Below are 105902 nucleotides of genomic sequence, written 5' to 3'. Positions count from 1 at the left end.
GATGTCTCAGTCATTTCTAGAGTTTTGGAAGTTGCTTACTTCTTGTTCACCTAGGTAATATTGTGTCCTTCTGGAGTCTTTGATGGAGTTGAAGAATAACTAGATAGTTATAGTTTTCCTTAAAAGATAAAGTAGATATAAATATTGTAACTGTAATTCTTGATTGATAACTGTTTTGTTATATGTAATTTTACTATGTTAAAGTGAAAGTCTTCCTTTTTTGTTTAAACAGAGAAAAGGGGAATTATGTAGGTGGGTCTTCTATCTATCTGTTGCTTTCATTGGTTAATTAATAAAGAAAACTGCTTGGCCTGATATGTCAGAACATAGGTAGGAGGGGAAGACAGAACAGAATGCTGGGAGGAAGAAGGCAGTGAGACAGTCACCATGAAGCCAGCCACCAGGTCAGACATGCTGAATCTTTCCCGGTAAGCCACCACCTCATAGTAATACACAGATTACTAAATATGGGTTAAAGCAAGATGCGAGATTTAGCCAGTAAGAGGCTAGAGCTAATGGGCCAAGCAGTGTTTAAATGAATACAATTTGTATGTTGTTATTTCGGGTGTAAAGCTAGCCATGTGGGAACCGAGCGGGATGAAAAGCAGGCCTGCTCACCTCATCACTACAATTACCTGCTTACATGTTCCTGGCTGTGCCTTCTCAGCCAGAGGAACACCTCACTTCTGCACTGGACCCTGCTAATGAACCTCCATCTTTCCAACCTCAGCAGACAGCTCCTTCTATCTCTCCAGTTCTCTCTCTCCTGCAACCAGCTGCTCTGTCAGCCCTCTGGATCCCTCCTTCTCTCCAGTGCCATGCTGTGGCAGTTACCCAACTCTAGCACCCACTTTTGCCCCTCCTTTCACATGCTCATGTGTTGCTAAAGGATCCCAGTGAGAGGTAGCCAGTGTGGATGTGCTGGTCAAGGCACACATTCCTTTCTTGATGTCAGAACTCTCTCACATAGAACAAAAACTGGGTTCTTACACATCTAATTCTACCTCTTTCATAAAGCAATTCCAATACATCACCCATTCTTATAGTCTCACCTTTCATGATATTTTATGATCCTATCTAATAACCTACTTCCTGTGGAGCGTAGGAGAGTTTGGGAGCAGGCCAGACTACATGTAGATGAGGTTCACCAGGCTAATGCAGCAACCCCTCAGGGGCAGAGGTGGTCCCCATGCAGGATCCACACTGGGATTGTAACACACCAAGTGGTATTTTAGCTAGAGACCAGTTTATGACTTGTCTTCTGGTAGGTCTCTGTAAGGCTTCCCTCAAGCCAGTAAACTATGATAAACTCTTAGAGGTTCTTCAGGTTACAAAGGAAAATCCATCTTCAATTTTAGAACACCCCACTAAAGCTCTGTTACAATATGCTAACCTAGACTCAGAGACCCCAGAGGGCAGACCGTTCCTTATGACACACTTTTTTTTTTCCTCAGAGCTTCTCTGACATTAGGGCTAAATTAAGCATCTGGAGAAGGGCCCTTTGACCCCACAGGTCTTAGAGTTGGCTTTTAAGGTATACCATACAAGAAATGACAAACTCATAATCCTAAGTGTCAAATGCTACCCATGGCCACCTGACTGGCCAAGGTGACTGGTCGTACTGTCCATGTTGTCTGTGCCACTCCCCTGCACCCTGAGGCTCAAAGAGGCCAGTGTTTCAAATATGGTAAAACTGGGCATTGGGCCTGAGCGTGTCCTAACCCTCATGGACATGAGATCATGTCTGAGGTGCCATAGGTCAGGGCATTGGGTCAATTGTCCTTGTGCACATTGTGGCATGGAGACATCAAACCCAGACAATTCCCAAACTGATCTTCTAGGTCTGGTCATGGATGATTGAGGCTGCCCAGGCTCCTTTGACCCAACCACAACAGTCATCTGTAATAGGAGCCATGGGTAAATATCATGGTATCAGGATGGCCCATATCCTTTCTCTTGGACACCAGAGCCACATACTTGGTACTGAGGGAGTTTGGGGGACCTACCTTTCCTTCTAGTTTCCTATTGTTGGGGTAGGGGGACAGTCTTATCTACCTCAGCAGACCCCACCACTTAATTGTATTTTTAGGGGTATTTATCTCACTCATTCATTTTTAGTCATACCAACCTGCCTGGTACCTCTTATGGGAAGAGTTTTTTAGCTAAAGTGGGAGCTTCCATTTCATTTGCTCTTTCCATTCGCCTCACCCCAGACTCGCCAATAGCTCATCTCCTCCTCCTCCTTGTCTCCCAACCTCCCAGTTCCAACGTGTCATTTCCTTTGCCAGCCTCTCAGGTGGACCCCAAGTCTGGGACACCTAAATCCCCTCTGTTGCTAAACATCATTCTCCCATTGTCATCCAATTACAGGATTCTACCAGGTACATTACCCAAGCTCAGTACCCCCTCTCTCTCTCCAGAGCCTTAGGGGACTTAAGCCTATCATCTCTGACTTTCTAAGAAAAAAAGCTACTTTGCCCCACCTCTTCTCCCTTTAACACCCCTATACTTGCTGTTAAAAAAAGCCTAATGAAAGCTATCGCCCAGTTCAAGCCCTCCGGCTCATTAATTTTGCAGTGGTCCCCCTTCATTCTGTAGTATCTTAAACCCTTATACACTTCTTTCCACTGTCCCTCCAGGAACCTCCCACTTCCCAGTTCTAGATCAAGGATGCTTCTTTTCTCTATTCCTCTCAGCTCTCAATCTCAAGATATCTTTTCTTTCACCTGGACTGACCCTGACACTCACCTCTCCACACAGCTCACCTGGACCATCCTTCCCCAGGGATTCTGGGACAGCCCACAACTATTTGGTCAGACTTTTGCTTCTGATCTACTCTTATTGTCTCTCCCCAAGTTTAAACTCATACGGTATGTAGATGATATTTTACTTTGCAGTCCATCCTTAGAGATAAGCCAAAATAATACCTCTGCTCTTTTAAATTTCTTGTCCAAAAGGGATATAATGTCTCACCACCGTACTCACCTCTCCTGCACCAGGAACTCCATATGCTCTCCTTTCCGATTCTCCCTTTTTTCCTCTTTCTCCTATCTGCTTTACCAATTTCTCTGTATCTCCAATGTCATACTTAAATTTCCAGTTCACCATTCAGTTGTTGTTACAGGGACCATAATTAGGCACAAGGTGAGAGGTGCAAAGACTGTCAGATACCCAGGTGGTAAGAAACAGTAACAATTAGGGGCACTCACATCCCCAGTCTCCAAAGGGAGGCTCACAAAACCGATTTTAATATAACAGGTTTATCACTGACTACAGCAGTGCCTCCTGGACATTAAGGTAAAACCATGATGCTAAAAGAAACAAGTTCCTTAAGGTTTGCTTCAGGTAAAACACTAAAAGGTCTAATAATTTCCTCTCCCTCCTCTCTCACTATACAACTATACATAATCTTTTAATCCAACACTATACCATTGTAATCATAAGCTTTTAATGTATCTAACTTTATCTCTTTTTACAAATTTAAACATTCTTATAAACTCCAGAGAGCCAAATTGAACCCACCTGAACAGACCAGACTTGCCCAGGAAAGTATCATTAGTATCATTTAATTCTTCCCTGGTCTCAGGACCCCTGGGAAACTCCCTCCTCTATCTCAGGAACCCTGGGAAAGCCCCCATCCATCTTCCATCTTGGGACTCTCCTCCCTCAATCACTAGGACCTAAAATTTTTCTAAATATAATCTTTCCCAGTACTGACTCTGTTGTATGTGTGTTTTGTGCAGTGGCATGCCTTTGATATGGCCCACCAAAGCATCCACTTTGCCAAATTCCTGTTCACTGTGTATGTGTGTTTGTGTATGTATACATGTAACTTAAATACACCTATGTTTAGTGATAAATGTTATAATTGTCTGTTCATTGTATCTCATTCAAGACTACAAAGCAGAAAGTCTCATGTTTTAAACTGGTATGTACTTTTAAGTCTCTTACAAAAATACTTTATGTTTAATCCAGTCCTGCTTTACCTGTTAAGTTGATAGCCAGTACAGTCAATCTCAGTCTCAGCTTTCTAGGCAGATTCTATACTGTAGTTATAACTCATCTATACCTGGTAAACAACTCTCAACTGCTCAGAGATCTGGGGTATATGGCATTTAAATGCTTAATTATTAAAGAACTTTTCATAACAAAAAATGAAGGTAGGCTCCTAGCAGCAGCACTCTATATCCTCCAAAGAAGACAGAAGACAAATGGGCACAAAACAACATCCAACTGCAATTTGCTTCAACTGCCAAGCACTGACCACTGGGAAAAACTGCCTTTCATCTAAACTGAAGATCTCCAGAAGTGGACAAATTGCTGGAATCAACAGCCTAGATGCTCAGGTCAAGGTAGGCTTGTCTTCCTACAGATTTCTTAGCCCACAGGATCTTCTGGAGCCTGGCAGACCTGTGCTAAACAGCAAAAGGCAAATATGACCCTCAGCAACCATAGAGGACCCTGAGGAGTAGCTCTAGGTCCCAGCCAAGTAAGTTCTCTGTCATTTTTAAATCAATAACTCAAGTAAAATTTTTATTCTTCTCAGAAATCTCTGATGCAGTTTGACACCTGAGAGGTTTTGTTAGTTTAAAAGGATAACATCACCAAACAAATTTCAGCAAAATAAAAGCATGTGCCTGAAAGTTACAAAGGTGTGAGGAGAAGTGCACATTATCAAATTTCTCTCTCTCACTGCCTTTCATAATCTTAAAAATACTTTCATTATACAAAATATCTGTCACAGTCATTCTGACATAAATATGCTACTGTTTATAAAATGCATATGTTTAAAACTTATGTTTTCATAAAACCAAAAATTCTTGTGAGTTTCAGGGAGCTGAATTGAAGGATCCACCTTAAACAGGTCAGATACACCCCTCTCAATTCTCTGGTCCTAATTTTTTTTCCTGAACTTAACTGTGTTTTCTGTTCTGCCAATACCTTAAACAGGTGTAAGAGACAGCAGACATTTCTATACCACAAACACTGGGTAGGAACAAAGAGTCCAGCTACCTCAAAGTAACCAGTACCCAGCTTTCTCAGGATCCCCCCTCAGAAGATGCCCACAAATAAGCAGGAAGCAGTCTTGAGAATCTGCTTCTCCAATTCCTTTAACCTGTTGTGCCTGACCTCCTGCCTTTTTATTATAAAAAAAAAGAGATGGGAATGTAATGGTCTGTCCTTGGTGTAGGAGGTTCTTCTGTCTATGTGTTGCTTTCATTGGTTAAATAAGAAACTGCCTTGCCCTCTTGATAGGGCAGCACTTAGGTAGGCAGAGTAGACAGAACAGAATGCTGTGAAGAAGGGCAGGGTGGCAGATGCCATGGTTCTCCTCCCCCAGATGGATGCTGGCTAGACTCATGCTGGTAAGCCACAGTCAAGTGGTAATACACATTAATGGAGATGGGTTAAACTAATATTTGAGAGTTAGCCAGTAAGAGGCTAGAGATAATGGGCCAGTCAGTGTTTAAATGAATACAGTTTCTGTGTGATTATTTTAGGTGTAAGCTAGCTGGGAGCTGGGACAAAACAAAGGGACCCCCTCCTACAACATGCCCTGTCCCTTTAAGAGACAAGCCCTGCCTACTCCATCCCTTGTCTACTGACAAGGCAGGCAGATCTTCCTTCTGCTTGCAGCCTGAGCCCATTCCTTTCTGTCTCTCTCCCAAAGAGGCAGTTTCTGTCGCTCTCCCTTCTCCCCACTTCTCCTTTTCCCCCTTCTCTCTCTGTCTCTCTCTCTCTGCCTCTCTCTCTGCTCTTCTCCCTCCTCCTCTTCCCTTTCCCTTTACTCTTCATAACACACTAAATAAATATCCACCCTCACTCTGCATGGCATGCCTATACGTCTAGGTCTCTCACATGCCATGTGGCTTCCTGCCTGAGACCTGGCTGCCTTCGTGGCCTGCTGTGGTCTTGTGACCCACTGCCTGCTGCTGCCACTTGGGGACCTGCAGCATTTCTGCCACTGTACTCCTTGGGGACCTGCATCATTTTGTTTTTATCATTATACCTCCCCCCAACTAGTTGGACCCTCCTGCTCCTTCAAGAAGTTCAAAGCAGATCAGAGCATGTTTAGATAGCTATTGCATACCAATCAGCCACCAACCCTAAATTAGGGGAGGAAGACCCTTCAAAGACTTTACTTGAAAGAAAAAAGACTCATATATGATGTGGTATGTGGGAGATCTACATCTGTGTTTCCAGGCCATGGACACACGTTTTTGGCTCCAGAATAATCTGTTTTTGTAGGACCCAGCCCTGACAAGCTCAAAGAGGCCTGAGTCTCAGTAGTTTACCCTAAGAAATTACCTAGCTCCAAGAAAGACTACAAACTAAGAACACCCAGGCATCACACAGGGACAGACCATCCAAAGGAAATTCCTAAGGTTCCAACAGTTGTAGATAGATCACCTTCCAGCACACACCCATTGCTTTTCTACAGGACACCCCTAGACAAATGTCAGCCAATCGGGGGTCCTGAACCTTAGAAATTCCTCACCCCCACCTTTGCTACTATAAAAACCCAACCCTAACTGAGCTTGGAGCTCTCTGATCACTGCAATATGATGGACACATGGAGAGTCCAAGTTTGCAAACTTGTGTGAGAATAAAGGCTCTTTGCTTTTACATACAGGACTCGGTCTCCTAGTTGGTTTTGGGGGCCTTTGTGATCTGGGCATAATAGTTTTATTACTTTGATGAGAGAGCTGATTTTCTGTTGATAGTGGCCAGACCTGGTTCATGGGGGCACAGGCAGTGATCCCCAAGTTTTGCAACATTTTGTAAAAAATACTTCAGCAATTAAAAGTCCTTGAGCTATAACTAATCTGAAAGGAGAGAGGTTACTCTTGAGATCTTCAGTTCTCTAGCTCCTGAGTGTAATGGTCTGCCCTGTCCCTTTAAGAGACAAGCCCTGCCCACCCCTTCCCTGGTCTGCTGAGGCAAGCAGATCTTCCTTCTTCTTCCAGCCTGATCTCTTCCCTTTCCATTTCTCTCCTGAAGAGGTAGCTTCTCCTCTCCTCTTCCCCTCCTCTCTCTCTCTGTTTCTCTCTGTTTCTCTCTCTGTTTCTCTCTCTGTTTCTCTCTCTGTTTCTCTCTGTTTCTTTCTCTCTCTGCCTCTCTCTGTTCTTCCCCTTCTCCCTCTCTCCCTTTCCCCTCCATAACCCACTAAATAAATACCCACTTTCTCTGCATGGTGTGCCTGTTTCTGTCTCTCATGCACCACGTGGGGACCTGCTGCCCCTCATGGCCTGCTGCCTGCTGCCACCACTGCTGCCACTCATGGAATGGTGCTGTTTTATTTTTACATTACACCAAGTCTTAGGAAACTATAAGGTTCCGAGTTCAACAACACACACCGATGGTGTTTATTTCTTGTGGCCAAAGAGACAGTGAGGAAAGGGTTTGGGACTTCCCAGGGAGTCAAGTTGTCTATAATAAGGCTTTGGGGAAATGGCATGGAGTGTTTCATGAGAAGCACTTTTGCTAATGTGTAACTAGGTGATGGGGAGATATGGAGGATGGATGCACTCCCTTAACATCTGGCCTCCCTCATGCCTGAGTCTGGCAACCTGAGCTCTGTAAACCTCCTGGGTGCCTGTCATTCTCAGGACTCTTGGCACCCGAGGAGTCTGTCTACAGACTCACAGGCTCTGAGAAGAGTGGCCGTGTCTCTCTGTAGCAGCAGGGATTCTGAATCAACTATGAGGATGGGCATGGGCACAGGAGGCTCCAGATGGGCTTAACTTGAACAACATCTGGTCTGGAACCTAGCTTTTCTTCTCTGGAGTCCTGGTACTGGACACTGGCTGCCTGGTACAGATTCACAGACAGACTCTCCCTACTGTACAGGTTAGTGTGGCCTGATTAGCCCCTAGTTTAAATCTAACAGGAAAGGTGTGATAATGTTAGTAAGCACGAGAGAAAGAGAACTGCCAGATCTCCAGAAACAAGTGTTGCACCCGAGATTCCCAGTCACTCAGTCATGATGCCAATCCTTGTTCTAGCCACTGTCCCCACAAAACTGGCCAACGGATTCCAGAGAAACTCTGAATATCACAATGAGTGCACTGAAGGAACTTTTCCCATTGTATGGATTTCAGGATAAAACATGTGACGTTTCCCTACCTCTTTTCATCCACAGGAGATCTGAAGGAGGGGAAAAGCTCTTCAAACCATCTGAAAGGTGATTTGGTTCACATAGAAACTGAGGTTAGAACATTCAAGTCAAGAGATGTATTTCTTGTAACATCCGCTAGAGGGCACAGAAACCCCAACACAGCCAAATGCAACCATTCCTACTGCAGTAGGAAGGTCAGAAAACCTGGGAGTGAAATAAAAGAAATTGGTGCCTACTTATAGGTGGGTAAACTGAGGCAGACACAAGCATACACTGACATGTGAACAGATTCAAGTTCATAGAACAAAGCCTGAGCCAGAGAGGCACTGTGAGGTTAATCTTGAGGTTCCACTTGATGGGATCCATGTCTTTAAGGGAGTTTCCAGGCCAGGCTAATAGAGGTGGAAAGACCCCCATGACTGTGACTGACACAGCTCCATGGGCTGAGACCCGGGTTGGATGGAAAAGAGAAAGTGGACTGAGCACTAGCGCCCGTCTCTCTCTGCTTCCTGACCGTCGGTGCAACGCAAGCAGCAGCCGCACACTCCTGCCTCGGTGACGATGGTACCCTGGCACCGTAACCCAGAACAAACTCCTCCTTAAGCTGCTTTTGTCACAGCAATGAAAAAAATGACGAACACAGTTATGAACGCAATGTTGAGAACCTGGGAGAAAGGGGACGAGGCAGTAGAACCAGCCAGAGGCTTCGGAACCGACGGCTGGAGCTGCGGAGGGAAGCAGACCAGTGCTAAACCTGAACTTGGAGGAATCAGGTCGTGCAGAAGCACAGTCTGGACTTGTCTGTGCGGTGCCAGAGGCCAAGCAGACGTATTCGGTGCAGGGCCCAGTTTACACAGAGCTGGGGTTGGAACTTGGACTCCACACCTACTCAACAGTCTCCAGCAGCCGAGCCACATCCTCAACACAGCAGAAGCCAACGTTCTCTTCCGAGCAGACTCAGATGAATAGGCCGCTGGCCCCACGGGCTGAGAAATGAGGGGTTGCCCTGAGAATTATGGGTAGCCGAAGGGCTCCTGAGCACCAGTGGTCTCTGCTGGGTTCCTGGCAGTCAGCTGCTGTCCTGTCCAAAGGGGTGAGTACTGGAGTCAGTGTGTGTGTGTGTGTTCTCGTGTGTGTGTGTGTGTGAAAGAGAGTCCGGTTTTGACAATTTAAAATTATATACTGTTGATTGCTAATCTTGATCATTAATTTGGGATCTAGAATCACCTTGGAAATAAATCTCTGCGATATCTGTTATGCCTGGTTCTTTATACAGGGATTATCTGGGTTGGATGATGGAGTTGGAGAGACCCATCTTACATGTGGACATCACTGTCCATGGTCTGGGGTCCCAGGCTGAGGAAAAAGGGGAAGTGAGCTGAGCACTTCCTGGCTGTGGATGCCATGTGACCAGCTGTCTCGAGCTCCTGCCACGGTGCCTTCCTCACCTGATGGCTTGACTTTCCTGCCATGATGGACTTTATTCCTTGGAACCATGGGCCAGAATAAAACATTTCCTTAAGTCACTTTTGTCGGGTATTTTGTTGCAGCAACAAGACAAGTAATTACATACATACATACATACACACATACATACACACATACATACACACATACATACACACATACATACATATAAATACACACATATATACACAACACACATACACATACACGCACACATACATACATGCACACACAATGCACACACATACATACACAATGCATATATACATACACACACATGCACACATATACACATGTATATATGCATACACACATGTATGCACACATACACACATACGTACACACATATACATACATAATACACACATACACACATACATGCATACATACATACATACATACATACATACACGAACAGAGAAGGGAACAGAAGGAATACTTCCAAACACACTCAGATAATTATGAGTGTGATGGAACCCAGACACCATCAACCTTCCTGGCCTGTGCCTGTGAATGGAGCCCTGTCGACAAACACAATTAAAAGAACTGGTTACCAGAATTCCTGGCATTTTGCATTGACTTCCTGCCCCAGGTGCTTCTGGGAGTTCCCAGATGGGTGCTGTCCAGTTCCCACGTGAGTGCAAATTCTAGTTGTTTCACTATGTCCACCCCAGAGCCAGTCCTAGCCAAGCTCTGCCCCCAGCACAGCTACTCCAGGGACCAGGGTTCCTGCCCATGTGATGTTCTTGGGAGTGGCCACTAAGGGTAAGGTCCTTGAGAGGTTCCCAGTAGAGGTAGGAAGTCAGATCCCTCCCAGGTCCACGAACTGGACAAATCTGGGCCCATGTGAATGTGTGTGTAGAGGCCAGAGGTCAACCCCAGACACAATTCCTCAGGATGTTTTCCACACTGATTTTTAAAGCAGGGTCTCTCTTGCAGGACTGTGGTTGTGTACTCCTTTAATCCCAGCACAAGGTCAGCCTGGTGTACAAAGGGAGTTCCAGGACAGCCAGAGCTGTAACACAGAGAAACCCTGTCTTGAAACAAAACAAAACAAAACAAAAAATAAACAAAAAAGTCCAGGGTCTCTTACTAGCCCAGAATTCGCCAAGCAGGCTAGACAGGCTGATCATTGAGTCCCAGGGATATTCTCCCTTCCCCAACCTCTTGTTCACCAACATTGGGATTAGAAGCGTGTACCTATGTACGCAGCATTTTACATGGGTTCTTGGGATAAAATTTAGGTCTTCATGCTTTAGGGCAAGTACTTTACTGAGTGACCCCTCTCCTGGCCCCTGGCCCTTAGTCCCATGTCGCGGTGACTCTCAATATGCCCAAGAGGGTTTGTTCCAGCATAATCTTGCACCAAGAATCTCTCAGAGTTGCCATCATAGCAATGACACATTTTTATTTCCAGAAAGAAAAATTATAGTATAAAAACAAGGCATCCACATTTCAATTCCTGTCTCTAGAAACTTTAATTCTAAAAATGGCTTGAATGTAAATGAACTCAGAGGACCTCAGTGGCTTTGGAGGGCAAAGAGGGGTAATAGACACAACGGTGATGTTCAGTCTAGAATTAAGTATGTGTTGAGAGCTTTGCTCCGGAGATTCTTCATTTCCTCCAGCACCTTTTCTCCCACCTTCTCTGGAGGCTGGGCTAGGTCTTTGATATCCCTGGATATCGGAAACACAACAAAGATACACTAAGCCACTTATTAAAACATGCAAGCCAAGCAGGCCAGATGACTCCTTAGTAAGGCAATGGCCCTAAGGCTGATGACCTGAGATTCATCCCCGAGACCTACAGGGTAGAGGGAGAGAGACAAGTGTCCTCTGGCCTCCACTGTGTGCTTACCATGGCAATACTGCCCATACATATATTCATATATACATATATATATATTCACATGAGAACATACAAATTCAATCAATAAATGTTATTTAAAAGAATTTAGAAGTGGGTAAAGGCACTTGCTGCCCTGCCTGTTTCTCCTCTCTCAGCTTTCTGGCCACTGAGCCTCAGGCTTCTGCCTCCACAAGGTTTCTGTCTTGTCTCAGGCACAGAGAAAGGAATCCAGCCAACCAACCATGGACCTCCGAAGCTGTGAGCTGAGGAATGCTATGCCTTTGAAGGTGCTCTTGCTGGGTGTTTTGCTACAGTGCTGGGTGACTCTGAGTACTGTGAGAGCGGCAGATGCTTTCACTGAGGGCTTTGTGGGTCTGGGGTCTCTGCTTAATGTTGCCATGCGGCATGCAAGGACTTTACTAGTAACTAAAGCACCGCTACAGCAAAATACCTGACAAAAGCAACTGCGGCAGGCAGGGTTGGTTTCGGCGCACAGTTTAAGGGCACAGTCCACTGTGGTGGTATAGTGGTAGGTGCAGTGCAATCTTTCTGTCTCCGCCTTCCCTGTGCTGAGATCACAGCCATACACTATCATATCTTTTTTTTTTTTTGAGACAGGGTCTTTTTACGTAGCCCTGGCTGTTCTGATATTCACTGTGTAGATCAGGGTGGCCTTGAACTCACAGAGATCCTCTACCTCACAAGTGCTGGGATTAAAGTTGTGTTCCACCATTAAAGTTGTGTTTTAAAGAACAAAATAAAATAAACCATAGGTTTTAGGGTATCAAATTCAGGTTCTCATGCTTGCTGAGAACACACTTCCAGACTGATCCTCCCCATGTCTGGATTCAAGTTTTAAAACATTTTATTGTTATTTTAAAGAATATTGTGTATATGTACGCGTGTGGGTTTGTGCACATGAATGCGGTGCCCAAAGGGCTGGAAGAGGGAACTGGCTCTCCAGGAGCTGGAGTTACAGGCAAGTTTGAACTGACTGAGTGCTGGGGATTGAGCTCAGGTCCTCTGGATGAGCAGTATGCATTCTTAATCACTTAATCATCTCTCCAGCCCCGTGGATTCAATTTTTAAAGGCTTACTTGCTAAAGCATTTGAAGGAGATGATTGTGTATAAATGCTGACACATTTAAATATTTGAAACATTGGAGATACGCCCCTTTCAATGCTTGCGGTACTGAGATTCTTATTCCAGGTAAAAACACCCACTTACTTCTCCTTCTTGGCTTCCTTGTGGTTGAGCACGGGGAATTCCACTTGGATCATTTCTGGAGTCAGCATGACTTCTATGCTCTGCTCACAGAGGTCTCTGGAAAGGGATATGACACTGAGTGGGAACAGTTCTTCTTTCTCAGCATAAACACAGGATGGAAGGCAGAGCGTTTGGGAGCCTGGCCGTGCGGGCGCTTTCCAGTGTTAGTTGCAGCCACTTTCACTGAGTTCACGTGCAGAGAAGCCGAGGACAGACAGACATGCTGCCTCCGCCAGCCAACGATGCTGGGGGAGAGATTTATAACCAAGGAATAAAAAGCTGTTCTTTAAAAGGGGGTCACAAGCCGGGCGGCGGTGGTGCACGCCTTTAATCCCAGCACTCGGGAGGCGGAGGCAGGTGGATCTCTGAGTTCAAGACCAGCCTGGTCTACAAGAGCTAGTTCCAGGACAGGCTCTAGAAACTACAGGGAAACTCTGCCTCGAAAAAACAAAAAAAGGGGGGGTCACAGATTTGAGGCCCCTTTCAAGTGCACCTGGAACATTTATCAGAGGGCCCATGTTGCCACTGTAACGAAGTCCAAATGATTTCAAAAGATTGGATCTATCCAATGATGTTCTCGGGACACAATGGGATTAAAATAGAACCAAAGCCACGGATAACTAGGAAGTTCACAGCTGCTGTGACTCAAACAGTATATTCCTTCTGAAAATTTTATTTTTAAAAATCAACATATAATGCATTAAGTTCCATTATGACATTTTAGAGCAAAGGGTGCTTTTGTGACTCTTTTTCCCTGTCTCCTCCACTTCCTGCCACCCCTGTCACCCTGATAGCCTCCCCACTCTTTCATGTTCCATATGTCTTTCCACCTGTTCCCTCCTTCTTCATCCCCTATTATCACCCTCTCTGTCTCCTCTCTAGATTTTAGGCTTTGCCCACACTCGCAACTGTTTACACGTATATATGTGTACACTCTAGGTTAGGACCTGCACGCGACAGGAAACATTTTCACCTTTCTGAGTTTGGGTCACCTTGTGAACAGGCTATTTCTAAATAGCCTTTAGTGAAAGAAATTTGAAGGATTTATTTTATTTATTACTTAGTCTCTCTCTCCTCTCTCTCTCTCTCTCTCTCTCTCTCTCTCTCTCTCTCTCTCTCTCTGTGTGTGTGTGTGTATGTGATGTGTGTGTCATTGGATGTATGTTAAGGTCACAATCTTGCCTTCTATGTTGTCAGAGGCAGGGTCTTGTACTGTGAAGCGGCGGGGCTGCGTCCCGCCACCCGGCCGCAGGCTAGCTTTACACCCGAAATAATTACACGGAAACTGTATTCATTTAAATTCTGCCTGGCCCATTATTTTCAGCCTCTTACTCACATCTTGATTAACCCATATCTAATAATCTGTGTAGCATCACAAAGTGGTGCTTTACCATTTAGTTTCTAGCATACGTCCATCTTGGGCTGGAGCTTCATCGCATCTGGTTGCAGAGGCAGGGCAGTTGTCTGAGCCATCTATCTCACTTCCTTCTTCCTGTTCTGTCTACTCCACCCACCTAATTTTCTGTTCTCTTAAAGGGCCAAGGCAGTTTTCTTTATTAATTAACCAATGAAAGTAACATAGACAGATAACTCTCCTCCATCATTTCCCCTTTTTCTGTTTAAACAAAAAAGAAAGGCTTCGACTTTAACATAGCAAAATTACATATAACAAAACAGTTATCAAGCAAGTATTACAGTTACAATATTTAAATCTATTTTATCTTTTATCATAACTAAGGAAAGCTATAACTATCTATTTATTCTTCAATTCCATCAAAGACTCCAGAAGGATATAATACTACCTAAGTAAACAAGAAATATGCAACTGTCAACCTCTAGAAATGACAGAGACAACTCGCTGCCTGGACAGTCACCCAAAGTTCCTCTGTACCGTTGGGGCATCCATCTTCGGCCTTCAGGCCCATAGTGTCCAGCAGACATTTCCATGAAGCAGGAAATTCCAAAGACAGTTCAGTCACTTTCTGCTGTGTCCTGCAGAACATTTTGCAGACTCTTTCACGAATCAGGAACCCCGAAAGACCATCTCACCTTTAGGCAAGTTCAGCAGTCCTCTTTCTGTGGGTTCCTTGTGTCCAGTTTATGTAGCAGTCCAGGCAAGAGCAGTTTCTTGCCCAAATGGCTAACAAACTCCATAAGTAGCCTCTTCGATGCCCATCTTCCTCTTGAAGTAGATTGGTGCTGCCAGGAGCAGACGTGTCTCATTGTCATGAAAACCCTAAGTTATTAAAACATTAAATGCCATATTCTGCTGAAGGTGCGTGGTTGATCGGCAGTTATGATTCACCAGACAAGCTTTAATATATATAATTCAGTTTTAATAAAGGAAAGGAAAGGGAACTTACAAATCCAAGGTTCCAGCGAGGAGGGCAGGAAAACAAAGAGAAAGCGGGCCGCAGGCCCGCAAGATTTTATAAGTCAATATTAGCCTAAGGGGGACACGCCCAAGAGGGACACGCCTAAGAGGGACACGCCTTTAGACCAAGGGGGACACGCCTTTAAACCAAGGGGGACACGCCTTACAAAACAAGGTTTTGGGCTAGGCTTCCCCTTCATCTCCCCCTTTTGTCTAAATAAGACAGAACCAAACCAAATACAACTATATTCAATAGGAACAAATAATAAATATAAAATTACAAACAATATTAAGAAGAAACATATAACAAAAGTTTTACTAAGTATTCTATTTCAAGGAGTCTAAATAATGTAGAGGGTAACTACAATTATCTAATCTTCAACCCCATCAAAGATCTGAGAAGGGAAGTAATATTACTTAAGCAACCAGGAAGTACAAACAAGAAACTTCCAAAATGTGCAACAAATGACAGAGACAACTAACTACCTGGGCAGTCACCCAAAGTTTCGTTTTGCAATGTTGAGGCAACCAACTTTGGCTAAGGCCTAACACAACTGACATAACATTTTTCAAAGGCAAGGAACTTTTTGTAGAACTGTCCAACCCTGTCTTGGCAAGATAAGACAATCCTGTTTTTATCCATTTACGGATACTCTGAAACTCTGTCAGTGGTCGAGGTATGGGCTTTTTCTTTGCCTAAAGGCCACTTCTGCCAAGAAGAAGACAAGCTCCCAGTGGAGTGTCTTTGGTGCTCAACATTCTCTCGGGAGTAGAGTGGTGTTGCCAGGAGTGATTGTGTCTCATAAGTACCAAACTCTAGGTTAGATTAAAGGCCATGTTCTACAGCTCTTCAAAGAGGTCGAAGATTATACTATCTATACTAAATATAATTTCTATGTATCTAAAAAACCTGAAAAACAACTGTGCAATAAATGAGGACAATATCCCCAAACGTAAACAATGTCATTATACAAATAATATCAGAGGTAGAAATGTACATTGCAATATGATAAATATCTCAATATAACAATTGTTTTAAACAGAGGTAGAAGCATACTCTCATACAATAGAGGTAGAAGCATACTCGCATACAATGTTCAATATACAAGAATCAACACCAATGCAATTTTCTAATAACAATAATTCACAAATACCAATCATCCCATCAAACCAGGTAATCCCCCCCCCCTTTTTTTTTTTAAACACCCCTGAGTCCATATAATACCTCCCCCATCCCCTCAACCCTATACCATCTACCAAATGATGTCCCTAAACCAGAGGGCAAACTCTGTTGGGAGAGGGGGCATCGTCCTCTAAGATTGCTTCTAGCTGACATGGGGGCGACGTTCTTCTCAGGGGGTTCCATGAAAGCAAATGATGGTAAAATTCCCAGAATAACATTTTGTCGAGGAAATTGTAACTAGCCTCTGAGTGTTTTGAGGAGGTCCGGCCAGAGTGTTGTCAAAATTGTACACCATTTGAAACTGTCTTGTGTAGTTGGTACCAAAAAAAAAACCAAAAAAAGGTCTAATTTTAGCGCTATTAAAAAACATGACGTCATAGTAACCAGGTGAAATTGATGTTGTGGGGCCCCATCTTCATCCTGGAAACTTCAAAGATTACTGAAGGAAAATTTGTTGTTTGTTACAGGAAAGGTAAACATTATCTACAAAGACATATACAGACATATATATTCGATGGAAGGTATAATAAAGACAGACAGATATGAGGAAAGGCAAAGAAAGTTTATCAAGTATCATCATCATCATCATCATCATCATCATTATTATTATTATTATTATTATTATTATTATTATTACTATTATTATTCTGTCCCATTTCATGGCTCCTGACCTGAGACAGAAACTCTGAGATATCTCTTATAAACAGGCTTGGAATTGAAGAAGGACTGAGCCATAGTCCAACTCCAAAACCAGCTCTATATACATATAAATAAAGGCACAGTATATATGTAAAAAAATGTTTTATACTTACTAAACATATTCGGGTTCTGTGTTGATCCATATTAGGTTGTAACTAGTGTCCATGCATCAGTATTTAAATATCCAGGGTCCCTTAAGTTCTTTGAAGATGAGTGGTTTCCTGTGGAGATAAGAAAAGAACCCTGCCCCCAACCTATATGCTTTTCTTACCATCAGTATGATCATCATCCTTGTGAATGAATTATTTTTCTTCTCCAAGGGGCTTCTTCTCTTCAAACCGAACCTTTATTAATTTTGATGGTATCCACAATTTTTCCTCTCCTGTGGAGACAAGAGCAAAACCCCTTCCCCAACGCAGCACATCTCCTGGCTTCCACTGCGAGGTCAGCACATCCTTGAAATAAACTGGTTGATTTAATTCAGCAGACTTTTCCATTATCCAATGTCTTTCTGCAGCCGTTGTCCCCTTCTCATTAGCGTTGAGAAAATTCAAGGTTAATAAAGCACTATGTAACCTATTTCTAGGGGTATTTTCCACCCCTTTCTGTTTGTTTAACATGTCCTTTATAGTTCTATTTGATCTTTCTATGACTGCTTGACCTGTAGGATTGTATGGTATACCTGTAACATGCTTAATATTGTAATAAGCAAAAAACTGTTTCATTTTCCTAGAAACATAAGCTGGACCATTATCCGTCTTTATTTGTGTAGGTATACCCATGATGGCCATAACTTCTAATAAATGAGTGATTACTGAATCAGCTTTTTCTGAGCTTAAAGCAGTTGCCCATTGAAAACCTGAATAAGTGTCAATGGTGTGGTGTACATATTTTAATTTGCCAAATTCTGCAAAGTGAAACACATCCATCTGCCAGATTTCATTCCTTTGAGTGCCCTTTGGATTAGCCCCTGCAGGCAGTGGTGTTTGGTTATAAAAAGAGCAAGTAGGGCATTTCTTTACAATTTCCTTAGCTTGTTGCCATGTAATAGAAAACTCTTTCTTCAAGCCTTTGCTATTGACATGATGTTTTTTATGAAATTCAGAGGCCTGCAGCACACTACCAATCAACAATTGATCAATTTCTGCATTACCTTTTGCTAGAGGACCTGGCAGACCCGTATGGGATCTGATGTGTGTTATATACATAGGGCAAAGCCTGTTCCTGATCATGTCTTGTACCTGGATAAACAATGAGGTTAGTTCTGTATCATCAGGTATAAATTCAGCAGTTTCAATATGTAAGATTACTCTTTCTGCATATTGTGAATCAGTAACTATATTAAGCGGTTCTTTAAAATCCCTTACCACCATAAGAATGGCATATAATTCTGCCTTCTGGACAGAATCATAAGGGCTTTGTTCCACCTTACTCAAATCTTCTGATTTGTAACCTGCTTTCCCTGATTTATTAGCATCAGTATAAAATGTACGTGCTCCAGTTATCGGAGCATCACGGATGATTCGAGGGAGAATCCAAGAAGTTCTCTTTATAAAGTTAAGCCTCTTGCTTTTCGGATAGTTGTTATTGATTTCTCCCAAAAAATTAGCGCAAGCTCTTTGCCATGGTTCGTTATCTTCCCACAATTTTTTTAGTTCATCAGCAGTGAAAGGAACTATAATTTCTGCTGGGTCTATGCCTGCTAGTTGACGAAGTCTCAATTTGCCTTTTATAATTAATTCAGAGACTTTTTCCACATAAGTTTTTATTTTCTTACTTGGTTTATGGGGTAAAAAGATCCATTCTAAGATAATATCATCTCTCTGCATTAAAATTCCTGTAGGAGAAATTTTGGAAGGCAATATGACTAGAATACAACTGAGCTCTGGATTCACCCTGTCCACATGTGTCTCTTGTAATTTCTCTTCAATCATTCTCAGCTCCTTTTCTGCTTCAGCTGTTAATTCTCTGGGACTGTTTAAGTCTTTTTCACCATCCAAGGTTTTATTTAAATGAATTATCATATCAGGTGTTATGCCAACAGCTGGTCGTAAGCTGGAAATGTCTCCTAACAACCTTTGAAAGTCATTGAGAGTCCGTAACCGATCTCTCCTAATTTGTGCTTTTTGTGTCTTAATTTTTTGTAAACCTATTTTATAACCTAGATAATTAACAGAATCTCCTCTCTGAATTTTTTCAGGAGCAATCTGCAATCCCCATTTAGGTAAAAGTATTTTTACTTCTTCAAACAGTCTTTCTAAAGTAGCCATGTTTGAATCAGATAACAGAATATCATCCATGTAATGATAAATTATCGACTTGGGAAATTGCTTGCGTATTATTTGCAATGGTTGATTTACAAAATATTGGCACAGGGTGGGAGAGTTCAACATGCCCTGTGGGAGGACGGTCCACTGGTATCTCCTTGTAGGTTGAGAGTTATTATAAGTAGGCACTGTGAAGGCAAACTTTTCTCTGTCCTTTTCTTGTAAAGGTATAGTGAAGAAACAATCCTTTAAATCAATTACTATGAGAGGCCATCCTTTTGGTAATAAAGATGGCAGAGGAATTCCAGATTGCAGAGAGCCCATAGGTTGAATAACCTTATTGATAGCCCTGAGATCTGTCACCATTCTCCACTTACCAGATTTTTTCTTAACAACAAATACAGGAGAATTCCAAGGGCTGGTAGATTCTTCTATATGTCGAGCATCTAATTGCTCTTGTACCAGCTGTTCTAAAGCCTGCAACTTTTCCTCAGCTAATGGCCATTGCTTTGTCCATATTGGTTTCTCAGTCAACCATTTTAGAGGCAGTGCTGTTCGTATCTCTGAAGGGCCATCAATTGCTTTGCATTCTTGTACAGCCCGAACAGCCGGTTTCCGCCTTCTGTAATATCTTTTAATATTTCCCTCGGTGATATAGGCTCTAGAAGCAGCAGGAATGTTAATTTGGGTATTCCATTGCTGCAACAGGTCACGGCCCCATAAGTTCACTGCAATATTGGCTACATATGGCCTTAATTTTCCTATTTGTCCTTCTGGCCCTATGCATTCAACCCATCTCGTGCTCTGCTTTACTTGAGATAGGGTTCCAATTCCCAGGAACTGAACATTTACATCCTGAAGAGGCCAATACGGATGCCAAGATTCTGGAGTAATGATACTTACATCCGCACCTGTGTCCAGTAGGCCAGTAATAAAAACGCCATTTACACATACTCTTAACTTTGGTCTTTGTTCATTTATAAAAGTCTGCCAAAATACACGTAACTCATCTTTCAGGCCATTTTTGCTTTTAACAGCAGGCATGGGGCTTTCTAATTTTCTTGACGAGGCATGTTCTCGGCAGTAACTGGAAATGACTGGACCACATTCGCCATGGGGGCCTGCGAGAGGCCCCCCATTGAGTTTCCCAGTGGCAACAGGTTGCCTTGTCTATCTCTTGTTGACCTGCACTCATTTGTCCAGTGTCTGCCTTTTCCACATCTCCTACATATACCTGAAGGCTGAGTCCTCCTACGTCTGTTATTTCTAGAAGAGGCATTATTATTATTATTATTATTATTGTTATTATTGTTATTATTATTATTATTATTATTATTATTTCTGAAAATCCGTTGTCTGCAATTCCTTTTAATATGTCCCATCTTGCCACAGTTAAAACATTTGGTAACTTGATGTCTCCTTTTTGCATTAGAAATTGCTTCTTCGACCCATGCTTCAGTGCCATAGTCAAATGATTCAACATTCATTGTATGTAAGACCCATTCGTCCAAGGGCGCTGATCTCATCTTTAAAGGCCCCAGGATCCTTTTACACTCCACATTGGCATTCTCATAAGCCAAAGATTCAATTATTATACGTCTTGCTTCTGGGTCAGATATCCCTATCTGTACAGCTTTAGTTAGCCTTTGTAAAAAATCACTAAAGGGTTCTCTCTGACCCTGTTTAACTCTGATATATGATTCCAGTCTCTGTCCTGGGTCTTGAACCCTGTCCCAAGCCTTTAAAGCTGCTGTAGTACATATGGATAAGGTGTGTTCATCATAATTCGCTTGTTCCAGAGGATCGGAGAAAAGTCCTTCACCTAGAATTTGATCTAGGGAGATCTCAATTCCCTTTGCTCTTTCCTGCTGTTCTAAAAGTTTAGCCTCTTGTCTGAACATGCATTTCCAATTTAATTGTGACCCACTCTCTAGAACAGCTGATACTAATTGTACCCAATCATGGGGCGTTGCCTTATTGCTTATAGACCAAGTTTTGAGCATCTCTCTAACAAAGGACGAATGTAGCCCAAAGTTCATAATGGCTTGTTTAATTTCTTTGAGATCATTCATACGGACGGGTTCCCATGTATATTCCTTGATGACTTTAGGGTTTTTGGAACCAGTCACCTTTTCTGACGTTACTATTGGAAAGGCAGGTAGAACTTTATGGAAATTATCCCGGAGAGTTTTACTCATTGACGGAGTTAAATTTCGCCTTTGTACCGTTTGCTCCTGTTCTATAATTTCCTCAATCTTTTCTAATCTGCTTACTATTGCCTTTTGTAAGGCCTGGATCTCCTGTCCAGAATTATGCTCCAAGGCCTTCATGGAGGATTCCAAAACATGAAGTTTGTCCAGTAGAGTTAGTGTCTCATCCTTGGATAGAATTTTCATGGCCTGAATTGTGCCTTCTTGTATTGACAATCTGTCAGCCAATCTGTCATATCCTTTAGACAAAGTCCGATTTTCACATTCAGCAGTTTTAATTCTCTCTGATAATGTTTCAGACAGGGACTGAAGTTTACGATCCAAATCAGCTGTTCTCTCCTCCGCAGCAATGAGTCTCTCCTTAATATCAGACTGTAGTTTTTCTAAATTTTGCTCATTTGACCGAGTCATATCAGACAAAGCCTTATTCCCTTCCTTGAGACCTTCAAACTCTTTCTTGGTGTCCGTCTGAATTGTTTTTGCAAATACCTCGACCGACTTAAAGTTGTTACTCAAAACAGTTGTGCCCTTTCTTAAGCATTCAACCTCTGACCTAAGAATCCTGGTTTCATTCTGTAAGGACTTTATCATTTTTCTATTTTCAAACCATGTAAGGGAGAAACCAAATACGAGAAAAATTGCAAGCCCTATAAACATCCAAGTTATGGGAATATCATATGTATCCTGTAATATTTCTACCATAGTACAATTAAATAGACTGCAGAAGCTTTCAACGGTGATATGGTCAGACATTTTTTTTTTTTTTTTTAATCAAAAGAAATTTTACCTGAAATGACCGTTCCCTGCCAGTAGGTCGCTAGGGCAATAACCGCTCGGCCAAACCGAGTCACACACACGTCCTTTGCTCCGTACAAGCGGGGCTGGGACAGGCTAGTCTGGGAAACTGCTCTGAAGCAATCAAGAGCCCAAGGCCGAATCCTTGCCACGCAGTGTGGGAACTGGAGCTGAAGGCTCCCAAATGCCCGAGTTGGACGCCAAATGAAGGTGCGTGGTTGATCGGCAGTTATGATTCACCAGACAAGCTTTAATATATATAATTCAGTTTTAATAAAGGAAAGGAAAGGGAACTTACAAATCCAAGGTTCCAGCGAGGAGGGCAGGAAAACAAAGAGAAAGCGGGCCGCAGGCCCGCAAGATTTTATAAGTCAATATTAGCCTAAGGGGGACACGCCCAAGAGGGACACGCCTAAGAGGGACACGCCTTTAGACCAAGGGGGACACGCCTTTAAACCAAGGGGGACACGCCTTACAAAACAAGGTTTTGGGCTAGGCTTCCCCTTCATTCTGCAGTCTTTGAAAGATATGAAGAATGTCTATCTAACTGAAATATATCTCTACATATCTAGAAAATCTAATAACATGACTACAAGCTTAACTATTATCAATGATTATCCATTAACAACCTATATTTCCTAATTATACATTACATTCTTTAAAATGAACTACAATCACAATACCTTAATCAAGATCAGAATACATATACATATAACAAAATTGACCTTAAAATCCATACCAATGCAAATTATTCATCTCTATATCATATCCCCCTTTAAATGTAAAAGAACATTTATAAACAATATTTGGGAAAATGGGCGCAGTTATTTCTCTCCAAACTGCTTCCTGCTGAATGGGGGCGCTGTTATTTAGGTCTTTCATGGTATAACCTGTGTGTGCCAGGTTCATCTCAGTTATCAGTTGAGCGAAGTAATTTTTTGAGGGTATTCGTAGCAACCTTTCAGGAGGGCGTGGTCTATCATACCATATTGGGATAGAAGCAATCCATATGGTCTCATTTTCTGTAAAAACAAAAGAATCTCTTTTCCAAAGTATCATATCCTTAGATCCAAATTCTGAAGTCAAAGTATTTTCAAAATATCTATGTTGGATTAGTTCAGCAGCATTTATAAACAAATCTCTTTTAGCAGCTGTTGCTCCTTCCTCAACATTCAAACAGTTCAAAGAGAGCACAATAGCATATAGTATCAAGATTCTCTGTGTATTTTCCATCTTTATGCAGCTTTACTTAACCTCTATTTTGTTTATTTTTACTTTTATTTTTTGAGACAGGTTCTCTGTATATCTTTGTCCTGGAATAACTCTGTAGACCAGGCTGTCCTCTGTCCTTGAACTCTCAGAAATCCATCTGTCTCTGCCTCCCCAGTGCTGGGATTAAAGGTGTGTGCTACAACACCTTGAACTCACAGAGATCTTTCCGTCTCTGCCTCCCAGGCATTCGGATTAAAGGTGTGTCCTGCCACACCTTGAAGTCACAGAGGTCAATCTACCTCTGCCTCCCAAGTGTTGGGATTAAAGGTTTATACCACCACAACAAACTACTTCCATTTTCTTTCTTTCTTTCTCTTTTTTTTTAACTGTAAGAACTTTAACTTTTAGCCTGCATGTATTTTTAATTCACCGCAAACCATTTAGAGGTTTTCTTTGTCTTTGAATCTCTCTTTACTGTATATCTCTCTTTTTCTGACCACACGAGTCTTTAATTTACCAAGCAATATAGGTAGGATTAAAGCCGTGGCTTTGACAGCTAGATCCAGCCCATTCCTTAGCTTTCCAGCCTCCTGGCAGAGGTACTGGCTATAGCCTTGTTTATCACCACAACTCTGTGGCGGTTCAAGGTCCCTGCCAGCAAGCAAGCTGCAACAGTGTCAAACAACAGTCAGGACCGCCTGCTTGAAAGAGTCAGAGTTTGTCCTGGCAGTACAGACCAGAACGCCAGCATTTTAAAACAGCACAACTTTTTTCCTGCTATGGCTGAAAACAAACAAGCATGCAGTCAGTTTTTATCAATGCCATTTAAGTGTTTCGTAGAAGGACCTCTTAAAAGAGCTGCAGGGTTTTGCAGCTAAAGCTGAGTCAGGAAGCCTCTCTTAGATGAGAACGCTTGCTCAGATCTGAGAAATTGCTGCTATCAAGAAAACATGCTTTACTCTATTCTTTCCCAAGCTTTCTCAGGTTTTCTGTAGATTCAGTTATCCACGTTGGCGCCATTCTGTAGTGTGGAGCGGCGGGGCTGTGTCCTGCCACCCGGCCGCAGGCTAGCTTTATACCCGAAATAATTACACGGAAACTGTATTCATTTAAATTCTGCCTGGCCCATTATTTTCAGCCTCTTACTCACATCTTGATTAACCCATATCTAATAATCTGTGTAGCATCACAAAGTGGTGCTTTACCATTTAGTTTCTAGCATACGTCCATCTTGGGCTGGAGCTTCATCGCATCTGGTTGCAGAGGCAGGGCAGTTGTCTGAGCCATCTATCTCACTTCCTTCTTCCTGTTCTGTCTACTCCACCCACCTAATTTTCTGTTCTCTTAAAGGGCCAAGGCAGTTTTCTTTATTAATTAACCAATGAAAGTAACATAGACAGATAACTCTCCTCCATCATTTCCCCTTTTTCTGTTTAAACAAAAAAAGAAAGGCTTCGACTTTAACATAGCAAAATTACATATAACAAAACAGTTATCAAGCAAGTATTACAGTTACAATATTTAAATCTATTTTATCTCTCTTGCTGTTTTCTGCTGTGCACCCCAGGCTAGTTGGCCAATGAGAGTCCAGTGATTTTCCTGTCTCCACCCTCCACATTGGAGATAAGGGAGTTGATACTAGAGGCAATGTTTGCAGAACCACCGGCGTAAATGCTCACTCCCAACTACATGGGGCTACAGCAGCTTCTGCAGTTTTCAAGGGTATTTAGAGTGAGAGCAGTGGCATGTCCCATGTCAGGGATGCTACAATTTCAGACGTGTACCTACTGTGCCCAGCATCTGGGGATCTGGACCCAGACCATCACGCTGTGCTGCAGTCGCTTACCTATGGAGCTATTGCCCCAGTCTGACCGAGTTTATGGAAGGGCACCAGGTGAAAAGAAAGCATCTTTCAACTGCTTTTGTTATAGTCTTGCTGAGGGTTTAATTCCCGTGCAGTGGAATCCAGAGGTGGGCTTTTTGAAGTGTTGGTTCATAAGGGGCTCTGACCTAATCAGTGGGTTAATCCCTTGATGATTCCTGATTGGACAGTACTCATGGGTGGTGCGAGCTGGCTAGATGAAGCTGATCACAGGTGGCATACCTATGAAAGATGTACAACCCCAGATACTTCTTTCCTGTTTCTCCTCTCTCAGCTTTCTGGCCTCTGAGCCTCAGGCTCCTGCCTCAATGAGGTTTCTGTCTTGTCTCAGGCACAGAGAAAGGAATCCAGCCAACCAACCATGGACCTCCAAAGCTGCGAGCTGAGGAACGCTATGTCTTTGAAGGTGCTCTAGCTGGGTGTTTTGCTACAGTGCTAGGGGACTATGAGTACTGTGAGAGTGGCAGATGCTTTCACTGAGGGCTTTGTGTGTCTGGGGTCTCAGTTCTAACTGCTCAGCGTTGCCATGCGGCATGCAAGGACTTTACTAGTAACTAAAGCACCGCTACAGCAAAATACCTGACAAAAGCAACTGCAGCAGGCAGGGTTTGTTTAGCGCACAGTTCAAGGACGCAGTCCTTAGAGGTGGGGTAGAGGCAGTGGGAGGAGCTTAAGGTAGCGGTCACATCCGGTCACATGGCATCCGCACTCAGGATGCGGGGAGAAGTGAACAGGCATGCCCAGCTTGCTCGTTCCTTTCATTCAGCCTGGGACTCCAGGCCATTGAAAGATGCCGTCCATAGTTAGGGTCCTACCTCAATCAATAGTCTGGAAAGTGCCTCACAGCTGTGCCCAGAGGTTTGACTCTTTTAAAATTCCAGGTTCTCTAAGTTTAAAGCCAAGGCTAACCGTCTTAGAAAGCCTTGGGAAATGTGTGAATGAGAGGTGTGGTTGGTTTCAGCTAAGCTTTATTTACACACAGGTGCAGGCCAGGTTTGTATGTGGGCTGTTGCTGGCTGACCCGTGACCTCTTATTGGCTGGTTCAATGGGGCCACTGACTGCTTGTGTTTCAGCTGGAGAGAGTGGGGAGCAAGAATGTGAAGGAGGCACATTTACCCCGTTAAGTAGCTTCGTGAGTGGCCCACACATTACCTGCTGACATTCCATTTGCAAAGGCCTCATCAAGTGCAGGACATGACTGCAAAGTAGGCTGAGAAATTTGCCTCTGGTTTCAAATACTCAGTGCTTGTAGGAGAAGAGGCAAATGACATGTTGGGAAACAGTCATTTCTACCACATCAAAGTGAAATGCCTCCAAGGGCAGTACAGGCAGCGACAGCGTCAAGCCTTGGACGTTCAACAAGAACAGCTTACCCAGCCACCACACATAAAGAGAGGGGCCTGGCAGTTGCCTGCTGGGAGAGTGGTAGAGTTGGGAAAGTACTTGCCAGGAAAACATGGGGACCCGAGTTCCATCCTGTGCACCCAGGTGAAAAGCTGGGTGTGCTGGAAGAAGCTTATCCCAGTGCTGGGGAGGCAGAGGCAGGAGGATGGCTGGACCTAGCTGGCCAGCTAGCCTAGTCTGCTTGGGAGTTCCAGGTTCAGTGAGAGACCCTGTCTAAAAAAACAAGGTAGATACAGATCCAGGAACCACACTTCAGGTTGACCTCGGGTCTCCACATGTCTCCACACATATACCTATGTACTCTTATATATTCCTGACATGTGAACATGCTACCCTTCCCACACAAAATATCCTTGAAAACTGCAAAAAGCTGCTGTAGTCCCATGTAGTTGGGAATGAGCATTTACTACACTGGTTCTGCAAACATTGGCACTTTTATTATTATCATCATCGTCATCACCACTACCACCACCACCACCACCATCATCATCATCATCATCATCACCTTCCTCCGCACCAAGTGGAGTATAACAATGAGACATCAGTGTGGGCCATGTTTGATGCCTCTTGCCGAGCACTGCCTGGTGTGCATTTAATGCTCGGAAAACGTTATCTTCTGATTGTTATCTTCCTCTCCAGCATCACATTGTCTCCTTTAGTTCCTCTACTCCCACGATGTGGGTACCAATTCAGAGACAAGGAAACTGCATCGCAACAGTGATGAGCAAAGGAGGGGTGTTTCTGCTCCAGTCTGCTGTCTCCATGAGTGGGCGGGGCCTGAAGCAGATAGGGACCATCCTACCGCGCCTGCAGCACTCTCAAGGAAGGGCTGCCTGGAGAGATAGCTCAGCAGGTAAAGGTGCATTTGATCCCTGGGACCCACGTGGTGGAAGGAGAGAACTGACTCCTGCAGGTTGTCCTCTGACTGACTTGTGACCACCCGGGGCAAGTGTGAGTATACACACACACACACACACACACACACACACACACACAAACAAATACTATTTCAAAAAATTAAAAAGAAAGGGCCTGTGCGGTGCTCCGGGCAAATCGTTTAATCTTCCTTGCAGATCTTGCTTCCAAGCATGTATGCCCAAGGACCTCAACTCTCAGAGCACGTGGGTGGGTGTCAGAGGAACTAGCCACCCGCCTCGGAAATTTAGGAGTTCACTCGTTGATTATTTTGCATGGAAATGTGCTGAAACTATCAATATCGTGTTGTTGATAAGAAAAAGAAATCAGGTTTGTCACAAGAAAGTATTTCTGAGTGTGTACTGGGTATGAGATCCTGCTCCTGCAAGGACAAACCATTCCCTCTGCTCAGCACACAGCTGGCATGGGTCCTGGTCTATGGCGCTGATGGCTGGTCATCAGTGCTGGGGTTATCAGGATTTCTTTGCTTCATCCTAACTTATGGTATAAATCAGAACAGGAAAGTTTTAAGAATGAACATGGGGGCTGGGGAGATGACTCAGTCGATAAAGAGCTCTCTGCGTAAGCACGAGGACCTGAGTTTGATCACCAGAAACCAGGGTGGAGGAGTGAACGATTATGACGCCGGCTCTGGGGAGACAGAGTCAGGCAGGCTCTTGTGCTTGCTGGCCAGCCAGCCTGGCACAGTTGGTCAGCGCCAGGCCAGTGAGAGATTCTGTTTCTAACAACAGCAAACATCAGAGGTTGGCCTCTGGCCTCCACATGTGTGTGCAGACACATGCATGCACATAAGCACACACACACACAGACGCACGCACGCACGCATGCACGCACAGATGACCACAGTGGAGAGGCATCTGCAGAGTGGACAGTGGCAGGTAGGACGGCTGAAGCACACATGCTCCAAGTATTTGGGCGTCACAGAAGATGCTCTGGGCCTGAGCTGGGGCCCTGCCTCGTTCGCATCTCTTGTTCTCACGTTTGCTGCTGGGTCTCTAGCTCGACTTAAGGACACATGGTAGATGCCAATTAATAAAAGGAAATGCAAGTGCCTTGGTTATAGCTGATATTTCTTGTATGCACGTGAGTGTGTGAGTATGTGTGCATGTGATATATGTATCCATGTGTGCATGTGTCTGTGTGTATGTAGGGAGTCCAGAGGTCACTGTACGAAGTTTTCCTCCATTGCTCTCTCTATTTTTTTTGAGACAGGCTCCTTCACTGAACCTGGAGTGCCCTGATTCAGCTCGACTGCCTGCCCTGTAAGCATCAAGGATCTACCTGCCTCCTTGACCTCAGCCTCAGCCTGGGGTTACAGGTGTGTGCTACCACAGCTGGCTTTATTTTTTTAAAGTTAAGAGTATTTGCTTGTGTGTCTGATGTGCACCACGTGTATGTGTGGTGCCCACGGAGGCCAGGGGAAGGTTGTGAGCTGCCATGTGGGTGCTGGGAATCAAACCTGCAAGAGCAACCAGTGCTCTTAACCTCTGAGTTACAGCTCCAGACCCATGTCTGGCTTCGGGTGTGCGCTGAGGATCTGAAGTTGGTCTTCACGCATATGTGGCAAGTACATGACTAGCTAGCACCTTCCCCGCTCCCCACATCTTTAGGCATTCAGGGTGAGCTATTCTGCACTCTGAGCCAAGTGTCATGCTCCCCAGTGGCACAGTTGGCATCAGCCTTACTTGATCCTTTAGGGGAGACTCTCAGGGCCATGTGTGCTTCCACAATCCCTCACGGCACCTCACATGGAACACAACACCTCATCAAAAGCCCCGAAGATAAAGCTGAAAGATACCTCTCCATGGTTTCCAGTCTGTCTTCCTCTGGCAAGCCATCCAGTGGGGCAGGCACATTGACAGGCAGCATCCCGGTGCCGTACCAGTCACTCCTGTGGGAGAGGACACGAGCAGTGAGCACTACAGATGCATCAGCTCCCACAGGCTTTGTGTGACACAGGCTCTCAGACTTCCCACTTAGCTGAGGAAGACCTTGACCTGGTGATCTTTTTGCCTTTACCTCTCCAGTTCTGGGATTACAGGTGTGTGGCGTGGCACTATGCCTGGTTTATGCTGTGTTGGGGATGGAGGCCAGGGCTTCGTGCATGTTAGGCAAGCACTCAACCAACTGAGCCATATTCCCAGCCCCTAGAATTTATATATATATATATTCATATTATGAGTGATATACATCATGGTATGTGTGTGTAGTGTCTGCATATGTATATGCATGTTTGCATGTGTGGGTGTGGATCTGCATGCATGTGGAGCCCAGAGGTTGATTTCTGTGCCTTCTTTTACCACCCTCTACCTTATACATTCACGCAGGATCTCACTGAACCCAGAGCTCACGGATCTGGCTAGCCTTGCTAGTCAGTTTACTCGGGGAATCCCTGCCTCAGTCTCCCGAGTGCTGGGATTATAGGCACACACTATCTTGCCGAGCATTTTCATGGGTGCTGCAGATCTGAATTCTTGTCCTGATATTTGCATGACAAATACTTTACCCTGTGAGCCATCTTCCCAACTTCTAGAAAAATAACATTATTTAAAAAGCCTTGAGTATGGGGGATATTAAAATAGTTGTGAAAAGGAGAATTTTTAAAAAAGGTTTCGAGTTTGGAATACATATGGGTAATCTGCATATTGAAAATAACATTAAATCAGTAATAAAGGGAAATTATGAAACTGAACGGAAATTGAAACAGTTAATTTCATAACCACAGTAGAGGGGGAGGAAGAAAAAGAAGGACCAGAGAGAGATTAGTGGTTAAGAGTTTTTCCAGAGGACCTGAGTTCAGTTCCCAGCACCCAAGTTGGGTGACTCACAACTGCCTGTAGCTCCAGCTCCAGGGGATCTGACGCCCTCTTCTGGATACTACAGACACATTCCTCACACAGATAAGCCCATATACATATAATCAAACAAAACAAATCTTTTTAAAAAAAAAAGAAGTGGGGAGAAGGGGGAGAGAAAGACAACAAAACAGCCCAGAAAAGCACGTGGTGTGTGACGCTGCCCACCAGTAATGCACTTGGCGTGTGATGCTGCCCACCAGAAAGGCACGTGGCCTGTGATGCTGCCCACACAGCCCAGACTGGGGCGGGCTGAGAGTAATAGGAAACTCCAAATGCCTCTGGCCTTATTCTTTGCTCAGCAGCATGCTTATGCACGAAGTAATTCTGAGACCGTTCAGGTGTGCTGTCAGCTTGAAGGTTCTCACAGCACAGAAGAAAAGAAACACAAGCATGCAGTGGCTTCTGCAGAGGCAGCAGCCCAGCAGGAGAGAGCTCCTGTAGCCCTGGGTAGCAGGAGGCCCTGTGGTGGTTTGCATGAGAAGGGTCCCCCACAGCCTTATGTGTTTGAATGTCGGTCCCCAGTTGGTGGCGCTGTTGAGGCAGTTATAAGACCTTTAGGAGGTCAAGTCTTGCGGGGGGGGGGGGGGGGGGGGGGGGGGGGGGACGGGAAGGACATCACCAGGTGGACTTGGAGCATTTACAGCTTGGTTCTACTTGCTGGTCTCTGTCTGAATCTTGTGTGTGGGGAAGAATGTGATCTCTGATAACTGACAACCATGGCAGCCTTATGTTCCTGCTGGGCTCTCTCCCTCTGGAACTGTAGCCGGAGTAAACCTGTTCTCTTCTAGGTTCCTTTTGGTTATAGCAACAGAAAAGTACCTCTCTCTCTCTCTCTCTCTCTCTCTCTCTCTCTCTCTCTCTCTCTCTCTCTCCTCTTTCTCCACCCCCCCCACGCCCGCCCACCCACCCACCCACCCACACAGTCAAATTGCTAAAAAGTTTCTTTAATAGTTGGAGCAATGACATGTAAGCATGAGGACCTGAATTCGGATCCCCAGCACCCACTGAAGAACCTGAACATGAACCTATAGACCCATGGAGAAAGAAGGACCCTGGGGGGGGGGGGCTCACTGGCCAGCCACTGTAGTCCAGTCAGGGAATTCCAAGTTCAGTGAGGTACCCTATCTTAAAATATATGTGGAGATAGATTGAGGAAGACAGGAGACGTCAACCTTTGATGTCTGTAGGCACATGCACACATGTGAACACAAACACACAAAATATGAAATGGCAGAGAGCAAGCATAACTATGGGTGTGGGTTGGAACTATAAAGCATCAGTGTGAAGTTGTTACTCCTAAGATCTATACACCAATGCAGGTGTGTTTCTATGTACCTATGTGTATGTTCATATAACAAGCATGTTTCATGTGTTCTGTAGCTTGTCTGTTGGATAGCTTCTGATGCCACCCCCTCTTCAGCAGCCATTTTCACACTTGCACACCCCTCCCCCACTTGAGACGCCCTGGCCTCCTCCTCCCAGATGTTAACCCTGCTGCCGACTTCCGACGAAGATCCCAAGTCCTTTCCTGTGGGGGTGGCTATTTTTATTTTTTGCGTGAATGTGTGTGCGCGCACAAGTACAGCATCCATGGAGACTAGAAGGCAGCATGGAACCCCTGGAGCTGGAATTACATGCAGTCGAGACATAAATGTCGGAAACCGAACTCGTGTCTTCTGGAAGAGCAGATCCAGCCCTTAACCTCCAAGCCAAATGGAAAATTCCACCCAAACAGTAGAAACTGTGTAATCAGAGGGATTCTTGTCCAGAAGAAGGATGGAGATGTGTGGAACTGGACCACTTTTCAGCATCCACACCGTTCTGAGATGATGAAATGGTAGCAAACAAGAGACTTTCATGGAATAAAAATGTAAAATCCAGGCCGGGTGGTGGTGGCAGCACAGGCCTTTAATCTGAGCACTCTGGAGGCAGAGGCAGGAGATCTCTGTGAGTTTGAGGCCAGCCTGGTCTACAGAGCTAGTTCCAGGACAGTCATGGCTACACAGAGAAACCCTTTCTTAAAAAAAAAGGAAAGAAATGGAAAGGAAAAAAAAGGAAAGAAAGACAAAGAAGAGCAAAGCCTCACTAGGATCAGGCAAAGGAAGGCGTGCCAGCTTGCTCCTCCATCCACATGTGGATACAAGCAAGCAAGATGGCTCCTGCCACTAAGCCTGATGCCATAAGCTTCCTGGGACCCGCATGTCGGGAAGAGAGAACAGACGTGGCCTGAATGCACCCGTACTCACACACACATGCACATAAAATAAAGAAGGCCCTGTCTGTGAACCAGAAAGTCATCCCTAACTAGACACAAAATCTGCCTGGTGCCTTGGCTTATGAGAATTATATATACTGTTTATAGCCAATGGAGACTATAGCCTTTTGTTGTAGCCCTCTGAGCAGATTAATACAGAAGCTGAAAAGAATTATCGTTATTATTTGTAACTGCTTTCAGAAACAACAGCCTGACCTTCAATCCAACAACTGGTATAAACCCGGATTAGGAAAATAAAGATTTTTTTCTTTTGAGACAGGGTCTCATGTAGCCCAGGCTGGCCTCGAACTCTCTGTGTAGCTGAGAATGGTGTAGAACTCCTGATTCTCCTGCTTCCACCTCCCAGTGCTGAGATTACAGAGGTGCGCCACCTGGTCCGGTTTCTACACTGCTGGGGACGGAGCCCAAGGCTTTGTGTAGTTATACCTGTACCCCACTGGTGCACCCCGCTCAGGCCCTGCTCCTGAGTTTTGAGCTGTTAGGCAGTGGCTGTTTACATTGGAACAAACTGGCCCGACAGAGCAGGGAGGCACAGAAACTGAAGGCAAAAAGCCATGGCGGGAGGTTTTCATTGATATAGCCTTTGTGTTTAATGCATGGCTATTCGGGGCCAAGACAACGCGCTCCTGACCCACTAAAAAAACAGCCCTGGGAGATGTTTCCAAGGACATTGCTTTGGAAAAATGAATTGGCTAATTTTTAACACTTGGAGTCCATGCGTATTGAAAGTGGGTGCACCGGAGTCTGAGCACAACCCAGGCCCAGCGGAGTCTATTTTTACGATCTCATGTGCCATTTTCCCCCCACCGTAGGAGCAAGGTGCGCGGCAAGAACTTCACTCCTGAGTTATGTCCCAGCTACTGAACGAGGTTTGTCAGCCCGTCCTGGGCGTGCACCATTCCACAGGCAGCAGGTCCTGAACTGTGTCCCAGGAGAAAGCTAGTTGAGAACAGGCAGGCCAAGATTCTGTTGCTGCAGAAGTGATTGATGCTCAGGTGTCTGCCATGACTTCCCTGTGATGACAAACTGCAAGCTGGGGCTGTGAGCCAAGCAAACCCTTTCTTCTCTAAGCTGCTTTTTGTTGGGGTATTCTATCACAGCAACAGGGATGAAACTAAAACAGTGGGCCAATTTGAAAATTCCCAGTCTTCCTGTAAAATGAGTTGAGGGGGGGGGGGGGGGGGGGGCGCTGATGCTGCCATCTAGTGGTGAGAGTTGATTGCACAGTTTTGTGAACTTGGTAGAAAGAAGTTACCAAAAGCAAGCACCAGACAGATTCTAAATACTGCCTCATACAACCATTTCAACAACCTAGTGATGCTGTCGTCAGGGTCCCTGAGGAAGATGCTGCATCAGGGCTCGGAGGGGGGGTGACGCAAAGTGCTTGCTGAGAAAGCTTATGGACCTGAATTTGATCCCCAAAACCTGAGTTCTAGCCCAGAACACACTAAGTATAGCTCGGTTTGGTGGTGAACACCTGTAATTCCAAGAGGAAGAAGGAGACACAGGAGGCTCCCTCGGCCTCATGGCTGGCTAGCCTGGCGATATCAGCTACTCCAGTGCTAATGAAAGAAAGACCTTACCTAAAAAAAAAAGTTGGAGTTTCTGATGAAGAACACTCAAGATTGTCTTCTGGCCTCCATAAGCATGTGCACACATGGACGTGTGTACCTGCACACAGGTACACACGCACACACACATATACATGCACTTACATGCACACACACACTTGCGCATGCTCTCATGCACCATGAATATTTCAAAAAGAAAGATTCTTCCAAAAGAAAAAAAATAGACCATGACAATTTCAGCAGAATTATATGATCAGTCAGTTCTCCTGTGCTGAAACCCCACTGATTAGTTAGACTGCATTACTTTTAAAAAGTGTGCGGTTTTGGTTTTGTTATGTTTTTGTTTTTTCCAAGACAGGATTTCTCTATGTATCCCTGGCTGTCGTGGAACTTGCTCCATAGACCAGGCTGGCCTCGAACTCACAGAGATCCACCTGCCTCTGCCTCCTGAGTGCTGGAATCAAGGGCGTGTGCCACCACTGCCCAGCTACCAAGTATATCTTGATTAAGATAAAGTCAAACTCTGAAAACCAGCTGTCCACCATCATAGCTCCGTGGCAGGCAAGCCCTCCCTTGTGTTCTGAAAGTACGATTTGAAAGTGTGATTAGTCACTGTTGGCCTTTGACACCCCAACCCCTGAAATCTGCAGTGCAACCCCCCACCCCGGGAGGCCAGCAGTCTCCAGCTTACTTCTGAGTGTTTTCAGTCCTCGAATAGTCAGAAAAGGAAGAGAACACCAGGGGCTGGAACCTCTTCCAGTTCATGATTCCAGGAATTATATCCTGTGATGAAAGTTGGCATGGGGGCAGGGCATGAAGAGAAAAGAAAAGGTTAGGTGGCTGGGAGAGTTGATGCCAATTGTTGACTTGACAGCATCTAGAGTCACCTAAGAGACAAACCTCTGCGACTGTCTCTGAAAAAAAAATTTTTTTTTTGATTTTTCAAGACAGGGTTTCTCGGTAACTTTGAAGCTTGTCCTGGAAACTAGCTCTTATAGACCAGACCAGCCTTGAACTCACAGAAATATGCCTGCCTCTGCCTCCCGAGTGCTGGGATTAAAGGCATGTGCCACCACTGCCTGACTAGTCTCTGAGGATTTTTAAACGCTGGATTAGCTGAAGTGGGAAGACCCACGCTGACTGTGGGCGGCACCATCCATGGGCTGGAGTCCCAGACTAAACAAAAAGGAGAAAGTGAGCTGAGCACAGCGCCCATCTCTCTGCTTCCTGACTGTGGGTGCCATGGGACCAGCTGCCTCATGCTCCTGCCACCATGCCTCCCTTCCTTAAGTTGCTTTTGCCACCTTTTGTTAGAGGACCAAGAAAACATAGTAACATAGTGGGAAAATGTCTTAGAGAGCCTTCATTTCATTCAGCTGACCGTTTCTAAGTTCCAGAAGGTTTGGTCCAAATGTATCATTTCATTAAGCTTGACTGACTTCCCCTAAAGCTAAGACAGTTGCTGCAGTTACAGGGGTTGTGATGGTGGTGGGGGGAGATGGGGTCTTCTAGTCCGTCTGGATGGTGGTGAAAGCGATGCTAATGCAACACTCGAGGAGGATGGGTAGCACTCTTGCAGGGAGGACAGTGCAGCGGAATGCAATATAATGGAACCATTAGGTCACCAGCAGTTCAGCTAAGTGGAGCCACTCTGTGGGTAATGGATACACACTGAGGATGTTTGTGTGTGTGCATGTGTGTATGCGTGATGCCCGAGGCCAATGTCCCTGTCTTCCTCAATCCAGAGACAGCATTGCTCATGGAACCTGGAGCTTGCAGTTTCCGCTAGACTGGCTACTAATAACCTCCAGGGGTCCACCTGTTTCCGTATCCCCGGTGTGGGGATTACATGTCTGTGCCACTGTGCCTGGATTTATGTGGGTGCTGAAGATTTGAACTCAGGTCCTTATGCTCGTGGGGCTTAGCCATCTCCATAGCTCCCTGACCTCCTGAGGTGTTCCAAGTTGGATGGGAATTTTCTGTGGCAGCCTGGAGGCTGTGGCGGTGGTGAATCATAGTGGGGATGGGAGGGAAGAGTGAGGCTGGTGGCATAAAGGGGACGTTTCTGAGCTGGGGGATCGAGGACTGTGAGTTCTGTGCCTGGAACAAAAGGGCAAGTGGTTGACATTTATAGACTTGGGGGGGTCCACAGTTAAGAGGAGACCAGAGCCCAGAGTCATAGTACCACACAACTATTTTCCTGCGGCTGAAATATTAACAAGCAATCATTTCCCTCTCTAAGTCAAAATGAGCGAGTTGTTGGCAAAAAGGGCAGCAGACAGCAGAAAGCGGATGGAGATCGACAATGGCAGAACTGAGAAGAGGCCTGTCTCCTCCATAGTTGAGTGTGAGGTCTGTGACCTCCATTCTTGGCAATGGCAGAACTGAGAAGAGGCCTGCCTCCTCCATAGTTGGAGTGCGAGGACTGTGGTCTCCAATCTTGGTCCATGGCTAAGGCTATAAGCTTTTTGTTGTTGTTTAAATTGCATCTATTTATTTTGAACATTTGTGTACATACATATGTATATGTGTGTGCATGTGTGTACATGTGTTTATTTGCATGTGTGTGCATGAATGTGCATGAATGTGTGGGTGGGCATGTGCTTGTGTGTGCATGTGTATGTTTGTGTTCTGTGCCTATATATCTGTGTGGGTGCTTTCGTGTGTGCACACAAGTTGTCAGAGGGAAACATGCACAAGTCAGTGCTCTCTTTGGTCTCTTTCCACCATGTGGGTCCCAGGGATTGAACTCAGATCCTCAGACTTGGTAGAAGGCACCTTTGCTTACTCAAAACCCAGTCTTCTTTCTCTCAGTTCCCACTGTGCCCACACTCCCTGTCCCCTGCCCCTCCCCACAGTCCAAGGCCAGCTCTGCCAAGGCAGCCTGGTGCCGACATTACCGTATGATGGAGAAACTGCTTTTGGGTGAGAGGAATGCTGGACCCTCTGTGGGACTCATGGGTGAACTTGTACTTGGGGTGAGAGCACAGATGGTAATCTATCAGCGTTTCCGCATAGGTCAGAGGATGCTTCACGGAAAACATTCCTGGGTTGGGATTCTGTGGACGAGAAGGAGACCAGATTAATGGTGTTTACCTGGCTCCATACCAGGCTTGGGACAGGCGTCAGAGCGCTCTCTGTGGCTCCCACTAGCACTAACAATGGGGATGTATGTCAGTTCTTCTAGCAAGCTGGGCACAGGAGCAGAGCCTCAGGCTGGCCCATCTTTCCAACATCCCCATCTTCATGTATGCATTTTCTGGCTTAAGGATTTCATTAGATGCTATTTAGATCTGTTGGCTTCATGAGGAAGAATGTCCCTGGAATCACAGTTTGGAACTGCTTCTAGCCACGATCAATGAGGAGTTATTAAATAAGCAAACTGGGTTTAAAGTGCAAATCCATTTCTGAGTCTGCCTCAGTTTCTTTTCTTCCTGTGATAAAATACTCCGGCAAAGCAGCTTAGGCAAGAGAGTGTTCTGGCTCCCAGTCTGCCATGGTGGTGAAGTTGGCATGGAGGGAGCTCAATCAGTTGCTGTCATATCATCCAGAATCAGAAGGCAGAAGATGGGGAATACTCTACTGACCTGAAATGCCGAAGAGAAAGCATCCCAGGGCTGGGGATGTAGCTGTTAGCCCAGTACTTGCTTGGTTCAATCCCCAGTACCACATAAAAAGGGATGTGGTGTAGTATACCAGCAATCCTAGTACCAGTAGAGGCAGGAGGGTTACAAATTCAAGGTCATTCTTGGCTGCATAGTGAGTTTGACACCGTCCTGGGCTAGGAGACACTGTTTTTAAAAGATGGGGCTGGATTTCTTTGCTTTATGTTTAAAAACCACTTATGAATGAGTACATGTGATAATTGTCTTTCTGTGTCTGGGTAACATACATAGATCTAATCTACATGGGAAGTAGAAAAAGACAAGATCTCCTGAGTAAACTGGGAGCATGGGGACCTTGTGGGAAGGTTGAAGGGGAGGGGAAAGGCAGAGAGGAGAGCAGAGAAAAATGTAGAGCTCAATAAAAATCAATAAAATAAAAAAAAGTTAAAAAGAAAAAAAAGAGCTAAGAGCTAAAAAAAAATGGGGCTGGAGAAAAGGCTCAGGGTGTTAAGAGTGCTTCTTGCTTTATCATGAAGTCTGGAGCATCCATGTTTGATGACTCACAAACACTGGAACTCCAGCTCCAAGGAATCTGATACTCTCTCCTATCCCCACTCCCTGGCACACATACAGATAAATAAAAAAGTGAACATAAATATTTAGTAAAGAAAAATTTAATTACAAAAACTAAAACAAAAAAAGAACATATTTTCAGGTCATGATTCTGTTTTCATGTAGGGCAATTGCTGAAATAAAGGGTCGCAGAGCATAAGCGTCTGCCAACTGGTACTTACGAAAATATACAGTGGGTCATATTCCACAGACATGGCTAAGCCCTCCGGAGCCTTCATACTCAAGATGGAAGGCTTGGCTGAGAGCGGTGTGGTGTCCTGCTTGGGCAGAGCGATGATGGTGGTGACTTCATCCTGTGTGAGGAGCAAGAGCGGCTTGCTTGTCTTATCTCCTTCTTAAAGAGTTACTTATTTTGCGTTATGTGCATGAATGCTTGCCTGCATGTATGCGCGCCGTGTGCATGCCTGTTGAATCCCATGGAACTGGAATCATAGATGGCTGTGTGCCACCACCTGGGTGGTGAAAATTGAACCTGAGTTCTCTTCAAGAGCAAAAACTGCTCTTAACTACTTAGTCATCCCTCCAATTCAATGACCTGTCATTCTTAATGGTAGGACATGAGTTGTGAGAGGAGTTCGTGAAGTTGCAGATGCATTACCTCAGCACCTTGTTTCAGAGGTCGAGCAAGTTTCTGAAGTCTGTAATTTGTTGAGGACTTGTTGACAGAAAATGGTCCATATCCCTTGACTTTGTATATCTGAGGAACCTGAAAATGAAAGAAGACAACAGATTAGTGACACTTAAAAGCCTGCTTTGTATAGCTATCCTGGAGGAAGCCTCACTGAGGTTCAGGTAGTGAATGAAACTCACAAGTCTCAAGAAGTCCCTGAAACTTACAAGATTCACAAAAATCTCCTCTCCAGGGTGAACAGTTACTGGGGATAGGAGACTCTCTGATTAACTGAGCTGCCTGCAAATTGTCCAGGGTGCTTAAGAAATGCAACTTTAGTGACTCCTCACCCATGACAATGTGGGGTTTCAGTGATGGAGCTGGCTTTGAGTCATCCATGTTCCTATATGAATCCCCTCACCCATGTACCTGTAAGCAATTCCAATAAACATTTTGGATCATTAAACTAGACTTGGGAAATAATTTCTTTAGTCTGACATCAGTGCCTTATCTAGGGTGAACAGACATTGGTAGTTCCCATAAGAACCCATTGCTGTTTTGGTAGGATTAATGTCTTTACGATAGCTGCCAAACAGGGCCAGTCCTGAGCCTTGTTCTGAGTCCTAGCACAAGTCAGTATTTAAATTATTTTCTCATGTCAAATAACTTCATTGGTGACATACATAAACATATTTTTACTTTCAAAAGCACCAGTGGTCTTATACTTCAAGAAAAGCTGACTAGCCAGGCATTAGCAGCTCATGCCATTAATCCCAGCTCTTGGAAGGCAGAGGCAGGTGGATTTCCGAGTTCAAGGTCAGCCTGTTCTACAAAGTGAGTTAAAGGACAGCCAGGGTGACACAGAGAAATCCTGTCTCAAGACCACAAAAGAAAGAAAAAAGGAAAAGAAAGGCTGACTAACTTGCATCCTATGGTTTCTAACAGCTGTTGAGCCACTGTTTCCTACATGCACAATACATACCGTCCCCACAAGAATGTCCATATTCACATTAGAAAAAAAGAACCTCAACACAACATCAAATAAGAGAGAAAATACAATGTGCCATTATATATAAGCTAGAATTGAGTAATACTAACAAAAAAGTGCAATTCAAATTTAAGCATATTTGCTCTCTTCGTAAGGAACCTGAGGGCCAGCAAGATGGCTCGGTGTGTTAAGGTACTTGTCATCAGGATTGATGATCAGATTCAATTCTAGGACTCTTTTTAAGACATAAGCAATCCCCAAAAGTTGTTTCCTGACTTTCACACAGGCACTGTGGCATGTGTGTCTTCCCAATGACAGATACATGATACACGGATAGGTAGATAGGTGATAGAAGACAGCCATAAGCAACCAGAATAATTTATGTTATGTGCAGGTCTCACCTTTAAATTGAAGTAGGGATAATTGTGCTTGATTTGAACATCTGAATTTTTAATTGGGACTGGTCCAAGGCTATCAATAGCCTACATGGGAAAATGAGAAGAAAAACATAGAAGGATAGGTAAACATCTGTGAGCATAAACAACTGTGTGTGTGTTTTCATCTTGTTTTGTAATATTACCTGAACAATTCTATGTTTCAAACTGCTCTTCCTGTGGCCACAATTGCTATATGAGCTGTGGGCGCAAAGGCAACTCCTCCCCCATGTCTCTCTGTGTGTGAATCTTATGGACTCTCATGGAGGCTGCAACAGGTCCTTCTGTGATGGCTAATCCTGGCTGTCAGCTTGACTGGGTCTGGAACTGACTAAGAGAGAAGCTGCTGGACACATCTGTGACGGCTTTTCTCGATCAGGTTATGTGGAGTGGGGAATCCTTCCCTAAATGTGGGTGGCTCCATCTAATGTCAGCCAAGCAGAAGGTGGTCTGAGGGAAAAGCTTTGAGTTTTGCCTCATTGCCTGGGCATCTCACCAGCAAGTTCATCTACTCTGCTGTTGTTGCTACTGCTGCTATATTCCTTTACTGAGATCAGAACTCAGATTCTTGGAGTTTCCACTGTGGATTGAGAGCCAATGGCTCTCCAGAAGTCCTCTACTCTTCTGGGACAGGTTAGGACTGCTGACACATAAACCTGTGGACCAGGCAGTACCAGGTTCTCAGCCCCTCTAGTATAAGATAGCCACTCTTAGACTACCCGGGTCATATATCTAATAAATATTCTCTCAGTGTATATTCATTCTATCAGATCCATCATTCCCTCAGGCTTGAAGGACTTAGCTCATGAACCCTTGGGAGTTAGCAACTGGTGAAGTTAGTCCTCCCCAGGAGTCACCTTGTCTGAGGGAGTGCCTCACAACCTTCTGGTCTACCTCCTAGGATAGTTTGAAGTCAACATTCAAAAGTTAGCTCTTTTCAGCCTGTGGGAGAGCTCCTCATGGGCTCAGCTGAGTCCTTTGTCAAGAAGCACTGTGGTCCCACTTCGCTGGTCAGGCCCCACCTCCTTGCTGGCCTTCTAAAGGTGCTGGTCCCTAGAGAGCTTCCCGCACAGACATTTGCTTCAGGCACCCAGGGATCCTGGGTGCATTCCAGCACCAGACAAATGTCAGATGCCATTCTTTACCTTGCCCAACTAGGCCCAGAATGCCCTTAATGTGGTGGATTGTTAATGTGCTATCATTTAAAGAGATGTCTCAATTTTAAACTTGCTGAATCTTTTTTTTAAAAAATGGGCATGTTAGGATTGATGAAGTCTAGTAGCCAAAGCCCTTAAGACATGACCTGTGGTAAGTGCCATGTAAGGGTTAACTGTTACCATTATTACTGTTACTTATTATTATTATGTGTGTATGTGTGTGCCTATATGTGTGCAGGTTCATGTACATGAAAGTACATGTGTATTTGTATACACATGCCTGTGAAGGACAGAAAAACAGCCTTGCCTGGATGCTTCCTCCCAACCAGTTTATGCTTCTCAAAAGGTTTATTTTTAATTTTACTGTGTGTCTGTGTGAGTGTGTGACATGTATGTGTGGGTGCTCTCTGAGTCCCCAGGAGGACACTGGATTCCTCAGAACTGGAGTTAAAGGCAGTTGTGAGCTACCGTGCATGGGTGCTGGGAACCAAACTTGGATCCTCTGGAAGGGCAGCTAGTGCTCTTTACTGTTGAGCCATCTCTCTATCCCTCTGCTTTGTTTTTTGACACAGGATCTTTCTCTTTACCTGGGACCCACCATTCAGCTGCATTGGCTGAGCAGTGAGCCCCAGGATCTGCCTCTCCATGCCTCAGTGCTGTGATTACACATGCTACCATGCTTGATTTTTTTAAAAATCTGAGTTCTGGAGATCAAACTCAGGACTTTGTGTTTAACTGAGGTATGTTACAAGACTAATTAACTACATTTTTTATAATGAACCACCATGCCCATAAAGGAAGAGGAGGAGGCATTATCAAACCCCGAGAGAGATGGGGTGGAGAGGTGGGATTCCATTTTGATGGGTTAGCTTGTCAGATTATGGGGCCATATGCTGCCCTTAGCAGACTGAGACCTAAGCTAAGCGCCGTTGTTTTCTTGGCCTTCCATTTGCCAGGCCAGGAGACTCATTTGAGCACAGGCCAGGCAGGCACTCTGCTCTTATCTTTCCATTGGCTCTCAGGCCCAGTTCCCAGGGCAGTGGGCCGATGCCTTGTGCCCATGCTGGGCTTCAGACTATGAAATTAGTTCAAGTCAGGAAGCTCCTCCAGGTACCCATGGATATAGTTGGCATGGGGCAGATGGTACCCATGTATACAGTAGGCATGGGGTAGATGGTACCCATGGATACAGTAGGCATGGGGCAGATGGTACCCATGGATACAGTCAGCATGGGCAGATGGTACCCATGGATACAGTAGGCATGGGGTAGATGGTACCCATGGATACAGTAGGCATGGGGCAGATGGTACCCACGGATACAGTAGGCATGTGGTAGATGGTACCCACGGATACAGTAGGCATGGGGTAGATGGTACCCATGGATACAGTAGGCATGGGGCAGATGGTACCCATGGATATAGTCAGCATGGGGCAGATGACAGAGGATATTCCCTCTTTTCCTACTGCCTATAATTCCTGAGGCACAGGTCTCCTTCATAGCTTCTCAGGGGAGGTGGAGGGGCTGAGTGCTGGCTTGTCTGGTGACCTCCCCACACCACGTAATGCTGCCTGCTCCCCCACAAAGGAAAGACACCCACCAGCTCGTTGTAGCTCTGGGAGTCCGACGGGAAGGCAAAGGACAGCACATCCTCAGGGTGTAGAGAGTAGCGCCAGGGGTACTCATCCTGACTCATTAGGGCCCTCAGGGATCGGTAGGGATTCTCACCTAGGGAAAGTCAGATGTCTTTAGGGGCTCTGTAAAAAGGGATTTCCATGTGAAACAAGCATCTTTAGCTGTGTACTTACCGAGTACCATTTGCAACAGAGCATTCGTGTTTATTTTCTTCAGTGGTATGGTGACTGACATGTCATGCTCCTGTAAACAGTCCTAGTTAAATTTATTGGGTCATCACACACACACACACACACACACACACACACCTCATAACATATGCAACACACACACAACATATGCCAACACATACACAGATAACATAGACACACAATATATCATATACACATACAACATACACAACACATGACACACACATACACATACAATACCCCCATACTGATGTATACTTTCAAACACACAGCACACCCACACATACACACACATACATGCAGACAGACACACACACACACCACATACAACACACACACAACACACGTACCATACACACATAGACATAGGCAAGCACACCATACACACAACATACATAGCACACATACACATGCATACGCATACAATACTCCCCACAGTGACACATGAACACACACAATACTTAAAACACATACACTTACAGCACACACAAAATACATAAAATACATACTACACACAGCACACACCACTCTCACACATACACACACACAGCATACATACATACATACATACACACATGTACATATAGACATACATACACACACATGAAGGCAGAAGAGGGATTAATTAGAAAGGAGGAGATCTACAGGAGTGGGGGAAAAAGGAGAAAAATATGGCTATGGGGAGAATATGATTAAAAGACATATACATGTATAAAATATCATACAGAACATTTTTATGGATAAATAATAAATGCTTTATAGACTCTAGAAAGAATATTCAGATTTATGTACACTCAAGCAAGTCTGCATACATATACATGCATAATACATATGTACATTGCCAGTTTCCTTGTATCCGTCCTCTTTCCCTCTCATTTGGAGACAGGGTCTCCTACAGCCCCACCTGGCCTTTTACTGTGTAGCTAAGGATGACCTTGAACTTTTGATCCTCCTGTCTCTAAAGACAGGCTGGGATTGCAGGTGTGTGTCACCAAGCTATGTTGATGGGGGCTGGGAATGAATTGAGCGGCTCCGTGATGCTAGGCCTAGGCTCTACTAACTGAGCAACATCCGCAGTCCCCGTTCCCTTTTTATTTGTTTGTTTGTTTCTGATGCTTTGAGACAGAGTTTCTCTGTGAGGCCCTGGCTGTCCTGGAACTCACTTTGTAGACCAGGCTGGCCTTGAACTCAGGCATCCACCTGTCTCTGCCTCCGGAGCGCTGGCATTAAAGATGTGCGCCACATCCAGCTCATGTTAGTTTTAGGTTTTTTGTTTTGTTTTGTTTTTTGTTTTTGCTTATTTAGTTACAGTTCTCTTAAAATTTAGTTTTATTTTTAAAAGATTTAATTGTTACTTTTAATTATGGGTTCATGTACATGAGTGCAGCCCCAAGAGATGCCAGAAGAGTGGGTCAGAATCCTCGGAGTTAGAGTTACAGGTGCCTGATGTGGAACAAACTCTGGTCCTTTGCAAGAGCAGCAAGCTGAAACACCTCGCCAGTCCCCAGAGACCAAATTCTTCCTTAAAACACCTCTGATGAATTTAACAAAGAAAAAGTTGAATTCTAGAGCACTTTTATAGATAACCATGTGCGATTTTCACATAAAGTTTCCTATTTTGTTGTAAAAAAAAATACATTCTTTGTTAGGAACTTCGATATTAGACATAAAATACTAGAGGAGGAATAAAAGGAATTGAAATGCTGCTGAGTGTTTTGTGAGGCAAACCAGGTAGTCCTGGTGGAGAAGGGAGTGTCTACTGCTTGGGGAGGTGGAGGAGCCATAGAGGCGGGCCTTGGGGAGCGTGGTGCCACCCATGGCCCTTCCTGTGAACCACAGGCTGGGAGAAAATTCTGACATGGTATTTGAGTTCTTGGAAGCAGCTTGTGGGTCAGAGAGTCTCAGAATAAGTCGATCTCTCTATCTTTTAACCTCTTGAGTGAGATGTGCATATCAATGTTCATATGGTCCACACCTATGTGCAACTGTGTAGCATGTGGGTGTCTGCATGTGGAAGCCATGAGACAACATCAACTGTTGTTCCTTGGGTGCAGTCTACTTTGCTTTTTGAGACAGCCTGCAACTTGCTAAGAAGGTTAGGCTGGCCAGCCAGCAAGCTCTAGGGCCCGTCTCCACCTTCTCAGTGCTGGGATTACAAGCATATGACATTATGGCTGGCATTTTCTATATGGGTTCTGAGAATAAAATGCAGGTTTTCACTGTTGCAAGACAAGTCCCTTTCTGACTGAATGACGTCCCCAATCCTAACAAGCAGAACTTCCTGAAACAACAGACAGTACAAGGCTTAAAGCTTTGCCGGTAAATGCTAGGTTGAACATACACTAGAGCCAACCAGTCGTTCGGCAACTATAATCACACGTATCCTTGTGTCTCTGCTGATGAGCAGCAATGGACAACAGGAGGTTGAGCTGAGGCCAGACTGCATAGGTGACGATACCACTCGGTCTGGTGTGAGCAGACCTTCGTGACTAACTAGGAAGGCACTTGGCCACAGACGGCGTGGAGCTCCGAGGTAGTTGTGGAAATATCTCCCAGAGACAGCTGCATCCCCACCCTCAAGGACAAGCAATTGCACATGGAAATTCACACATGGTGGAAGGGAGCTAGGAGATGTCAGTAAATTAGACTTCCCCAAGCGACAGCTCTGGCTGTCCAGGCAGGCCTGATGAAATGGCAGGGTTCATAGAAAAGGTGAGAGGGAACAGTGGCGTGAGGGAGGAGCCAGGAGCCAAGGGAAGCAGGCGCCTTTCAACAACAGCTGCCAGGGCAAGGAACTGGCCTACCAACACCACAGTTTTAGACCCCTGATATCCAGGAGCTGTGACGTTTGTGTGTTCATGTGTGTGCACACGTGTGTATGTTTGTGCACACTGTGTGGAGGTTGGAGGACGCCCACGGCTGTCAGTCCTCAGGTGATTTCCACCTTTTGTTTGTGGACCTGGAACGTCACTGAAAGTTCACTAGGTGGCCAGGGAGCTTAGGGACCTTGCTGTCTCCCAACTCACTGTCACTGGGATGATTGGACCTGCCATTTATGTAGTTTGCAGGGGTCAAACTCAGGTCCTGACATTGTCATCGCCCCATCCCTGAATCTGTGTAATTTTAAGCCACAAAGTTGGTGTCGGTTTATTTTAGAGGCAACTGAAAACTGAATAATAGAATTTATGATGAGATTTGGCCCTGACAGAGTCGAGTTCACTGAGACGAGACCTCTAAGAGGCCATGGTTCTCAGCGTTACTCAGCTCTCCTTACCTTGTATCAGTGTTCCCTTGACTTTGACAATCTTTCTCATCATGTCTTCTTTGTCCATTTCATTGACAGCCGTCAGCATAGGGAGCAACCGTAGTTCACGCATGACCTGGAATCGGAAAGAACAACTTCATGTTAGGAGCTGATACATGCTTCTCTTGGCTGTTGCGAGGCCAGACCAGCAGACACGCTCCACTATGACGCTCTGCGCTGCCGCAGGCTCCAGTGCTATGGCATGGAACCTCTGGAACTGAGCCAACACATACCTTCTTTTGTTATACATTGATTACTTCAGGCATTTGTAATAGCAGCATAAAACTGAATAACACACCACATCTTAATCACTGTGCTCCCTTGCTTGAGGATAGCTTTGTCCCCTAGGGAAGCCACACTCAAGAGGAAGAGACAAGAAGTCTGCAGACAGCATAAGATGCCAGAGAGGCTCAGCACATCCTGTGTGTCAAAGACCAGAAGGATTGCCCTTTGGAGGCCAGATAGACTAGTTGGTCCAAAGGACAGGGGTGAGCCAGAGGGAGGCAGGGAAGTGTTTCAGAGAGGAGGACTGGAAACACGGGTCCACAGCAGGGGATGGTATTCTTGGGAGGATGGGGGTAGTGTGAAGGGCAGAGGTGTGGCCATAGCCAGACACGGCTCCTCACACCTGTACTGTATAGAGCTCCAGAAGCTTCTATTCTTCTGTCCTACTGTCCTGTTTTTCATGGTGTGGTATATGTATGTGTCCATGCACGTGTATGTGTACATGTGTGTGCAATACATGTGTTTATGAAGGCCAGAGTACTGGGTAATGTCCCCAATTGTGTCTCCACCTTATTTTTGAGAAGGGTCTTTCATGGAACCCAGTTCTCCGATTTGGCTAGGCCGGCGGAGTCCCAGACCATCCTGTCCCAGCAGCCCTAATCTCAGGATTACAGGCACGGGCCACCACCATGCCTGGCTCTTTACACAGTGGCTAAGGAGCTGAACTCCAGTCCTCACGCTTACTTGCTAAGTGCTTTCCTGGCAGAACCATCCACCTGCCCCACCAGATGCTTCATTCATCCCGACAGCAGGAAGTCCTGGAGCCCGTGCATGCCCTTGGTGGAAGGTAGGCATGAAGGGAGTCACCACAGGTGACTCTGAGCGGCAACGTGAGCCCAGTGTCACCTCTGAAATTCCCCGTTCTCCACTGAAACAGTTAGCCCCACCCCCATTGCTTTAGGGTCATTGTATAACTCCAGCAATTAGTCTCCTATGTATGGGCAGATAAAGCAAACCTGGTCTACCCCAACAGTGGGGTATTACACCATGACAAGAAAGAGTGCCGTGCTCATTACGACACCACTGAAGACAGACGTGAAAGGAGCCAGCCACAAAAAGCCATACTGTGTGATTGCATTTACCTGAAATGTCCAGAAAAGCCAAGTCCATAGGGAGAGAATGTAGATGTAGTGGCTGCCAGGGAGCCTGGGGAAGAAGGGAACGGGTAGGGACTGCTCCTTTCTGGGTAATAAAAATATTCTGAAACAATGTAGTGGGCATGGAGGTAGCTCAGTCTGCAGAGGGCTTGCCTGGACTGCACAAGCCCCCCCCCCCCCGTTCTATCTATAGCATAAACTTGGTGTGGTGGTGAACACCTGTAATCCCAACAGTCAGGGAGCGGAGACAGGAGGATCAAGAGGTCCTTGGATACATAGTGAGTTCAAGGTTCCCCTGGGGCATAGACCCTGACCGAATAAACAAAGAAGTAAAGAAGTAACTATCACACAGCAATGCTGACCATCTGAACATGTGACCACACTAAAACCTGGCTGTCCTGGTTAGCTTTAACTCTATCCTGGTTGAGAAGAGAATCGTGGGGATTTCCCAGACCAGACCGTTTGCGGAAGACTGTGTTGGTGGTTAACTGATGAGAAAGACCCAGCCCGCGACCAAGTGAGAGCCCGAGCAGGTCAGCACACAGCGTTTCTCCGTGGCTTCTGCTTCCGTTCCTGCCCCGACTCCCTTCAGGATGGACTGTGACCAGGAAGTGTCAGCCAAATAAACCCCTTCCTCTTCCAAGTTGCTTTTGGCCAGAGAGCAGTATCACAGCAACAAAAAGGGAGGTGGGATGCGTCTCAATGGGACACTTTGAGAGGTGACGTTTATACCGTGAGAACTGCATCTCTAATGCCTTATTCTTAAAAGGCCATCATTTGATCCCCCTGCTGACAACTAGACAAATCAAAACCTAAAGATGGCAATCCAGAGCTTATAGTTACCTTGCGTGCTACTTGCTGGAACCGTCTTTGTGCCCGGAATCTGGTGAGCCACATGTTATTAACCAGTGGATCAAAATTAGGATGGAATTCCTGGACTTTCTATGAATATAAAAGCATAGATACATCTTACATTCAAACATAAACTCTTCGGTGTGAGCATTTAATAAACGTTTTAGAGTGTGGTCTCTGGCTGGGTGTGATAATACATGCCTGTAATGCCAGTATTCAGGAAGCTGAGACAGGAGCATTGTGGATTGGAGGTGAGTCTGGCCTACTTAGCAGAACAAGAAGAAACAGGGGGCAGCAAGCCGGCTCAGAGACTATAGGTGCTTGCCACCAAGCCTGATGACCTGAGCTCAATCTCCGGAACTGCCATGTTGGTGCTGGGAATTCAACCTTGATCTTCTGGAGGAGAACAGCCAGTGCTCTTACCACTGAGCCATCTGGCCAACCACCACTTCTTTTTTTTTTGAGACAAGAGTCTCTTGCTGAAAGTGGAGCTCACTAATTTTAACAGACTGGCTCTGTACCCCAGTGCTGGGATTACAGGCACACAAAACCAAAACCATATCTGGCTTTCTGTGTGGGTGCTGGGATTGAACTCAGCTCTTCAAGCTTGTGTGGCACACACTTTACCAACTGGTCATCTCCCTAGACCATAATCGTAAGTTTGAACATTTTAGGTGCAAATATGTCATAGTATCCTAGTTCACTTTAGCCTGTCATTGTCTAGAAACATCTGAAAAGAGGCTTGGTGGAGGAGTCACCTGGATCCGACTGCCCAGTGGGCAGGTTGGGGTGGTGTTGGGGGTCCAGGGATTTGTCTTGATTGTTAAGTGTTACAAGGGCCCAGCCCACCCTAGGCAGCATGATGCCTTAGTAGGTGGTAGTGAATTATTTAAGAAAGCTGAGTGTAAGCCTGCATGAGAGCCAACTAGCAAGTGTCCTCTGTAGGTTCTGGGAGCTCCTGCCTGAGTGCTCTCAACAATAGATTGTGATTCAGAGTTCTGAGCCAAATAAACCTTTGCTCCCCTAAGTTGGTTTTTTTTCTTGGTATAAAACTTTATTCTATTTTAAATTATGTGCCTGTGCCAGGCGGTGGTGGCGCACACCTTTAATCCCAGCACTCGGGAGGGAGAGGCAGGCGGATCTCTGAGTTCGAGGCCAGCCTGGTCTACAAGAGCTAGTTCCAGGACAGGCTCTAAAAAAGCTGCAAAGAAACCCTGTCTCGAAAAACAATAAATAAATAATGTGCCTGTGTGTGGCTGTGTGTTCCTGTGTGTGAGGTGCCAGTGGAGTCCAGAAGGGGGCGCCAGATCCCATAGAGCAGGAGTTCCAGGAGGTTTTGAGCTGCCTGACATGAGTGTTGGGAACCGGACTCGGGTCCCTGGAGAGCGCAGCAGTGCACTCTGACCCACACAGCCACCTCTCCAGGCTCCTGAAGTTACTCCTGGTCAAAAGGGAAACCAAGACACACAGGACGACTGCACCCTGTGTCCTGGAAATATAAGCACAGTCAAAACAATTGTTCCCTCCTGGTGAAGGGATCTCTATAAAACTCATTAGTGTCTTTAGAGATGAACAGTTCAAGAACCGGCTTTATTAGATCCCAAGGGAAGAGAGTTGCTTACATCCTCCAGGTCACGGACGATCCGCTTGTTGATCCGTTCAGTCTGGAGTCGTTGAAGCTCTTCCTCTAACACAGGGTCGCCCCGGGTTTGCTAGAGTTTTATATGAGGAGACATATTAAAGTCAAAGACAAATACATAACATTTTATCTTTAAAGCTTGTAGAAAGCCAGGTGGTGGTGGTGCACCCCTTTAATCCCAGCACTCAGGAGGCAGAGGCAGGAGGATCTCTGTGAGTTCAAAGCCAGCCTGGTCTACAAAGTGAGTTCCAGGACAGCCAGGGATACACAGAGAAAAGAAAAACCATGTCTTGAAAAACAAACAAAATCAAAAAAGAAAAGAAAGAAAAAAAGAAAAAGAAAAAAGAAAAAACCCTAAACCCCAAAACTACCCCTCCCACACATACACACACAACCCATAACAACCAAACAGAAAACGAAAGAAAAATAAAAAATAAAGCTTGTAGGAACCTGCTGTGCACTGGGTCCCCCATGCTGTGCCATGGAGAGCTGGCAAGTTAAAGTGTTCACTGTTCTTACAGTTCAGACATGGGAGCTTTAATAGAAACAAGTGATGGTCTCTGAGAATGACCTTCAACTTCTTCCTTCCTGCCTCTACTTCACAGAGCACCCCACACTAGCTAGGAATCAGGTCCTCACAAAACATGGGACGTTTTTTCTTTTTTGGTAACTTGATTGCAGGTCCTCCAGTGTGAACTCTGTTTATGACAGCATACAGTAATGTCCGAAAGGCAATGATGCCCAAAAGGCGTTACTGCCCAAAAGATGGTAATGCCCCAAGGGCGGTAATACCCAAAAGGCGGGGATGCCCAAAAGGTGGTAATGCCTAAGATGCGGTAATTTCTAAAGGTTGTAATGCCCTAAAGGCTGGCCACAGGGCCTGGAGAGGTGGCTTAATAGTTAAGAGTGTCTACTGGGTTCTCAGAGGAGCCTACCATTGTGTTGAGTGGCTCACAACTGCCTAGAACTCCAGCTCCAGGGGAGCAGGTGCCCTCTTCCGACCTTACCGGCATCCCACTCGTAGGTGCATACACACACACAGATGTACATGTACATACAATTAGAAATAAATATATATTTAAAAAAAATGTTGACTATGCTTCTCCTTCCTATTTACTGAGATCCTGAAGTTCACACTACTAAGCTTTGCTTTTTTTGGGAGGGATGAACTGGGTCCCCTATAGGTCATGCCAATGCCTCCACTCCTACCGCCTTAGCACATGACTATACTTGGCATCCAAGTCTGGGGTGCCTCCTGACAGTGGTTTGGGGACTCTCATCTTCGTGTTCTGCAGACCACAGGACAGGTGCCTTACATCCAGACCACGGCCTGAGTCTGGGTCATCTCCTCTGTCTGAAGGTCTTTGTTCTCTCGGATAATTCTTGCTTTCTATTTAGATTGAACTTTCTCTCTTGCTCTGGCTTGGGCCTGTGCCCAGCAGGCCCAGCATAGGTCTCTGGTGTCATCTATAGACACCCTTGATTTATAGTTAGCAATGTATGAATGATCAGCCCCTGCCTTTCTCTCTCCTCTCCTCTCCTCTCCTCTCCTCTCCTCTCCTCTCCTCTCCTCTCCTCTCCTCTCCTCTCCTCTCCTCTCCTTTCCTCTCCTCTCCTATCCTCTCCTCTCCTCTTCTATCCTCTCAACTCCTCTCTCTCTCTCTCTCTCTCTCTCTCTCTCTCTCTGTCTGTCTGTCTCTGTGTCTGTCTCTCTCTCTCTCTGTCTCTCTCTCTCTCTCTCTCTCTCTCTCTCTCTCTCTCTCTCTCTCTCTCTCTCTCTCTCTCTCTCTCTCTCTCTCTCTCTCTCTCTCTCTCTCTCTCTTAGTTGAGCCCAGGGACTCACACCTGCAGGTAATTTCTCTGACTCCCAGTAGGACTCTCAGTTCTCTATGCATTTCTTGCTCCTGATTCTGCATCATGCATACAATATAAGTTTAAAAGACATAGTGAAATAAATGATATCGAATAAGCAACCATTCTGACCTTGTACTTCTCAAGTGCTTTCTGCTGCTCCTCACAGTGCTCCTTTCTATACTTAAAAGATGTGTGATCTTTGCCAAGGTGCACCTGCCTGCAAAAGAAAAAACCTACTTCCAGAAGCCATTAGCAAATATGTGTGTTAGCCCTATTTTATAACCGAGGAGGAATGGGGAAAAACTGGAAGGAGCCAGCTCTGGGGTGAACAACATGTCCCATGAGATGAAGCTTATCACAGGGCGGTGGTGGCACAGGCCTTTAATCCCAGGACTTGGGAGGCAGAGGCAGGCAGATCTCTGAGTTCAGGCCAGCCTGGTTTACAGAGCTAGTTCCAGGACAGCCAGAGCTACATAGAGAAACTCTGTCTTGAAAAACCAAAACCAAAACCAAAAAGAAGGAGGAGGAGAAGAAATGAAGCTTATCTTCTAGTGATTCTTGCTAAGATATTTATAAATTAATACAACAGTGGTGTGAGAGCCGGTTCATTCAGTGAAGTGTTTGCTTTCAAGCGTGAGGACCTGAGTTTAATGGCAGGACCCTTGGACAAAAAGCCAGGAGTGGTGGTGTGCTCTTGTTATCCCAGTACTGTGGAGGTGCACATAGACCCCAGGACAGCCGGTCTGCCACCTGTCTCAGAAAACAAGGTTGGGTTGGAGAGACAGCCCAGTGGTTAAGAGCACTGACAGCTCTTCCAGAGGATTGGGGTTCCATTAGTAGACCCCACATGGCAGCTCACAAGGGACGATAACTACAGTACCAGGGGACTTGAAGCACGCTTCTGGCTTCTGCTGGTACCACACACACACTGACAAACATGCGGGCCAAACAGGAATACACATAAAATAAAATAAACATTTTTTTTTTCTGGAGACAAGGTTTCTCTGTATAACAGTCCTGGCTGTCCTGGAACTCATTTTATAGATCAGGCTGGCGATCAGGCCTCAAACTCACTGAGATCCACCTGCCTCTGTACCACCACCCCCGACCTAAAATAAACAAATTTTTTAAATAAACAATATAAGGTGAATGATACCTGAGGAGCAGCCAGAGGCTAACTTCCAGCTTCCACAAGCACACGCTCTCCCTCTCCCTCTCCCTCTCACACACTCACACACATTCACTCACACTATCACACGCACACACACTCACACACATTCACTCACACTATCACATGCACACACGCTCACACACATTCACTCACACTCTGTCACATGCACACACGCTCACACACATTCACTCACACTATCACATGCACACACACTCACACACATTCACTCACACTATCACACGCACACACACACTCACACACATTCACTCACACTATCACATGCACACACGCTCACACACATTCACTCACACTATCACATGCACACACACTCACACACATTCACTCACACTATCACATGCACACACGCTCACACACATTCACTCACACTATCACATGCACACACACTCACACACATTCACTCACACTATCACACGCACACACACACTCACACACATTCACTCACACTATCACATGCACACACGCTCACACACATTCACTCACACTCTGTCACATGCACACACACGCTCACACACATTCACTCACACTATCACATGCACACACACTCACACACTATCACACACACATCTGTCTCACACACAAATATACTTACACACTCACTCTCTCACACTCACACATGTACACTTTCACATGTACCCCAAATGATCAGCATCACTAGTGGTCAGGGAAATGCAGATCTAAGCCATACAAATCAGCAGGTGTTGCAGAGGTAGAAAACCCGCAACTCTCCAGTGTTGCTGATGAAGTGTAAAAACATGGCTGACATGTGGCAGACTGCACAGTGGACTATTACACAGTTACAGAAGGTGAACTCGCCATAAACGCTGAGATGCGGATGAATCACAAAAATGTTTTGAGTGACAGACGCCTGCGACTAAACCTTGCACCGTTGGCTAGTGCATTAATTTAGTATCTATTTCAAACTGTAAGTTAGAGGAGATTAAAGATTAAACATGAGAGGTGAGATGGCTTGGCGGCAGAGGGGCTTGCCACCAAGCCTGACACCCCGAGTTCAATCTCCGGAACCCACGTGGGGAAAGGAGAGAAGCAACTCTTGCAAGTCGTCCTCTAGCCTCCACAGCGTCTCATAGTGTGTACGGTCCACGCCCACAGTGAACGAACAAACAAATGTTTTAACTACACAATTTAAGAAATCAAATGCGTGTCTAGGAAGAAACAATGGAGTGTGTGCATTTGAACTGGTTCTTACGGAAGCTGAACACGCGGCCTGGCTCCTGGGGTCCTCTAGTTTAAAGTAACGCAAACAGAAAAGTCCATTAGCTCCAAGAAGCACAAGAATGCTTCTGTCTGAACTTGTGCTGCCAGGACTGTTCCCAGCTGCTCCCACTGGAGCATGGGGCTCACCCCAGGTCGGTCTGGTAATAGGGGCTGGGTGGCAGGCAGCCATAGCTGGCCCCGCACCATCCACTGCTGTCCTGCCATGTCGGCTATGTGTAGGAAACAACATGTCTTAGTTACAATAATTTATTTCTAATAGCCACCCATTCTGAGCTAGGAGCACCGGCTGAGGAGACGGAATAATTGAATTCACCAAGGGAGTTCATCAACAATTGCATGTCATTGTGTCTCCTGCGTCAAAGGCCATCCCCTAAAAGCGGTCACCCTGTCACCTGATGCACATTATCCCTCGATATTTACCACTTAAGATGGTTCTCGCTCTCCTCCAGGACGTTCTGTCTGACTTTCTGTTCGAAGAGTGCCTCCTTCATCTGTCTGGTTTTGGAGATTTCATCGCCCTGGTCCAGGACTGGAGGCAGGAATGGGCAGAGATCATGGCCGTAATCAGATCAGACATTTCCCAGACAAACACAAGTTTCTAACCATGCCGCCTAACAGACATGTAACTGAGTTTTGTTCATAAATAATAAATGCGACTGGACACGTTTCTTTCTTATTGTGCCCCAGGGACTGGTTTATGGCAGACCAATAGCTGTCACCTTGTTTTAATTCCTTAATCTTCAACCTTCCCGCTTCCTGGTTGAGGACAGTGGCCACGGCGAATGGATTCGACAGATCTGCTGGAAACCGCAGGTCTTCGTATTCGATCTCCTGAGGACCGAATCGGAGGGCACTGAGTTCTTTTCTCCCTGCCTCTCCACTCCATTGGTGTGTGTGTGTGTGTGTGTGTGTGTGTGTGTGTGTGCGCGCGCGCCCCACTTACCTTCATCTTCTGAGGTCTTGCCTTTGTGTGAGTTGGGTAAAATTGTATATACGCTGCTTTTTCTAGAGGAACATTTACTTTCTTAGAACGAGTATTCAATCTTTTGAACTCTTCTAATCTGGAATTTAAGACATGATAAATTAGTGTATAATCCAACAGTTTGGGGTTTGTCTTATTGATTTATTTTTAGTTCATGACTGTTGCCTGTGTACTTGATCAGATCAAAAAGACTGCACCTGATTCCATGGAACTGGAGTTAGACAGTTGTGAGCAGCCATGTGGGTGCTGGGAACTGAACCCCTGGGTCCTTTGAAAGAGCAGCCGGTATTCTTAACTACTCTTAACCCATCCCTGCACCACCCCAGCTCAAAGTGTCTATTTTTGTGTTTTTTCTGATAAAACTATCACCCGTGGATCAATATTATAACTAAATTAAAAGTAAGTGTCTGTGTGTCAAAAGGAATCTTTGGAAACAAATTTCATATCAGTATACTGACATATAACCACATACATATGTGTATGTACTTATGTATGCACACATACATATACCATTAGTTGCCTTCCCTCCCATTCTTAAAAAAATACAATTAGTATGTGTGTATGTGCACATGTTTGTGCGTGTGTGTGAGTGTGTGCATGCATGCACGCGTCCACACGCCATGGCATAAATGTGGAGGTCAGAGAACAACAGTACTCTTCTGCTGTTTAGGTCCCAGGTAAGGAGCTCAAGCCATGAGCACTGGCAGCAAGCACCCTCCCTTTCCTGCTGAGCCATCGCTCCTTTGCACTCCTCATGAGTATGAGAAGTGGAAATGCAACAGGCTAGGGGATGCTCTGGTGGTCTAGTAGAATCTGTTCCTAGCCTGTAGTTCTTCCACAGCTAAAGCTGATTATTTTAGAAACCGTGACTTTGATTTATCTTCCTAGTAAAAGAATAATTACGCTCTTAGAAAAGCAGAAACAAAACCGGGGTGGGGCTCTAGCTGGGTCAGCAGAACACCTGCCCCTAGGCTCTAAAGCCTTTTACGTAGACTCATCTTGTAATATAAATGTTATAAGTGTAAATATAAATATAAGCTTGTGGTGCTGGGTTGAACCTGGGGCTGCACGATTGCCAGGCAAGGGGCCAATGACTGACCTGCACACTCAGCTTTCAAAACAAATTTCTGAGGGGGTTACAAGGAAAGAGAGAATTTGGATTTTTCTCATTTTTTCAAAGGCAGGTTCTTGCTATGTAGTTCAGACGTGCTTTGAACTCATGCTCTTCCTGCCTCACCCTCCTCAGTGATGGAATTCCAAGTGTGCACCACAATGCCCATAACTGCATTGGATTGGAGTTTTCATGAAGCAAGTGTGAAGACAAAAATTGGGGCTACTCAGTTGGTAGAGTGCTTGTCTAGAATGCCCGGAGCCCTGGATACCATCCCCGGCACCACAGACACTGGGTGTGGGGTGCATGTCTGTAACCCCAGCTCCGGAGGTGGAGGCAGGCAGAATGTCAAAGTTATCTTGGCTCCTTAGTGTGTCTGAGGTCAGCCTGGGCTACATGAGTAGACAGAAGCATGATGGAGAAGCCATACGGTAAGGCCATGTTGGGGTGGCAGCTTCCAGTGAAGACACACTCGTACGGCTGGGAGTTGAACTGCGAGATCCACAGCTGAATTCTTATTTGCGCCATCCCGTACTGGATGGGCGTGAACTTCACAGTTACCTTCGCCTTCCCATTAGCTGGAATTATTCCTGTGAGGAGAGAGAGAGGGAGGGAGAGAGAGAGGTGGCGGGGGGGGGGGGGTGGTGATTGTATCGGTTACTACTTTCCTTATTGCGGACAAAATACCCGACAAACGCAGTTTAGGGCAGGAGGGTGTGGTGAGCCCACAAGAATTACACAGTAAATGCAGCTGAGATCTGTGGGGCCAGTCCACAGGAAGTGTACACATCCACTCGGAGTAACCCGTTTTGCAGAACTACGGGGACACCTGTCTTTTGGCTAAGTCACTGTCAGTTCTGTAGAAATCTTGTGAAATCATGGCATTTCTCCCAGCAGTATAAACCTGACTTTTCCTGTAAGGGCACCTGGATACCCCACCGCCACCCCCTACCCCTGCCCACGACAACATAAAACCATGGTGTGAAAAGGATTCCCTCAGTTAAACCTTTGTTCTCACAGCCAAACTCTGCTCCCCCACAGACTCTATTGACAGCACTCCCTGGTAAGAAAGGAGCCCCATACAGGAGGCAATACGTCTGCTCTAACAGCAGACTCTGGAAGGTGCTATCTACTGCCCCCTTGTTCTCACCTAACAAGCTACTAATATTCTGTTTACTCCTCACCTTGGTTTCAACTAACATAAGATCACAGCCCAGGGAATTAACTGTTTATACAGGAAAAAGGCCTGAGTCGCTGAAACTCTCTTCAGAGAGAAAAATTCTCACTTAGCCACCCTGCTGGGTCAAAAGCAAGGTTCCCAGAAGAGATTCCTTTTAACTCAACCAGCTAGATGCTAATCAAATCAAGCCTGCAGGTTAGTATAGCTACCATATGGTGTTCCCAGCTGCCAGGGGGCTTCCACAGCCATGGCCCCTCTTGCCAGACCCACCAGCTTTTGTGATTCTGTAAAAAGCACACTTGGTACTACTGTTAGCGCTTATGGGGTTGCTGACTTGTCTTTATGCCCACATAAACTGAAAGCTGTGTGGAGATCGCCCCTTATGTGGCCGCTTCGCTTCTTCGTTCCCAGGGATAAAGAAGATGTAGCGGTAACGCACGTGAGTTGGTTTATTTCATTTTACCCTCAGATCCAATTAGCCAGGTTTTCAGCTGCCATAGTGAATCTTTCTGGATCCTGAGAGGTTTAATGGGCTTAGCCCCTAAGTAAACCTCCATAGGAGGGGCTGACTTTGACTCAGAGTTTGAGGGTGCAGTCCGTCATGGTGGAAAGGCACGGTGGCAGGAGCAGGAGACACCTGGTCCCATGGCACCCACAGTCAGGAAGCAGAGAGATGAGCGCTGTGCTCAGCTCACTTTCTCCTTTTTATTCTGCCTGGGTCCCCAGCCTGTGGAATGGGGCTGCCCAGTTTGACGGACCCACCCATGCCCTGCCCAGAAGTCCCTCCCTCTCTCCCGCCAGCACTGCCAGGCAAGATTAACCATCACAGAGGTATCAGCTCTGCTCACCAAGTATAGCTGCAGAGGCAACACCAGCCCCACCTTCCCAGCACAGCATAGGTGTGCCTCTGCTCGCTCTACAAGATCTTCATTAAGGGCACACAACTCAACTTCTGAGTGCTGACGCAGACCGTACTTACCAGTGATGGCACAAATCCTTTCCAACAATTATCTGATTGTGTAGTTATACAAATATGGTCAAATTCATCTGCATTAGTGGCTCAAATGTAAATTCCCAGAATATTAACCCTAAAGCAAGTGAGCAGCGTGCAATGTCAATGCCGTAAGCAACATGGAAAACTAGGAACACATACCTAGGGGTTTTGGTCCATACTGTTCAGTTCCCTGTGTTTTTCTGTAACTTTATTCTTTGCTCCCTCCCTCCTTCTCTCTCTCTCTTCCTCCCTCCCTCCGTCCCTCTCTCTTTCCCTCCGTCCCTCTGTCCCTCCCTCTCTCCCTCCCTTCCTTCCTTCCTCCCTCCCTCTCTCCCTCCCTCCCTCCCTCCCTCCCTCCCTCCCTCCCTCCCTCCCTCCCTCCCTTATTCTTTCCCTTCCTTACTTTAGTGTTGGGGCTGGAGCCCAAGGCCTTATCCAGGCTTGGTAAGTGCTCTACCACAAAACTACACCCCAGGCCTCCTCCATTCAAATCTTTCGGATGAACTGGTATTCCTTCTACTGTCAAACAGCACACTATGCCATCTTACTTCTTTGTATTCCTGGTGCCAATTGGGCTTAGAACACTGTATACCCTGGAGTTGTCAGGTCACAGCCTGGGCCTTCACATTCTAACCAGTCAGGCTGTACCATTCATCCTCAATAAGTCATTTAAGAGACAGGCTAATAAGTGAAAAACAGAAGGAAGAGATTCAGCCAGTGTGTCTACATTGGGAAGGAGAATCAAGAGGTCCAATGACCCCTAAGTCCACCCATGGGGTCCTCACATGAGGTTCAGGTTTAAACAGAAGGCCGGAGGTGTGTATATAGCTAAGCTGTCCTGGCTAAGGTTTGGTTCTGCCCATCACTGACCCATCATGCCAGGATCCCTGCAAGGTGATCTGACAGGTTGTGTGGGTCCTACCTGAATGTTTGTTACCTTCCAGGGAAATTGTAAACTCCCAAGACAGACACCAGCTCACAGCTATTTTATCTACCTGAACGTTTCCTATAGTCAGTTAATAGTTTCTAAGAGGGGGGAGACATTCTTCCCAGTGGTGTAGCCCTAGGCAAGGTGTCCACGCTCCTGTAAGAACCCTTGTAAAATGCACTGGGATACAAAGACATGGAAGTAGCTGGGAAGAGCAAGATCCATGGAAAAGATGGGGGGACAAAGGAGTGTAGTGGGGGTGAATGTGACCAAAATGCATTACATACATGTGTGAAAACACCGTCACAAGCCATTGTATCACATAAATAACATGGAAGACTGGGGAGGTGGCCCAGTGAGCAAAGTGCTTGCTGCACAAGCGTAGGATCTGAGCTGGGGTCCCCAGCACCCACGGAAAAATCGTCAAAGCAAACTCATCTGTAACCCCAGCATCGAAAGGAGTGGAGACAGGTGGATGCCTGGAGCCCTCAGGCCAGCCTAGCAGAGACAGTGAGAGACCCTTAAGTTAGACATCTCAATGTGTGTATGCATGCGTACACCCACAGAGCAAATGCATGCATGCAGCACACACACACATATGTACACACACATACACACACACAGAATGTGGGCATTTGTTAATTTCCTGAGCACAGATGGAGGTCAAAATTGTTAAGCGATGGCCACTACTTCATCTTAAGCCCAGGGCCAGGTAGAAAGAGTCATCAGATACAATTGGTCTGCAAACCAACAGCAGGTCATTTGGGTAGAAATCCCAACAGAAGAGACTTTAATACCTTGACCACAACTGGGTCAGAACATCATTCTGTGGGACCTGCAGATCATCTGGGATTTGAAGTCCGGAGCATCCTACTGCTTTACTCCAGTTCATTAACTTAAAAACATAAAGACAAGCTCTGGGGTGAGAATTAATGCTTACCTTGACCTGGGAGATTTATTTTTTTAAGTTCTCCCAGCCTAGACCTACATAAAGCCCACTGTGGAGATGTAGCCCAGGCAACCACAGTAAGCTACTTTTTGTTTTGTTTTGTATTTCTGTTAGTGGTGGCAGGCTGTGCAATGTTGACGGTTGTAGAATATGTGCCAAGTTTTGACAGCTCCTGCTTGGCCAAAATTCATGGTGGCACAAAGGAGCCCTGTGTTTTATGAGAGAGAAAGATATTCTCAATATCAGGACTGGGGGACATGGCTCAGTTTGTAAGGTGCTTGTCCTGCATGTACGAAGATCCCCAGCCCCACACAAACCACCATTAGTGGTGCCAGCACTCAGGAGTAGAGGCAGCAGAATCAGAAGTTCAAGGTTATCCTTGGCTACATCGTGACTTCTAGGCCACCCTGCAAACAGCATGTCTGTGCAGCAGGCAGTGAGGTGGCTCTCAGTAAAGGTGAGTGCTGCCAAGCCTGACAACCTGAGTTTGATCTCCAGACCCTTATGGTTGGAGGAGAAAACAAACTAGAAAGTTGTCCTCTGTTCAAAATACAAACATATGCACACACAAGTACATGAAAGAATTACATGAAGAGGTAATAAGAAATGTAAAGCCCAGACCACTATTCTTGGGTCAACTACAGATCACTACCTTCAGCACAACCAGGGATAATGTTAAGTCACAGGGCAGGAAGCGGGGTGATGTATCCCAGGACTCAGGAGATCATTGTAGAAGCATCTCCAGGTCCAGGCTGCTCTGTGCTACCCAGAAAGACAAACAATAGCAAACAGAAACGAATAATAGCAACAGCAGAAAGCTCAAAGCCAAGAAAGTCCTGGCTGCAAAGATGGCTCAGTGGTTAAGAGCATTTGCTGTTTTGGATGATGGCTTGGGTTTGGTTTCCAGCACCAACATCAGGCAGCTCCAGGGGATCCAATGCCATCTTCCGACCTCCATAAATACCACATGCAGGTGGCATACATACACACAGACACACGCCCAAATAAAAATGAAAATAAAGAAGGCCGCAGTTTATCAATGTAAGGATTATAAAGAACACACAACAACACTGAACAATGAAGTCACCACCAGGAAACAATGCTGTGTCGTTTCCTAGTTGACACTAATATAAAACAAACAAGGGTGTACTTAAATATGTAAATAAAGTAGTATAAACATATACAGGGACATATAAAGCGTGTAAACAAACTAATAGAAAATATAAGATGCATGGGCAGTAACTAAAAGAAGATGAAAAAAACCAAAAGTGCATTATTTTTTAGGGCAGTAAGGCCCGGACAGGGAAAACTTCTGAAAATCATCCCATACTGTCTTAGTTAGGGTTTCTATTGCTGCGAAGAGACACCATGGCCACGGATGCTCTCAGAAAGAAAAACACTTAATTGGGTGGCTTACAGCTCAGAGGGTTAGTCCTCTATCATCTTAGTGGGACATGGTGGCATGCAGGCAGACACGGTGATGGAAAAGGAGCTGATCCTGATCCACAGGCAAGAGAAGGAAGCTAGGTGCTGTGCTGGGCATAGCCTGAACATGTGAGACCTCACTGCCCACCTCCACAGGGACACACCCACTCCAACAAGGCCACACACCCTAACAGTGCCACTCCCTGTGGCCCAGCATTCACGCACAGGAGTCTATGGGGACCATCCCGATTCCAGCCCCCCCAGCCCCCACAGCCCCACAGCCCCCACAGCCCCCACAGCCCCCACAGCCCCCACAGCTACCTTGCTCTTTGAGACAGGGCCTCTCACCGAACACAGCTCACTGGTTGGCTGTTATCCAGCCAGCGAGTGCCAGGGCTCCAGCCACTGCATCCCTAGTGCTGGGATTATAGGCAAGCACCTTCACGCCTGACTTTACATGGGTGCTGGAGATGGAGGCTGTCCAGTGTGACAAGCGCTTCACCGACTGGCCTCTCTTCAGCCCTGCTTGGCGTCCTTTTGAACTCTGTTATTGGCCTCGGTTTCTCTACTGCACACTCACTCCCTCTAACGGGAACCGGCTGCACCTCTTGGCCCCAGCCTTTGGTAAGCACCGGTCTAGTTTCCATGAAACAACTTTCAAAAAATGTTTGTTTGTTTTGGAAGCAGGGTCTCTGTGTGGTTCTGACTGTCCTGAAGCTCCCTATGTAGACCAGGCTGGCCTGGAACTTACAGAGATTCACCTTCATCTCCTTCCCGAGTGCTGGGATTAGAGACATGCATCAGCACACCTGGTCCAAAATAAAAAATTGAGACAGGGTCTTCTGTGTCCCAGGCCTTCAGTTTCTGTGGCTGAAGATGACCATGGGTCATCCTGGTTCTCTCTCTCAAGCGCTGGGATTGCAGGTTACAGTTACGCTGGGCTGAGGGTGGAGCCCACAGCCCCTTGCGTGCCAGGAAAGCACTCTGCCAACTAAATTACGACCTATGAGACCAAAATTTTTAGATTCCACACATGTAAATGAGATCAGCTGCATTATCAGAAGCTTTAAATTTCCTCCCAGCAGCTCAGAAATACAGATTATTCCCCATGAATTGTCATAGAGCTGTCCAAGCCTCATGCTCGGAGTCTTATGCTTTAACCTTCGAAGATTTAGGGTTCCACTGCCTGTGGGGTTTGGGGTAAGCTAACCTCTGTAAGACTCAGTTAACAGATGCATGGTTTAAAGGTCATCTATGGACAAACTGACAATAAGTTCTTGCACTGGCGTTGTGGGGGAAGTCACCGAGAAGGCTGGGCCCTCGTCTGCCTAGCAGAGGTTAGTCACAGGCCACTGCTGTTGCCCATAGCCTGGGATAATAGAACGGCCCCAAGGATCACTGGGCCTCCATCACAATTCTCTTTGGTCACTCAGAAACTCTGCAACTCATTCGAATACCTTAACTGAGGCTCAGTTTTCTCATCTGTAAAATGGGACAAGGACACACTGATCTATGGGTCTGGGATAAGCGCCAGTGCATAACATCCATCTGAAGACTGAACTTCCCAACCTTCAGGCCACACAAGCAAGTGGTTACTTATGCTGAGCTCAGCTACTACCAAGCTGTATAGAAGAGCAAATGTGTCTGTGGCATGCATTTATGTGTATGCATGTTTGTATGTATGTGTTGCCAAACTGTGCTGGCTAATGTTGATTGCCATCTGGATTGGACTTAGAGTTATCATGTAAACATGGCTCTGAGTGTCCATGGGTATGCTTCTAGAAATGTCTAGCCGGGGTAAGCAGACCTGTCCTGGATGTACTTAGCACCGCTCCATGAGCTTGGATTCTGGACTGAATGAAAAGAATGCGGGTTGAGCACCAGCGTTCCTTTCTCTCTGCTTCTCCACTGTGGATACCACGCGACCAGCTTCCTCATACTCCTGCCGCCATGCCTTCCCCACCATGGTGGACCATCCCTTTAGATTCTGGGACAGACAAACCCTTCCTTCCTTATACTGTTTTTGCCACCGCAACAAGGAAAGCCACCGATATTCCAAGCCCTGCCTCTGACCTGAGATGCCGGGATGACTGAGTGTGTGACGTCACACCGTCCTCACCTGACTTTGGCTCAATTGTAAAGGCCTGATGATTCCGCAGCAAAGTGATATGGAACTCGAAATCCACGGGGCAGCTGCACTGCAAGGGGATCACACAACTTTTGCTGCAAAACAAGCACAGAAGGAAACGGAACACATCATTTTCCTCTCCAGCTTTCTTCTAACTAACCTAGAGAGGAACAGAGACTCGGGAAGCACAGCAAGCAGCAGGAAGTGACACCCAACATCAACTGGCGCTTCCTGTCCCACACCGACAAAAGATTTGTTTTGAAATAGGCTCTCATGTAGCCTAGGCTAGCATCAAACCTGCTACGTAGCCAAGTGTCTGGGTTCTGTTTCCAGAAAATACCCCGACAGAAGCAACTTAAGGGAAAATAGGTATGTTCATCTCTCAATGCCAGGAGAAACTGAGGCAGCAGGATCTTGAAGCAGCTACACCCATAGTCAAGATCAGAGAGCAGTGAAGTCATGCGTGCTAGCTTGTACTAGGCTCACTTGCTCCTTTTTACATAGTTCAGGATCACATGCCTAAGGAACGATGCCCCCCACAGTGAACAGGTCTTCTCATTTTGGTTAATGTAATCAAGATAATTCCTTATAGACATACCCACAGGGCAACGTGATCTAGACAGTCCTTACTGAGAGCCTCTTCTCTGGGGTCTCTAGATTGTCATATTCACAGTTAAAACTGATCCTCACACAAAGGATGATGTTGAGTTTCTGGCCTTCTTTTCTGTAATTCATAAGTGCTGGGATTATAGGCGCGCACCACCATGTGCTAATCATGCAGTGCTGAGGTTAGAACCCGGGGCTTTGTGAGCACAGTGGGCAAACACACTTCCAGCTGAGCTCCATCCCTTGTTCACACTTTTGGGAGAGCTCCATTGCATTCACTGTGAGTGCAGCTGCCACGTTGGGGAGATCTGCTTTCTTGGGAAGTACCCACCTGATCTACTCACCTATGGAGATCCCCACCACACATGGGCCTTACCTGCCAGCAAGGCTTCCCTGGATTTTGAGTCCTATAAAGGTGGAGTCATATGTGCAGGAATCTCAGTGCTATCCCAGATTCACACACACACACACACACACACACACACACACACACACACACACACACACACTGTTCAATAAATATTTGGTTTTCAGTAACTATTTAGGAGACTATAAATGTGGCTTTTAAAAGCATGTCCAAACCTTTTTGAAATTATTTATCTTTTAAAAATCTGTGAACTATCTGGAATAGTTCAAATATAAGTATTTTTGAACAATTAAGATTTCTCTATTCCTTCCTAAGAACTATAAACTGTTTCCAGAGAAACAAAGCACCACCAATTGATAGTCCTTGTCTATCTCTGCTCCTTCCTCCTTTGCGGGGGTGACCCTCACTGGAGATCTTCTGTCTAAAATTTCTACATGTTTGATAATATCACAGCATATGCTTGGGAAAGTGTGGCTGCAGGAGGAGGAGGTGGCTGGTCACATCACAACTCCAGTCAGGGAGGCAGACAGTGATGAACGCTGCTCCTCAGCGTGCTCTCTCCTTTTTATTAATCTGAAACACTACCCGATAGGATGGCACCACTCACATGCAGGGTGTGTCTTCCCAGTTCAGTTAAATTTTTTTGGAAATACCCTCACAGGCACACCCGTATGTGTTTTCTAGGTGGCTTCAAACTCAAGTCAAATTCCCCGTGCACTCAAGCGCTCCTAACCTGTTGTGGTTACGGTCCCGAGAGCTGCAGAAGGGAAACCAGTTGATTCCAGCACGGATAGGATAGGAGAAGGGTTGACAAAGCCCACGCCTGGTCAGGCACTGCTGGGAAAGAGCGCCAGTTTTCTTCAGGGACACGGCCCTGGGTAGGTCGCCCATGCTCTAGGAGCTGGCACTACACCTGTGTGCACACAGGCAATACCACCTGGACCCAGTAGGGTATATGTCTAGAAAACTAGGACAGAACATGAAGAGGCAAGGAGAGCCTGGATGGGGGTGCACGGGAGGAGCTGGAAGGAGGATTGGAAGTGAATCATATTCATGTATGAAATTTTCGAAGAATAAGAAAAGATTAGCTGTCACACAGGGGCTCCCATGAAACAGCTGTTTTAAATGTTGTTCCTTAGCTGTGATGGTCTGTAATACTAGGGTGGGTATACTGTAAACACTTGAGTCCCCACAGAAGACAAGGCTGTCCCAGGCTTCCAGCAGTGATCTTTCTGACATAAATCCTGGGTAATGGTCGCATGGGCTCCTTTCTTCATCCCAGTACATTTCTACCCAACCTATACATCCTGCTCGGCCTCAGCTTCCACTAGAGGTGTACAGCCAACCAGAACTCCCTGAGACGCGTCCTGACTTTGAAGACCAGTAAGCAATGGTGGGTGCACTCCAAGGTGTGATGGTCAATCTAGACTGTCCACCTGATGGGAATTAGAGTTTCCATGAACAGAGACTTCGGGGAATGTCTGTGAGGAACTTTCTAGTTTGGATTAGCGGGGGTGGGAAGGCCTACCTAAGCGTGGATGGCACCATCCCACGGGCTGGGATCCTCGACTGAGTGAAAAGAGGAGCTGAGTGCCAGCATCTGCCTCGTGTGTGTGTGTGTGTGTGTGTGTGTGTGTGTGTGTGTGTAGATGTCACATGACCAGCTGCCTCCCACCCATGCCGCCATGACGGACTGAACCCGGAACTCTGAGCCCAAATGAAACACTTTTTCAGTCGCTTTTGTGAGTTTTGTTGTTGGTTTGTCACAGCAGCTAGAAAAGTCCCGAGACTGCCGGCCACCTGAGGCCATCCCACCCTGCAGGCTCCGGTCTTATCTAACACACAAGGCCCGTGAGCCTAGCAGGCACTCCACCCAAGCTGGTCAGACTGATTGACAGCCTTTGTTACAGCAGCAGGGGCTGGAATCCACTCATGAAGAAGGAAGCAGGCTGTAGGCAATGGTTTATAGTCCACACGTGGTCTCGGAATAAGGCAGGGAGCTACGACTCCCATGAGCACCTGCAGGTGTCAGCTCAGAGATGTCCCAGCGAGGCCCTGTCTGATAGTCAAGGTTCTTTTGACAAATGCCACATGGCTGAATGTTTCTGAACTGAAACAATTCCCCCCAAACTCCCATGGGTTCTTCCCATTGGTGATAAATGGCCCATTTTCAATGAACGCCTAAGCTCTGGCAATTCTCAGAAAAGGTGTTGAGGTATTTGTTTAGCGATGATTACCAGGAGCCAGGTTCCTCATGCACTTGCCAACCTGGAAAAATAAACAGTTCCTTAAGGGAACAAAATTCCAATCGCCATAATTCAGAAGGCACATGACTAATGCAAGCCACCCAGGTTGCGGTGGAGTCTGCGCATCTGTGTATGTGTTAAATCCCTGCATGCATGTATGTGCACCATATAGATGCTGGAACTGAGCCTCGCTTTTCTACAAGAGCAGCAAATGCTCCTAACCTCTGAGCTATCCCTCCAGTCTCTGTGTGTGTGTGTGAGTGTGTGTGTGTGTGTGTGTGTGTGTGTGTGTTGTCACATGAGTGCTGGTCTCTGTGAGATCCTATGGAGCTGGCATTACAGGGGATGGTAAACTGACAGATGTGGGTGCTGGAAAATGAACTCAGGTCCTCTACTGTGTGTACTCTTACTCAAAGAGCTATCTCTCCACTCTGGTATGACAGTTAACTTTAATTGCCAAAGTGACACACTCTAGAACCATCTCGGAGGCTGGCCTTGAACTTACAGATAGGCCTGCCTTTGCCGCCAGAGTGGCACAGTTCGCCACAGTGCCTCCAGCTGCGTCGGATTATTTTATTATACTAAGGAAGACATCAGAAGGTTCCCTTGGCAGAGGGTGAGGGTGGGTGAGAGGGATTCTGAGCAGAAAACAAGCAAACAAACATGGAGAAAGCAAGCTAAGCACTTGGAGCTGTGAGCCAACTAAGCCCCTTTCCCCTTAAGTTGCTCTGATTAGGGCACTTTGTAATGGGGAAAGGGAACTGAGACAATTAATAGGTGCGAGGTCCTGGGTTCAAACCCAGCACTAGAAAAAAGACTGACATGTTTGGGTCTCGCTGAGCGTGGCAGTGCAAGTCTGTAAGCCCAGCATTTGGGAGACAGGTGCAGGAGGGTCAGAAGTTCAAAGCCAGCCTGACAACTTTCTTGAGATAGCATCTCAAATAAACAGATAAACCTTCTCAGCACTGGAGACATGATTTAGGTAGGGAAGAGTGTTTCCTGTGCAAGCATGACAGCCTGAGCTCAAACACGAGGCCTCAGCGTACCTACAACCCTGTGCTGCCAGAGTGGAGAGGGGCCCAAGGGTGCTGGGACTTGCCGGCCGCCAGCCTAGTTTCAGGGTCAGGGAGAGACCCCGACTCAGGGAACTGAGGCGTTAATCGGTAGAGCTGGAAACCTGATATTCTCCTTTGGCTTCTGCCTGAGCGTGTGCACACGTGTGCACACACTCAGCAACACACACACAGAGACACACACACACACACACATCAAACACACATAACTCTAAGCTAAATCCTTATTGATAAGTCCACTAAAACTGACCTACAGTGAAGAAAAATACTTCATTCTTGTTGTTTCTCAGAAACAAATAGAACCTTAAGTCAGAGTTCTTTGGTTCACAAATATTGGGTAACTAAAGACAGAAAAGCAGGTGGGCCATTGCCCTGGGGGGTGACCTTCACTTTCACCCCCTTGCTTTTATTATTTAATCATTTAGTCAGTCTTGTTAGGACTGTATACAAAAGCACACTAAATACTTTAAAAGAATAAAAGAATCACTCAATGTTTTAAAACAAAGTGCAACATAAACCTTTTAAATACTAAGCCTTTGTATTCTGTATAAATTTCATCATCCTCGGAAGAGAGCACAAATTTATCTTCTAGAAAGTGAATACGAGAGGGGAGCCTGGGGTGTGGCTCCATGGGCCGAGCGCCCGCCCAGTGTGCCTGAAGCCCTGGGTTCCTCCACAGCACCATAAACCCAGTGTGGTGGTGCAGGCCTGCGAGCCTAGCATTCTGCAGGATAAGGCAGAAGGATCAAAGCCATCCTCAGCTACACTGTGAGTTTGAGGTCAGCCTGGGCTACGTGGGACCCTGTCGAAAGGAAGGAGAGAGAAGGGGCAAGGGAAAGGGGAGGATGGAAAGAAAGGAGAGAGAGACAGAGACAGAGAATAAATTCAAATTTCTCTCATCCCATCTCTGATTTCAATAAGAGTGAACTTATTGGAGATGACTTAAAATCAAATAAACTATTTAAAACTCGGAGTGTCTGGAGAGAGTCCTGGACACTTTACCATAATAGGATTTGGCAAGGGACAATAAACAAGACAGATGTGTGCTGTTCCACGGTGGCTGGACTCAGTAGCCATGACAATCTGTTAGTTATTATGTTTTATAAAACTTTAGGGCAAGGCCCGTGGAAATGGAGCTGGCAAGGGACCTGCCTTCCAAGTGTGAGAGCCTTAGTTAGATCTCACAACCCACATAAAAGCCAGGCAGGATGAGAATGCATACACAGGCATGCACACAAATATCCCACATAAGGGAATGCACACCAAACACACATGTACACACACACACAGGAACGCACGCCACACACACTCATTCACACATACCACACCCATGCGCGCACACATACCACACACGCATGCACACACACACACACACCACGCATGCTTGCACACCCACCCACCCCATATACAGGAATGCACACCACACACATGCATGCACACACACACAGAGGAATATACACCACACATACACGTATACACAGGCACACAGAAGAATGCATACCACACACACATGTACGCACACAAGAATGCACACTACACACACATGCACACACACACCACACACATGCATGCACACACACACCACACACACCACAAACATGCATGCACATACACACACACTGCCAGAATTGGGGGTCTACTTATATGACCTTATGTACACCTAGTACATAGATCCCACCTCCATCATGTATACTGGACCTTGGGCATGTAGAACTAATGCATTTTTAAGTGGAAATGCACAAGTAAGCCTTCACTAGAACCTGATCGCACTGGAGCCATGAGCTTGGGCCCCAGAACCATGAGAAATGTTGTTATATCCAAAGATACTGACTTCACGCTTACATGCTTAAATTAGGAAGATACTAAAATATTAATGCTAATATTTAATATTAAAGTCTTGATTTTCTATAACTAAATCATTGGTTTTTTAATTTTACAAACTTTATTACACAAAAACCTGCAAATAAATAAAAATATCGCACACCAAAATTAGGCAGTCCCAAAGCCTACACAACTCAATGAACTTCTCTACAGTTAGAATTAGCGCCCAAACCAGAAAATCCATGGCGGAATTCCAACTAGAAAAACAATCGGCTTTATCTCCTCTTCTATGGCTGTGTCTGCTACCTGCACTCAGTCCCCCATCCTCTTACACCTGGCCTTTCTTGTTCTAGCTTCTGTATGTTATACTAGCCATTTGTGCAATTGTTCACATGCGTACATATGTTATTGACTAGATTCCACATGTGAAAGAGAACATGTAGATGTTTTTATTTTTGAGATTATGTGACCTTGCTTAATATTAGACTTCATTCATTTCTGGCAAAATTTAAAATTCATTTTCAAAGCTGAATAGTAGTATTCATATGTGTGTGTGTGTGTGTGTGTGTGTGTATGTGGGGTTTTCTTTTGCACTATCCATTCATCTGTGCTCAGCTGGGTGACCAGGACTCGGCTATAGTGAATGAAGCAGCAATACACACAGGATACAATTCCTCTATGGCAGAGTCTATTATGTTTCTATTAGAGGGAGGCACTTGGTATGCGCCATTGATAGAATACAATAGTCTCTGATCTGAGCAGGGTCATGCTGTGTGACCATGTGCAAAAGCATATGCTCTGTGTCCAGAGGCTTCAGTGAGCACACATGGTATCTGCGTGCAACAGAAGCAAGCACAGCTCAAACACCTGAGATTCATAACACATTTGACTTTGAATAAATTGTTGGTTGACATATATTTGGAAGTCTTTTGCTGTTGCCAAAGTTTTTACAACCCACATGTGCAATTATGAGCAGCAGTTTAAGACATCAGGGAACAGCCTGGATCCAGTGAGCTTGTCGCTGCAGACTTGATAAAAGATGCTCTTTTTCTGGACAGTGAAATAGAATTAAATTTAGAAAAAGACAGGGCCAAGGATGGGGAGATGGCTCAGTATGTAGTCTTGCTGGGCAAGCATAAGAACTTTGGTTCTGATTCCCAGGATCAGCGGAAGCCAGGTATGGCTCGGTGTACCTGGAACCCCAGCTCTGGGAGAGTGGAGACAAGCTCATCTGGGATTACAGCAGGCTTCAGATCCAGAGAAACACTGTCTAAAAGAATAAGGTAAGGGGGCTGGAGAGATGGCTCAGAGGTTAAGAGCATTGCCTGCTCTTCCAAAGGTCCTGAGTTCAATTCCCAGCAACCACATGGTGGCTCACAACCATCTGTAATGGGGTCTGGTGCCCTCTTCTGGCCTGCAGGCATACACACAAACAGAATATTGTATACATAATAAATAAATAAATATTTTTTAAAAAGAATAAGGTAAGCCTGGCGGTGGTGGCGCATGCCTTTAATCCCAGCACTCGGGAGGCAGAGGCAGGCGGATCTCTGTGAGTTCGAGGCCAGCCTGGTCTACAAGAGCTAGTTCCAGGACAGGCTCTAAAAAAAAGCTGCAGAGAAACCCTGTCTCGAAAAACCAAAAAAAGAAAAAAAAAAAGAATAAGGTAAAGAGCAGGAGAGGAAAATCTCTTAATGTCAACCTTTAGCACACATGAGTATGCATGCGTGCGCGTATACACACACCACATACACAACAGAGAAGGCAGAGGAGACATGTATCTGTCACCTGTAGGGATACTATACAGCTTATTCACATTTTGTAAACACCTTTAGGTATGGGTTCCAGCTCAATGGTAGAGCGCCTGCTTAGCGTGCATGAGGTTCTGGATTCAAATCCCAGCACCAAACCCCAAACCCCACTCTTTAAAAGAATGTTGTGGTAACATTTACTATTTAAATATTTTAAACATGCCATTCAGTGGCATTAAATACACCACACTGCTATGCCACCTTCAGCCGCCCACAGGACCCTTTCTCCTTATGTAAACCCCGTACCCATTATGCACTAATTCACATTTCTCCCTCGCCTGCCACTGGCAGCCGCAGCGAGATCCCTCCCTAGGAATGTAATGACCATACGTTCTTCATATGACTAGAACCTTAAGGAATAAAATGCCTTTACAAACTGGCTGGGAGCTAGCTCAGTCGGTAAGCCACTAGTCATGTGAGCTTAGGGAGTTGTGTTCAGATCCCACACCCATGTAAAAAGTTGGCTGAAGTGGGCTTTGCAGTTTTAATGCCGATGCTGAAGAGGCAGAAGCAGGCATTTTCCTGAGGCTTGCTGACCAACCAGCCTTGTGGAACCTTGTGGAACGGCAGATCCCCCGTGATAGAACCTGTCTTACAAACAAGGTAACTCGCTGCAGGGAATGACACCAAGGTTGCCTTCCGGCCTCCACACACATGTGTAAATGTGTATCAGACCCCCCTTCCAGTATATGAACACAAACACACAGCTAAACACACACATGAACAAACTAAATTCTAAATTCACTCAACACATAATTCTTAATAGAAACGACACATTCGAAAGCAAACAGTGCTTTACAGTTCCCACAGGTGTAGGTAACATGGGCTAGTCGGGGATACAGAGTGAAATTCAGGGGTGACTCCCTGGGAGGAAGCCGGGCCTGTGTCTGGAGCTTAGAGAAGAGGAAGAGCTGGTGACAGCATCCAGGAAGGGGGCTGAGGGTAACAGGGGGAGGACCAGCTGGGTAGAAGGAAGATGAACAGCCTCCTGCAGGTACTGGCTTTCTCATATGGAGAAAAACAGAACATTATCAGGAAGACATGAAGAGGCATTTAAAGGGGGAGGATATGAAGAGGCACTTAAAACTGTGAACAGTGTTTCCTTTAGTCTATGGGGTAGAAGCGACCACGACCACCTGCCGACTTTATTCAAACCAGTTCCTCCCAGCCAAAGAGCCTGGAAAAGAGTTTGACTGACATTACCAGCAGGGCACCCTCTGTCAGCCTGCTTGTCCTGGTGGCCTATCCACCTGCAGCTATCAAAAGGAAAGGGTCATTCTTTGTTGGAATAAGAAATGTATTTCTTTCATTTATTTAAAATAGGTTTTCTTTTTATAATATTATAATTTTATAATTATAATATGATGACATTTTGGGAGTATAATACAACGAAATCATTTTTCCCTGTCCTCTTTCCAAACCCTTCATGTACCCCACCCCCAACTCTCTTTCAAATTCATGGCCTCTTTAATTGTTGCCGCTGCTGTGTGTGTGTTCCTAAATACATAAACACAACCTGCTTAGACTGTGCGAGGCTATGGGTCATGTTTTCAGGGCTAACCAGTTGGTATTGGGCCACCAGTTGGTGTGCTCTTGCCCTAGGGAAAGGAAATTGATTCCCTTTAAAGTAAAGCAAATGAAACTCAAATACTTCTGGTTTTGAAGCTGCTGTGTATAAGAACTGGGATACGATATTGGGGCCATGTCTCAGAGAAGACAGCAGTTCATGGAATTACAGCTGTGGCTTGGGGTGTAGCTCACTTGACAAGATGCTTGCACCACACAAAGCAGGCATGGTGGCACACATCTGTAATCTCAGGGCTGGATAGCGAGCTTGAAGCCAGCCTGGGCTACACGGTGACAAAGAAATAAAGGACACAAAGTAGAAAGGATGGAAGGTAGTCAGAGTTCTGGGAGCTGGCAGTTACTCCTTCATCCTGACTGTGACAAACAATCATCATATTGTAAAAAGTACACTTAACACATGCACATGTGTGTTTGTATGTCTACATGCGCATTCATATCGTGTACATGTACATGTACGTGTACATGCCTGTGTACATGTACATGTCACATGTTGTATGTGCAGTACTATAGATCTGGGATGTAGCAGTCATTTTGACAAGCCAACTGCTGGAGTAATGTTAGTGCAGGGAACAGCAACCATATGAACCAAATGGGAAGGGGCACATCCAGACACTCTGAAGGTCAGGGCACTGATGCTCAAGCCCTGGAGACCATCCATAGTTCCCTTCGCTCCTTGAAGGAATGCACTTTGGGCAGACGATGCCATTCTTTATGCTATATTCTTAAATGTTAGGGACAGCAATTTATCCAAGAATACTTTGTTTGTATCAGTGCCTCTGTGTGTATGTGTGTGTATGCACACACATGCACACATGTGTGCAAGCCCTAAGGATCTCCCTGTCTCCACTTTCCCAGTGCTGGGATCATAAGCCTGCATTATTACCATGCCCAGCTTTTGGGGATCTGAACTCAGGTCCTCATGCTTCCTGGAAAGTACTCACTGGACTGAGCCACCTCTCCAGACCTCGTGAAGACCTTCTCTGACAGTCATGATCGTCAGGACTTAGTATGCGACGCTAGCTTGGCTGGTTAAGCATGAGTACTGAATGCATGAATTGTAGACTGGATGACTCCTCTACCTTTAACTGCTCCCCATGCACACATCCGTTTGCCTTTGCAGCCTATCATAGGTTTAGATTCCTTTACCCACCACACAAACCACCTGGACGGTAACACAAAGGCTATGGGAAAAGAGCGGGTTAGAGTCTTAAAGCTAGGCTTTCCTTTGCTTTCTCCTGGATCCCGATATCCAGAATGTTGGAGAAAGGTTAAAAGAATTGTTAACTCAGGTCCTCCAGCGGAAGTCCCCTCTGTTGGCACCTGAAGTTGGCACCCACTTCTGCTGAGTGAAGAGGCAACTCTTCAGTACTTGCTTTATTGGTCAGAGAGATCCCTAGAGTTCAGAGTGGGAGGGGCTTTCTTTCCTGCTGAGATTCAGGAAAGGAGACTGGCCCAAGAATAGCTAGATAGATATGTGTACAGTCAAAGCACTTCAAATCAAAGAAATTCTAAATACAAAGGAGAAAAAAGTTCAGATAACAAAAACACAGGTGCTTGTCAAGTGGCAGGGAGAGAGCGAGAGAGAGAGTGAGAGAGTGAGAGAGAGGGGGGGAAGGAGGGAGAGAGCAAGTATGTGCTTGTGTACACGGGAGTAGCAGCTAGAAGTCAACCCTGGCTATTGCTCTTCACCCTCCTTGTGTTTTGAGACAGGATCTCTCACTAGCCTGGAGCTCACCTGTAGGGAAGGCTCGTTGTCCAGAGAGCCCCAGAGATTCTCCTGTCTCTCTGCCTGTCCAGTGCTGAGAATATAAGAGCATACTACTGAATTTGTTTCCCTTCTGTTTCTGTGACAAAACACCATGACCAAAGCAACTTGTAAAAGAAAGTGTGTAACTGTGTGTGTAGTTTCAGACCATAGAGCCATGGTGGCGGAGCAAAGGCACGGTGGCACGAACAAGGGAGAGCTCACATCTTGATGTATAAGCCGGAGGCAGAGAGCGGCACCTTGGGGATGGTTAACAGTCTTTTGAAACCTCAGAGGCCTCCCCCAATGACACACCTCTTTCAACAAGGCCACACCTCCTAAACCTTCCCAAACAGATATTCCATCTGGAACCAAGTATTGAAACATGTGCGCCCATGGGGGTCATTCTCATTCAGCCCACCAAAACCAAGCCAACATTTTTATGTGGCTTCTAGGAATTGGACTCAGGTTCTCATTCTTGTGAAGCAAGCGGTTTAAAGTGGAGCCATCTCTTCAGCCCACGGCCAGTTCTTTCAACCAAATACTGATTTTGAGATGTAAGCTAGCTGCTGTCCCGGAGACCCAGGTAGAAACTGAAATAAAGAAGCATTTCTCCAAGGTCAAGTCATCCGTTTTGCGATTGTCCATTGTTGTATGAGAAAACCAGTGTGTTGTACCAAATGGGTGTGCCAGCCGTTTTGCCTTGTCGCTATGCTGGCATCCCTTCCTGCAACACTGTACATTAAAAACTGCTTCATTTTCTTTAGACTTCAATGTGCTGTTATCTTTGCCAACATGGGGGCACCTTAATAAAATACTGCTATTTCTTTAACTCTATGTTAAGCCAGAGACACATAAACAGAGTTCTTATTATGAGGAAGAATAATTTTTCCTTCTCTGAAGATCCTCGTGAAGACGGATCTTTTGCTGTCTCCCAGTGTGTCTGCTGTGACCTGCTGCAGCTGCTTCTCAGAGCCTCCCACAGGGGCTCAGAGTCCATCCAGAGCAAGCCGGGCTTGGCTGTTGTCTGTGTAATCATTCTTTCCTGTCAGCGCTGGTTGGAGACTACACATTCCCATGTAGCCCAGAGGCTTTAAAAGCCAGGGGCAGAACATACCATTCTGACTTTGGCCATTTGCACACAGAAATGAGCCGAGGCCCAACACCTGTATTAGTTACTTGTCTCATTGTTGTGACAAAACCACCGTAAGAAATGGTTCACTTTGCCTCATGGTTTGAGGATGCAGACCAATATGGTAGGGAAGGCACGATGGCAGAAGCTGGAGGTGGCTGGTCCCACGGCATCCACAGTCAGGAAGCAGAGATGGATGCTGTGCTCAGCCCAGGACCCCAGCCTGTGGGATGGTGCGGCCCATATTCCAGGTGGGTCTTGCTACCTCAGTTATCCAAATCTAGAAATTCCATCACAGACACGCCCAGAGGTGTTCTACAGTAATTCTAAGTCTTATGGGTTGACAATCAAGATGAACCGTCACGAGTTATTTATAACTCATTACTGGTTGGCCATCCGTGGTCGCTTGGTGCCAGGAAGAAGGAGTGATGGGAGAACAAGGTCTGTGGAGTAGCTCCAGCTCCAGCTGGCTATGTGGTACCGGAAAGACACTTGTTTTATTTTTGAGACCGTCTCTTGGAGCCCAGGCTGGTCTCAGTTCACTGTGCCGCTGAGATGACCTTAAACTTGATCTCCCTGCCTCTACTTGCTGAGTGTGGAGTCCAGGTTACATCATCACACCCAGCCAGAAACACGGTGCTGCTGTGAGAACTCCAGAGGAAGACGAGCTGGCGCAAGCCCTCTCAGAACCAGGAGAGCTGAACGCTACAAAGTCCGTATCTAACACGGGCATGCTATTTATTTTGTATATAGGGAGAGTAAGATTCTATTGCAACTACAATACCCTCAGAGAGGTCAAGTGATTTCCAAATTGTGTGTGTGGGAAGCATGCGTTCTTGTGGACGTGCGTGTGTACATACATGTGTATGGAGCCGAGGAGTCGACACTGGGTGTCTTCCTCTATTGTTCTCCACCTTCTGTTCTGAGCGTCTCTTCCTGAACCTGGAGCTCACTGGTTTGGCTAACTGGCCAGCCAGTACGCTCCAGGGACCCTCTCATCTTCACTTGCCTAGTGTCAGGGACACCGGTGCACGCCTGGCTCTTCTGTGTGCTGGCGTCTACACTCAGATCCTCGTGCTTGTGCCGTTGGCTCTTGCACACAGAGCCGCTCACCCAGCCCCATGCATAGTTGAATTGATCTAGTTGCAAATTATAAAGTGAGGCCGTGGAAGGACAGAGGACCGCAGGTCCTCTGCACCCAGCGACACTGTTTTGTGTAGGGAAACTGGAAGGACCCTGGAATGCAACGTTCTTATTTACAGAGGCTGTCAGGGAGCATTTCAGAAGATCTGAAGCCATCAAAGTTATTTATGGCTAGCTGGCAAGCATCCCCGAGGCGTTTTATCTCAGAAAGGGAAACTTAACAATGGTCGGATCCAGCCACCAAAAAATATAGCTGATGAATGTGAACCAGGCCAAGTTGTGACTAGAGGAGATGGAGGGAGATATGGCCCAGATTTCAGAGCAGCTTTGGTCAGGTCATGGTAGCTCCTACCCAGAAGTACCCCACGGTAAAAAAGCAATCCACGGTAAGAAAGCACCCCACACAAAGAAAGCCACATGAGTGATTTCAACACAAGTCCTCGGCTTCTGACAATTTTGTCCAAATTCTTTTGTGTGCAAAGGGCAGAACAGACTCCTTGAGTCCATGTGTCCTATCATAGATTCATGGCTTTGGCTGCCAGCTTGACACAGCCTAAAGTCATCGGAGAGGAGATGCCTCAATGTGGCAACTGTCTGGATCAGGTTGGCCAGCTGGCACATCTGTAGATATAATAGATATAAGAGGCCCAGCCCACTGTGGGTGGCATCATTCCTAGGAAGGTGGTCCTGGACTCTATATGAAAGCTAGTTAAACATAAGCCAGACTTTGAGCCAGTACAGTACCCAGCATCCTACAGGGGTCCTGCTGGACTGCTTGGCTGTGAGGTGAGCTCCTTATCTGGAGGAAATGCTGCATGGAGAAGCCAACAGTCCTGCCTCCAAGTTCCTGCCTTGACTTCCTTCAGTGATGGGTTATGACTGGACGCTTAAGCCAATAGAAACCTTTCCCCCTAAGGTGCTTCTGATCAGAGTATTTGCCACAGAAAGAGAACGAAACCAGATCCCTGCCCTTCGATGGATTTAGATCCTTGTCCTGCTTTTCCACTTCATAATGCCCAGGGGTTTTTCTTTGGTAGAAGAAATGGTTTTCTTAGTGAGACATTTTTAAGAAAACACATACGGCCCTGGGGAGATGGCTCAGTTGGTAAAGTGCTTGCCCTCCAAGCATGAGGACCTGACTCTAATACCAACAATTCACATAAGAAAGAGAAGAAGCCGGGCGGTGGTGGCTTACGCCTTTAATCCCAGCACTCAGGAGACAGAGGCAGGCGGATCTCTGTGAGTTTAAGGCCAGCCTGACCTACAAGAGCTAGTTCCAGGACAGGCTCTAAAGCTACAGAGAAACCCTGTCTCGACAAACTGAGAGGGGGGGGGAAGAAGATCTGCCCTGAATGTGGGCAGTGCTATCCCATGGGCTGGGGTCCTAGACTCACTAAAAAGGAAAGGAAGCTGGGCACCAGTTTCGTTCATCTCTTTCTGTGTCCTGACTGTGGTCACATGCCTGCCTCATGCTCCTGCTGCCTTGCCTTCCCCGCTGTGATGGACTGCATTCTTTGGCTGTGAGCCAAAACCTACCTTCCCTCCCTTCCCTTACTGCCATGGCAGTGATGTAACTGGTAAAGGGCCATGTCTTGTCTCTTTTACCTGCTTTATCTCCTTTAGGTTCTGCCTAGAAGCTGAGGGGTGCTGCACCATGCTCTTCCCAGCCTCCAAAATGAAGAGCTGAAGTGCGATCTTCATAACTCACCGAGTCTCAGGTATTTTATTATAACTACAAAGCAGTGGACTGAGACCATACCTAACACGTCAGGAATTCGAGAGATGAATGAATGAAAGAATAAAGAACCCGTCCAAACTATGCACTGGACCACTGAGGTGACCGGAGATTCATATGGACTGCTTTTGGGAATTGCCTGTTCAGATACATCATTCTGCTAGTGCACAGCTTGGACCAAAGGAAGCAAGGAAGGGTCTGGGTGGCCAAATGCCGCTAAAAGGACTGAGAGGCAGAGACTTGGGAAGGTACTGCCTGCTGCCAGGATGTCTGCAGGAGAAAAATAGCGTGTTTATCTTTTAAGAGATTTTTAAAAAAATATATTATACCATTATAAACAGTAACTCAATTAAGTAAATTGTTTAGCTGAATTTTTCATTCTGAATACAAATGAGGCGCATTATGTGGAAAATAGCTTGGGGGAGGCCCCGGGAGGGTGGACATCTGTTTCCTGGGCCGGTGACTGATGACCACAGTACAAGGCCTTGCTGTTTGCACCACTTTCTTACACCATTTCCCCCTCAGCCCATAGCCTTGTTTGTGGCCCAAATGAGAGGCGGTTTCCAGACGGCAAGAGGAACTTGTGACTCAGGGAATTCCTGCTCCCTGGCACACCAGCTTTGATAAAATGTACGCATTGCCCACCTAAAGGGATCAGCTATTTACTTCCCAAGTGCAGCCAGTTGACACTTAGGAGCTTGAGGTGACGGAGAAGGAGAAGGTACTGGGATGTAGTTCAGTCAGAATGGTTTTGGAGAAATGGGGAGGAAGGCATGGGGCCAAGAACGGACAAGCTGGGTGCTGGGAGATGCTCGGTGGGTGCTGGGGTTTGAACGTAAAGCTTCCTCCCGTTCGTGCAGATGCTGGAACATTTGCTGACAGTGAGATTTGGGAGGGCTGCAGAGCCTTTATGAGGTAGTGGCCTTGCTTGAGGCCGTAAGTCCCAGGGGATGGGGAGGCTTCAGGCCTCACCCCACCGGCAGTTCTCTCTCTTTTGTGTATGGATGAAAATGTGACCAGCCAGCTTCCTGCTCCTATGGCCATCCCTTCCTGCCTGGAGTCATGCCTTCCCCACCTTGAGGACTCTGTCCCTCTCAAATGTAGTTCAAAGTAACCCTGTTGCTCTTTCAGCCATTTTTGTCAGGGTATTTGATCAGGAGAGGGGAGGTGGCCAGGGGAGGGCTGGGCACCTGTACTGGGGACATGGACTTCAGGACAGTAGGGATTTCCTAAGAGTGGACAGATTTATCCAAACAAATAAATAAAATAAAATAAAATAAAAGGTGCATGCCTTTAATCCCAGCACTTAAGAGGCAGAGGCAGGCAGATGCCTGAGTTTGAGGCAGCCTGGTCTACAGAGGGAGTTCCAGGACAGCCAGGGCTACACAGAGAAACCCTGTTTTGAAAAAAAGAAGCAATTTTTATCTTTCATCGAGAGTGTCACACGTGTGTGTCCCAGTCATAAGAGAACCTGTAGGAGTGGGCTCTCTCCTTTGACCATATGGGTTCCTTCCAGGAACTGAACTCAGGTTGTCTGGCTCAGAAGCAAGTACATCTTCCCGCTGAGTCATCTCTCTGGCTGAAAAAAGGATTTCAATACTTGTCGTTTAGAGACCAGCTCCCTATGTAACCTGAGCTCAGTATTTCAAGCTCTGAAGAGCCCACATGGCCACTCTGTATGTGCAGCGAGCAGTTGATTAGCATCTCCTTGACATCTCCAGGGCAGATGGCACTATGCCTGCTGGTAGGCATTTAGTATTTGCTGGAAGAGTGAGATACGCAGGGTTGGGGAGATAGGTTGGTAAAAGTATGGGGACCTAAGTCTGATCCCCAGAACCCATGTAATAAAAAGCCAGGCACGGTGGTCTGTGCACTTGTAATCCCAGTGCTGGGGAGGTGGAGACAGGCAGATCCTTGGAGCTCACGGGCCAGGTAGTCTAGACTACTGGGCAAGTTCCAGATCAATGAAAGGCCCTGTCTCAAAAGAGTCAATAAACTTAAACAAAAAGTGATTGGCACCTGAGGAGCAACATCTGAGGTTAGCTTCTGGCACCCGCCACAGATGCAAACATACACAGACACAGACACATGGAGAGACACACAGACACACAGATAGACAGACAGACACACACACAGACACAGACACAGACAGACAGACAGACACACACACACACAGACACAGACACAGACAGACACACACACACACACATACACAGACACACAGATAGATAGACACACACACACATACAGACACAGACAGACACAGACAGACACACACACAGAGACACATACATACAGGCACACACAGAGACACAGACAGACACACACACACACACACACAGACAGACAGACAACACACACACAGAGACACAGATACAGACAGACAGACAGACACACACACACACAGACACAGACACACACACACAGACACATACACACAGAGACACACACACAGATACACATACACACACACACGAGGATGAGATATAAACTGGACCACAATTTGAATAATTAGCCATTTGTTCAGCAGGAAGAGCAGACTCTGAGATCTGGTGTCACTTGCTTTCCTTTCTTCTAAAGGAAGACTAGGTGATGGAAAATCATGTGATCCAAGCTGGTCCTATAGACACAGTCATAAGTTCTGGCCTAATTCTTGAGCCTGTCCTGTCACCTCTATTCCAGGCTATCGTGGGCCACTGTCTTGCCTGCCATGAGAGGGTTCTGTGAGAAGGACAGCTCAGGCAACAGAAACAGGACATGGGAAGAACCAGGGTGTTCCATCTGATTCTGGATACAGCCCTACCTGAAGAATTCAAGTAAGCCAACACATCCCCCTTCTTTCTTAATGGCATTTTGACCTGGTTTGGTTGGATTGTTTGAATCATGTTGTTTTGTCTTCCACTGCTATAAACCCTGTCTAACTGAGGCGCAAGGATTAACTGTACCTCAAGAAAAACCACAAGTTTACATTTTCTCCTGTGAAGGTGTTTGTGTGTGTGTGTGTTGTGTGATGTGTGTATGTGTGTAGAGGCACACACACTGCCCCCCATGTGCTTCTGTGTGGAAGCCAGAGAAGCATGCCAGGGGACTTCTCCCGTTACCTGTCACCTTATTCCCGCAGACAGGATCTCACTGAGCCTTGAGTGTCCTGGTTTTCTTCCTGTGATAAACACCATGCCCAAAGCAACTTGAGAAGGAAAGGGTTATATCTAACAGTAGATCACAGAGGGAAGCCAGGGCAGGGGCCTGGATGGAAGAACGCTGCTTCCTGCCTCGCTCTCCATGGCTTCCTTCGCTTGCTTTCTTAGACAATCCAGCGCTATCTGTCTAGGGTGACATGACCCACAGTGGGCTGGGCCCTCCCTGGGCCCTCCCACATCCATCATTAATCAAGAAAATGCCCCACAGGCTTGCTTACAAGCCAGTCTGATGGAGGTATTTTCTCAACTGCTGGTCCTCCTTCCCAGATAAATTGTATCAAGTCAACAAAACAAAACAAAACAAAAAAACCCCAAAACACCAGCACCGTCATGCTTGTCATTTTTCTGCTAGGCTGGCTAGCCGTGAAGACCCTGTGAGTCTCCTTGTCTCCACCAACTCCAGCACTTGGGTTACAAGTGCATGTGACCACATACATGTCTTATGTAACACATACATGTGTTACTGCTGTGAAGAGACACCACGACCATGGCAACTCATACAAGGAAAACAGTCAGTGGGGTGGCGGCTTACAGTTTCAGAGGTTCAGTCCATTATTACCATGGCAACGAGCATGGCTGCGGGCAGGCGAAGTGGTGCTGGAATTGAGAGTCCCACATCTTGCCAGCAAAAGGAAGTTGGCTAACACACTAGGCGGTGGTATCCTGAGCATAGGAAACCTCAAAGCCCACCCCCACAGTGACGCACTTCCTCCAAGTCCACATCCACTCCAACAAAGCCACACCTCCTAACAGTGCCACTCCCTATGAGATTATGGGACCAACTACATTCAAACTACCACACCACACCTAGCTACTTTTTTTTTATACACTTGGGATTTGAACTTAGATCCTCATGATTGTGCTGCAATCACTCTTACTCACTGAGCCATCTCCCCTGCCCTACTTCTAAGTTTCTCAATTTAAAAAAAAAATTCTTTGTATGTGTGCAGCCTGTCTATGTGTGTTTGTGCATGGGTACCTGCAGGGGTGAAAAGAGGGGTCAGATCCCCTGCAGCTGGAGTTAAGGTGGTTGTAAGCCATTCGACGTGGGTGCTGGGAACTGAACTCTGGTTCTCTGCAAGAGCAGAAAGTGTTCTCAACTGCTGAGCCATCCGCCAGTCCTCGGTTTCTTAACCTTTCAATCCTGTGACGTACTGGGTCACTCTGGGAACTTACCTCTCTCCAAGGAGGACATCTGATAGATTTATAAACGTGGGGAAGTCCAGGTTATTCAAGACAGGGTAGGCATGAATAGGAACAAGCAAGGTGTCATCTCCCTGAAATTGGGGAAGGGGTTAAATTTAGCATTTGGAAAACTATCATTTTGAAAGATAAACATTTTTAATCATTAAAGAATTTTCTTAGGAAGCCTCAGTACTTTCAGGAAAACATTAGAAATACTGGGTTCTTTTGGGAGTGTATTGTGTGGCCATGTGTGCAGACACATTTGCATGGGTGTGTGCATGCATATGGAAGCCAAATATCGCTGGATATCCAAATATTGGATATCGCTGTTTAGGTGACATCCACTTTTTTATGTAGACAAGGTCTCTCGCTGGCCTGGAACTTAACCAAATATTCTAGGATAGCTAGCAAGAGAGCCCAGGAATCCTCTTGTCTGTACCCCACCCCAGCAATGAGATGACAAGCACATATCACCAAGGCCAGCATTTTCAAAAAATGTGTTCTAAGGATCAAGCTCAGGTCCTCATGCTTGCATGGCAAGACCTTTACTGACCGAGCCATCTCTCAATGCCAAAAACTTGCATTTTTAAACCAGAAACAAAACACAAAAGATGCTTCAGTCTACCTTACTGGAACGATGTTTGCTGTTACCCGTGAAAGCTAAAGCTACTAATCCCACCGAGTAAACACAAAGATGCTGTGCTATCTGTTTCCTCCTGGAGAAGTCGTAAGGGAAGATATTATTTAGGGGACCAGGAGAACTGCAAGCAGAGAGGAAAGTCATTCAGCGGGAAGAGAGCACGCAGACCAGTTCTAGTTCACTCTAGTTTGGTGGTGATCTTGAACAAGGCCTTTGGTTTCTCCAGGCTTATTTGGTCCTCAACAAAGTAGATATAGTCATACTTTCCCTCGAGGAGGATATATTTAAAAATCAAAGTCGGCTACAATCTTAAGATGTAAAAATTACCACATCAATATGGAATGTCTTTATTTGCCTTATGAACTGTGCTCTTGGACTCTACACCCCGGCTTTCTGACTCTGTCCGAGGTCACGTAACTTAAGAAGGAGTTATAAAATATTTGGCAATATTAAAGTCTTCTAAATATGCAATGACAGAACATTAATTTAAAAATCAAATGCGTGATGAATCTGAGATGTTTCTAGTGATACTCACCCATGGTTCATTGCTTGATGTCACTGTAGCCTTGGTTCTGAACATGGGACATGTGCATTTGCATCACACATGCTGTGAGCTCACATGTACACCTGCATCATGCATGCTGTGACCTCACATGTACACTTGCATCATGCATACTGAGTGTGAGCTCACATGTACACTTGCATTATGCATGCTGAGTGTGACCTCACATGTATACTTGCATCATGTGTACTGTGAGCTCGAACGATGACAGTCAACACTGACTGAGACACTTTGGCTCAGATTCAAGACTACTGCATGCTATTGTTTGTCAAGTTTTTGAGTTGTACATGTGAAATAATTCTGTTCTTATAGGAACATAATGCTTTAATTATGGAAAATGCAGACTTCGTTTTTATTCTCTTTCTCCTTGCCAGTGATGCCATCTTCTTTTTTCTCCTTGGTATGTATCAAATTATGTTCCTTTAGATTGTATTATGCTAGAATATTCAGCTTTTATGCATTTGTTTGCTTGTTTTTTAGTTTTATTGTATATGTATACAATGTTTGCACACATGTGTTAGCATGCATGCCCGTGAATGCATTCTCTGCCTTACTGCCTTGATAAAAGGGCTCTCGGTGAATCTACAACTAGGTAGTCTGGGCAATCCCCCTGTTTCTGACATGGCACAGTGCTGGGGATACAGGCATGTATTCATGTCCAGCTTTTCATACAGGTTCTGGGAATTTGAACCCAGGTCCTCAGGCTTGCACGACAGGTGCTTTACCCACAGAACTGTCTCCCTAGCCTTGGCTTTATTTCTTATACAAGGTTGCCTATACAACCCAAACCCAGGATGGCCTTAACTTGAGACGCTTCTGCCACAGCTTCTTCAGTGCTGAAACTACAGGCACAGGCCTTTTAAAAATGAAAATCAAAGGGAGAATATCTTTAATCCAGACCTTACCATACAAATCTAAGTAATAAAATATTATTTCAAAGAAAAAGAAATCGTTTTCTGCTAAATTTTAACCTTCCACCGAGTGTGGCTAAGCGTGGCTTCTGAACTTCCGAGAGGAGGCCTGTGCTAGGGAAAGGTGAGTGCAGGTGACTGCAAGAGATGCTGCCTCAGGCTGGAGGCCGGGGTGAATGAACTCCTGAGAGCTCGGCCAGTGTGAGCCCCTCAGGCCACCTCTCCAGGGCCTCACCGCCTGTGGACATTGCTGCTGGAGTCTCAGCCGGTCCCCAGTGCTTACAACTACAGAATGGGGCACTATTTAGTTTCTAGCCCTGTACTTGACAGAGCACATAAATGTCACTGGACACAGCTTTCCTGGAGCCCCGGCAGCACAGGATAAATGGTTTGGCCCGGGCATTGGAGGATGGCAGTGTAGTGTCCAGGGAGTCTTCCCAGGTTCTCCGAGGCCTAACGTCTTCCAAGTTGGGATGCAGGCGCAGCCCTGAGCCTACAGCCTCATCCACCACTCAGAGAGTTCTTTCCGGACTATGATGTGTTAAGTATCAGACACTAGCAGAGACCAGCAGGATGTTTCGGGAGCCTGCCAATGCTTCCCATGTCCAAATCCCTTCCCAGCAGGGCGGAAGTTACAGCCGTGGGCCATCTAGCTCCAACAACACTGAGAAACTGACAGGTTCTTGCTCTCCCTTCATCCTCCTTCAGGATATGACGTACCTCCCCCACACCCCTCTTCACACATGCCCCACATCCCCAGTCCAGAAGATAGCTACTTCCAGAAACTCACCTTACAGTGAATGCGGATGCAGTCATAATAGTAACGCCACTCGTCGGGAGAAAACGTAACAGTGACCATGAGCGACAAGCCCGGGATGAGGCGATGCTCCTGGAAGGCAGGTAGGCTGGGTTGGGGCAGGCCCCAGAGCTGGCAGGCAGCAGCACTACAGTGGGGTGGGATGAAGGATGCGCACACTCGTGTCCTAGCAGGCCTGAGGCAGAAGCCACAACGCGTCATCCCACAGCTCCTCGGCAGGGAAGGGGACCCAGGGACAGTACCTTCTTCTCATACGCGATCCTGAAGTATTTGGTCTGCGGTGGTAAGATATGGAGGTGTGTGTCTTCGTCGGAAATATTGGCAATGTACTGGGGGAGAAAAAGGTGAGTTTGAATTTGACTTATTTACATAGTCATTACTTTTCATTGCTTACACCTTATCTTTATTACAAAGAAGATTCGAGGGCACATTATATTAAGTTTTTTTTTAAAGACATGAAATATGGGATGGGAGATGACTCAGCCAGTGAGTTTCTTGCTGGGCAAGCATGAGGAACTGAGTTTAGATCCCCAGAACCGTGTGAAAATCTGGGTATGGCCACAGCAGTTTGTATCAGTCAACCTCAATGCTGGGGAAGAGATGGAGGGAGACTCCCTAGGGCTCCTTGACCAGCAAGTCTGGAAGGACGGATTAGCTCAGGTTCAGGAAGAGACTCTGTCTCAAAAATATGATATAAAGTGGTTGAAGAAGACACCCATGCCCTCTTCTGGTTTCCTGATGCACACATAAGGGTACATGCACTCACAAACACATATTCATACACACACACACACACACACACACACACACACACACACGTACACACGCACGCATGCACACACAGGAGAGAAAAAACGAGAGAGAGAAAGTAGAGAAAAAGAATTAGAAAACAATTGGTTTTTCCTTTCTTCTTAGAACATGTGTTATACATGTGCATTTATGCACATATGTTTATATGTAATATAATGTTTATATGATCAATAGCACACAACTTAAAGATATGTGATGCTTTTAATTTCAAGTTCTAAACTGTCAACTGATTACCACAAAATGATTTTGTTAGGACTGCAGAGAGAACTCTGCAGTTAAGGGTGCCTTCTGCTCTTAGAGAGGGTTCCAGTTCCCAGCACTCACACCAGGAGGCTTACAGTACGTCTAAGCCCAGATCCAGCAGATCTGACACGCTCTCCTGGACTCCACAGGCACTAGCACTCACATGCACGCACACAACACACATGTACGGTGTAGCCTGTAACTGCAGCTCCAGAGGCTACAAAGCCCTCTTCGGGTTTCCTGAGGGAACCCACACGTATGTGGCATACATTCACATAGACCATTTTCGTATATATAAATAAAGTAGATAATTGGATGATCTTGTTGATTTTTACCTAATTCCTGAATTCACGGCCAACTAATGACTATAGTAAATAAATAAACCACACTAATGCTCAGGTAGGATGCACTGCGCCCACACTGTGGTGTGAAGGTTCCACATACCTAAGTCCTGAGGAGAGGACATTGCTAGTCCTGGCCCTAACTTTGAGAATCAATGTCTTGGAAGGGTAGAGTCCTTCCTTAGTAGCTGTAACAGCGGATGAACAGAAGTCGGAGGGCACTGCTTGGTACAGGTTAACGGGTTTTGTCTGGGCCCACAACCACACTGGCTGTCTCCTAGGAGAAGATGGCTTATTTATTAATAAATATAATTTGCGAGCCAAAAAAAATCTGTCCCCTAAACAAAAAATGTAAGAGGTCTTGGGTTTTGGAAAATTAAAACAAAACAAAGATCATTGTTTAAAATTTCCACGTAGACTGAAGCACTGATATTAATATGCACGCAAACAGAAGGCTTCAAACCCTTTAGAGCCACGTGACCTCAATGCTAATGAGCGGGCACTCAGTCATTCCACCTGTGGGCAATTTGCATAGTTTTCTGTGCCAAAACCTAGTAAAGCCTTTGTTCCGTCTACTACAAGAATGAAGACCATCTCAGACTACCCACGTTCCAGGAAATATCTACCACACTCTGAGGGGATGCAATTACTATGAACTATCCTGAGGGACATCAATGGTGTCATGGTAGGGCACACTCTCCTTGGAAAGCTAAGGAGACCCCAGTTGAACAGGACAGGAAACCAACAGGAGCTGACTACTACCTGAACTGTCTGTAGCATGGCCCTGAACAAGTCCAAGGTTGTTAGACCCAGCTTCCATTTCAAGATGAGTGTGCCCAAGCTGGTGCCCATGTCCCCAACATTATCATTCAGAACAAAGGGTCCCAGGTTGAACTGCAGGGTTTGGGACAGCACAGGTATTGCATGTTCAGTACATCAAGCCCAGAGTTAATCCTTGAAGGACTTGATATTGCACTTGTTTTGAACTCAGGTGCTTGGACTCAGCAAGCCACATCAGTCACAAGCAAGGGTGTGAGAAAGGTTTTAGATGCTGTCTGTGTTTCTGAAAAAGGAACCGTGCCGAAGGCAGATGATGGCGACATTAGGTACCCCACTGTAGAGTCCCAGAACATAAGAATGATTTAGTATCATTTTTTGGCATGATAAAAGACTTCTGTTGATTTGGGGTTTGTAGATGGAGTGGTGGGGGCTGCTTTACACCCGAAATAATTACACAGAAACTGTATTCTTTTAAACACTGCCTGGCCCATTAGTTTCAGCCTCTTATTGGTTAATTCTCACATCTTCCTTTAACCCATATTTAGTAATCTGTGTAGCAACACGAGGTGGTCGCTTATCAGGAGAGATCTTAACCTGCATCCATCTCGGAGAGGAGAGGCATGGTGACTGCATATGGCAACTGCCTAAAGCGTCTGCCTCACTGCCTTCTACCCAGCATTCTGTTCTGTTTACTCCGCCTACCTAATTTTTTGCCCTATTAAAGGGCCGAGGCAGTTTCTTTATTAACCAATGAAATTAACACATAGACACTCCTCCATCAGGGGTTAGAGAGGAAACCCCAGTAAGACAGAACAGTTAAAAATTCTCCCCTTGCTTGGCAAGAATCTTTTTGAAATTAGGGCAGCCCATATGTGCATGAGTATGAGGCCCACTGGGCATAAGCACCCTGCAGTTAACACACCTCAGAAGAAAATTGACTCTCCCCCCACTAGTGACCACCAATTGCCAATAGCTCATCAGCTAGGGGTGGGCCTCAGTAGTTTTTCCCCAAGCCTTGCTGGCACTTTGCCCGGCTGGTTCTTGTGCAGGTCTTGTGCAGGCAGCCGTAGCTGCGGTGAGCTCTGTGCAAAGCCAGGTCGTGTCCAGAAGGCTGCATTTCATGGCACTCTTCCCATCATCTGGCTCTTGCATTCTCTCTGTCCTCTCTCTCTTCATTAATGTTCCCTGAGCATTGTGGGTGAGGAAGCAGGTCCACGTAGTCGTCTCTTCTGCGACTGAGCCCAGACAGGCACTTATTCCCAGCACTTCTAACAGATCTGAATGCTTTTGATAAGAATCTTAAGGTAATTGCTTTGGGCTTCTGTTTAGCTTTGCTGATGGGAACAGGAAGTTGGCTTTCCCAGGGTCTCTCTACATGCTATTAAGATGAAATCATGTTGTACTTTTATCTTCTTGTTTGTTTTAATGTCTGATAAAATCAATGTGATGCTTTACACAATACTGTACTTTTATCTTCTTGTTTGTTTTAATGTCTGATAAAATCAATGTTATACTTTACACAACACTGTCCTTACCAAGTGCATGAACTTCCATGTCCGAGTCTTTCCTTTCCAAGTGTTTGTTGGGTGTCTTCTGTGTGACAAACATGTGCTGGGCTCTGAGGAAGTCGCAATATGAGAAGAGACAGGTATGTGGCTGCCCTCCGACAGGGCGAAGCACAGTTGAGACTTTATCTTTTTTTTTTTTTTTTTTTTTTGGTTTTTCGAGACAGGGTTTCTCTGCAGCTTTTTTTTTAGAGCCTGGCCTGGAACTAGCTCTTGTAGACTAAGCTGGCCTCGAACTCACAGAGATCCGCCTGCCTCTGCCTCCCGAGTGCGAGACTTTATCTTTAATTATGTATTCATGTATGCCTTTGTGTTTGTGCACATACATGTTGGTGCCTGTGAAGGCCGGGGAGCTGGAGTTACAGGTAGTTGTGAACTGCCCAACATGGGTGCTGGGAACTGAAGTCAGGTCCTCATACAAGTAGTATGCACTAGCTTAATCTAATAGGTATCAATATAGTTTATGGGTGTGGAATAGAGGCACAGAGAGATTAAACAGCTGGTTCAAAGTACCGCAGAGGAGAAGGGACTGACGCTTGGGTGCATTTGGCTCCATCATCTTTAACCACATGTTCTTAGTGTTTAACATGTTTTTAATAACTAACTTGTTCTTAATGTTTGGGAAAATTGGCTAGAATGGAAATAATTTTTTGTAAAAAACAAAGAACAAAACAAAACAAGACAAAAAACAAGTAGTATGCACGCTTAACTGTTAAGCCATCTCTCCAGTCCCCTCATGTTGCTCATGTTAATATCTGAATCCCAGCCCACAGGGTGAAAAGGGACAGCAAAGAGGTGCCACGCATTCTGGCAGACAGAACGCATGCGCTGGAGTGACCACCACCTCCTCCCAGACCTAGGCACATCTTCTCTGGGCAGGCGTGGCACCTGACCAGAGCAGGTCAGAGGCAGCCCTGCTTGCATCCTCCTCCCTCCACACTGGTCTGGAGGAAGACAGTGCGGAATGCAGTTCCATCCCCCTCACTCAGTATCCTGTGTACTGGAACGAGGAGTTTCTACTTTAGGAACTGGGTTTCTCTAGATGCCCCGTACACAGGGCTACTGGGAAGTCCAGACGCTGGTCCCTACATGGCGTAGGAGGGACATATGGAGAGAGTGCTGAGAGGGACCCTTGACAGAGTGACGTTGTATGTTCCAGGACAGCGATGCCCCTTTCTAGTTTCTCTTCAAGGAACCACCTGTCTGACTAAGCCAGTCCCTCCCTCTCCTCTTGCCCCTTCTCTTTCTCTGTGCGTATTTGTTTGTGTCTGAGCACCTGTACACACGTGTGCATGTGTGTGTGGAGGCCAGAGGACAATGCTGGGTGTCTTTCTTAGTCATTATCTCATCAATTTTATTTATCTGGAGGGTGAGCATTGCCATGACACACGGATGGAGTCAGACGACTTCCCTCACTCTGCCGTGGGGATCCTGGGGCTCGAACTCAGGCTGTCAGGGTTGGCGCCAAGCCCTTTAACTGGCTGATCTATCTTGTTGGGCCCTACCTTTAAATTTTTATTGTGTTTATTTCCTTATGGGAGGTGGTGTGTGTCATGGATGCTTACAGAGGTCAGAGGACAAGTTGTAGGAGCTAATTTCCTTCCTCTACCGTGTGGGGTCCACGGCTTGAATTTACATTGTCAAGCCTGTTGGTAAGCGCCTTTGCCCACAGAGTCATTTTACTGCACATCGCCACCATTTCTGAAACAACAACTCTTACTTTTTCCTGGCGCTCAATTCATTTAGTTTTGTTCGCCAGTAAGCCCCATTATCCGCATCTCTACCTTCCTGCAAATGAGCTCACCAGACCATGCCAACAAACCCAGCTTTGTGGCAAGGTGCCCATGCTTGTGCAGCAAGCACTGTCTCCCTTGAGCCATCTCCCTGGATCCTGCTCTCTGTCTGAATTAGTAACAAAAATGTACGTACCAGGATCTGTTGGTGCTGCTTCTCTATCTCATAGCCTCCAAAATGGACTATGCCTGGTCTGGCCTGGATGGCCTTATTGTTCAGAAGCTTGGCATAAACCTCTACAAAAGAAAGACAAGTCCATAGTGAGCTATAAAGAACACTACATTGAAGATGTCTTATCGGTGTGGGCACTGTAAGCACAGGCAATGTCCAGCTGTCAACAAGATGGATTATGAGTCCCAAATTTTTTTGTGTGTATATGTGTGTACGTGTGTGTGTGTGTCTTTCTGTGTGTGTGTGTGTTTGCGTGCACCTGCCTATAGAAGCCAGAAGATCTCAGATCCCCTTAGAGATGGAGTTCCAGACTTAGAGCCTGATATGAGTGGTTGGAACCAAACTTAAGTCTACAAGAGTAGCCAGGGCCCATGATGGACTGGCCTTGTCTCCAACCCCTCCCTTTCATCTTTGTTCATACATGCTTACTATTTATTAATTTGCTCTCCACATATGTCATGCATGCATATGTGTGTGTATTTATGGAGGTCAAAGGACAACTCCTGGCATCATTCTTTGGGTGTTGTCCACTTTTGTTTGTTTTTTATTTTTTTAAATATTTATTTATTTATTTATTTTGCATACAATATTCTGTCTGTGTGTATGTCTGCAGGCCAGAAGAGGGCACCAGACCTTATTACAGATGGTTGTGAGCCACCATGTGGTTGCCAGGAATTGAACTCAGGACCTTTGGAAGAGCAGGCAATGCTCTTAACCACTGAGCCATCTCTCCAGGGCCTGTTTTTGATTTTTTGGGACGAGACATCTCTCAGGCCTGGAACTTAGATGGTAGACCAGGCTGACTGGCCAGCGAGCCCCAGGGAGCTGCCTGATTCTGTCTCCTAGTGCTGGGATTACAAGCACGTATCAGACATGCCCTTGGAGAGTTCCTTCTGAGCGTGGAGTGACAGACATGCCCAACCACATTCCTTTATGTGGTGCTGGAGATGAAAGTCAGGGCCTCATGCATGTCAGGCAGGGCTCATCCATTTTGGCAATTTTTTTAAATGTTAAAACTTTTTTGGTTTTTGGGTCATAAAGCAGCATGCTGTGCTCCTGCCCAGAAATGGTTAAGTATGCACATGACAGTCTTAAGGTGACAATAGAGTCTTAGGGAGCAAACGCATTTCTAAGGTTTAAGGTGGGGCTTGTACAGGTTGAGGGTGTGGTCAGTTTTAGTTGTCAACTTGACACAACCTACAATCGCCTAGGAAGAAGGTCTCAATGAAGGGCTGTCTAGAAGCTAGACTCTACATCAAGTTGGCCTGTGGACAAGTCTGTGGGAGACCGTCTTAATGTGGGAAGACCCAGCCTGAAACCATAAGCACCATTCCCTGATTTAGGGGTCCTGGACTGTATCAGACAGGACAAGCATACATTTATCTCTCTCTGCTATTGACTTTGGATGGATATAAGTAGCTTCTTCAAATTCACGTCTTGAATTCCTTGCTGTGATGGACTGTGACTTGGAACTGTGAACTGAGATAGACCCTTTCTCCCGTAAGTGGCCCTTGTCAGGGTACGTCACCACAACGTTGGAAGTGACACTAGGGTGGGGTTACTAAACGTGAAGATGCAGAGCTGGCCATGGCTCATCACCAGCTGAATGTCACCCCCTCCCTCACAAGGTATCCACTTCCAGTAAACGGTGGGGACTTCCCCACATGCTGGCTGCTCCAGAACTAGGGATGTTTTCCGGAAGTTGTTGTACGGCCATCAGGTGACACTCCTGCAGATCGAGGTATCAGGTCAAACAGCTCAGGGTGAAGTAAAAGAGAGAGACAAAGAAAACTGGGCAGATATGAGACAGGAGCAGAGCCCCTCACCCGGGAATTCAGCTGAAGCCACCCCCCAGCAGGCAAGCAAAAACCCAGCACAATTACCAGCTACTTATGGGGCCTTTCTTCTCCCAGCTGTAAGCCTGGATGCTTCTAAGAACCCCATCAGAGGACCCCTTACAGGGAAGGGACTGTGGCAAACCCCTTGTGCAAACCTAGTGATTTCTTGTCTTATTTTATCAGATTTTTAACTCCAGAGTTATTGCCAGAGTTGCCCTGAAATCTCATCAAGAGAGAGAGAGAGAGAGAGAGAGAGAGAGAAATAAATGAAATGAGGATCTTAGCAATCTTTTGAAATATAACCTGAGAGCCACCAAAATGGTATATATGTCTAATAATAGGGCCATTCATTACAGCTGTCCCTCCAGGAACCTGCACCACACTTGGGTATGTGTTACTTCCGGCGAGCCCACATCAGCATCTTCCCATCTGTTTCTGAGCAACTCTTTTTCTCGTAACCCTTGCACCTAATTAGGCTTTTGTTAAAATATATCTAATAAACCCAACTCTGCTTACTAAACTACCTAGTTCTGAATTTTTTTCCATGTCAAAGAAATGAATCCTGAATCCTGGTTTGGTCCAAGTGCGGTCCCTAAAGATCAGGGGAACTCCTCGTGCTGTGACGGTTGACCGTCTGTCCCCTCATGCGGAGCAGAAGAACTGCCGCTTTATCCAGTGTACAAAGAGCCTTGAGGAGTCAAGCAGGACAGAGATGGGTGTACGGGGTTCTAGAAGGAAGTCAAGGGGGGGAGTCTGAGGTGAGGAGTGAGGTGGTCCCAAGACCTGCTGAGGATGGAGGCTGTCTGAGGTGCTCTAGGCAGACATTAGACACTGGAGGGAGCTTCTGGAGGATTCCAGGTTCTTGCATCCCAGAGCAAGGAATTGCATCCTGCATCAGGGTCATGTGAGCGGTGGTGAAACAGAAATAGTTTCCTGAAAGAAAAGCACGTCAGGAAATGGAAGTGGAACAGGGCTGGAGGAAGGTCAGAGTTCCACGGTGAATGATGTATATCAGGATTCTCACGTCTCAGTGTGGCGGGCTTTTAGCACATCTGCGTAGCGTTCATGTGTTCTGCAAATGCCATACTACACATCAGCCTTGGTGGGAGAGTAGTTTAGGCTTTCTCTGACATTGGTTTTATTCATATGTTAACCGTGTGTATGTGTGTGTGTGTGTGTGTGCTATAAGACAACATTTGGTGTCATCCACGGTCCACATTGTTTTGTAAGGCAGGGTCTCTTATTGGCCTGGAAATAGCCATGTAGGCTAGAATGGCCAGCCAGGGAGCCTCAGGGGTCCCCCAGTCCTAGGGGGTCCTCCTCAGTGCTGCTGGGGTCATGAGTGCACACCACCCACGTCCTCGTGATTGTAAGACAGTCACTTGACTCCCTGAACTTTCTCCCCAGCCTCGTGTTCTAACCTTGCCTTGCCCCTCACCCCACTCGGCTCACACTCCAGCACGTGAACTGGTGACTGACTTACACCATGAAAGTCTATCGTTGGGAGGCAGGAGAAACTGCTCAGTGGCTGAGAGCACTTTCAGCTCTTCCAGGGAAGCTGAGTTTGGTTCCTAGCTTCCACAGTGGATGGCTCACAACTGCCAGTGACTGCAGCTCCAGGGGACCTGGTGCCCTCTTATAGGCTCCGTGGGCACCCACACACATGCAAACAAGTATATAAATGAAAATAAAAATAAATGTTTTTTTTTAAAATCTACCATTTAAGCAACTTGATTTAAACAGAACTACCATTCTTAATAAGAAGAACTATTATGACCCTATAAGATGATACAGTTAAACCAGCACCCCCAGGCCCAGCTTCCTGGACTTTGGATCCCTGGAGACATAATTCGTAGACAAATGGTGGTTGTGCACTCACTGGACTCCAGGAGATGGTTAGGCACTTCTGCTCTTTTCTTGGGCTCCTCCACCAGGCTCTTCAAGAGGACGGGTGACACTTTTTCAATGGGCTCTTCTGAATTCTTTAGTTCCTGCATGGCCGGTTTCATGACTGCCATCTTCTTGTGAAAACTGGAGTTGTCCTTCTAGAGTCAAAGGTCATTTCCTGGGGAGAAAAACGGGAGTGGCAGACTCATCGTGAGGAAGCACACACATGTTTCTTCTTAGCTTTTGACAAACGTACCCCTTGTTCCAGCGTGGTGTGCTGTGGCTCCGGCCCCCCTGCTCTCTTCTGCTGGACGCTGCATTCCCACACATGGCTATCTCATTAATCATTTGACTCACACACCATAACCCAATATGGCAACGGGCTCCAAATTCTCCCATGACTCTTTAGGGCTTGTCTGAAGGGTGCTTCTGGGATGCCTCTCAGGCATACAAGGGGGAGGGGGCGGTTCTCAAAGCCTCATAAGTTTGGAAAGTTCCTAGATTCCTTTCTGTTGCTATGACAAGACATCCTGATAAAAAGCAATGCAGGGGAGGAAAGGGTTTATTTTGCCTTGCAACTCCAGATCATCAAGGGGAAGTTGAGGCAGGAACTCAAACAACTAGTCACATTAACATCCACAGTCAAAAGCAGAGAGAAATGAATCCCTCCCATGTTAGCTGCTTCCTTTTGCTTCCTAGCTTTCTTCACGCTTACACAGTGCAGGGCCTAACCTAAGGCACAGCGCTGCCCACAACAGGCTGTCTCCTAGCCTAGGGCACAGCACTGCCCACAACAGGCTGTCTCCTAGCCTAGAGCATAGCGCTGCCCACAATGTGCTGAGTCTCCTTCCTAGGGCATAGCACTCCCCACAATGGACTGAGTCTTCTCACATCAGTTAACAATCAATCCACAGATACTCTAGATAATTCCTCATTAAGATTCTCTTTGCAGATGATTCTAGACTGTGTCAAGTTGATAATTAAAATTCTTCTTCCTGTCTCCACATCACATTCACAGAGATATGTGAACAAGAGTCTCTTCAATATTGCCAACTCAAAAGATACAGGCATTCCTAATCACCTTTCCCCTCTGCTCATAGGAGGTGACAGAAAGGTAATGAAGCCCACAGGTGGCCAGGTCTCAGAGACCTTGTCATGCCTGGGAACTCTGTGGGTCCCTACTCTCCTTGACAGTCATTGGCAATTCTACTTCCCTCATAAACACCAATTCCCAACCCCTGCTAACATCCTTTCTCAATTACTAGTTTATAAGTCATTTGACATTAACAATGTATTTCCTTGAAACAGAACTTTAGGAAGTCCACATTTTTGAAAATATTATTATTTTATAAAGTGTGTACACGGTGGGGATCAGAGGATAAACCTGAATTAGTTCTCTCCTCCACTTTTATGTAGGTTCTGGGGATTGAACTCAGGTCATCGGGCTTGCAGAGCAAGTACATTTATCTACTGAGCGATCCCACGGGCCGCAAACACCACATTTTCTCTACCAGACACAGCTCTTAACCAGAGGCCATGGGGGCGCTCAGAGGAGCCCTTGAAGTTGAATGTAAAGTCAAGAATGCATGTTTATGAGTTTTGCTTTTGTCTTTCTTGGAGAAGTCCCACAGCATTGGAGAAGACCTCAGAGAACACAGAATACAGTGAGGCAGACAGTAACTGCCTAATAATCATTTTAAAAATAAGTTGGCTAGTCTATCCTCTTGCCTGCAACCCCTTTCAGGAGCAAAGGTGGCTTGCTCCTCAGCACAGCCATGGGACTGACTTCAACCCTCCTCCTGCACACCTTCCAATGCTGGGCTCCTAGTTCACCCTCCAACCCCTCCTGCTCTTGGCCCTACACGGTATTTCAGGTAGGATCAAGCAGAGCAGAGAGATGACTGAGCGGCTAACAGCACTTCCTGCTCTTCCAAAGGTCTTGAGTTCAATTCCCAGCAATCACATGGTGGCTCAAAACCATCTGTAATGAGATCTGGCGCCCTCTTGAGGAAGAAACCTCGTGGGTTATCAACTTAGACCGTGAAACCCAATATGGACAAGTTCAAGGGAACCGCCATATATGGGCTGACCATGCATGCTTCAGCATTGCCAGGGCATACATTTCATTCATTTTTTTCAAGTTGAGCAGGGTCTCACCCTGCCTAATCCCCTCTTCCTTTAATCCCAACCCATGCTAAGGGTTGGGTAGAACGCAGACTCTACCTCCCATCATTTCTTTAGTCCCCCCAAATCCTCCCCCGACCCAGTCCCAAGATGAACACCATTTGGACAGCAGCCTGGGGCTCTCCATTTTAGCTGCTCAGCGACCACCTTGGGACACTCAGGCCCCGGATACGAGGACTCTTACCCTGCAGATGATAGTTCCGGGGCGGGATTCGGCGGCGTGCAGGAACCTACTCAGAGCGTCGCCATGACAACGTGGACGCATTCCCAGGATACGCTAAGGGACGCGCCCAAACAGTCCCCAAACACGGGGGAAGTTGGGTGGCTTTTGTTCTGGGGCGAGGGCGAATTTCTTGGGCTCTCAGCAGAGTATAGAGCCTGAAAAGGGCTAGAGAGCGCCACTTACTGTGTGGAAAACCAATGGATTTCCCAGAGGAGCTGAGAAAGGTTGGCGACACCACGGAGTCTGAAGGAGCAGATGGGGGCCGGGCTTCCCAGCACAGTGGGCGGGACCTCCTACTTTACCTTCTGCTCCCTTCCGGGCTCCCTGCTCCCTGCCCCAGCTTCACACTTTGGTTAATGGAAACTTTATACATTAGCAGAGTTTTTAGACAGCTAAAAAGAAGTTCTGCTTCCCCCACTGCAATCATGACTAAGTCTCAGCCAATCAGATTTCGTCGGTACTTTCTATTATTTTGAAGAAATTCCCGCATGCCTTTGTATCCATACTCTTTAAAAAAAAAGTTTATCTTTTATTTATTCGTTGACAGTTTTATACAAGCAAACAATGTATCTTGACCGTATGCACCCCTAGCTCGGACCAAGAGCCCTCAACACAGCCCTTCCACCTCCAATTCCTCTTTTATTAATCCACTGCCTCCAATTAGTGCCGCCTGCTGGACTGCTGACTGATCTTGTTGACTTGACCTTGTGCAGGTCTGGGGCAGATAGCCACAGCTGCAGGGAGTTGGTGGGTGCAATGGCCATGTCCTAGCCAGAAGGCAGCATTCCCAGCCTTCCTCCCGTCCTCCGGCTCTTACATCCTCTACTCTCCTTTGATTTGAGCATTGAATCAGAAGTTGGGTTGACAGAGATGTTCTATGAGGTCGAACACTCAACAGACAGTAATTGTCAGCACTCTGACCAGTTAGGAATCTCTGCATCACTGCCCACTGCAGAGAGCAGCTTCTCTGGCCAAGGCTGGGAGCTGTTGGGAGCTGTACTAATCTGTGGGAATAGGCAATAAATATTTAGAAGGCAGTTTGGCAACAACTGACTTAGCAAAACAACAGAAGTAGATTCTCCCACAGAGCAGGGACCTCACCAGCCACGAGTTTCCGACTGGGCTTACAGTATCAGGCCTGAATTCCTCCTTGTGGAGAAGACGTCAGATCTAATCCTAAAACATTGGAAGTTTAAACAGGTCACTCAGGAGTCCTGCTTTCCATGCGCTCTCTGGTCTCCCTCCCTGCATGACTTGATGCTTGATGCTTTTCACAGCCATATGCAGAAAGGCTCTGGAAGACTAACTCCCTCTGTACTGTCTACTTCCTGCAGCTGCTGTGTTGGATGCAGCCCTTCCCCACCTGCGAAGGTCCGTTGGTTTGTTGGTTCCACTTTACCATCGTTACTACCTATTGTAAACCTCATCTTGGGACTGGGTGGATTGCTCAGTGGTTGCTTGCTGCCAAGCAGAATGACCTGAGTCTGATCCTTAAACCCATATTATGGAAGGAGAGACGTGACTCCTGCAAGTGTCCTCTTCTGAACTCCACGGGTGTTTTGTGGCAGGAGTGCATGCAAATCACACACACACACACAGAGAGAGAGAGAGAGAGAGAGAGAGAGAGAGAGAGAGAGAGAGAGAGAGAGAGAGAGAGAGAGAGAGAGAGAGAGATAACACTGGCACTAGGTAAGATTCACTTTCAGTCACCCACGACTTTCCTAGACAGTGATATTGTTTTTCTTCTCTGGGTTTTCAAAGACCTTTTTTCCACACCTTTTCAAGTCCAGGTCTCATCTAATTTAGAATGGCCTGAATTCTCTATATATGATGACTTTGCGCTCCTGATCCTCCTGCCTCTACCTCTTCTGTGTTGGGATTGCAGACGTGTGCCACCATAGCCACCCGGGTTTTGCTATCTTTCTCTCTATGTGTTACACCCATCATTAGTCATGTGTGTGCCTTAATTTTGGTTTGGAGATAGAGTCGTGCATCTTGGGATATCCTCAAACTTGCTGTGTAGCTAAGGTTGGCCTTGAACTCCTGATTCTCCTGCTTCTGCCTCCCCAGTGCTAGAACTGCAAATGTCTACCACACTCTGTACAGCCCGGGTGCAGTGCTTCGGGGGCTAGGAGGTTGGAGGGCTTCGTGCATGCTAGGCCAGCACTCTGTCGACTGGGCTGCGTTCCCAGCTCTGTGTTTATCCGTCTCAAATAGCAGAATTCTTAGGGGAAGGCCCTGGTGTCTGATCTTCCCAGCTTCCACAGCCCCCGACACAGCTCTTTGTCCACAGTGATTACTCAGTTACTGTGGGCCAAGAGAACGAAAATCGTCATTGGGTGGTCTAGCAGGTTGCTTTAGTTCTTTATGCTTTGGGCCCCAACAGAACAAGATTTCAGGTGAGCAGGCAGGGTACCAGCTTCTAGTACTCTCAAGTCCGCACCCCCGCCACACCCCCAGCATGGATCACAAGGTATTTCCACACACATATGGAAATGCCTATGGCGCTACATTTTAAAGGCAAGTTTATCATTTTTCAGTAAAAACATATTTCCTATTTTATATAAAAAGTACCCATGTGATCACATAAGTCACAGTGCCTGTTGTCATATGTGGTCAGGTCTGTTGTCACTGTCCACTGTCGCAGCGGCTAAGTTCTAGCAGCAGAGCCTGCTGCAAATACATGGATGTCTGATGGATTTAGGGCTGGGCACATCGTCTAATTCTAGCTATAAGACGCTAGCTTCTGGGAGAAGTCTGTAGGAGGCTTTCACTCTATGAAGACTTCTCTCTGTACCACAGAGTCCTCTCCACTAAGGGCACACAGATATACAAATGTTGTGTTAGTTACTTTTCTCATAGCTGTGACAAAATGCCTGAGAAAAGCAGCGTAAGGAAGATGGGTTCATTTTGGCTTAGTTCCAGAGTTTAGTCCGCCATGGGGAACAGCATTCCAACAGCAGCGTGAGGCAGCTGGTCACATTCCTCAGTGGGAAGCAGAGAGAAATAGATGTTGGTCCTTTCCTTTCAGTCTAGGACCCCAGGCCATGGTATGGTGCTGCCCACATTCAGGGTGGGTATTTCCACCTCAATGTAGCCACTCTGAAAACTCCCTTGCAGACAAGCCTAGAGATTTGGCTCCTGGGTAAATCTAGATACTGTTAGACTAATCGTCTATCTGAGTCATTGCCGTATCTTTCTCTTTCTGAGCTTTGCAATGTCGAGAATAATTTCTGAAGCTACCGCGGCCATTAGAAGTCACGAGGGGCCTGGGCGTAGTGGAACCAATGACGAGGATAGGAGACCAGAGAGAAGAGCCTGCATCATCCCACCTCAGCTTGTTGAGTACCTACACCCCATGAGCTTATTCTTACTGCTTCAAATGCCTGACATACAATGATTTCTTGTGGTGTGTGCGTGTGCATGTGTGTGTGTGTGTGTGTGAACATGAATTCACGTGTGTGCACATGCGTGCATGTGTATATGTAAAGGCCAGAACACAATCTCTGGTGTCGTTCCTCAATTATTATCCACCTTGTTTTTTGAGACAGTCTCTCACTGGTCAAAAACTAAACCAGTTCATCTATGATGATTGATCAATAAGTCCCAGGCATCCTCCTTTCCCTCTTTCCCTAGCAGGGGGAAGGGTTGCAAACTGGTAGAACCATGCCTGGCTTCTTAAATGTGGGCTGTGGGGACCAAAAGCTCAGGTCCTGGTGCTTGCAAGGCAAACACTTTATCAACTGAGATATAACTGAGCCACACTCCCAACCTGATTTCCGAACCCTGGATGTTCAATCGGCATAAGCTGTGGCGATGGAGCTTGCTACGAATGTAGACTCTCAGGCTATCTGAGACCTCCTGAATCAGAAACTGCATTCTAATAAAATTCCACCAGGATATCTGTAAACTCATTAAAGTTTAGAATTCTGGATCCCGTTGATGCCCTACAATTAAGGCTGCTCTAGACAGGCAATTGCTTCCTCTGCTCACGTGCATGCTGCAGTTAGCATTTACAATGACCAGACAGCGAGGTGCCCCAGGCCCCATGAGAATAAGAGAGATGAACATGACAACAGGCAGAGAAGCTTGTCACAAGTTCCCATGAAACAGGAAGACCCGTTGATTTCCTTGTTTGAATCTCTTTGGTGCCTTCATACTATATGTGGAATAAACTCAAAATATCCCTGAAATATGTTTTCAGGGATTGGTAGGACTCAGCTGCTACCCTGTTCCTACCTTCTCTGTTTGCCCATCTCCCACTCCCTTTCTTTGCCTAAATGTGGTGGCTTATACTAGCTACTGATCCATTCTACTCCCATGAAGACCTGGGGCCCCTGTCTTCTCCTCTTGGATCTTAAATCTGTGACTGTTTCCCTGTGCAGTTGAGCCCCACTTGAATTTAAGATCCCAAAGTTTGTGAGATAGAATAGCGTGGTGGTTGTTTCAAGACTTGAGGTTTGGGATAGATGTTCATAGTGCAAATCAAATAGGAACACTATCGACTCCTAGCCCGCTCCATTTATACAGTCCTGGACCAGCCAGGGAATGGTGCCACCCGCAGAGGCATCACCTCAGTTAATCTGATCAAGATAATTTCCTTAGTCATTCCAAGAGACTAACCTAACCTAGACGATCTTTTACAGGTGTGCCTGAGGCTTGTCTCCAAGGTGATTCTAGATCCTGTCAAGTTGACAATTACTGTTAATCAGCACACTTGATGTATGAATATACTGTTAATGATTTTTGTTTTGAAGATTTTCAAGGCTGATTTATTATGTATGCAGTGTTCTGGCTACACACCAGAAGAGGGCACCTGATCTCATTATAGATGGTTCTGAGCCACCATGTGGTTGCTGGGAATTGAACTCAGAACCTCTGGGAGAACAGCCAGTGCTTTTAACCTCTTAGCCATCTCTCTAGCCCTTGTGTTTTGAAGTTTTTTTCTGTTTTTTTTTCTGGTTTTTTTTTTTTTTGAGGCAGGGTTTCTTTATGTAACAGCCCTAGCTGTATTGGACCTTGCTCTGTAGATCAGGCTGGCCTCGAACTCACAGAGATCCTCCTGCCTCTGCCTCTAGTGCTGGAATTAAAGGCATGCGCCACCCCTGTCCCACTACCTTGAGGTTTTTTTTAATGTGCTGTATTTATCTAATAATCCTTCCAAAGTCCTATAATCCTTTATGATATTTCTCTCATTCTTGTTCCCATGGTTTCCCTGAAACAATAACTCAAATAAGACCATGCCGGGGACTGGAGAAATGCTGCCCATGCAGAGGACCTGGGTTCAATTCCCAGCCCCCACATGGGGGTTCACCACCATCTGTAGCTTCAGTTCCCAGGGATCCGAAGCCTTCGTTTGACTTCTACAGGCTCCAGGCATGCATGTGGTACACATACAAACACTAAAGCAAAACATTCATACATCTTTTAAAAGTTGCATTTAAAAATATATGTGTACACACACACACACACACACACACACACACATATAGCAAGACACAATAGAGAAAGCTTGTCTCTCCTCCCTGGTGGTTAGAGTTTCAGTTTGAAGCCAAGAGTCTTGGAGGCAGAACTTCGAGGTCATCGTCTGATGGTGGACACTGATATTGTCCTCTGAGAATCTAAACGAAGCTCTCAGACAGCTTTTTTTTCTCTCTTTTTTAACTTTCTTTTTATTTATTCTTTGTGCATTTCACATCATGACTCCCCATCCCACCCATTTCTGTACTCTTGCATCCACCCTGCCTCTGCAAATTCCCCCAAATAAAACAAAATAAAATTGAAGAAGAAAAAGGAAGGAAGGAAGGAAGGAAGGAAGGAAAGAAGAAAGGAAGGAAGGAAGGAAGGAAGGAAGGAAGGAAGGAAGGAAGGGAGGAAGGAAGGAAGGAAGAAAAGAAGGAGGGAGGGAGAGAGAGAAGAAAGGAAGGGAGGAAGGAGGGAAGGAAGGAAGAAAGGAAAGAAGGAAGGAAGGAAGGAAGGAAGGAAGGAAGGAAGGAAGGAAGGAAGAAGGAGGGAAGGGGAAATCTCACCCTGGAGGCTGCAGTGTGACACAGAGAGTCACACAGTAAACCCCTTTACCCATAAATCTTTACTTGCAGGCGTTGATCACAAAGAATCATTGGTCTGGTTTGAGGCTGCTGGACTCTGCTCCACCATCAGCAATGGGCCCCCAACAGGACTCTTCCTGGATATCCCATTTCAGTCAACTGTTTACAAGCACTGAACTCTGTTCTTTCTTAAAGGACAAAACCAAAAGCCAAACAAGCAAAAGAAAAGCTTACTAAATGTATTCCTGTAGTGTAGAGCTGCGGGCGGCTTCCCGCCGCCCTGCTCTCAGCCACCGGCTAGCTTAAAACCCAAAATAACAACACACAAATTGTATTCTTTTAAACACTGTCTGGCCCATTAATTCCAGCCTCTTTCTCACATCTTGACTAACCCATATCTAATAATCTGTGTAATACCACAAATGGTATCTTACTGGGAATGATTCAGCACGTCTGACCTGGCGGCTGGCTTCATCCCAACTCTCTCCCTGAGCAGAGACATGGCAGTCTAACTCAGGAGAGGCGTGGCATCTGACTGAGCCATCTACCTCACTTCCTTCTTCCTGTTCTGTCTACTCCACCCACCTAAGGGCCGGTCTATCAGATGGGCCAGGCAGTTTCTTTATTAATTATCCAATGAAATCATCATATAGATAGAAGAC

At 46.0% G+C, this 105902-nt stretch overlaps 1 protein-coding gene across 3 annotated transcripts; it reads right to left on the bottom strand.

Moving 5' to 3' along the window:
• Window positions 1-10968: 10968 nt before the first annotated feature.
• On the bottom strand, window positions 10969-99418 carry Cfap221 (cilia and flagella associated protein 221). 3 transcript variants are annotated; one of them, XM_038349649.2, is made up of 24 exons: window positions 99155-99417; window positions 96779-96964; window positions 93026-93126; window positions 87600-87686; window positions 87331-87429; window positions 84419-84519; window positions 64769-64872; window positions 57604-57763; window positions 56024-56141; window positions 55800-55911; window positions 55501-55609; window positions 52782-52869; window positions 50782-50871; window positions 49151-49249; window positions 46896-47001; window positions 43396-43523; window positions 40607-40687; window positions 39206-39313; window positions 38769-38900; window positions 37270-37428; window positions 35061-35152; window positions 29464-29556; window positions 12664-12759; window positions 10969-11263 (listed from the first exon to the last, which is right to left on the bottom strand). In XM_038349649.2, exons 2-24 carry the CDS (start codon window positions 96915-96917, stop codon window positions 11155-11157), a joined length of 2511 nt encoding a protein of 836 aa, XP_038205577.1. In that variant the 5' UTR covers window positions 96918-96964; window positions 99155-99417; the 3' UTR covers window positions 10969-11154. The 3 variants fall into 3 exon arrangements, with proteins under 3 accessions (XP_038205577.1, XP_038205578.1, XP_038205579.1); XM_038349650.1 differs by lacking the exons at window positions 10969-11263; window positions 12664-12759 and adding an exon at window positions 27208-27562 and having other exon boundaries at window positions 99155-99416; XM_038349651.2 differs by lacking the exons at window positions 10969-11263; window positions 12664-12759; window positions 29464-29556 and adding an exon at window positions 32588-33770 and having other exon boundaries at window positions 99155-99418.
• Window positions 99419-105902: the final 6484 nt, after the last annotated feature.

This window comes from Arvicola amphibius, chromosome 12 (genome assembly GCF_903992535.2).
Source record: "Arvicola amphibius chromosome 12, mArvAmp1.2, whole genome shotgun sequence".
NCBI lineage: Eukaryota > Metazoa > Chordata > Mammalia > Rodentia > Cricetidae > Arvicola > Arvicola amphibius.
Note: the sequence above shows the minus strand (reverse complement) of the source record. Positions and strands in the feature narration are given on the sequence as shown.

Excerpts from the sequence above, each read along its gene's own strand:
- Cfap221 (XM_038349649.2), bottom strand. The coding sequence starts at position 96,917 with ATGGCAGTCATGAAACCGGCCATGCAGGAACTAAAGAATTCAGAAGAG. Across the intron at positions 93,127-96,778 it reads TAACCATCTCCTGGAGTCCA|AGGTTTATGCCAAGCTTCTG; the intron begins GTGAGTGCACAA and ends TTTCTTTTGTAG. Across the intron at positions 57,764-64,768 it reads TACAATTGAGCCAAAGTCAG|GAATAATTCCAGCTAATGGG; the intron begins GTGAGGACGGTG and ends CTCTCCTCACAG.